The 107,713-nt window shown below is 45.7% G+C and overlaps 3 protein-coding genes across 4 annotated transcripts; 2 read left to right on the top strand and 1 right to left on the bottom strand.

The window, feature by feature from the left end:
- The first annotated feature begins 644 nt into the window (after window positions 1–644).
- Window positions 645–35,326, top strand: slc43a2b (solute carrier family 43 member 2b). Of its 2 annotated transcripts, XM_069184469.1 has the most exons (15): window positions 645–776; window positions 3,970–4,150; window positions 11,224–11,425; window positions 11,728–11,783; window positions 12,141–12,217; window positions 18,182–18,274; window positions 18,913–19,046; window positions 19,811–20,013; window positions 22,268–22,414; window positions 24,880–24,897; window positions 25,485–25,623; window positions 26,323–26,455; window positions 27,028–27,101; window positions 28,240–28,363; window positions 29,089–35,326. In XM_069184469.1, exons 2-15 carry the CDS (start codon window positions 3,991–3,993, stop codon window positions 29,248–29,250), a joined length of 1,722 nt encoding a protein of 573 aa, XP_069040570.1. In that variant the 5' UTR covers window positions 645–776; window positions 3,970–3,990; the 3' UTR covers window positions 29,251–35,326. The 2 variants fall into 2 exon arrangements, with proteins under 2 accessions (XP_069040570.1, XP_069040571.1); XM_069184470.1 differs by lacking the exon at window positions 24,880–24,897 and having other exon boundaries at window positions 649–776.
- A 2,603-nt stretch (window positions 35,327–37,929) lies between these two features.
- LOC102698248 (phosphatidylinositol transfer protein alpha isoform) lies at window positions 37,930–66,995 on the top strand. The gene is made up of 12 exons (XM_069184162.1): window positions 37,930–38,068; window positions 45,814–45,844; window positions 54,259–54,404; window positions 54,933–55,024; window positions 58,141–58,148; window positions 59,875–59,949; window positions 60,456–60,539; window positions 60,826–60,903; window positions 61,170–61,280; window positions 62,299–62,421; window positions 62,508–62,573; window positions 64,061–66,995. The coding sequence occupies exons 1-11, from the start codon at window positions 38,052–38,054 to the stop codon at window positions 62,553–62,555; spliced, it is 813 nt and encodes a 270-aa protein (XP_069040263.1). The 5' UTR covers window positions 37,930–38,051; the 3' UTR covers window positions 62,556–62,573; window positions 64,061–66,995.
- A 6,472-nt stretch (window positions 66,996–73,467) lies between these two features.
- On the bottom strand, window positions 73,468–104,146 carry mybbp1a (MYB binding protein (P160) 1a). Its single transcript, XM_015367917.2, has 27 exons — window positions 103,870–104,146; window positions 102,577–102,672; window positions 101,813–101,896; window positions 101,321–101,395; window positions 101,078–101,185; window positions 99,335–99,525; window positions 97,726–97,893; window positions 96,729–96,846; window positions 95,013–95,302; window positions 94,266–94,376; window positions 92,920–93,045; window positions 91,821–92,027; window positions 91,345–91,453; window positions 89,918–90,008; window positions 89,241–89,404; window positions 88,423–88,545; window positions 87,711–87,833; window positions 87,206–87,379; window positions 86,269–86,426; window positions 86,007–86,141; window positions 83,726–83,840; window positions 83,131–83,262; window positions 81,109–81,177; window positions 78,728–78,841; window positions 77,861–77,962; window positions 76,190–76,314; window positions 73,468–75,448 (listed from the first exon to the last, which is right to left on the bottom strand). The coding sequence occupies exons 1-27, from the start codon at window positions 104,059–104,061 to the stop codon at window positions 75,121–75,123; spliced, it is 3,828 nt and encodes a 1,275-aa protein (XP_015223403.2). The 5' UTR covers window positions 104,062–104,146; the 3' UTR covers window positions 73,468–75,120.
- Window positions 104,147–107,713: the final 3,567 nt, after the last annotated feature.

The raw sequence follows: 107,713 nt of genomic DNA on the forward strand, positions 1-107,713 counted from the left end.
ACTGGAAACAAAGTTCCCAATTGCATGTAGAATACAATACACCGGTGCTACTGTTGAGTAAGCGCTGCGGCGGTATTGTAGTTTAACCTAGTCTTTTCTTGCTCTTAATAAGTAACAATATGACTGGATTGATCAAGTCTACGGTTTTTCAACCTGTAGGAAGTTTTAACAGGGCTACAGACCTAACAGGGATATAAGCCCTAAGTCAACACCGGCATTGAAATCCCTTTTCTTTGTCTGTGAAATCCAGTTGTCAACTACAGAACATGAAACGTGAAAACATCTTCTCGCTGACGTCTCAAGTTTGCATTTATTTAGTTTGCAAGCCCAGACCTCCTTCCAGTCCTGAGATGTTTCGGGTTCAACGCTCAACGCTCTTATCTCGTTATCTGCGCTTATCTGCAGCTCAAGAGGGACGTGCTATTGACAGGCCATCAAGAGTGACACAGTCTCAGACCTCTGGGCCCCCGGCCGCACAAACAGGGGAACTGGCGCTCGGCACCTTGTTTTCCTCCTTTGTTGAGCAGGAGACGGTGCGAGGAGTTTCTGCTCCAGAAGCCGGTTCCCGATTGGCTGAGCTCTGTTTCCAGCCGCTCGGCTGACCAATCGCGGCGCAGCCTTGTTTGTGCGCCGCTGTTCGCGGCGATAAAACGGCGGTGTGCGGGCGCGAGGGGTGCAAAAGGGCTGTGGGGTCCGGGGCTCGCGGCAGCATCACAGAGTACCGAGAAGCGCTCGAGACAGCTGAAGGTCTCGCTCAGGATCAGTGACACGCGCAGGTATGACGTGACGTGACGCAGCGGCGCCGAGGCTGTAACAACTGTTTCCCCTGAGGAAAATAACAGAAAATACAATTTAGCACAATATTGATGAAATCAAGGGCTCAGAATGGGATGACAAGTCACCTGCAAGTAAGAGAGAGCAATGGTTTTGTAAGGAATGTTGTCAATAGCGGAGAAAAAAACGCAAATTAATTGAGATGCGAACATGTTTTCTCTATCTTTGGAGGGCTGACTTGCGCTTGACTTAAAGGGACAACACTGGGGTTGATTCGTATAGAACAAGGCGAATAGTTAAAATGCAGATCTTTTAAATGCAGCAGCGTTCGGGAACTTGTTTTTAGGGTTCTATCATTTAAATGGACGGAGCGACTCGCACAGTGGCGGATGGAGCTCCGAGCAGGATGCTGTGATCTGACATCCTCTGTTTAAGGATGTTTTCATCGTTACAATATTGTCCCAGCACATAACAGCCGCTGATATTTTCCATCGGCTTGCAAGCGGCGGCAGAGGCTGTGTGAGCCCAGGTCTGCACTTGTAGCACACGGGGAAGAGAGGTGTCGACTGCTGGGGCGAGTTCGGTGTTACTGGTGAGCGGAGGGGGTGGCTGGATGGGGTAAATGGGAGAATAAAGTGGGGGGAAACTAATTAGAAAAGATAATAATGAACGTTTCAATAACGAAGAACTGTTTTTGGAATACAGTACCTTTGGAGACGCAAGTTAGGAACACCTGCAGTTGTACGCCAATATTGATATTTTGCCGATGTAAATGTGCAAATTGTTGGTATTGCGGACTGTCGCCCCGAGCAAACGGGCGTGTTATCACGACAGTCCCGTTAGTAGGAATGTTACAATACTCGTTCGTACTCTTATGTGCCTTGCCTTGATCCTACCGCTACTGAGCTGTTCAATATTTGCACTGGAGCTGTTTCGAACGAAAACAGCCACTTCTGTTGGGTTTTTATCAGCGTCAGGACCCGAACACTCGAGGGTTTGTTTGTGCGCTTGAAACAGAGGTGGACAAGATGTCAGACCCCTGCTGTTGAACGGGGACAGCGGGCTGCGGAGAAGAGCTCCGGTTTGAGCTGGTGTTGGGTCTGCACTGCAGGAACAGCCTGCGCTGTTGATCTAACGCGTCGCTTCGATTGATGCCCCTAGACTAAAATATTGCTTATTTCGTTATCCAATTCACCCTATCACTTTATTCTACTTTCTTATTAAAGCGATTTCATTATTCTTGCTATGGTAGTGCAGGGATTATATGCGTCTCATATTGCTGTACTTTATTTTTTCGTTTCTTTAAAACTTGCCTTTTAAAAAATACTCAACCCCACACAATAATGGGATTTGTTGGGGAGGGGGGAAGACCAACCTTTGTGGGGGGGGGGGGGTACTTTCAACGGCGCCCCTTTAAAACTGCGCTGCTGTCAAAACACCGAACCGCAGCTCCGGTGGCACGAGCCTACCTGCTGCATCCTCTCGAGCACTGTGAATAAAGACAGCAGTCCGCGTGCACAAGAGAGCGACTGCAGAAATCTCGCGCCTCACCGGTTCGAACCGGCTGGAACTCGACTCACGTGGCTCCCCCTCAGTTGGCTGCAGGACAAAGTAGCCAATAAAAGAGGAACAAAAGAATGCCCGTGCCAATCAGCGGGCCCGGGGCGGGGCCTGTGTACTATTGTGGGCGGGCTCGTCGCTCTGACACGCGCTTGGTTTGTGAGCGAGCAGAACAGCTGTTTGTTGTTTTTGTTCCCGGGTAGCAGCGCACACACCCTTATTGAGGACACGGATGAGATATTTAGTCTTTATTTTGATGGCCTCTGTTACAAATAATTTAAGAAATCCTTTTGCTTCCATTCATGTCAGGAGATCACAAAAAAGTAGTGCAGAACGGACAGGATTAAGGACAGGCGTGGGACTGTCGCAGTAAAATCACACACTGAGTGACACACATAACTGATTTCTTATTCACGTGCGCACAAAATGGCTTGACATCATAAGACATTGTCAAAAGATGCATGTGCGCTGTGTGTGTTCTCGATATGACTCTGGGCCCTTCGTGACTCCACGGTTTACAGCAACATACAGGGCTGTTTCATTCTTCCTCCATGATTTCATACCGTGTGTATGTCTGCGAGGGGCTGTGCCCGTCTCTGCTGTTCTCCCTTGGGGTGAACTGTTATCCTGAACAGACCTTTTCAGTGAAGGTTTCACAGCATGGGTTTCACAGCATGAGACTCTGCTGGGCTGCCCAACATGAAGCAGTATTCTTTCCATTTGGCTGTTAACCCTTGCTCACTGACTGGCTGGTTCATTGCCCACTGCTGAGCTTGTCCCACCTCTAGTTCATTCCTTTTCCTGTCAAGTTCTGAGGTCTGTAGCACCGTGTGTCTGTGTGTCTGTGTGTCTGTGTGTCTGTGTGTCTGTGTGTCTGTGTGTCTGTGTGTCTGTGTGTCTGTGTGTCTGTGTGTCTGTGTGTGTGTGTGTGTGTGTCTCACTCCTGGGGTCTGTAGCACCGGGGGTGTGTGTGTCTCACTCCTGGGGTCTGTAGCACTGTGTGTGTTTGTGTGTGTCTCACTCCTGGGGTGTATAGCACTGTGTGTGTTTGTGTGTGTCTCACTCCTGGGGTGTATAGCACTGTGTGTGTTTGTGTGTGTCTCACTCCTGGGGTGTATAGCACCGTGTGTGTTTGTGTGTGTTTCACTCCTGGGGTGTATAGCACCAGGTGTGTGTGTGTGTGTTTCACTCCTGGGGTGTATAGCACCAGGTGTGTGTGTGTGTCTCACTCCTGGGGTGTATAGCACCAGGTGTGTGTGTGTGTGTCTCACTCCTGGGGTCTGTAGCGCCGGTGTGTGTGTGTGTGTGTGTGTGTGTCTCACTCCTGGGGTCTGTAGCGCCGGGTGTGTGTGTGTGTGTCTCACTCCTGGGGTCTGTAGCACTGTGTGTGTGTGTGTGTGTGTGTGTGTGTGTGTGTGTCTCACTCCTGGGGTGTATAGCACCAGGTGTGTGTGTGTGTGTCTCACCCCTGGGGTCTGTAGTGCAGGGAAATGCCTGGTTGAGACCCAGAGGACAGACAACTGGTGTTTCTTTCTGGTGCAAGATGGAAGAGTCCTAAGAGGACGAGTTGAAAACGCGGCTCTTGTCACATTGCTGTGTTTTCATGTTGTTTCCGTCTGTTTCCTCCGTCGGCAGGCCCGCATCTGAAAGTCCGCCATGGCCCCCACACTCGCCACCGCCCACTCCCGCCGCTGGTGGATGGCCGTCACGGCCGTCATCGAGAACCTGCTGTTCTCCGCCGTGCTGCTGGGCTGGGGATCGCTGCTCATCATGCTCAAGTCCGAGGGCTTCTACTCCTACCTCTGCCCTGAGCCAGGTAAGCTCTCACTGGACCCGGGCCCCCGCTGACCCCTCACTGGACCAGGGCCCTCACTGGACCAGGGCCCCCGCTGACCAGGGCCCCCGCTGACCCCTCACTGGACTCGGGACCTCGCTGACAGGGGCTCTTAATAGACGCTTGGCTCTAGGAGCCAGTATTTGCTAATATGTTGCCTGAGATTGCTTTCGGTTAACCTCCATGTCTAGTTGAGTCACGTTTTTGCCGAAATGACGTCTGATGTGCTCCGAAGTGCTTGTCCTGTGGCTCATGTGGCCCCTGTGGAGAAAACGGGCTGTGTGAGTGTGGGGGCTCCTCCAGTCCCGGGGTTCAGTGCTGAAACCCCGTGGCTAAGAGAACCTCTCCTTCAGAAGAGCTGAATTCCACCCCAGAACAAAAACACAGAATGAGCCCATAGAATCTAAGCATTAGAGCAGCCCATCCATTGAATTATTAATGATGAAGAAAAACAGGGTTTGGTAGGAAGGTACAAATACAAAGAGACATTTCTCTCCTGCCTGAGTTAAAGACGTAATGTGAGACCATTATAGCGAGGGTTTGGCAGCCCGCTGCTCTTAATGGAAAGATAATGTTTCAGCTGCACGTCCTGCTGGAAACAGTCCCTGCCCTGTGGGTGTCTGTGCCAGGCTGCCTCGCTGTGCCCCGGTGGATCAGTGGAGTGCAGGAGTGCCCCCCTCCCAGCTACTAAAGCATGGTAGGGTTCTGTCTGCAGCACGTCTGAGGGGCTCTCTGCCGCTGAGGACAGCCCCTGTGTGAACGAGATTAGCCAGGGCTGGCTGTCACAGGGAGCAGGAACTGATACTTCAGCTCTCACTTCTGCTTCAGAGCAGGTTTCGTGAATGTGGTCCCGAAACAAAGAAGAAACTCTTAGCTTTACTCGTCTTTAAATTACGAATGTGCTGGTTAGACAGGGCAGATGAAAAAAACAGCGATAAGAGGTTTTCTGTAGATCTGTAATGCAATGGCTGTTCTCTCTGGATACATATCACAAGGGCCACTTGTTGAACTGAACTGTTAATGGATCCAATTACGTCTTTCAGGCTCACCTCTTGTTCCTTTGAGTGCTCTGTGTCTCCTGTAGTTGGTGATAGTCCTGATCTGGCTGAATTGCTACCTTTTAGCACCTAGAGCAGTGAATAGATGCAAACCAAGCTCTCAGGTACTGGACTTGACAGAAGCCTTCATTGAAGAAAGAAACAAGGTTCTCATCAGACGTCGTTTTGAGCGCTGGTCCGTTGAGAGCACTCTTCCTGCTGCTGTCCGGTGCAGTCCAGCCACACCTCTCTTCTTGTGTCTCTCTCCCGGCTTTCTCCACAACCCTCTTTCTTCTGCAGTGCTGGTCTTGCCTGCTCCTGGAAGCACAGCTATTTCTGATCGACTTCCTACAGGCTGTTCGTCCTGGGGCTGTTTGATGGAGTTTATAACGCAAGTTCAGGAGGGATGACAACCACGCTCAATTGTACAATACTCAGCTGTCAGTAATTAGCAATCACTCCCATCATCCTTCCTCCACCAAACGCTATAAATATCAACCTGATTTCCTGCTCTCCCTCGCATGCGACGTTCGCATCCCACCTCCACCCCAGCTCCACCTCTGCTGCTGCCCCTTGGTCACCCTGCGTGGGGGTCCTGGCCTCCTTGTCCCCTGGCCAGGAGGTCGGCCCTCAGCCAAGCAGATTAAGCCAATACCCGCTCCATAATCGTTCATCGTGCTTCGATCTTGGGCGTTGTCATTCCAAGTGAATTCTGATTGGTTCCGTACCAGTGCTTCCTCAGTGTAGCAGGGCCCGTCAGTGTGTGTGTTGGTCCCTTTCGTTCCTGTAACAGTTTCGTCTCTTGTTGCTGTTCCCAGTTTACCACTCGGGCCTCCATCTGATACTCATTAGTCCCGGCGGCACGCACTGGTCAGTCTGCTTCTCTCTTGGCCAACAGTCCTGCTCCCCCCAGGCGCCTCAGTACTGGGATCTCATTGCTGCAATGTGCAACAGCCACCCAGGGCAGAGCAGTTTTTTAACTCGGTAGTCCTTTTAATCTCTGTTTCCTGCCTGAATGGAGCTATCTGATCTGACTGGGAAGCCAAGATGGTCTTGTTTTAATGGTTGAAATGATGTCATCAATCTATTAAATAATTCGTTCAATATGCAGAAATCTCGTGGCTGAATGAAAACCCGATTTCTTGAAATCGGGGATGTGAATCCAGTGAACCATCGCTCGGCATGACTGCTGAAGGTTTCCAGTTCTTTGCAAATGGTGCACTCATGCCTCAGTGCAGTGCAGTACAGTGCAATCAGCTCCCTGCGGAGACGATTGCCACGTGCCAGAGTGCGAGTGGCTTTGGCAGAGCGCTGTGTGGTAAAGTCCAGTGCTGTGCATGCAGGAAAACGTGCCTCCTCGTTCACCTGAGCGTCTCCGAGAAACGGCTTGCGAAAGCTGCCACACCCCCACTGGACTGGGCTTTGCAATGGGCTGCTAAAACACACTCAATCATTTTCGCTTCTGATTGCCAAAGCCTGTACCTCAGCAGGAATGGGAGCGCCTTTTGTACCTGGACGAACAGCACCTTCCCAGGATCTCCTGTTTTCTAAGAAGCAAGTGTTCACGCCCACAGTGGCGGAGTCCTCTTACCTTCCTTCCTCTCTCGCGGGCGGCAGGATTACCTGCGGAGCGCTGGCTCTGTGACTCCGTGCCTGTGGCTGGAAGGTTTCCGGTTCAAATCTCACGGCTGGCAGAGGAATCCTACTCTGTTGGGGCCCTGAGCAAGGCCCTTCACCCCAGCTGCTCCGGGGGCGCTGTACAATGGTTGACCCTGCGCTCTGACCCCCAGCTTCTCTCTCCCTGTCTGTGTGTCTCATGGAGAGCAAGCTGGTTTACGCGAAAAGAAAAAAAAATCCTAATGCAAGAAATTGTATATGGCCCATAAAGTGATCTTGTCTTCAGTTATGCTCGAGCTATTTTTGATCAAGTCCGTTTTAATGCAAAACATCTGCGAAGGAGTGGCCAGATCTGGGAGCAGATTTCAAGTGTATGCTGCAAGTGTGTGAAGGTGCAGAGAGTGTTTCTACATCGGGGGCTCTTGTCAGAAGCTTCTTTTGTCACGGTGATGCTTACAGTGTCAAAGCAGGAGTTATGAATGACCACAGAGGCAACATGTACAAAAACTGCACTCAGCTGATCAGATTGTTTACTCTATGAAACTGCTTCGACATGCCTGAAACCAAAGAAAAAGAATAATCCAAGTACACTTTTCTCATTGTTGTCTGCTCAGAATTCCCGTCAACCTCTAGCGATAATAAAGTACAAGGCTGTAGAGCATTATTCGAGTCTCTTCATGATATCTGTACCTGCTGTGTGAAGTTCCTGCTCTGCCCTGCTCGATTCTTTGCTTCCAAGAACGTGTTTTCCTGCTCTTGGATGAAAGAGGAATAAGGCATCAGTGTGACTTTGCAGCCTCTCCCTCTCACCGTCTCCAGCAGCAGTCCAGTCCCATCACGTGTGCTGTAATGGGCATCATTGCCAGAGGCTGCAGTCTCCAGCTTGCAGCACTTAACGCTTCAGGAATTTTGCGCTGAGTTAACATCAGTGAGAGGCTGTCACCTGAGAGAAATACCTGCACCAATGTGATCCAGTTTTCTCTGGCGCATGCTAATGCGCTGAGAGGGTTTGTTTGCCCAGTGGCTGAAAATGCCAGCTTCGCTCAGCAGCTTTCACACAGCTGGAATAGTGAAATTCTCAGGAGCCCCATGAATGCTTTTTCTGTTCATTGTCCAGTCTAAACACAGCTTTTCTTGCTTGATGTCTTGTCCAAAAGTATTCAGTTACAGGTCTCTGCTTTGTCAGGTGTAACCGAATACTTTACACTGGGGCTTTGTGATGAATAACAGAATTAATAAGGATGTTGAGCACCTGTGGTCCCTTGCTTACATATATGCCTCTGTGCTGGGGCCAACCTTCAAGGGCATGATGGGAAGTGTTTCCTGGCAGTTCTGAAGAGGGAGAGTTTTAAACTGTTTTGGGTAATTATTGATAGTGGTTTGTGTCTGAGAGCCCCAGAATCCCTAGAGCACTGAAAAGAGCCCTCAAACATGGGAAGGATACAAAGGACGTTCAACCTCTCTAGTCCATTTAGAGAGATTGAGCTCATTGAAGGTGTTGGCCCGGTTGAACCAAACTATTTTTCTGTGGCGATGGGAGAATATTTGTTTTCCTGGTTACATGAACTTTCTGTGATGTTCTGGAAAAGCTACATTTGAACATTGCTCTGTAGATCAAAAAAAGAGGAAAAAGTCCAGCATTAAATTAACAAAATTATGTGACGCTGTTCACAAAATGTCTCCTGATTTGAGAACTACATTTAATTCAATTCAATTCAACTTTATTTGTCATTATACTTGCACGGGTGCATAGTATAGTGAAAAGTGTTTCTCATTAGTCTCCCAGGTGCAGTATATAAATAGGACAGCAGACAAGACAATAGACAGTAATACAATAACAGTGTGAACAACAGTATGGTGGCAGGCCAAAATTGTCAAAAACTGTGCAAATACGCAAACAGAGAACAGTTTACAATCGGGACACAAACAGTGCAAAAATAATATGGCGTTGGATAAATAGTACAAGTAGTACAGTTTGATGACAATTGATGTTCTTCACATGAAGTTAATTTTCATTCCTGCTCTTATGGTGAAGCCCACATGCCATCTTGCGCTTGGGTGCCACATGCTGCCTGCCTGCCATGCAAAACTCTGAAGAGGAAAGTCTCTCAGCCTTTTCAGATTGGCCTTCATGTCCACTTGTAAGATACTATTTCTGCTCCTGAAGAGATGAGTGAGTTGCACAACCACCTGAGTGTACTCCTAATCAGTTGTACCTTGATAAGAGCAGAAGTGAAATTTCCTTCCCTCTGCCTGGCACTCCCTTATCGGCTTTTGTTCTACAAACACTGGACTCTGCAGAAGTCATGAAGATCAAATCAGTAAAGTTTGTTTTTATGGCCTGGGTAGAAGATAACGCGCCTGTACCATGGAGCAGTGGGAGGAGACCAGTTGCTGGGCTGCCGGCGAAGGGAGGTGCTGAGCTCTGGGGTCAGTGCTCATCTCCCACGTGTGCACCGTGCATCACGGGGTTGTGAAACGTGGAGGAGAGTGCAGTCTTGCTCAGCAGCTGTGTTCACGACACCACGCACCCTGACTCCCATTTACGCGCCGTCAGCTTCTCCCACTTCCACATTTTAAAGTCTGCTGCAACACCGAAAACTTTTTTAGAACTTTTTTCAAACGGTTTTTATTTTTCGACCTGTTGAGCCCATTTTTTTTTCCTGTTTCAAAGAAACAAAAAGGCCTAGAATGCCCATTTGCTTTTACCAGACATAACACATTATATTCTGCCATTTTCTTTCGATCTCGGTTAAAAACGTGAATGTTTCCCTTCTTGCGAGGAAGTGGAAAGCGGAGTGGGTTTTGATTCTGTGCGTAAAGGACACCAGTCAAATCCCCACCTCATCTGCAGTAGAGGCCTGGCTGTTTGATTCCTGTGTTTACCCGAGACCCTCGCAGACGTCTCACCAGTCTGACTGAGGGCAGCCCAGGCCTGAGGCTGGAGGGAGGCTGCACACAGGTTTAGTTCTGTTCATTGTAATGAAAATTACAATTGAGATTAAGGGCACAAATGGACATAAAGATCTGCGGATTGTTAGCTGATGCATAATTATAACCTGGGACAGGGGAAATGGGCTGCTGGTGGCCAGTGTTGGCGCTGCACCAGGGAGAGGATCTCCTAATAACAGCGCTTGCACCCTGCTGAGTGCCCTCTGCGGATGTTGACTCCATCCCAGCGGTCTCCCGGGGAGTCTGGCCCAGGCTGCTCTGCCCAGACACGTGGGGAACAGGTCATGAGCAACTGAGAGGCCATCAGCTGTTTTCTGAGCACAACAGTGCTGGACAGGAAAGTCATGTTTTTTCTTTCTCTTATGATCCATCCGGTGCCACTCAGTGTTGGAGGTTTTCTATTGATGCTCAGCCTGGTTCCTCGGCGTGCCGCCGGGGAGACAGAGGGGTCAAACAGGGTGCAGTGGTCTGCTCCGGATGTCGCCACTGACCACTCAGCACAGCGGTGCCCTTAAGCATTACCCGGCGGGTCTCTCTTCTCTTCAAGCGCAGCTGGTGTTCGTATTCTAAAAGCACACCCACCCCACCTCTTTGCCCCATTGCCCTTGACCCCCACAGGCTGTAAGGACATGCTGGGGCCTTTGGGCAGTGGACAGTGAAGTGACCCTGCAGGCGCTTGTGCTGCCCTTGGCTTGGAGAGCTTTCTGGAAGTTTGCAGCTTGTGAGAAGAAAGCTGCTGGGCTGTTTGTCATGGGCCCCTAACAAAAGAGGAATTGTGTAACTAACTCAGGCATGTCAAGTGCTCTTGCAAAACAAGAGTAAGTGATTCATTCAGTGCTGAGCTTTTGTCTTCGGTCGTTAAGGCCGAAAGGCTTTTTGTTTTGTTCTTTTTGTTCCTTTACTGGGCCCAGTTTCACTGTCAGGTTTTGGGAAAGTGTTCAGTCACTGTGCTTCAGCAGAGGAAGGTACCAGATTTGGAGCTAGATGCAAAGGGACTTCCAACCATTCTTTCTGATGTGTACCAGAGCAAAAATAATCCTAACAACACACCCCCAGGCAGTTTCACACCCCCCCGACGCCACTCCCTGAGCCCGGCAGACTGGACGGGTTTGAAAACCCTCCTCCAGTATGGTGGCGGAGGAGGAGGGTGTCATTCTGCCGGTGCCGACACTGACCGGCTACAGTGGAACCGCTAAATGTCAGCCAGCTGTTTATTTAACGGGCCCTGAGCCTCATCTACAGCAGCTGCCCTGGCTCAGTCATTCTTGACCCTCGGGCCCTTCTGTGAGAGAACGGCCCTGTGCCTCATTTCTGCTTGTGACCTCCTGTTTGTTTCTCGCTCTTAACCGTGAAACAGCCCCTTGGGTGGACGTTCTCAGTATGTCTGGGAGTTTGCAACCCTTCAATCGGACCCCCTGTCAGTCTCTTGTCTGTCTCTGTTGGGCACAGAGAATCGCACCAACAGCTCGCTGGGCGCCAACCACACTGAGGAGGAGATGGTGCGAATGAATGGCTGGCTGACCTGCAAGGACCAGGACGAGATGCTGAACCTCGCCTTCACCGTGGGCTCCTTCCTGCTGAGCGCCATCACCCTCCCGCTGGGCATCGTCATGGACAAATACGGGCCGCGCAAACTCAGGTTGCTTGGCAGGTGGGTGCAGATCGCAGGGCACCGGAGGGTTTCAGTGCTACTCCCTTCTCCACTTGCTCGTTATTTCATATCTCCTTTAAAAGGAAATATCATCACTTGTGCCCCATGTGTGTTGTTTGTTCTCACCAGAACTGTCTTGACCAGTTTAGAAATGGTCGTCTTGCACGGGTGTGTGGAACAAAGTTATTGAAGTAGAAGTCTTTGACTTCTGTCCTCCTCATGAGTGATGTTAACAATGCTGTGTCTGCCGAAGGAGCAGTGTTTCCAGTCATTGACGTTGGTCTTCTCTGTTCCTATTGCAGTGCCTGCTTTGCCATTTCCTGCTTGCTGATAGCGTATGGAGCCAACAATCCCAACGGTACGTGTCATCTCACTGAGCAGCACTTTATCCAAGCAGGTGCCTTCGTGGATAATGTAGCTTGACTTTACAATGAAAATTAGACATGTACACATTCCATAGTGAGAAGACATTGTAGAGAAGTCTCACGACTATGTAGTGAGTTACTGTAAAAGGATCAGGTATGATGAATTACCTAATATAACTATGGTAAGGTGGCGTAAGTCTTCAGTCTTTTGAGCAGATATTATTAGTAGCTTTGTAGTGTATATATAGTATATGGTCTTGTATTGCTCATCATACAGAGTTTTTGGAACATATCCTCATCCTGCAGCTTTTGTGTCTGCTCTTATAGAGTTATCTGTCTTCCTCACACAGCCCTGTCCTTCCTCATCTTCATTGCCCTGGCACTCAATGGCTTTGGAGGGATGTGCATGACCTTCACCTCGCTGACGGTGAGTCACTGCGGAAAACAAGCACACTCCAGCAGTTTCATATCTTCTTCAGGCTGAGTTGTACTTTAGACCGCTTTGCGTCTGGGAGTTGAGAAACTCAAGGATGTGAATTTAGTCCAGCTGGATCCTGGCTGCTTGTGATCAATAACTGTCCAGTTGAGAAGGCGGCATGTCCATAAAAGGCACTAATACACCAGTGGATTTCCAGCAGAGGCTGGTCTTGACCTGAGCATGTGACTTAACTGATTACAGAGGGCGGACTTCCTCGTCTGTAACATTCCTGACTGCTGCTTGCTTACCTTTTGAAGTATAGAGTTTTCTGAGTGCTCTGTGGCCTCAACAGGCTGTCTGTCCAGTCTGTAGCGTCTGAGCATCACAGGTAGACTGTCATTCCGCTGGTTTGTTTCTATGTCACAGTTCCATGTGTTCGTGAGTCAGATCCCTGGTCCAGACGACTCGTACTGAACTCATTGATCCCTGTAGTCTCTGATGTAAATCTGCTGGCTTCTTATTTGGGTGACGTAAAACAGAGAGCTTTTTATTTTGTTTTAGCAACATTTATTAATGACAAAACAATATCTTTGTTGCAGGAAAAATGCAGATGCTTACCAAACACTAGCAACTGTGACAGGATTTTGCAACATATTGTATACCAAAAACACATTGATTGAACATACCAGGCTGTTCCTGGAAGATTCCTGGAAGAGTGTAGACTACTGCTGTTGTATAAGCAGTAAAAATAAAGACTGCTTGAGAACTAGGGAATACTACAAATCCTAGAATTAATTGTTGAATCAGAATTTTATACAGGTAAAATGTGATGTAGACACATCTTAAGTAGCATTTTTTCATCTCCTATTACGAAAGGTGTTGTTACTAGTTCTTAAGGGACACACCTGCCAGTCTTCAGCCAGTTCTTGTAATGACATTGAAGCAGGTGGTCCATTAAGGAAAATGCTGGGTCACTCAGTATAATCTTAATAAGCAGTTAAGGACGCGTTTGATCATCTTCTAAGATAAATAATTGAATTAGCTCTAGCTGAACTTCAAATCGATCTCTAAAACGGAGCGATTGCCAGAGGCGGTGACTGCTTTTTTTGGTGACGATAAAGGTTATGAACCCCTGTGTCCACCTGCCTGGCCCGGCGGTTTTCTGACTGGCTGCAGGGAGGACAAAACTGTCTCCAGGCTCCGGCTGGGAGTGGATGTGCTGTGTCTCCAGTGGTTACAGCAAACAGGCGCCCCTGACTGCTTTCTGCTCCATTACCCTGGGCCTGGAGGCTTTTATTCCAGCCATGCGTTGTCACTGGCCTTGCTCCTGGTGGAGTGTTGCGGAAAACCGGACTTTATCCTGGCAGCAGGGGGCACGCCGCGCGCGGCCCAGACCAGGTGCCCTCTGTATTGTCTGGGAGGGGGCGTAGCTCACAGGGGAAGAGCTGGAAGGAGTTCCCTTTTTCTTGTGCCAGAGTTCCCAGTCAGGAGAAGGGCAGATCAGGTCACCTTGTTTCAGCTGCACGCTGGCTGTACGGAGCTCCTGAGAACACTGCTCTCAGTTTCACCTCTCAGGCTCTTGGTCTCGGCTGTGGCAGACAATAACACTGCTGCAAAGCCGGTTTTCCCAAAGAAGGCTTTGAATCTTGAACAAGTCCATGCGTGTAGTCTCGGGCTGTTTGTGAAAGTCCCATGATTTCTGCAGTTGTTGTTGTCCTCCATGATGAACTTTGCGCGAGGCCTGAGGGCTTTTTATGATCCTTGTTTTTTTGTCACAGATAGCATGTACAGTTCTCTTTAAGTTGTTCAGTTTTTATAGGAGTTTTTATCATTATGTCCTTAGTCAATAGTTTGATTGGGAAGTTAAGGCAGTTTTCCTCCACAGTTAATTTTATTAGACTCTGGGAAAACATCTGTTGAAATTTAAAGAAGCTATTTCTGAAATACAGGACACAATGCATGTTGGTGTAGATCTGGAACAGCACATTCCACTGGTGTCCAGTGGCATGATTACCATGAGTGGGCTGAGCCACCTGGGCACCCACACAGAGCTGTACATGGACAGAGGCTGCCTCTGTGGATGTTTTGTCCTGCCGAGTCAGAGTGACCCCTGTCAACTGCCCAGTGACGCCGGACAGGCATAGTGCTCGTTCACCTTTAACCCTCTTTCTTGTGGAGATTCAGGCAGTTGTGAAGGAAATCTTACAGACCCCTGACTAATGCTAACTCTTCCCCCTGTGGCGTGGGTCTGCTGAGAGAGAGGGAGAGACATGTTCAGGAGTGACTATTCTCAGAGACAGGGCTGTTTTCTGAGAAACACCGAGGGTCCAGCCCTCTGGAGTCGCACTGAGGGGGCGACAGGGAGTCGGACTAAACCCCTGCTGTTCTCGGTCTGTCCAGCCTGGCCAGGAAGGCTCTCCATTCCTTCCAGCAGCTCCCTGACTCAGAGAGGGGAGCGACTAAAAGAACAGGAAGCGATTTTGGCTGCCTTCCCTGGCTTCCACTGCAGAGTCAGCAGTCTCCGACTGCGGTAAACAAGACAGGGAAATCTGAGGAGGGCAGCCAATGGAGAGGAGAGGAAAATCTTTGATGCGCACACCTCATTTGAGCCCCCATCTTAACCTCCCCGGTAACCCCATGGCTCTGGAGAGCCAGCCTCAGCCTGCGATGGTGCTGCAAAGCAACAGCAGCCCACTCTCTCATAATGCCGAGCCAGGGGCAGCTGACGGCAAGACCCATCAAAAGATGAAGGGTCTGTAGACAAGCTGTTCCAGAATGTGCATTCCTCTATTTTTAGATGTTTACTTCTGAGACTGCATAAAGGCACAGTACAATAATTAAGCTTAGTGAACAGTAAGCGCATTGCTAAAGCCAGATTAGCAGGCTGGGGCGAGAGGACATACAGAGGCAGATGGAAAGGAATGTCTGCATGAGGAGTGGAAATGGGCCCTTTAAGACTCGGAGCAGAATGGCCAGGTCTGTGACTGCTCAGCCCCTCAGAGCACGCAGACTGATTCCTGCAGAAAACATGACAGCGAGCAGGAAGGTCTGGGCACAGCCTGCCGTGTGCAAACCGGCTTGAACCAGCTCTGCAGAGGCCCTGAGTCATAACAGGGAAGCTGGCGAGACCCGCCAGCCTCATGCTTCCCTGTTGAATCGACAGCGCACTGTGACTAAACCTAGAGTGGTGAAATACACAGAAACTGGCTCTGGCCTCCCCAGGGAACGCTGATATCAGCACCACCAGATTAGAGCCCGGGCTGCTGCTGATGTGCTCTTCTCCGGAGCTGGTCTGGATGGGGCTGGATTGGTCACCTGCTATTAGATGGGCTGCTGACCTCAGACTCAGCACAACTTCCGCTTTGCACAAGAATCGGGAACGAGTTCCCTCCGTATCGTTCCTCATTTGCTGAAACCATGCAGGCTGTTTTGTCAGAAAGTACATGCTAGTGCTGCTTTCTGCTGTAGTCGATTGTCGAATTTGTTTTCCGTATTTGTATGGCTTACCTATTGAGAAACACCACAAACAGAGCTGGTCTTTCTATCGAAATCATTTCTTCCCCTTATGGATTGTAGTTAATTTTTGACCTCTGCTCTTGCCCGGTGGTTTTGGGGAAGAGATAAGGCCACCCAGTGGAACAGCTGCTCTGTAAAAGACAAATGCGAGTCCTTTTTCCAATTTAACAGGCCATCGCTGTAAATATGCCCCATCCATCTTGCTTGTAGGCTCTTTCCAGTTCTGTATTTCCGCTACTTTTAGGTTTTTCCTGTTGCTTTTCTTTAAAATTTCAAGGGTAATAGATTTATCTCCCAGGAACTGTAGTTGTTCAGCGAACGACAAAGGTAAATCATTAGCCACATCTTTAGGCTCATTACTCCCCTGTTATGTCCCTTCAGTCATGCCTCAGCAGTCTGTGAGATAACAGGAGACCAGCTCAGCCTTCTTTCTCTGCCCTGCTCTGCGTGTGCTGTTAGAAACAGTCATATCTGTGCTGACCTGGGGATCACACTGTGGGTCTCTTCAGTCCCTGTTATTAATTTTTTCCAGAGTAGTGCTCCAGAATTTTTCGGCAGCTTAAAAAAAATAACAGCCTCCTGAATTGCCCAGCTATTACAGGTGCCCAGGTGGAGTCCTGTATGCCAGGACTGTCATTGGTGCGAGTCTGAGGTTGTGTCACTGGGACACGCTGGGCCAGTGTGAGCTTGCAGTGCCGCAGTGGGGGCCCAGTGTGTCACACAGAGGGGCAAATAGACAATGGCTTGACAGGGTCGCTATGGGCCAATTGCTCAAGTCTTGATTTACAGCTGGTGATTTCATACTGGGGAGGTTGAAAACCGTAAACTGACTGGTGAAACTGTGACAGGGATTATGTAGCCATGTTAGCTCTTAACTTTTTTATTTACTCTGAATAAGAAAAAACAGATAATAGAGAACATAGTTAAGGCTGTGAGGAGACGGGGGCTGCAGAGCACAGGTCTCTGTGTAGACAGATCTGTGTGTGCAGCACAGATTGTTCCCACTCAAAGACAGCAAGCAAGATTAATGAGATACTGGAAATACCTGTGTACAGACAGTACACTCACACTGTCATACAAGCAGTTTGTGACTTTTTTCATCAATGCAGACCCGTGGTGCTCTGGCCTTACTTGAATATAGCAGAATAAAGGGGACAGGGATATACTTGCACAGAGTGTTCCTTTACCCAAGCAGACAGAGAACAGAACAGCCAGCCTCAGACCTGCTTGACAGACTCAGGCAGCTGTTGACCTTCCTCTCTGTACCATCACACACAGCACCAGCACTTTCCTTTTCTTGAAGTTGTCAGACTCTTCTTTCTGCCACAAATGAAAATGTTTTGCTGATCTGAATGCATTTTTCAGTTGTAGGGATCCTTGATCAGAATGTGAGATCTTTATTTATGACAGCGGTGTCTCGTCTCCCTGTCTCTGCTCTGATAGTCAGCCTCGGTGTGATTCTTGTTTACACTGGAAGTTGAGAACAGGCTGTTCTCTCACCCCAACTGAAAACAAATGGTGTTAAATTTGCAGGAGGACATGTGCTGTTCTGTCACTCCACCCCCAATTTCTGAGAATTGTAAAAAAAGCTGACAGAAACAAACGTGATAACTCCGCCCATGTGTTTAACCCCGCCTACTACATGTGATGTAATTCTTAACCGAGCCCAGAGATCTAGTCCCACCCACCCCTCTCATTTCACAGCTCTATAACTGTGTACTGTGCTGCATTATCATTCCAGACAAGCACTGTTATTTATAATGAATGCCATGGTGAATGTCCTCTGCAATCACAAATGCAATGTATTGTTAAATTGTTTTTCAACTTGTTCTAATTTTTGGGATCCCATCTGTCTTGTTTCAGTAATCTGAAAATGCTGTAGCTGAGCAGCATAAGTTCTAGGTGGGTGAACAAGCAGTTGATATAATTTCCAAACAGTCTCATTGCAGTGAGTCCTGGTAGAGGATGTGTCTTTTTAAGTGACTAGTGATTCATCATATTCATTCTAACCAATCTCTGTCTGAGCTGTGGACAGTTTATCACTATTATTCAAGAAATGGAAAAGAAAATATTATGTCCTTCACTTTTGAGATACAAGACTATCACGTAAAACCTGACCTGCATGTACATATCTCTTCATGATGGACCTGAGTGTTTCAGCAATCTGAAATGTTTCAGAATTCTTTTTAAGGGCCGGTCAGCAAGGTTCTTTGTAATCAAGATGATAAATAGGAAGACAAACGTTGGTATGGGCAAGCAATAAAAATGGATCCCTACATGTCACAAAAATAAAAACAAAACAAAAGCAAAGGCAGCACCTGTAACAAGCAGAAAGAGGCAGATCCGTTCTGCTCTGTTCATTCTTGCTAGTCTGCTGATCTATACAGTCTGTGCTGCAGGCTTCAGGTTGTCAGGCACTGGAACTGACTGTGTCTGCTTGATTGTTTGTCTTCCCAGCTGCCCAACATGTTCGGGGACCTGCGCTCCACCTTCATCGCGCTCATGATCGGCTCCTACGCCTCCTCTGCCGTCACCTTCCCAGGTGTCAAGGTAAGTGTGGGACTCCTTGTGGTCTTCACTCCCCATGGCTGTACTGGACTGCAGCACAGGCTCAGAGTGGCCTTGGCACTGTCTTGGTGCTGTGCTGTACCACACGAGACATTGTACCAGCTGGCAACTTGCTGCTGAAAATACACTGCAGTACTGTAGCAGTCTCACAGTTCTCCCAGTTAGCTCTTATTTGGAAAGAGTTTGTACTGCCGGATGTTGCAGTTCCATTGGCATCAGCACAGACAGCCTGATGGTTTTGCTTTTGGACTGATATAAAATATTTGGTATTCAGGTATGTGCTAAAGATGTTGTAATAGTGCTGCTGAAAGTGAACTGAAACAGAGGGTGCTTTTTGAGACCCATTGAACTCTCCTGTTGTCTGCAGTCAGTGGAGTCTCTTTTTCTCAAGCTCTTATACTAAGGGGAAGCCTTTAAGACTAACAACAGAAGGCTCTTCTTTAGTCAAAGGGTGGTAGCGGTCAAAGCCGAGATCCCTGGTATCTTTCAAGATGGATGAGATCCTCAGATCTATTGACTGCCAGCAACTACCCACCCAGATGGGCAGAATGGGGACCTCTTGTCTAGTTACCTTTCTTTTGTTACAAATCCATCATTGTCCTCCGTGGTGCTCCCCACAGGTGATCTATGACCTGGGTGTGACCTTCATCCTCATATTGCTAGTGTGGGCAGCCTGTGCAGGGCTGGTCTTCATCAACTGCTTCTTCAACTGGCCCCTAGAGCCTTTCCCCGGCCCGGAGGACATGGACTACACGTGAGTCTCGCACTCTTGTTCACACACGGCTACATGTGTCTTGCACACTCGTTCACACACATGGGCTACACGTGAGTCTCCCACACTCGTTCACACACATGGGCTACACATGAGTCTCGTTCACACATGTGCCCGTGGGGTTTGAAGGGGGCTGGTTTTCACTGGCAGGGTCTATCCAATGCACTTCTACAACTCCCATTGCTTTACTGTAACACAGCACTTTCCTGCTCACAGTGGGCTGAGTCCATATTCACTGCCTGTTATTTTTTCTCGCAGGAAAGATGTTCCTGCTCTGTGTGATATTTTCATTCCTGCCGTCATGCTGTGTGCTTCTGTTAGGCCATGAAGTTGACAGACACTGCTGAGTGGCTGCAGAGCCATGCGGCCCCACATACATTTGTTTTTATTACAAATCTCTGTGATTAGAGTGGGCTTGTGCTACTGTCTCCTCATGGCAAACTGTGTAGTAGCAGCTGGAGCCCAGTAATGCGATAGTTGCATTGTGTTTCCTTTGAATTTACCTTAGGAAAAACAATTCAGATTATGAATCTCTTTAAAATAAAGTGTTAAAACAAAGGCATCTGTAAAAATAGCTTCAGTACATTAATTGAATCTGCCTTTATATTTATAAAATACCATAAATTGAAGTGATAAAATAAATAATTGCATTTTAGATTCAAAGACTTCTTTGAAAAGTAAATAACTCTTGAGCTGCCTGTTTAGATGGATGTGAGTCTTGACAGTGTGGGTCTGGCTCATGGCAGAGTGAAGATCAAGTTCAGCTGGCTGGGCTTCGACCACAAGATCACTGGCAAGCAGTTTTACAAGCAGGTGACGACGGTGGGGAGAAGGCTCAGTGTGGGCAACTCTATGAAGCAAAACCCCAAGGAGCTGGCAGCCCAGGATGGGAACAAGCTGTGCCTGTCCACTGTCGACCTGGAGGTTAAGTGTCAGCCTCAGGGAGACGGTAAGGAGACCTCCCAGCAACAGCCACTGTTGATGCCCGTCTCAAACCCACCCTCCATTGTGGCATCACCCTCTCAAACCTGCCCTCCATTGTGGCATCACCCTCTCATACCTGCCCTCCATCCTGACATCAGTCTACTGTGAAGAGGGATACCTACTTCAAGAAATGGCTTTCAAAAAAAACTAAAAATATCAAAAATCTTATAAATATGTATTATTATTATTAATGAAATTATTAATAATAAAACATTAAAGCAAATCAGCAGATCCTCTGTAAGTCCTGTCAGAGAAGTTCTGTTGTGTGAGAGTGGTGATCCTGCTTAAACTGAGGGTGAAACATTTTCCTTTGTTTTTGGGGACCTGCCAGGCAGGTGCTGAGGATACCCAGGGACCACCTTACCCCTGCTTGCTCTAGTTCATGTGGTTAAAGCTACTTAAATAACTAAATACCAGATAGAGAAAAGAGCAACAGAAAAACCAAAGTTGCCGGGCTGTGCTTTTATCCTGCTAACTCTCATCCTAGTTACCCTGACAACTGCATCAGCGGTCCCCAGTCGCCCTGGCAACCGCAGCTCAGGTCCCTCTGCAGTCTCTACCTTTGAGAAAACAGAGGGGCTGGAAATGGCCTGAAAAAGCTGAGGAGATGAGCTGGCAAATTTCTGAACAAGGCAAAAAGTGAAATGTTACGCAAGCAAATTTAATCTCCATCTGTGCCTTATTTCCATGTTTATTGCACTGCTGAAATCTCTGGATCGAGCCCAGTTTCCAACACCTCTCCCTTACCCTGCCTCCTCACACTTGCATTAATAATAGGGTGAAGAGATTTTTATCTATGATAACAAAAAACAATTATCGATGGGGATGGAGGATGAATTACTTTTGTTGAAGACCTTCACCATTATAACCTGAGATTGTATTCTTGTTGTTAAATTGTTCTTTATTCCTCATTTACCAATGTTTCTTTTATGGGAGATCTGAAAGTTATAGACTGGATAGTTGTTTCCCATTTAAGCTCTGTAATAATTAGAATGACACATAACAGTAAGTGAACTGGATTCTCCAGAATAGTGTCAGCAGTGAGAAGGAGAGATGTGTTATTTTTGACTCATGTCACACTGCGTCCTATCCACCTCTCTGCCAGACTCTAGTCTTGCCAACATTCTTGTACCAAGGTAGGAAACAGAAATCGAAGAAAACTGTCAGCCCTTTTTCCTTTATCTGCTACATCAGAGCTAGAATAATGCTGGAAAGGACCAAACAGACTGTACGGTCACATCAGGTCAGCACTAAATCTAGGTCTCTGCTGAGATTAATTGGTAAAGAGAAGAGAATAATGGGGGAAGAGATAAATGGGGCAGAAACATGAAATCTGCTAGTCTCCCGCTGTTCCAGGTGTGAGATCTGGAGCAAACATCTGGATGTTAAGGAGCAGAAAGTTTTGAGTGTGTAGCACTTTAAAATGAGAAATACAGTATACAGGGGTGATAATTTGAAGGATAACAGTCTCCCTGGCCCTTAGCCTTTGAAAGGCAGCAGTGAACATTCCTGACATTCACTATAATAAAAGAATATAGCTGTAATATGGCCATAAAGTTTTCTGCATCAGTAAGCATGTTCCCAGGCAGTGGGTTTGACTCTAGTGAAAAGTGGAACATTAACCGAACTGTTCTCTGTTTTGCTGTGGATAAGAAGAGTAACTCATATCGCCTAACCTAAATCGGCATGCCTCCAGCCCAGTATCTAGGAGCAAATGGGATATAAGTAATACAATAAGTGCTATTTTCCTCTTCTGCTGTATACTCCAGTTATGATACTTGTCTGTCCTCACTCAGAATTCAGTCTCTGTTTTGGGGTCATTTCTTAGCAAAGGAATGTTAGCAGCAGCTTGAGCTGTGCGGGTATATATGTGGGAGACCACACACCCCTGAGCTCGCTGACCTGCCTGTGGCTCTGTGCCTGTGACCACACACCCCTCAAATCACTGACCTGTCTGTGTCTCTGTGCTTGTGACCACACACCCCTCAAATCACTGACCTGCCTGTGTCTCTGCGCTGGTGACACAACACCCCTGAGCTTGCTGACCTGCCTGTGTCTCTGTGCTTGTGACCACACACCCCTCAAATCACTGACCTGTCTGTGTCTCTGTGCTGGTGACCACACACCCCTCAAATCACTGACCTGTCTGTGTCTCTGTGCTGGTGACCACACACCCCTGAGCTCGCTGACCTGCCTGTGTCTCTGCTTCTCCCTCTCAGAGTCGCCATCCTTCATGCGCAGTATCTTCAGCCCCATCTTCATGCTGAGTCTCATCACCATGTGTGTCACCCAGCTGCGCCTCCTCTTCTACATGGGGGCCATGAACAACATCCTGGAGTCCCTGGTCGACGGGAACCTGGACACAGGTGAGAGCAGGCCTCTGAGGCTGGAGTGATGGGACTGTGTGAGTTCTGTGTTCTGACCCGGTGGAATCTGGGTTGCTGTGTTAGTTCAGGAGTGATGGGAGTATGTGTGTTCTGTGTTCTGACCCGGTGGGATCTGGGTTGCCGTGTTAGTTCAGGAGTGATGGGACTGTGTGTGTTCTGTGTTCTGACCCGGTGGGATCTGGGTTGCCGTGTTAGTTCAGGAGTGATGGGAGTGTGTGTGTTCTGTGTTCTGACCCGGTAGGATCTGTGTTGCTGTGTTAGTTCAGTAGTGATGGGACTGTGTGTGTTCTGTGTTCTGACCCGGTGGGATCTGGGTCAATGTGTTAGTTCAGATGTGTGGTGACTGTGTGTGTTCTGTGTTCTGACCCGGTGGGATCTGGGTCAATGTGTTAGTTCAGATGTGTGGTGACTGTGTGTGTTCTGTGTTTTGACCCGGTAGGATCTGTGTTGCTGTGGTAGTTCAGGAGCGATGGGACTGTGTGTTCTGTGTCCTGACCCGGTGGGATCTGGGTCAATGTGTTAGTTCAGGAGTGATGGGGACTGTGTATGTTCTATGTTCTGAGCCGGTGAGATCTGGGTCAATGTGTTAGTTCTGGAGTAATGGGGACTGTGTGTGTTCTGTGTTCTGACCCAGTGCGATGTGGATTACTGGTTTGCTAAAAGAATGCCATAATGAAGCAACACCAGCAAGGCAGCGTTTTAGGAGGCAGTGGGCTGTAGTGGCCTTTTGTCTTTGTGCTTTTCAGTAGGACTTGCTGGGCAGTTTCAGTAAAGCACGAGCTCACCGGAGGGTGTTGATGACGACACAGATTAAATAGTTTAGCATGCTCTTGGCCTTACATTGTAAAGGTCTGTTCTTTTCTTCAGTCAGGATATTACTCGATAAGTCCCGCAGGGCAGTTCCCCGAATGGAAAGGTGTCCTGCAGTCAAGGGCAAATTTCAAGTGGAAAAGAAAAGAGTTTTTGTCTGGAACCGGTCGGCACCGGCCAGCTGAGGCAGAGGGATTGTGCAACATGTGAGCTGGTGACTCAGACCTGAGAAACCGGGCTCACGGCCTCACTTCATGGGGACGGGCATCAGCCTTTGCTCAAGCGCTGCCGGGGGGGGGCATCCTGGGCGCTGGCAAGGTGCCACCCCGTTCACTCAGAGGGTAATGTTCACTGCCAGGCTCCGCAGAGAGGTGCTCTGCCCTCGCCTCTCCAGGGAAGTCCTGCCTTCCATGGCCATAGGCAGTATGTGGCATCAGTCACAGTTATTGTCTTTGATGACTAAGCACCTATGCAGGACAGCACTTACTCCAATATGGCAGTAACACATGCTGGTAACTAGATTGAAAGAACTGTAATGAAAAATCACTTTTGCTGAAGAGGTTTAACCTTGGAGCGGAAATACTTCTAGGAATAGTTTTTTGGCCCTGTTGTATTTAAAGCTGTGTGTGCTGACCCGCAGGGCCTGTCCTGTGTGTTAAAGGCACTGGTTCTCAGGCTTTTCTGCAAACACGCAAACCGGCACCTGTTTATTAAATAGCAAAGCCGCATATTAAATATTAATGATGTGACATGAACCAGCAAACGACTACCTTCTTCAATTAAACAAATCAGCAGTTGTCCATAATTTTAGGCAACATTTAGCCTGTCTTTGAGGCAGTGGAGAGTTAAAGGAGACCTCCCTCTGCTGCAGTGAGGGGAATTTCAGTGCAAGTCCTGTTCACTGTGGTTGTGGAAGAGCCCACTGCTGTCCAGAGCACCGCTGCAGGGCACAGCTCTGTTTCACAACAATGTTTGCTCAGTTTGAAGAGTGAGTCTTGGGTCAGAAATGAACCTCATTCCTCTTCTGTTCACTCTGACTCCAGTAAAACTCTGACGACCTGCTAGCAGTGATTTGGCTGGAATCTGAAAGCCGAGGGTGTTACAAGTCTACCCAATCATTTCCACTGCAAGAATTTAACACAGCGAGTGTCTTTGTTTAGAAGCTAGTGCCTTGATGACATTGTTACAAGTGCATAATTATAAAACCTGGTTGTAGCAAAGACTAGTGCTGCAAAACATAGAAAAACCAGTGGTAAACATTATTGTAGATTAACTAGTTTTAGTTTAATAAAAAACAAAACAAACATGTTTCCTAATAAAAATTTGTTTCTGTAAATATTTGTGAGTTGAAGAGATTTTGAAGGTTCATCAGATAGTTTCAATATTCTTTCATCATTGTTTTGTTCATAAGGTATTTGTTGAATTTTAGTATAAAGTCTCCTTGGAGCCTTTGTATGCTCAAAGCTACACTTATTCAAACCTAAAGACAGCAATGTTTCCAGCAGTGGTGCACTCTGGGATTCTGGGGTCCTAAAGAAGTGTGTCCCCAGCACTGCCTGCTTTCGAACTGCCCTTGCTAATTTCTCTCCCCCCCCCCCTCTCTCTTTTTCCAAAAATGCTCTGCTGCTTTACAGTTGGAAGAATGGAAGTGGGTAAGCTTCTAGGCCAGACGAGAATCCTCATATTTAACAATTTAGAGATGTACAAAATACTCAGATCTGTTCAGGGGAATTAAAAACTCGATTTAAAAAGCAAGGCCAGTTTGTATTATTCCTCTGCGATATCTTCAGGACCATTCCTTCTGCAATTAAGTATCGTTTCTTTGAAGGTTATTCAGTTTTGCCCAGAGAATCTGTTTTGTACATCTCTATCATGACCCCACCTTTCCTTCCTCACTCTCACCTCATTGGTAGCAGGGTTAATCCCCCACTGCATGCATGACTTTGGGAAGAGCTGTAGTTTGTCACCTTACCCGTATTGCAGTGTTTGACGTACAGTGCTGGTGTGGAGATTATTCCTGTCATTGCATTCGGATGATAACAAGAACTCAAACCTCAGTCATTAGACACTTACTCTTTATGCATCAACATGACCATGTAGTAATAATTTTAGAACTAAAATCTGTCAGTGAGTGCCACAATTATAGGAAGTGGACTATAATTATTTAAAATATTGAAAATGCGTTGATAGTTAAGTTGATGGCAAGCTATCGTCTGACGATGCTCTCCCTCTGTCTCAGTGAGTCTGTACACCACGATCTTCGGCGTTCTGCAGCTGCTGTGCCTGCTGACAGCTCCTGTAATTGGGTACATCATGGACTGGAAGCTGAAGGAGTGTGAAGACTCAGATAGTGAGACCCAGGAGAAGGAGCCCAGCAAGTGAGTCTCCGTGCTGGAGCCTGGAGAGAGGCACAGTGCCGCAGGGTTCACAGGATTCTGGGGGAAAATATCACACTGAGCTTAGCTGTAGTTTACTGTGCTTTCTGTCATATTTACCATGCACCTCATTGCTTTACCATTCCTTCACAGTACTTGGCTTCACTTGATTGTGGTTTTGCCCCAGAAAACGTGTGATGGCAGAAACGGGCTGAGCTGTCCCTTCCTCTTAGTCTGGGCCTTTGTGTCTTTTCCTTTATTGTATGCTGATCTGTGAAGAGATCAGAAAAGTGCCTCCCTAGCCAGTTACCTTCATAGTAGATTGGAAGTTAATTAGGTCCTGAATCAATAATTTTGTATATTTTCAGCAGTTCTTGTGCTCCTCAGAGTGGAAATTAGGCACTGAGAAAGCTCCCCATGAAATCCAATGTACATGTACATAAGGCAATAAACTACTCTACTCTATGCAGACCTGTTGCCTGTCAGCTAACAGAAGTCAATACTGTGAAAGGCACTTTGGTTAATGTTGCTGGAGACAAGAGACACGATCCTTAAAAGAGTAGAGCATCCATTTAGTTGGCCAAATTGCCCCCAGTAAGAGGCAGTCCTCTTGTAAGTGACCTGGATTGGAATGCAAGACCTGCTCAGTGTCCTGAGAGACTAACTCTGTCTCCGTGCACCCGCCCTCCCTCTCTTTCCCAGGGATCAGAATCTGCCCAAGCGTCGGGATCGCCAGATCCAGAAGATCACCAATGCCACACGCGCGTTTATCTTCACCAACCTGCTGCTAGTGGGCTTTGGGGTCACCTGCCTGATCCCTGACTTGCACCTGCAGGTGAGCCTTGCCCTCTCTGCCTGCTTTCGGCCTGAAAGGGCTGCACAGCCCAGAAGATCCCCTGTCTAGAGCTGCACGCCCGATCACATCTGCTGTAATAAGCAGCAGAGCAATACAACCAACCTTACTGCTAGCATGCAATATTGAGAGCTCTCTGAGGTACTGCAAATCAGAGGCACAGATCTCTTTGATATCCCAATTGTTCATCTGGGTGTTGACCAGGTCAAAGTCAGCTGCAGACAAAAACAAAGCCAGAGGGTAAAGTCAACCTGCTGCCATTTTAACTACCAAACTGACTTCCCTTAACATCTGCAGTCTGCGCACAGCGCAGAGCAGCACTGCCCTCTAGTGGACACACATTCGCAGTGTAGGCCAGCCGCATCGCACTGCAGGAGACTTACGTAACTGTTACTTTGGAAAAAATAGCTCAAAAGATGTGTGCCTTATATTCAAAAACAGGTCTTACGTGTTGTTGTTGTTGTTGTTGTTGTTGTTGTTGTGTTTTTCTATGCTTGTCTCCTCTGTATTGGGAATGTTCATATTGCAATGCAATGTATCTGTTTAATTTTCAGATAATCTCATTCATCTTGCACACCATAGTCAGAGGCTTCATCCATTCTGCTGTGGGCGGGCTGTACGCTGCTGTGTAAGTGCAGATCTTCGGTCACCAGGAGCCCATGTGCTTTAGTGTGAGAGGAGCTTCTTTGAGGTTTACAGTGCAGTGAAGCACAGTGAAATCGGAAAAGGCAGAGGGGGATAGATAATGAACTGCAGGAAGCTGTGGAGGAAATGTGTGGTGTAAACAGGGCAAGTAACCTGAATTTACTGTGCGAATTGACCCTGATAAGACCCAAAGGGGCATTCAGGACTTGGCTTGCTGAGTTTTCTAAGACATCAAAATTTACTTGGAACAGCAACCTACTGTTGTGCAGAATGTGTAGTTCAAACTAAACAAATTTAGGTCCCACGTTTGTATTACTTAAGTAAGAAAGTAACACATGCCAGGAGTCCTTTCAGCCAGCCTTAATCATTTGCTCGCTGGTAGCTTCTTGGTCCAAGATCTCGGCTAGTCTTGCTTCAGAGGACTTGGGGGAACTGAGCGCCTGCAGTCCCAGACATTCTTTTTGTAAAGACAGGCCAGGAATGAACCTAGTTTCTCTTCTTTTGAACTGATTCCAGAGTAGCAGTGTTTTTTTTGTCCAAGATGAGAAGTTGAAATCCAAAGTTAAAATAATTGACCGGAGCCGGAGGGCCTGACCTGGGCCGTTCCTTTTCAGTTTACCACGTCTGTGTTAGCAGTTGTTATGCTAAAAAAAAAAAAAAAAAAGACCCTGTGCAGGGCTCAAGTTGGTGATATTCCTGCGCTGTTGCAGGAAGTCCGTATAGCAAATGTTACAAAAATGCAAGTCCTTATGCTCAAAAACCAATGAGCAGGCGGAAGTAAAAAAACCGGGCTGGGACAGTTCAATCGAGACAACGAAATCCAAATCGCAAAGGCAGAGACGAGGTCAGAAACTAGCGAGAGTCCAGGAAGCAACAATGAGATCAAAACCTGAAAGAAGAAGGGGGCGCGCACTAGGGAGCTCCAAAGAGAATTGGAATTCGTGAGCGATGGTTAGGGAAAAGAGGAGGGTGACAGGAGTGGAAGGCAATGGGAAGGTTAGTTGTGGCGTGAGGGGGTGCGTGTGGGAATGTGACGGTGTTTGTGGGTGCGTGCGGAATGCGTGACAGTCTGCTGGTTGGGGCCCGTGCTGCCACCCTAACCCGCCCCTTGTCCCTGGCAGGTACCCCTCCACCCAGTTTGGCAGCCTGACGGGGATGCAGTCTCTCATCAGCGCCCTCTTCGCCCTGCTGCAGCAGCCCCTCTTCACGGCCATGATGGGCCCCCTGAACGGAGACCCCCTCTGGGTACGACGTCGGCGCTCGTGCCCCTCGGGGGCGGTTACTTTAAACGGAGCCCAAGCGGGTGGTAACTTGTGCAAGGGTTACATTTTATCATGGTCAAGATGCTGGGGGGAAAACCATTTTAACAAGTCATCAGTCAAAATGATCGACGTAGGACGTGTATAATTACATAAATAAAGTACTACGTTGCCTCCTAAAAGACAAATCTCTCATAATTTCTTATTAATTTAAAAAAACGAATGCCTTAGACAACTTTTAAAAGTAACTTTTCCGTATCCCATAGGCAGAGCAACACAAGACAAGTTAAATAAGAGGCGGCCGTTTGTTTGACCGAGCTTGTGGGCAGCATGCTGGTGGCTCATTCATCTTAGTTATCCTGTAGCCTGATTCTGGAACTTCCCAGAGAATTGGATCCAGCAGCTGGACGGGTAGTTTCTTCCAGACTCCTGCTGCTCCTCATGGGAAGACATTTTCAGTCATGTCTTCGGTGTCGAGCTTGAAACGCTGCTTTATGGGGACATTTCTTTCCAGGTTTGGCAGACCTGAATATTGAGATTGAATTCGTGGTGGGCATCTTTCCTTTTGAGACATGTTGGGGCGTCGGTTCTTTACAGCCCGCCCCTTGCCCGCTCTGTGATCATTGTGACATGGATTGAACGCAGGACTCGGGATGTGGCCTTCGGTTGGCTGGGAAGCTTCTCGCTGACCCACTCTTTGTCTCCCAACAGGTGAACATTGGGCTGCTGGGGCTGAGCATGCTGGGCTTCTGCCTGCCACTCTACCTGCTCTGCTTCCGCCGGCAGCTGGTGAGGAAGAGGAAGCAGAAGGCGGAGGACGCCAAGATCTTCCTGAAGATCAATGGCAGCGGTGCGCACGAAGCCTTTGTGTAAAGTCCCCGAGAGGGGAGGGGGGGGGAGAGAGAGAGGACTCTCGGTGTCACATGGTGTCCTCCGCGTGACTGTCCCTCACTCCGCTCGCACTCACTCACCCTTCCCATGACACCCCTTCACAGCGCCACTTCCCGCACGGCCCCTGGAGACCAGACTGAGCAGGGCTGACTCAGGCACCCGGGTGAGCCAGGGGAATTCTGGGAGGAACCAGCCAACCTCGTTGGGCTGAGTGTTAGGTTCTCTCTTAATTGTATCCTCTGTGTTTCATTTTAGTTTTGTAGGACTTTAACTGGGGCATATACTGTGAAGTTCAGAGGGCACTGCCAGTTTTTTTTTAAAAAAAGGAAGAGCCTAAAACTAACCTGAGTATTTTTTTTTTTTTTTTGTAATCTTTTCCAAACCAACTCACAGTATAGGGGCTTGTTTCAAAAGTCAGCCAAAACCACTGCAGACTTTTTTAGATCTTTGCAATACCTCTTGAACTGCAGTGTGATAAAAGAATTCTCTTACAGAGGCCATGAGCAGTAATAGAGTGCAAGAATGGGAATTTTGCTTCTAAAATTGTTAGGAATTTCACAAACACACTGAAAAGGAAAGCTGTACCTAGTGCCGTTTGTGGTTTTCCACAAAAGTGATTAATAGTCTTCTTCAATATTGGTGCTAAACCTTTTTTATATAGAAAAGGATCATTTTAAGACAATAAAGGAGCCGGTAGGTCTAAATGATTAAACTGAGATGACGTGTGTATTAAGAACGACTTGGTGGCACACAGGGTCTGTTCTGAAAGGAGCAGCTTTTGCTGTGTTGCAGCATAATGAACAGCTGAAGCTGTTTGACAGTCGAGCTTCATGCTTAAAAAATGAAAAAACCACTCGTACAACAACGGGAAACAATCGACTCTAGAGCCATGTCCCTCTTTAATAGTCTTTTGAGTGCAAGGCGATAGCAATGAGCTCCAGCTGTGACCTGCAGCACCCATCGGCCTCGGCCAGCAGCGCAGAGCTTGTAATCGTTTTTCACAGAACGGCACGGTTAAAGCAGACGTGTTATTGCTTATGTGCATGTAAGATCAGGGCAAATGACCACCGAGCTGTGGTAAAGATGATCTCTCTGGCTATTGCAAAGATCTTTTAATTGTTGATCATGGGGGTGATGGCCACCCCTCTGCCTGAGTATGCCAGGAATAATAATGCCCCTTGGCAGAAGAACACTCCACAGTGCTCAGAGCATCACGGCACACTGCTGGTAATCGGTGCTGTGTCAGTGGGTGTGCACTTCCCCACAGACAGGGGCCAAGGCATGCGCCACTCTGCTAGAAACCACAGGTGCTAAATCACTTCTTCTTTGAACTGGTACTGTAGACACAGACAATTTGTTAATAAAGAAACATTGCTAAGAGCAGAGTTTGCACGATACATAACAGTAATAGCTATCGATCCCTTTCACGTAGTGACTGCTTCTTTGAGGCATTGCTGTCATTAATAAAGCAGCAGGTGGCTGTTTTCGGTGCCAGGGGTGAACATCTCCATCAGTTATAACCGGAAAGGGGATCCGTGTGGTGCTGTGATTGATCCTCATGCAGAACAGGCTTGTTCATTTCAATTCAAAGAGAAAATCCAGACAGGGTCACGTATTTCAGCTGTCAACCCCCCCGAGATAGCCCTCACCACTCCAGGAGCATCTCGTTTTCTCAAATGATGTGCCACAACCATGACGCCTATCTGTAAATATGACTTCCAACAAGCTGCATTCCAGCAGTGATCCGAAGTGATCTCTTCGTCAGTATAGATGAATGTCTGATTCAGGGTCTTACTGATGGAAATTAATCAGAGATTATTCCTTATATGCAGCATTGCATGCTTGGTTTTGAATACGGATACTTAATTTCAAACTATTTAGAAAAACAAACTAACAATTACATTAAATACAGCAATCTGAGAAGAACTGAACTGTGCAAAACAGACATGATCCAGATGAAGTCTGTTTTCATGCAGTTCAGTGTAGGTGAGGTTGACACAAATGCTCTGTTTTTCAGGATGTAGATTTGCAGCATTTTGTTCTGACAGCCATAAACATGGTGCAGTTTTTGGAAGCTCTTTTAGACTAGATAAAAGCCCATTTTCCCTGTACTGACAGGGGTGAGAAATGAGCTTCACAGCCAGGTGTTTGCAGTCCCTCCTGCTTCAGGGCGCTGTGTGCTGAGAGCCCATGGGGCTTTTCGAGCCAGGACACAGGCAGGAGCCCCTCCTCTGACTGTAGCATCAGCACTGTGCAGCTTGAGTCTCTCTGCAATCATGTGCTTCCAGTGCAGCAGGTCACACCTGACTGGCTGTGTAGCGAGCTGCCCAATACACGTGTCACTCCGAATACAGGATAGGCTGCCCGTGCCATATATGGTTCATAGAGGTTTCTGATTAAGCAAGAGTAATTTGGGCAATGTTGTATGCTGGCTTGCTCTGGCCTGTTTGTTTGTATACCACATCACGAAGCTAAATGAGGTTTTCAAAGTGAAAATTAATGACTACACACTTTGCAAGCAATAATACTTCAAAACCTGCAGACACTACCAAATAAGGCGGATTCATGATGTGTCAGTGTGTATTGATAAAACTGTTTTGTCCAGTATATCTGTGGTCATTTTTAAATTTATGTTTTTTATCATGTTAGTTTTTTCCCTCTATTTCTATATAAACTGTAGGTTATTTCTATTGTATTTATCTGCAATATATTTTGAGATTTCCGTTGTAACTGATGGCCTGGTATATGTAGATGAAACATTGCATTAGGAGAAACGTGGGTATGTGAATCTTGATTGGAGAAACACACCAGTCATCCGGGGCTATAACAGCCTGGAGGGCTATACTGTCCAGGCAGGTGTCCTTCTCCTTCACTGCAATAACCTGCCCTTCTTGATGACGGGCACCGCGTGTCTATCCAGGACATCCGAATGTCCTCTCCAGCTGTGAGGACCCTTAACACTCCTGGAGTGGGTCAATCAAAGTTAAAAGCTGTTTCCTGGGCACTGAAAGCCAGGGCTCTCTGCACCTACTACATAGAGCACTGTCAGGTGTTACTGGACACCGGGCAGCGCCAGTACAGGCCACTGACGGGTGTGCAGAGAAATCGTCCTTTGTCATGATTTTGAATAACACTGCTTCCCCTTTCAAGAGCTCCTCATCTCTGCCACAATTGTGTTAACCTCCTTTATGGATTTTTATTAAAAAGGCACTGGGGGAGCACAGAGACGCAGAACAGGTTTCTCTCAAAGTCCACGATGAGCACTCCCCCCAGAAAATTGTCTTTCCCTTTTTTTTAAACTGTCTCTCTTCTGAAGCTCCCAGACTGTGAGATTACAGTAGCCACGCGACACTCGCAATACACAATTTATATATACACAGCATGTCTCGTAGTAAACCGCAGTTTTCACTGGGTGCTACATTTGCACTACTATTTCTTTTCAGAGGCACTTGAAAACTTCAGTGTGCTCTTATATTGAAAAGGAGGAAAGCCAAGATGAATTTGTCTGTACACCCACAATTTCCTTACCGTGCCAGCCTAACAGCCTGTGGTCCAGATGGATCACTGTGTTAGCTGCTAAGTGCCTGCCACCTGTTTGCACTTTGTACTATTCTTATGAAAGCAGGCTTGCAGCACTAATTTGGTGTCCCAGTTTGGAATGGGCTGTGTTTGACTGCAATGCCCTAGGAAAGCCTAAGGTCTACACCCAAAGATGTCAGGGGCTGAGTATTCATCTTCTCCGGGGCTTGTCTGCCATTCTCAGTTCATTTTCACAAATAATGGTTAAACACAAGACGTTCTGTTGCCACGTCTGCTTTAAAACTATAAAGCAGGAGGCCAAACCAGATTTCTATTCAAGGGCAAATTCATTCTTTTCTTCCTGTCATGGAAATGCATAAGGCTGTGAAACTTACTCTAAAAACTAGATCTGGCTCTGAGTACAGCCAGACCCTCCCTGCCACCTACACAGGTGTGTATTTCTGAGCTCAGAGAGTCCCTTTGAATAGAAACTCTTTCGGCCTGGTACTTTGTTTGGAATCTCTTCCTTGGAATGTCATAGCCATATCCAGAAACAAAAACGCCACGTGTTTCCCTTTCAGTTGTCACTTTTGTGGACAACTCTCTAGAGAATTCAACAAAATAGGAAGTTAAGAATAAAGCCATTTCCTTCCCCTTTACTTTTATGAAGCCAACAGAAAAGTGAACTTCAAAATAGTCAAGTAATGTTCTCATACAGAAAAAAAAGCTTTTGTTATTTTTGCCCGGGGAATTGTCTGAAATGATCAGCCAAGAAGCTTTGTTTCTGACTTTGCCATTAGAAATGAGTGTGTTTTGTGATCCTTTCAGGCTAATAAGAGGATTCCTGACTTTTTACAAGGAACAGCAAGGGCTTCAACTACCTTTTTGCTTGGTGTGGGGTTTCTGTGATGAACAGAATGTCACCTGTATGTGTTGGAATGCTTCGTGCCTCCTGCTGAATCAGAGCAGACCTCTCGCACTGTAGCCATGCAGCTGCCCAGAGCTCTGCTGCTCACTGCGGGCTTCCTGCAGCTCCTCGATCCCTTGTGACCCGCACACATGCACCTTAACTGGGAGCAGGTATCCGCCAAACTAGCCCTGCACTGCATTCTGACCAAACACGAGTGCTTGTGTTTCTGCAGCTGTGGTGACGCGTGCACTTTTCACTTTATATTAACTTGCCTTTCAGCAAAAGAAAACAGTGTTTTCAGCTGTTGAGGAATTGTGCAATATGATTTCATTAGCTACAGCAGAATACAACTTTGTTCATTCTCAGTAGTTAAAGTCATAAACTTGAAAACTTGATACTCATCATTTCATTTATTCTGGAGTAGCTGCTTTTGAGACTACTGTTAATTCTGATGACTTTTCTATGTTTAACTTTTCCCTTTAGTTTGCTGGTACTGGTTCTCAGTCTAAAAAGTATAAAAGACCAGCAAAAGCCTACAAAACCACATCTGCTCTGTGCTGCTGCACTTTCTACAGGGGGTGTCTGTAAAACTCCCTGTTGGCTAGATCTCCTGCAATCTCTCTTCGAATGTAAACCGTCCCACCTCTTTCAAGACAGCTGCATGGGAATATTTCAGTTGTAAACGCAAAGATCAGAATAAATTCATGTGCAGACTGGTCTACATCTCTGTGAGAGGTCTGCCCTGTGGGGAACTGGTGTCAGAGATCAGCCGAGCTCTTGGAACATTGAAGCTGTGTTGAATTAGTTCACCTCCTGTAGCCATTGATAGTATTTTCTTTAACATTATGTATGCAATACACATTAATACGCAGATGGGCTGCAGTGATGTAATTCATGTGTGTTTTACAGCACAGCTGGTAGTGTTGTTAACATTGAATACTGTGTGTCTGGGCAGGCCAGGCCTCACAGACACTGACCATGTGCTGAAGTGCCTGGAGTTCTCTTCTTCTGGATCAATTCCCATGTGCTTGTAGCCTCATATGTGGCTTGGACAGCACCCTTCCCACTGACCTCGTGGGTGACAGAGAGATGGCTCGGGAATTGGATGGGACGCATGTGGATATTTATTTTCCTTGAGATCAGCACTTTCATGTCATCAGCATTCATATCATGTCTTCTTTTTCTGTTTCAAAAAGACAACCTGGTTTAGTATTGAAGAACTGATATTTTGAACTGATATTGCAACGGGACTGCTGTGTATCAGAATACAAAGGGTTAGTCTCAGCAGGAGCAGACTAACTCCACCGGCAGGCAAGATGGATTTCAAATGACACTGCTAGTTTTGTGTGGTTGTGATTGTTGTACTCTTTTTCCAACTATGTTTTTGTGCGATTATTCACTTGAAAAATCTTGTTTTCTCACGTGTCAATTTTTTTTACATATATGCATTTCAGTAACTGACTCTTTTATAACAATCGTCACTGTTTGAGAAAGTTCTCTTTTTAGTTTTTTTTAACTCTTGGTCATTTAATGTATTTTCTTGTATGATTCTAGTCTTTATTGTTCATCTAGAAAAAAATCACTTATATGACAAATAAATATAAGCTCAAAGTAATTTGTTTAAAAATGTGCCGCTTGTGTCTATCTTCTTTTTTGACCAATAAAAGGGAATATTTAGTACTGCGCTCATTTTTGCCCTGAGCACGGCCAGTAACACCGCAAGAACACCCCCATGCTTGTGGTGAGCTCCCTCTTCTGGTTAACAGGCGCAACTGCAAAGTGTAAAATGGGCTCAGCTCACTCAAGTACACCTCTCCGTTTAGCCTGTGAAAAGGGACCCATTCAAGTTGATCATTTTTTCTAGTTTCTGCCACAAAGGTTACATCTGTTCTATAGATATTTTGGCAATTAGTTAGCTGGTGTGTGGGGAGCGCTCTGGCGCACTATGGCTGCCGTCGCATCATCCAGGTGGGGCTGCACACTGGTGGTGGTGGAGGGGATCCCCATTACCTGTAAAGCGCTTTGAGTGGAGTGTCCAGAAAAGGGCTATATAAGTGTAAGCAATTATTATTATTATTATTATTATTATTATTATTATAGTTACATTTAAACATCTAGTAATTCTTAAAACATGTTGTAATATTCACTATATACAGTAAATACAGAGAAACCAAAACCCAAACCTCCCCCCGAAGACAGGAAATCATGAGGGTCCTTCTATCTAGTGGGCTTGGAGGAACATACCATAAAGTGAAGTTAGAGCTCACGGCAAATAAAAATAAGAATCTGCCCCTTTTGCCCACCGGAGGGCAGCCTTGCACAATTGATAAACCTTCTAACACTATGGAGGAGTTCATGAAGTTCGGTGCTCGAAGCGTGGGGGACAGGGCGGTTGGGCTGCGAGCGCTTATTTCTGGGGTCCTGAGCTCCGTTCTCGACTGGAATGTAGTATGTGCGGCGTCTGCATGTTCTTCTCGTGTTCAACAGGATTTTTTCACCCGCGTGCTGCACGGTGAACTCCCACTGTGTGCTGGAGTTCACTCCCAGGCTAATCGTTGTCTGTATGCACACTGTATGCGCTTGTGCGGGTGTGTTGCTGATAACGGAGGCACGGGAGAAACCCGTCTGCCACGGGGACACAAGAACACATTTTAGCCACAGGATCAAGGTTCCTACTTACCATAACCTGTATAGACAGTCCTTTTAGTCCCTGAGGTTGCTTAAAACTGAAAGTGGGATCATTTGAAAGAGTAACACCGGAGACTGTCAAAGAGCATCTGAGACACTATTTACTATAGTGCCTTGTGCTTATTGGTCGGGTGTTGGGTACTACCGGGGACGGAGTCTACAGTGCTGCTCTCCATAGCTGGTAACCCACTGGAGCTCAGCAGGTGTGAGTCTGGTCAGTACCTGGATGTGAGACCTCCTGGGGAAAACTAAGGTTGCTGCTGGAAGGGTCAGTAGGGGGCGCTCACCCTGCGGTCCATGTGGGTCCTAATCCCCCAGTATAGTGACGGGGACACTATACTGTAAACGCGCCGTCCTTCGGATGAGACGTAAAACCGAGGTCCTGACTCTCATTAAAAATCCCCGAGCGTTTCTCGAAAAGAGGAGGGGTGTAACCCCCGGCGTCCTGGCGAAATTTCCCATTGGCCCTTACCAATCATGGCCTCCTAATAATCCCCATCTCTGAACTGGCTTCATCACTCTGTCCTCCTCCCCACTGAGAGCTGGTGTGTGGGGAGAGTACTGGTGCATCATCCAGGTGGGGCTGCACACTGGTGGTGGTGGAGGGGATTCCCATTACCTGTAAATCGCTTTGAGTGGAGTGTCCAGAAAAGCGCTATATAAGTGTAAGCAATTATTATTATTAATAAACTGCAGCCGGGAAACAAGACGTCATGCAGACCCCAGAACCCGATTAATACGCCCGAGTACTTGAAAACAAAGGCTGACTAAAAGGTTTTGCTTCTGAAATAACAAGTTTACATAAGTGTAGTTATCCTGTAAGCTTCTTAGAAATCACAGACGGGTTCCAAACCTTTCCAAAACCAGACTTGTGGAAAAACAAGGAACCCCCTGGTGCCTGCCATTTAAAGATTTTCAGATTAAACCTAAATACATATTTGTAAATTGGTGAGACAAAATCATGCAATATTAATGCATTATGAATGTTATGAAAACATAACACATTATTCTCAGTACCAGCACTGTAACATTAATGAAGCTGTTGAATCAATCAAGAGGAAGATGACATCTCACTATACTGATCATGACCGGCTTCTGCAACACTGATTTTACTCCGGTGCTTTCATACTACAGTGAAACCAGTGCTATCCGTATTTGTGCTGGAAGGACGTCACTCTACTTAAAGCAACAGTCGTGTTTTCTGTTCATAAAAACAGTGACAGAGATCTTAGAATGCTGTATTTAGGCGGGGTTTAGTATGAATCGTTACATAAACGCAAAGCACCGAATCGTAAATAAAATGTTACAATGAGAATCATTCACAGGAAATGCGGATCGCATTCGCCTATGTGCATCTTAAAGGATTTGGGATTAGGATTTCAAATCAAAGCTTTCTTTTGTGGCCGTGACATCATGACATCAGGCCTCAGAACGAGGAAAGCTGTTGCCACGGTGACCTTAAAGCCCGATACCGGTTGCCGACGTCATCGTCGTGTCGGCGAGGGGGCGTGGCCGCCCTGGCGGCGCCGCGCCCCCCTGCGCTCCAATCAGGAAGTGAAACTGAGGAAAATACAGCCCGGGATGAGAGGATAGGAGACGGAGATCCGCGTCTGCGAAGAGCCTGACAGAGCTGCCGGTACGCCGTGCAAACACACAGGCAGCAAGAATGATCATCAAGGAGTTGTAAGTACAAACCCCAGCGTCTGTGGGAATTCAGGGAATTCTTCACGGGGAAATTTGTGTTCGCGGCTTCAGTGCTAAACTTGACTTTGATTCAGTCCGCTGTTCCCGTGTAGGCGGCTTGTGTGCTTGCGGGGAGGTTGCAAACGTGATGATTTTTCATTGTAATATTAATATCATTCATGATACTCTTTCTATTATTAGTAGTAATAATAGAAAGAGTATCGGCGTGTTTTCGCTTGTGTCTGGCCGCTCGGCGAGGCGGAGGTGAACTGGAATGAATGAATTTCTACAGCGGCCCTGGTTAGGAAGGGAACGTGTCTCCTGTTTAACCGGACTCGTATATTTGAATACTGAGTCTGAGCCCAGCTGTCAGGACAAGCCCTCTGGCTGCCCTTTCGAGCGGGACCGAGAGCTCAGCCTGCGGGGGCTCCGGTGTGGTCGGTCAGCCGCGCTCGGGGCGGACACGCGTGGGTCTGCCGGGGGCTGGTCCTGCTCTTCCTGCGGGGTAACCGAGTCCAGGGGGGCTGTTTGTTTGCCCCAGGGACAATGTTATTGTAGTCACGGCGCTTTAGGAACAGTCAAAATATCCTTTTACATTACAGGCCACTCGTCTATTTTAGCCATAATTTAGAAAAAACAAAGCACAGTCGCTGCTTTATTACTGTTCTGTAAGTCAGCGGGGGATTTGTCCTTCTCGTTCTACTGTTTAGATTATATAATAATTCTGCTAGCAGGAATCTGTCCTTGAACTTCATTTGAACGTTCAGCAAACACAAGTCACTGATGGTGCCGCGACTCCGTGGAGTTGGCAGGTCCGAGCGCGACGGGACGCCCGGCCGGCGTCTGTCCGGCTCTGATCCTACCGGCACCGCCGGCCCTTGAGCCGGTGTGTGGCCGTGCTGGACATGGTGCCTGTTGTGCAGAAACAGGTGACCGATTAGTGTCTCTCCAAAGACAAGACACCAGAATTTAGTGGAGCACGAATCTCCTCTAAACGCTAAAATTATTTACTAACCGAACTCTTTCTGTAAAAACCACCTCAATGAACACAGAAAATGTTTGCCAGTGTGTTACAGTTGTGCCGTGTCGCGAGGGAATGGTCTTTGTGGTGTGTTTTGAGCTGACCGTGTTGTGGCTGCTGAGTTGAGGTCCTGTCAGCAGCGAACACCTCGCTCAGGCCTGAGGCAGGCAGGGGCCAGAGGACTCTGCGGCTCTCTGAGGCAACGGCCAGTCTTTCCACAGCGTGTGAGAAAATGCCCTTGTGTTAACGGCGGAGCAGCGTCTGCTCTGAAGGCAGGAGTGCTCTGCAAGCCTGTGTCTCCCTCCTCTCACCGTCTCTCTCCTCTCTCTTAACTCCAGTGGTGTGCTGCGTTAGATTCACTGATGCACACACTATCCAAAAGTCAACCCTCTTCTCATCATTGACGTTTGTTGCTGTAGCACCTTTTTAAAAAAACAAACAAACCCTAATGTGCTACAGGAGGCTGGTGCTGCCCTGTCCTTCCTGCTCCCCAGAGGACAGCAGCTGAGGAAGATGAGATGAGGAAGGCCCCGGCCCGAGGTGACATTTGAGACGGAGGACACAGGACACAGGGCCCCGCTGCCACTCGATACACGGGGCAGTTCACTTGACCCCTGTGGACGTCTGTAGTGTTCATGTAAAATTACACGCCTCTTAAAAAGTAAATGACGTGAACGTGCAGGATTTAAGAAGCCCCTAACAAATGACAATTAGAAATGTTGGATAACCGCTCTGTCCAGCTTGTTAGGTGCTGCTCGTTCTCGAAGGGCAGATCTCATCCACCTGCGCCTCATAGGCTCCCACAGTTCCACGGGCACTGCCTCTCGATTTGCTTGTGTACTTGTTTATACAAGTCCGTGTTTCAGTGTTGAGCTGGCCTGCCCATTGCATTGCCTCTGTCAGGACCTGTCTGGATTGGAACAGTGCTTAGAAGGCTATAAGGTGACGTCTCAAGACTCAGTTGCTTTTGACCCGTCTGCCTCGAGGCTCCTAAATAACTCATGAGGCACCTGCAGCTGACTGCACCTCCTACAAGCTGTGTGGGAAAAGGCCTTGACTACTGTAGGCCAACAGAACGGGTCATATTTTAGAGAGAGGTCACTTTATTAGCCCTATACAATTTCTTGCATTACGAATGTGTCTTTTCACATACCCCAACTTGCTCTCCATGAGACACACAGACAGGGAGAGAAGCTGGGGATCAGAGCGCAGGTCAGCATTATACAGCATCCCTGGAGCAGCTGGGGCGAAGGGCCTTGCTCAGGGGCCCGACGGAGTAGGATTCCTCTGCCGGCCGCGGGATTCGAACCGGCAAACTTCCAGCCACAGGCGCAGATCCTGAGCCACAGAGCCAGCGCTCCGCCCCCAATTTTTTTTAAAGCGGTGGCTCGGGATCTGCGCTTGTGGGCCTGCTGGGTATAGAAAATGAAGGCTGACGGAAAAGGACTTCCATTTGTTAAACACACTTAAGAAACTGGGAATAGAAGCGGAAAGAGAAAAGAGGCCGTTCACCAGGGTGTGTTTTTCCCGTGTCCTGGAGAATCAGGTTCCATACCCCTGGAGCGCTTCTGAGTGCGGTGCGTCTCCACCTCCCAGCCTGGTATTTACTTTTTCACCAGCCCTGGGAGGAGAAGGTGTCGCCGCTCCCCTAGTTCATGTCTGTGGTGCCAGAAAATGTCATATCATGATCGTATTCGTTTTTTCTGTTCATTTCAATTCCCGTCACGTCTCTGAGGGACCCGGGAACAAAGTTTGAGGCTGTTGGGAGAGTCCGTATCCAGCTGCAGACAGACGTGTTGGCAGTCAGCATGAGCTGAAGCTGGGCTGTAATTGGAGGAATTTTAACGTGACAAAGTTCGCCTCCAAGATAGGGTAGCAATCCCCATAGCAGTAGGTAGTTTGAACGTTACGAGTTACTTTGAAAAGTCAATTGCAAACATTAGTTGGATTGTTCTGACTCCTTTCAAAAGTCGAGTGCCGGCATGTTTGTTAAGAGCTGAATTAGAATCCAAAATGTGGGTGTGACTGGGTTCTGCATATGTTGGTGGATATTCCGATGATGGAGCTTAGCTTGGCATGGGGGGGGCGATTGGGGGTCCTGCAGGAAAATAAGAATGATGTGTTTGACCATGTCGCAGGGCAGCTGGCCTCTGCCCGCGTGTTGTCCTGGGTTAGAGCCAGAATTCCTGGCGGGAGAAGCTGGCGATTCCCCAAGGACGCAGGAAGGGAAACCAGCGGGACTATCTGGCCGTGGTCAGTACAGATGCATACGAGCTTGGCTGAGGTACTTCAGCAGCTGGCTGCAGTCTGGCCGTGATACTGGTCTGTTGGTCTGGACTGGGATCAGTCAGCTGGTGATTCCTCCCTTTTTTTGTGTCCAGGCTGCCTGGCCTGTCTGTGTCGATTTCTGTGTTCACTTTCCTCTCACTGCCTACGCCTGTCAACCCACTGGGATAATGAGCTGTGTCCGTTTGTCCGAGCAGGCTGCTAATCTTATTTAAGCCCAATGCTCTTACTGACACAGGTGAAGGGCCTGCATCACGCTGGCCGACCCAGTTTCCCCCCCAGGTGAGTACGAGCTGTGCTCCCTGACGGAGCGATACCAGTGAGACCGGTTTGGACGTTTTTGAAGCTGGTGAATTCCTCAGCCCACGTAGCAGGGACTGGAGGCAGAGAGAAAGCTTTCTGTTTTTTTTCTTTTGATCAGAGGTCATTTGTTCCAGACTGGTTCTGAGCAATGCAGAGGAGGGGGGCAAACTACCCTTCTTGACACACTAAAACTCATTCATCATCCAGTTGTTTGTTTTAAGGGTTCTTGACAGTGAGTTGTACTAGTTCCACACCCTTTTTTGATGAATCTCTTCCTGTACTATGCCCTGATTGCGCCTGTAGTGAAGGCTGGGCTTGGGGTGATACTCTCTCGGGCGTCGGGCGTGTCTGTAGGGCCCTGTGTGTTCACTTTCTTTGACTAGTTGAAGCTCATAAGTGTGAATGAGCTTCCGCAATGATCCTTAGCGTGTCTGGAAGAGCTGATGCTGACTGAGTGTTCCTGCTCCAGTGATTTAACTGTACACGCCTTGCCTGGCCCTTGCTGTGCTCCGTGCCCCTGTTACCCTAGCAGCACATATTAAACAGGAGGCATTGTCACTGAGGCGCTGCTGATACAGCAGGCAGCCGGCGTCTCTTGTTACATTTATTACTGTATTAATAAAATATTTAGATCCTGTACGAAGAAGGAGAATGGATGAGGTTTGAATTGCCTTTTACATTGAAGCGCTGGGAGCCGTTTAGCCTGCAGCTGCAGGGACAGACAGCAGTGTGAGAAAATTGCTGGGGGGCTGATGTCCTCTTAGCAAGAGTCTCTAAGTGTTTAAAAGCAATGCTTTTTGGGAAGAAAGGGAAGATATAACTTTGAGGATAATAGTGTTCTTTTTTTCTAATAGTACAGAAAAGCTGATGTAGAGTTTAGAGTACTGTGGGGAGCCAAACCTTATCGTTCAATCCTATTATCACCTTCCAAAAATATTTCTTGCTCACTGCTGGAGCTTTTCCATCTTGACAAATTTCGCCAGCACATTTGAAAGGTTGTAGGAGAGGCATTGTAGTATTGCAGTCACACAGAGCTTGATGTGTCACACCTGGGGGTGTGTATTGATGTGGACAGTCTGGCTGGGAGATGCCAGGGGTGTTTGAGGTTGGTTTCTTTAGTCCTGCTCTTTAGGGTCATATAGTAAAACTGGGACTTCCCAGTTGATTACTGGTAATGGGTCTCCACTGCAGGTGCCAGGGCAAAAATCTGTAGGGGGGCGTCTGAAATTCTACTACCCAAGTGAAATCTCGCAACCATGCCACCGATTAGTGATTCATGATAGAAGATAACGACGAGCCGTCTGGTATTTAGCGATGTCGTACAGTTTCACATTCATCAGCCCTCTCGCGATTATCAGTGCCTGGAGCGACAAAATACCACGTGCGCTCATTTGTGCAGCTACATCGACGGTAACGAGCTTCTGAATCGTTAAGAAAAAATAGGTGTAAAACCAACAGGAAGCACGAACGTCTATAACTACAGTCCTAGTTATATAACGATTGTAAGTATAAGGATAAACTACTGCAAGGAATCAGTCCACCTGAGCAAACAAGACCGTAATAATGTCGACACCCAGTAACATAGACACTGTGTAATAGGTGTCGTTCCTGGACTGTTAATTCTGGGTTAGTGTAGTTATCTGACCATTGACAAAGTACAACTATTTTGTAGGGCGCAAGTTAAGTAGCGCAAGTGTTCAAAAATCCTTTCATCCAAATCCGAGGGGGCGGGGCAGTTCAGTTGCCCCCCCGTGGCGCTGGGTCTGGTCCACCGTCAGGATTTTTTAAATGAATCACAACTTCTCTCTACGTTGCCAGAATAACTGGATTTATGTTTCCAGATGGTCCTCCCAGTATCAAGAGAGACGACGGGCTGGACACGTTAGCCCACAGATCCGTCTCCAACCGCAGGAAAGCGCCGGCTGCCAGGCAGCAGGGCAGCTGAGCCAGGAACAGCTGCCTACGTCGCAGCATGGGTGTGGTTATTTAAATAGACTCCCCGCCTCTCCTGCCGCCGAGCGAGGGAGGAGTCAGGCTCATGTGAAGCTCATTTTGCCTGCTGACAAAAGGAGAACTTCCTCAGGGCTCCTATATTAGCACCTGCCTATAAAATAACCTTGCTTGTGCGCTGTAATAATCCACCTTTGATTCAGGTGTTTGTGTGGGGGCCAGGCATGAAATTATTAGTGTTCCTTCGGTGTTGCTCTTCATATCAACACCATTTATTTATAGATTCACAAGTTTCCTGTCCACAATGCCACCTTTCAATTGATGCCACGTTTTTTTTTTCTGTAAGGTTGTAAGGTTTAAAAATAACCTTGCATTAAGAAGCAGATGGATAAAAAGGACCCTGAAATACTGTTGTTTTGGAGCTTCTGGGTGTAGCATGATCTTGGTGTCATGTGGTGGGTAGTTAACTGGTGTTGCTGTGTCACAGATGATGACACTTCTACAGTCACAGCCGCAGTTTCTCTTACAGCGTCAACATGAAGCTCTCCTACCTGCCAGCCCTTATCAACAAACATGAAATTAAAATGTGCAGATGGATAAATATGAGACGCGCACTGTCAGCTGAGTGAGCCGAGTCTCTTAGAGAGAGATGCTGCAGCAATTTAAGGCTGGAGCCCTGCTGTTAATATAGTGCGATACAGTGATTATATTTGCATCCCAAGCCTGTTCTTTCCCATTGTGCACCAGCTGCTTGTCTTCAACATGATCCTGACTTTTGAAGTTCTGCCTTGCGAAAACCGCACCATGTAGCACTACATTTGCAGGTGACTGGCTGTTTCACACCCTGGCGTAGTGCTGCACTCTCTCTGGCACGGAGGTGAGGTCAGAGCCTTCCTGTGACGTGTGGCTGTCGATGCGGAACTCTCCCTGGTCATGACGAGCTTTGCTGCTGGATTTGTCACAATTGCTATTATACACTAGTTTGAGCTAAACCCAGCTACTTTCTCGGCACCCTGCAGAATCTTTTTTTCTTGCCAAAGCTGCAAAATTGGATATCTTTTTACAAAATACATTTATTGCAAGAGATTTAGCAGTCATGTGTGTGTCTTTGTGTGCATTGCTGCTGGGCGGTTATTCTTTCAGGCGGGGATGTGGTGACCTCTGTGTGACTCGGCTGCGTTTGTACAACCCCGACACAGCAGCCTCTGCAGAAGTGGAAGCAGGTCTCTGCTGATTCCCAGTGACGGCCAGAGATCAGGGAGGCAGCTGGTGGGCTGCTCTCCGAGAGGCCTGTGCGCTTAGAGTAGGACATCCTTGCTCTACCCTGCCCATTGTAGGACTGAGATGACTACTTGGGTACCAGGTGTGTGGGCAGCAGAATTGCATTTAATAAAACTGGGCTCCTGGCTGCTCAGAGACGTAACTCCCTCACTGATTACTCTGCCAGGCATCTGCAGGCCCCAGGTACAGCTTGAGCAGGTTGGGGTGTGCACCTTCAGGTTTCTGAAGTGCAGGGTTTCCATTTCGTCTTCCAGTAGGGTGGCCTTCAGCTGAGGCTGAGATGAGTGCAGTGGTTTGTGGAATTGAACTGCACATCCCACTAATAGCACCAGTTGTCAGGAGGATGGAGATCTGTGTTGTGTCCAGGGAAGATGGTGGAAGTTGTATTTATACTCCTCGTGCCTGCTTCACTTTGTCTGCTGCTGTTGACCAGCCTGCGGTTGCTCATCACTTGTGACCCTTAACTCTCCTCTGCGTTTTCAATGAAACTGGGTGTCATAGGATGCCTTGAACGCGATGTTGCTTTCCAGCACCTTGGTTGATCAGGCGGAACAGATCAGCCCACTCCAAGAAGACAAACCCTTTCTTGGCACTGCGCAGGCTGCAGGACCACCGTGAAATTATTTGCTTCCTACGGTTTTCATCTTGGGAACATCAGTTGGATGTAATTCTCAAGAGAGGTCTTGGCAATCTCACCCGGGCCTGTGCTGCATTTTCAAAAAAACGAATTTGCTGTTCTTTGCTCTGAACCTGACTTTATCAGGTGTATTTGAAACATTTGCCAACCTTTTGACAGGTTTATTAAGGGCTCCGCTGCCTCTTGTACTCTCTGGAGTGCCGAAAAGCGGGTTTGTGCTTTCTGTGAAGTCATGGTTGTAACATTCTGTCCTTCCTTCTTTTCCAGCCGGGTGATCCTGCCAGTTTCTGTGGAGGAGGTGAGTACTCCCTCAGGGCTTCTCAGCAATGTGTGTCAGCCTCAGGAGCTTGTCGCCAAGTGTCGAGTGTTGTTTTTCTGGGTGCTCTCTCTTAAAACGAAGTTTTTTCCATATTGGAATACTTTTAGGAAAAAAAAAAAGTAAAATGCAGTGTTCCTGCTGTGATTATCTTGTTACTCTTAATCAACACTTTTTTTTTCAATGAAATGTGCTCACATCAATTGGAATCTGTACAAAGCCCCTCCTTGGTAGTGTATCGGCTCGAAAAATCAATAGACAACTTTAACCTGCTAATTATACATGAATCCCTACAACCGGGACACACCTTCATGTCTCTGTGTTTGGCATTCAGACCTTAGCAATAAGCTGCACAGGCAGGCTTGGAGATCATCTTGCCTTTTCAACTAAACGTCCTTCTTCTTTTTCATTCTTTACAGTGAGGTACTGTCACATGTTTGAGCTGCAGCTTTGAGACTTCGAGTGTGGGTTTAGTTTAGAGAGATTAATGACTGGGAGTGAGTGAAACATCAGGGATTTGCTGGGGTTGTCTGTACAGAGTCCACAACTCTAGCACAAGCACATGAGAACAGCTCACTTTCAATAGTGTGGCCTCTGTCTGAAGACTGTGAAAATCGGCACACTCAACAAGGCTTAAGGCCATAATACTCTGGCATCTTGGGGCACATGACGCTTGCTTTAATTGTGAAGGAACTGTACTTTCTCTAGGGATGTGCTTGTTGTGTTGTGGGGAAGTCTGTGATCACATACAGAATTTTCCTACAGAATAGTGGTTCATAATTTGGTTGCCTCTGTAACACAGTTCCTGCACTCTTATGGTTAAACCACCCAGTTTAGAAACTCACCTTAGGGTTTAAGAAGGTGGTCTAAAGGCCAAATGGCCATTGGGTTCATTTTTTTTTAAAAGTTTGCATAGATGTAAAGCTGTAGAAAGTCTGTGCTGTTTTATCTTTGTCTCTTTGAAAACCAACACACGAGTCTTATCAGTCTGATGAGAAGTTTTCAAAATTTGAAAGAGAAGGTGGACCCTAGTCATCCACTGTATCTCATTTAGGTTCAGCACAAGGATATGACTGAACAACTCATTAAAAGTCAATGTCATCATGATACTAGGAAACCTCATGCAGGATTCTGATTCCTATAGCCTTGCACGCTTAAAACCGAGAGTGATGCGATGTGTTTGGCACAGCTGGGCGGAAAACCATTGCACAGTTTAATTACAGCTTAAAAACCAACTCTGAACCATAATTCTGCAATAACAGATGTTTCGAGAATGTCTTGTGAAAAAAACAACATCTCTTTATTTACGGTTTCATCCTTTAGAAAACTGTTTACAGTTGATTGTTGAGTGCTCTCACTTGGTTATTTTGAGTCTCAGTTATAATTAATAGCGAGACTTTTTGTGTGGTCATAATTTTTGGGGCAGTATTTGTACAATTCAATGACATCTACAGTAGGTCAGGACAAAGATGATTGCAGGGGCAGATTAAATTGCATGGATTCACAGTGACAGTGTCTTAATGGAGGGTGTTTGTAAAGCATAAATCAAGACTGCATTGCTGTTGTCCTTGTGAGCCTTTGACAAGTCAGGGTCTTAACTGGGCTTTGCCAAGGTTAGATTTACTGTTTTTTTTCTTTCTTTTAGGAACAGGCTTTCGGAGTGTTTAATTAGTGAGGAAGCTAACTCTCACTTCTGATCAAGACTGTCGATTCTGTGAGCCTGTGTGCAGAGCTGTGCTCAGTCAGGTATCACACAGTCTCATCAGTGAGTCCTGAATTATTCACTCACCGCTTGTGTGCATCTAATGAAAGTCGTTACAGTGCTCTAATAGAGTGAGACTAGAACTCAGATGTGTGACAGCTGACCAGGTGTGCTTAAATCTTTAATTTCTGAGACTTTATTCTTGCAGTAATTGCCTTTATTTCTGAGCGATTAGCATGTTGGCAGAGCTGAAATCAATAAGCAGTCATTAGTTTCTCTCGCATCCTGTGTAGCTCACAGACAGGCCTTTTTCATGTGACTTGTAAACTGACAATTGCACTTTATCGCAGTGAGGCTTCCCGGCCTTCTTGTTGGTGCAGAGCTGCTCGCATGTGCCCTGGCTTTCTGCAGCTAGTACTTGCACTCGTTCGAGGCCTTGGCATTCATCAGCCCCTTGACTTGGAGGGAAGCCTTGAGCGAAGTTTATCGTCGCTCTTTGCACAGTTCTGTGTTATCATCTTTTCTTTTTGGAACTATTTTCCATTAAACAAGCAGCGCTTTATTTTCGCAGTGAATGCGAGAAGTCGTTCAGAAGCTGGAGGGTTGAGGTAGTCATGCTGTGGCACTGACAGGCGTGACATGGTCTTTCCAAACGCCCCCCATGAGCTGCTCGTTTTCAGATCCAAAGAAATGGGCTTGTGTTCCAGCCAGAAGCCAGATCTTCATTGATCTGTGTGTTTGCGACGGAAGTGTCCTTGAACTCGGGTTTCCCCTCGCTCCGGTGGCTCTTGCCTCGGTTCTGTCGCTCGTCAGAGCCCGGAGGAGAGCAGGAGAGCCGGCGAGCACTGGAGGAGCAGACTGTCCAAAGAATCCTGGGAACACCTGGCTAACGACTTACCCCATACCGACACCACAGTCGGGATCAATCGGTTCGCATAAGAGATCGCTTTGTTGGCCATATACAATTTCTTGTATTGGGGATTTGTCTTGTCAGATACCCAAACTTTCTCTACATGAGACACACAGATAGGAAGCTGGGGGTCAGAACGCAGGGTCAGCCATTTATACAGCGCCCCTGGAGCAGCTGGGTCTAAGGGCCTTGCTCAGGGGCCCAACGGAGTACAGTTCCTCTGCTGGCCACGGGATACGAACCGGCAACCTTCCAGCCACAGGCTCAGATCCTGAGCCACAGAGCCAGCGCTCCACCCCATCATCACCAGCTGATCTCATTCAGTGCTGCATGGACTTGGCACGATTAGACTGTCGGCTGAGTTTTTTTTTTGTAGGAACAACTGAAAAAACGCTTTTCGCCAAACTGGATGAGCACGTCTCATGAGTCACTGCGCGATGTGGCGGCTCTACATGCACACCACACAAACGCCTCTCACTCCTCAGCTCAACCAGCTCTTCTGGTGGCTGAAGATGGAGAGTGTTGCCACTCAGGTTCCTGGCTCTCCGTTCTGGAGCCTGTTCAACCTGTTCTTCCAGAGTCCAGAAACAATTGGGAGGAAATGCTATACTTCTCCCTTGCTAGTCCGGTTCTGTCAGGGAAGCATATTGTGTGAGATCTGCAAGTTTTTTGTTGAGGCAAGCTCTTTAATTTAACATCAGAAGTCATGGAACTGTGACAGTTGTGCTGAATCTTCTCTGTCAGAGCGGACTGATGTACTGGAAGCTCACAGTGCTGCTCCCACCCCCAGCCACAGAAAGATCAAAGGATTTTGAGAAAGTGGCCATCTTTCCTTTGGGAAAACTAAATTTCCTCTTCAAAGCAGCCCTGCTTCCATATCTAAGCACAGAGTATCAGGGTCTCGTTTCAGAGGTGAAGTGTGGACGTCGGCTTTTCAGAAACCTGACTGCAGCCATTTCATTTTTTCTCCTGTATTGTTGCTTTTGTGCGGCTGAGGAAATAGACACATTTACAATAAAAGGCACATTTCAGGCATTCCACTGGAAATCAGTGCTTGCTTCTGAAATTGCCAATGCTTTATTTTTATTAAATATGTTGTTTTGGTCTTTGATTTAGCTCGGGAGTAATGTTGTTTAGATCTTAGGAAATTTAGTGACATTTTGGGAGTTCTCTTTTCCTTTGCATATACTGTAGATGTTGGTCACAAATAGATTTAGCCCACTGAAGGGCTGTAGCAGCTCTGTCATGCGTATGAAGGGTCTGTGCAGCTTTCAGCTGACGCTGGGTCAGAGCAGGGTTCTCTCTGCACTCGAGGTGCTGTCAGCCCCTGTTGCGTCGTCCGCAGGCTTGTCTTCCCCCGAGAAGCAGCTCTTTCATCCCTCTTTACTCGAAACAAGCGGGGGTTCTCCCGCAGCACGCCTGCGGAGTGGGGTCGTGAAGAGGTGACGTTGTGCAGTCTTGGAGGGCAGCTGTTTTAGGACCAGTCTGACCAATAAAGTAAGCTGCTCTTTCCCGCGTGGGAAAACTGTGGGGAGGAGTTGTTTGTGAGTAAGCAGTAAGTGGGTAGACCACTTCACCTGAGTGCTCAGCTTCGGGGCCGCTTCTGGAAATCGAATCGGAGTCGTCAGATCCCACACTCCTTCTCATTCTGTCAATACAAGTCAATAAAGCCTATCTCTCCACCTCCCCCCGCCCCTCTGTCTCCTGGGCGGAGGAAAGGTGACTCGCCGGCAGACGTTCTATAAATAAAGCGGAAGCTTCCTGCTTTATCCATGGAGGATTGAAGTTTGTAGTCCAGGGAGCCAAAAATAACCCCTCTGCTGCACTGAGGATCGTAGCGTGCCAGGGACTGGGGTGGTGACCGCGCCCAGGGAGACGGGGACTGGGGTGGTGACCGTGCCCAGGGAGATGGGGACTGGGGTGGTGACTGCGAGCGTATCCTGGGAGATGGGGACTGGGAATGTGAGTGCGATCGCGCCCAGGGAGATGGGGACTGGGGTGGTGACTGTGAGCGCATCCTGGGAGACGGGGATTGGGGTTGTGACCGCGCCCAGGGAGACGGGGACTGGGATGGTGAGCGCGAGCATGGTGATGGCAGAAAGGTGGGGGTTGGTCAGGGAGAGAGTGTGACACCGTGTGAGAGTGGATTTAAGAGTGTTAATCTGGGATGGGTGCCACAGGTCACAGCTCTAACAGACTGTTAGAAAGCGAAGTCCTGGCGTGGGCGGTGGAGAGTGAAGAGAGCATGTGGCCCCTTGCCTCTGCTCTGGCGGGACAAGGTGTCTTCTCCAGGCTTCCTCATTCTGAGGAAGAGCTCTTGCAGTTTTTACTTAATATCTGTGCAAATCAGGATAAAGCTCTGTCCTCTCAACTCAATCAAGAATTTAAGAAGGATTTTCCACATGGCAAGATTAAACTGGATTTTTCTTCGTGCTTTCTCTCTTGCTCTGCTGTCTTGCCTTAAAGACGTCGGAGTAAACACAAGCCCTACTGAACGCAAGCTGGAATAGTCACAAACATGCTCTATCGTCCTCATGACATTTTACTTGGGAGAACAAATAAAAAATGCAGTTCTCAGAAAAATGCAAGTTCTCAGAGACCCACAAGCATGCGTCTGAAAACCTCATTTTTCGTTTTTTGGTTTCATCAGTTCTCCCCAAAGATATCCAGTCTGCTCAGTGTACTTGTACAGTGTAACTCTTCCACCCACGGGTGTCTGCTCCGCTCTGCTGTCCTCTGAGCCTCCTGGCGTGAGGGCGCACTGAGCTCGCGCTGCTCCTCCGGCCTCGCCCTCCGCCTGAAGCCGCGGCCGAGCTCCCGGCGCATCATTGCTCTGCAAGTCCAGCGCGCGGAAGAGCAACACCAAGACCGCGGGCCCTGCTGCCCCCTCTCCCACACTACCCGCTGTCTGGCGCCTGCACCTGCCGACGCAGACCGCAGGAGTAGGCTGTTTTCAACGTCTGTCTCCGGAACTCTCCATTCGCCAGAAACGTTGCACCAGTGAGAAGTGTTTGTTTTTTCCTGGCTTTTTATATCTGGTTGGTGTAGGAGAGCTCTGCAAGTTGAGTCCGGATACAGCTGTGTTTTATTTGCTAAACAAGTTATGGTTTGCGGGAACAAAGGTCTTTATCTTATTATTTACTCCCTGTTTTTGAAAAGCAAATGAAAGCCAAACTGACACAGCTCTTCCTCACAGTTTAAGACCAACAAAGGCCACTGGTGTTGCTGTCGATCACTCTGCTGTGGTGATGCTCGCTGCCGTGTTTCGCGACTATACTCTCCCAGCGCCCAACTGCGGCTTCCTTAAAATTTGTTCAGTAACTTTCCTGCTTTCCTGTATGTGAATCCCTGGTCTTGTCTTTGTCTTGACTTCATTCCAGCTGGTCTTGTAATTTCTTAGCCTACCTAATAATTAAAACCATTCAATATGAACTATGTTTTTATTTTTTTACAAAATTTTGGCGGTTTTGGCGTCACCTCTGTACCTCATGATCCAGTCCTGCTGCTGGGAGGTATTTAGACAGGTACTGGGGAACATCAGTTTATTATGTAATATGAGGCTGAAAAGAGCTGTTTGTTTAATCCTTTGGCTAGAAAACACCTTCTGTTTGGCTGCTTACTAAAGCTAAAGTCAGAGGGCAGAGAGCAGTTTAAGAGGCTCTAATCAAGCCAGTACTTTAAATAAAGGGATCAATTACCTGAAGCTCATTTGGCTGGAGAACCAGAAGCAGTCTTTTGGCTGGAGAACTCTGGAACTGGGTTCGAAACCCATTTGGCTGAGCAGAAAACACCCAGAGCTTGTTGAGGATCAGTGTGTTACCAGCCCAGTGACTTTTTATCTAGCAACTGAGGGAAAGAACACAACTTGACCGGCTCTGCTGACAGGGGTTACATAACAGCAGTGTTGGAAGCTCTGCTGTAAGCACAGGTTATCCTGTGGCACGAGCAAGAGACAGACTGCCTGGTCAGATCAATGCCCAAATCACAACCCCGTTGAAATGAACATGAGAATGGTTACAGAGGAGAGAAGTCCATTTGGCCCATCAAGCTTGTTTGGTTTATTTCAGCAGATAATTATAATAATAATAATTAATAATAATAATTGCTTACACTTATATAGCGCTTTTCTGGACACTCCACTCAAAGCGCTTTAAAGGTAATGGGGATTCCCTCCACCACCACCAATGTACAGCCCCACCTGGATGATGTGACGGCAGCCATAGTGTGCCAGAACGCTCACCACACATCAGCTTTCAGTGGGGAGGAGAGCAGAGTAATGTGGCCAATTCATAGAGAGGGATTATTAGGAGGCCATGATTGGGAAGGGCCAATGGGAAATTTGGCCAGGACACCGGGGTTACACCCCTACTCTTTTCGAGAAACGCCCTGGGATTTTTAATGAGCACAGAGAGTCAGGACCTCGGTTTTACGTCTCATCCGAAGGACGGCACCTGTTTACAGTATAGTGTCCCCGTCACTATACTGGGGCATTAGGACCCACATGGACCGCAGGGTGAGCCACCCCTGCTGGCCCCACTAACACCTCTTCCAGCAGCAACCTTAGTTTTTCCCAGGAGGTCTCCTATCCAGGTACTGACCAGGCTCACACCTGCTGAGCTTCAGTGGGTTGCCAGTTGTGAGTTGTAGGGTGATATGCTGCTGGCATAATTGATCGAAAACCCTCACCCAGCCTTTGCTTGTAGGAAGCCAGGTCCAGTGACTGAGCTGGCACTGTGTGATAGTGATTAACCAGCAGGCAGGGGACAGCGGTTTGAAAATGAGAGGTGGAGCAGCTTCAGAAATCATTTACTTCTCTGATCACAGCCATCACAGCCTGCGGCGCGTGAGCTTGGTCTCTAGGAGCGCCTGCTGTGGGCTGGCTCTGTCTGGCTGTGGCCTTCAGACTGAAATGTGTGCTTGTCATTAGGAGATGGGGCCCCACACATGTGGGCCCGTTGCACTGTACTTTTTGGGGAAATCCCACCCAGATTCTACTGCTGGCCCGTGAAGATCCTGCTGGATGGGCTGCATGCTAGCAGAAACTCTGAAGCAGAGTCTGCTCAGGACTGATGGAGTGTACCGTCACGGTCCAGCAGCCCGGCTGGGACACAGCTCATCTTTTTCTTATACTAATAACATAATTGAAGGAATTTTGCTGTAAATGCCAGTTCTTTGGGCTAAGAAGCATATGCAGAATAAGCAAGCTATTGTACAACATTGGCTCTTAGGAAGGTTTGGTTTTGGTGAAAGCTGGCTCTTCACTGGCAAACTCTGCCATTGCCTGTTTAAGGCTGTGATCAGGACTGTCCAACTTGGGACTCACGGTTGCTCAAGTACCTCTGTGCCTCTGTGAAAAGGTCAAGTATCTAGGAAAACTAGACGAGCTAATGTAGTTTCTTTGCGTTTCAGCATTGGTGCTGTGGTTAGTATATTTGTATGATTATGAGTCTGTAACTCTGCTCCTGGAACTATGAAAGAAAGGATCTGGTTGTAGAAATGTGTCTGTGTCCCTGAATGTGTCTTAATGGAGAGTTCTGCTGGCTTGAAAGGCTGTAGCATGTGTGCCTATTGCAGATCCCTTTAGCAGGAAACTGTCTCTCTATACGACGTATAAAGTACAGTAGGTGCAAGGCTGAGGTGTCCAGTCTCCAGGATGGAGGAACAGTATTAGAATTGTCACCTTTCTGCCCAGCTGCAGGCTGAACAGGGCCAAGCAGCTCCTCCAAGTGCAGGACCGTGATCCGTGCTCCTGGGTAACCTGTTCTCTTTCTCCGCACTCCACAGTACCAGGTGGGCCAGCTGTACTCGGTGGCCGAGGCCAGTAAGAATGAGACCGGGGGCGGCGAGGGCGTGGAGGTGCTGAAGAACGAGCCGTACGAGAAAGATGGGGAGAAAGGACAGTACACCCACAAGATCTACCACCTGCAGAGGTTAGTGTGGCCAGAATCAGACAGAGTACTGTGCCTGCGGCGTACTGTACTCCCTCTCATTGACACGGAGAGGCACCAGCCTGCTGCCAGTCAGGGGCCAGGGTGGCAGTAAGGAGTGAAATTGGTTCCAGCTGCTTTCTGGCTGGGAGGTGGTGTTGTCATGTTTACATTTTGTACAGGCTACAGTTTCTCCGGCATGAAGTAGCGTCTTAGTATCCTGTGCCATTTTCTGAATTATTTTCTGCTTTTGTATCATTCATCTGACTATTTTCTAATCAAAGCTTTTTGGTTGTATGGCTGGTGAAAGGGCTGGTGACCGCCCATCTCGAGGAGCAGTGAAACCGCAGATGATCACCATACAGCAGGGCAGCTGTTGATTCAGGATGGTCTGAGCAGCTGTTCCCTGTGCAGGTCTGGCAGTGAGATCTGGAGACCATGGACGAGCAATTTAGAGATGAATTGGCTGCCGTGGGCTTGCAGATCCCTTATCTTTGAAGAGTTTGACAGTGTCTCTCTCTTTGTCCTTAGTAAAGTCCCCAAATTTGTAAGGATGCTGGCCCCGGATTCTGCACTCAACATCCATGAGAAAGCCTGGAATGCCTATCCCTACTGCCGCACTGGTGAGTCTCCATTCCTGCCTTTTATAGTAATCTGGGAAGCCAGTTACCTAGCTATTATTTGTGTTAGACCCATACAGGGTTCTTCTTTAGGTCTTTTACTGTATAGTTGATAATTCAAAATATTCACTTCGATAGCTACCTCTCCACCTAGGAGTCCGAATGGAATTACAAGAGGTTAATTAAATAATAAATTCATTATTATTTCATTAAGCGGTCTCATACTCTCTTTACCTCTTGAGCATGGACATCAGTGAAAAGCAACTACACAGTGGAAACATGTACAGGACATCAGAAAGGACAATCTTGAATGAACTTGTCAATTCATGCCCATCCATCAATTAATGAACAAATACATTTTATTTCATAAATGGAACATTCCCCTTCAAAAATTAAATCTTGGAAATCTGTCTACGATTACATAAGAAAGGTCTTATGTAGAAAGCAATAAAAACATATAAAGCAATCAAAACAAAGCCATCGACTGTTCTAGCCCATTTGGTATTTAAGAACATGTGTTGACCATTTTTTAAATTAATTTGGGTAGTCTTTTATACAGCTTGTTTTTCCAAACGAGTCATTAGTTTCACAGGAATGAGCTTTTGTTCTCTTTCAATCACTGATGTGTCCGTTTTTTAACTAGTCAGTCCAGAGTTGGGAGGGCTCAGTCTAACTAGGATATCTGTGTCTGATTGGATACCTCATGTGCCTGAAGGAGAGCTGTTTCTCCCACAGGTGACTGACAAAATGGTTATTGCACTGGGAGAAAAACCACCTGAAAGTTTTATTTGGTAGTTTTGTTTTGCTGACTGATGATAATTTATGAGGTGACAAAGTATGGAGCTGACAATGTATTATTTCAGCATCTTAGAAATGGCTACTTGTACGGACAGTTCTTGATTTGCATGGAAGATGCGGTCTTGAGGAACACTGTAAATAATGCAAAATTAAAAGCTAAGTCCCCAACAGAAGACCTGTGAATAGGGCGTGCATTCTGGGTCTTGCCTTGTAAATTACAGATCAGTTGTTCATGAAGCTTGAGGAGTAGGATGAGATTAAGGAGATGGGAGCTGGAGGAGCACCGACACAGACATGATCTGTGTGTCATTTCTGTGATGCTGTGCACTATGTCACGCTACCTGTCTCTGGCTGCACCAAAGCAGTTTAAAGTGAGAACCAGTAATGTCCTAAATTAAGAAATGGAATATATCCTTAGATAGAGAGCTGACTGTTTTCAAAGGTCAGTTTTAATCTATGAATGATTTCGTTTGACGGATTTAAGAGTATGGGATCATAAACACCATAGAGAGACTACACATAAGAGAAGGAGATGCTATTGCTGGCTTCATTGCTGGTTCATCCTTCTTGAAGCCACAGTGTCAGGTAGCTTGCTGCAGACACCAGTAACCCACGTTAGTGCTCTGGCCTGTTGATATGACTTCCTGCCTGGGGACCTTGTCTGACACTCAGAGTGATGGGATACAATGTGACTGCACCTGCCAGGCTGAATCCAGGCATTTGATGAGGCTGGGAAAGAATACGAGTTTGTAGGAGAAGGGAGCTGATCCTCAGATGAGCGCTCTGCTGCATGCAGTGAGCCGCAATCCAGGCCAGGAAGAGTTCATGGAGGATGCAATAGCAGTGCAGGGAAAAAATGCTCAGCCTCTCTATGTTACTCAGGGTTTTTTCTTTCTCTGCAAAGGTTATTTGTGTACACACACTAGTACAGTATGTATGAACTACACATGCTGTTTAGACAGGTACCCAGCAAGCGGACAGGTTTAAGACCCAAATCCCCGCAGATAAAAGGAAATAGATTTAAGTTTTCACAGCTCCCGTCTGCCTTTATTACTTTAAAACTGACCTTTCGTGACGCCTTGCTGAGATGCCCATAAATGCTGCAGGAATTGCAGGAACTGAGACAGACCAGCTCGTCCCAGGTGATCCCAGTGGAATCCTGGGCTTGGCTTGCCCAGCCTCTGTCTTACAGCATTGCTTCAGTGTTGGACAGGTGGTGCTGGCCAGGATGACCATTGACAGGTCCCATGCCCAAGTCCAGTTTTTACTTTGGTCAGTTTGCACACCTTGGATTTTGCTCTAGGTCTTAAAACTGCAGTGAATGTTAATTAATAATAACGTCTCCTCCACTAATCCTAAATCAGCTTTAAGAAGTGTTAGAGTAACTTTACACAATATGAGGAATCGTGACAGAATCTTAATAGCTGATTATTTGAACACATGAAAATATTTTGGTCCAATAAATAACAGGGCAGTATCATAAGACGTTCATGATTCATGTAGGTAGCTGCATCAGCATGCGTAGGCTGCAAAGGAGCAAGTCGATTCCATGGTGAAAAGAGAAGAAAAGACGCACAACGTTTCAGCTGTGCAGCCAGGCTCCACAGCCAAAACGTTGTTTCTTTTCTAGTATCATAAGAATACAGCTTTTTTGCAGCCCCATTTCTGTCATGACAGTGCAGATGTGTTTTGCAGGGGTTTAATGTTAGTTAGAAAGTCATGTCCTGGCTGTGCCTGTCCTGTGTTGTGGCCTGGTCACTCTATCCCCCCTGCCCTGAGCAGCCAGCTGCTCTGCTGAATTATTCAGCCCACTTGCTTGGTTTGAGTTACAGCCTCATGCTGCACTGACCCCTTTCTGACAGCAAGACGACTTTGAAGCCTTTTCCTGCAGCCAGCAGTTTGTTCCTCTTCAGATGGGCTCTAGTTATTTCTCACAAGAAGTGATGGAAAAACTGCTTTTCACCACACTGGATGTTGTTCTCTCGATTTTCGCTTTTTGACTTTAACAGTCTCTTTCAGAAGACACACTTCTGCCATCCAGCTGTTAACTTTGAAAAACAAATGCACCACATCTTTCTAGGCTACAGGGCACTTTGCCCCGTCAGAGATGAGCTGGAACAGGCTCTTTCCCCAGTAGATTGTGCTGTGCAGCATGTCCCTTACTGTGTCGTACCTCAGCACAGCACAAGTTCATGGTGGCTCTCATGTCTGCAGGGAGATGTGGTGCAGTGAAGCTCAGAGCAGCAGTTGATTTGCATTGACCTGTTCTAATCACCTTTTTATCTGTTTTTCTCTTCCATGTGTCTCCTCTCCCCGGGCAGTCATTACTGTAAGTATTGCTCTACGGCAGCTGTATTTGCATTTGGGGTTTTGCAGTGTTTGGGGGCTCCTGTGATGCTTGTAAAGGCTCAGAGCACAAGCTGAGCTCTGCAGTCCACACAGTGGTGGTCCCAGTCCAGCCGGTGGGACAATGCAGGGATTGGGTGGGCCTGAATATGTGCAGCAGAGACCCGGGAAACCTGCTGTGTTGGTAGTCATTCACTGTGGACTGCAGAGAGCGAGACGCTGTGGTTTTTCTGACCAGCAGTGACAATGAAAGATAAGACACATCGTCTGATCTATCTTTTTTCAGCTGTGTTAAATGTAATGGCTGCGTCAGCATGTAAATCAGTACCACCTGCTAGATTTAATCTGGATTATCTTTCCAGGACATTATTACCTTTTGGGTTTTCAAGTGAGCAAACTGGGATGAAGTCTCAGCAGCTGGTGAATTTTGTGTTCATGCAATGTGGTCACCCCTGCAAACAAACGGTTACAAATGAGATGACTCTATCGGGTCCATCAGGACTCTGGCGCAGGAGCTGTAGCACTGGCACTTCCAGCGAACCACAGTTTCTAAGAGGAGAAGAGCTTGTTTCCCAGCTAGTCAGGAATGAAGGCCCGGTGTGATTGTGAGGCTGCAATGGGCTCTGCCCAGGATTGTGGGCTGTCTGGGTGTCAGTGAGCCCTGGGACATCTGTCAAGCTGCTGTCTACAAACAAAGGAGGCCTCGAGTGGCACTTAAATGCATTCCTCGAGGATTTGTATTTGAAAAATAAACATTTCATTTGAAGGAAGGCTGTGTTTATTAGTTCAGCTGGGCCTGATAAACCTCTGTAATTCTGGAGTACTGACTTCATTTTGACAATATGTCAATATGATGCCTTTAGCACAGGTAGGCGAGTTCAGTGTAGCAGCTCTCCCAGACTGCAGCTTCAGGGTGTATGGAGCCAGTCAGGCTGCAGGGCAGAGCAGTGGTAATAGGAGAAGGTAACCACATCCCTGCAGGGGAAGGGGAGCAGCCATGTTGCTCTGAACAAGAGTCCTGGGACAGACTGGTGCAGTCAGCAGAGCCGGGGGTCTCTGTCGGCAATTGATTCACAGGCAGGTCCAAATCCTGGGTGACCCTGCTGGGGAAAAAACAACCTTCTGATGCCTAGCCCAACATGGGCAGGTAAATTAGAGGGTCAAGAACATAAATCAGAAAGTGGTTTGAGAACATTTTGCAAGGTTTGAATGTGGTAGTGGGGCATTTGTGTCACCCGACTTCAAAACTTTTACAGATTTATTCAACCTTATATCAGATCAGGATTAACAGGCAGACTACACCTCCCCCACACATCCAGCAATTGGAGGAAAAAAAAAACTTCCCTTCCCATGATATCGCCCCTCTTGTCAGGAGAAATCTCAACCTTCCTCATATCTTAACACCTCCAACTTCCAGTCTTCCTACTGCACATGAATTGTGCAAACCCCTGCTCTTTGAGAAGTCTGCTGCTGTCATGCTGGATGTACAGTACATAGGAAATTAAATGTGGGAAAAAAACCTGACAAATGGATCAGGTCTCCCTCTGCTGGTGTGCTTTAGAACTGCACTATTAGTTTGAGACAGTGCATTGGAGTGAAAAAACTGAAGTAGTTTGCCTAAATTATGCATAGATTGTGATTATAGCTCTCCCACTTCACTCTTTAGCTGCCACAACATTTGCAAATCTTTCTTTTACCTCTCTTCACAGAACGAGTACATGAAGGACAACTTCCTCATCAAAATCGAGACCTGGCACAAACCTGACAATGGCACTCAGGAGAATGTAAGTGAAGACACAGGTTTCTCTCCATTTGCCCCTGCTGGTACCTGCATCCCCTTCCGCGCTGGAGCCCAGAGCCCAGAGCCCAGAGCCCAGAGCCCAGAGCCCAGAGCCCAGAGCCCAGAGCCCAGAGCCCAGAGCCCAGAGCCCAGAGCCCAGAGCCCAGAGCCCAGAGCCCAGAGCCTGCTGACGGCACTAAGGTCACCTGCCCATCCCTGATCTCCTCCCCTACTTACACCCCTCTGTTTTGCACTGAACTAAAAAAACTGCCACCACTTGAATTTTGCACTGCTCTGAAAATACTGCCACTGCTGAACTTCATACACAACTGCTATCTAGATGCTGGTTAACATTATAGCTGCTACCCTGGCCTTGTCTCCAAGAATTGTGATGTCATTAACTAAGTCAATGTTATGTCATCTGTTATGTCATTGGTCATGTGAGGAAAACAATCAAGGAAGCATTTCAATGTCCTCGGTACACATAACCATGAACTCTGATGTGGGCAGGTACATGGGCTGGACCCGGACACCTGGAAGAACGTGGAGGTTGTGCACATTGACATCGCCGACCGCAACCAGGTTAACGCAAAGGTCAGTGTGGATCCCAGTCGATACAAGCTATCATTATTGTTAGCTTTAGAATGCCTGTGAAGTCAACTGTAGGCTATCCCAGGATCTGTTGTTTCTCTACTCAAAAGAAATTATTAGAAAAAAAAAGTTATTACCTCTACCTGTAACAGCGCTTTGAGTGGAGTGTCCAGAAAAGCGCTATATAAGTGTAAGCAATTATTATTATTATTACCTGGGGCCTTGCTGGCAGTGTGGCCGTCTTGTGTGCCAAATGCTGAAGTCACCCTGCTCTCCCTCTGACCCTCAGGATTACAAACCAGATGAGGACCCTGCCAAGTTCAAATCGGTGAAGACGGGCCGTGGGCCGCTGGGACCCAACTGGAAGGTACAGTGTGTTCTGGGCCAGGAGCGATCAGAGCCAGGGCCTTACCGAGAGCTCCCAGCAGGCCGTGGGGCTGGCGCTGCACGCCGAGACGGGACTCTGAGCCGCTCCTGCCCGGGGCAGCCCGAGGAGTGAGTGGCTGCGCTCCCCCTTCGTCACAGCCTCCAGCTCTGCGCTCGCAGTGCCTCCCCAGCCTGAGACGCCTCTCTCCCCCCCGGCCTGTGGTTGCGGGTCTGCGCTCAGCCTCCGTCTCCTTGCCCTCGTTGCAGAAAGAGCTGCCTCAGAAGACAGACTGCCCGCACATGTGTGCCTACAAGCTGGTGACGGTGAAGTTCAAGTGGTGGGGCCTGCAGAACAAAGTCGAGAACTTCATCCAGAAGGTGAGGGAGCGATCACAGGGCTGCTCCAGTCTGGCACGGACCTCTCCTAGGAGAAGTGCAACTGATTTATCCCGTGACCCCCTTGGACTCTTCCCACATTTAACGGTTATAGAATCGCCATGTGTTTATTTGGGATGTGTTTCCATTCATCGGCACTCTGTAATGTCAAAGTGAAAATTAATTCTAAGTATAAAACAGAAAATAAGTGATTGTGGAAGTATTCACCCCTTTTACCAAGGCACACCTAAATAGGCTCTGGTGCAACCAAATGTCTTTAGAAGTCACAGAATTTGTTGAATGAAGTCCAACTGTATGCAATTAGGGTGTTTCACATGAGTTCAGGATAAATATACCTTTCTCTGGGAGGTCCCACAGTTGATTAGTACAGCTGCCAACAAAATCTACATCATGAAGATGGGGGACTTTCAGAGTAAAAAATGGGACAGGGTTATTGAAAACCACCAATCAGGAAGACCTATTTTCAGGCTGTACCTGCTTACTTACTTAGAGTAGATTTAGCGGTTATACTAGAAGATGACCCTGCCTTCAGTTGGCTGAAAACTGAACTCATAGCTGTTATAACCCTTATGTCCAGAACTACCTCCCAATCGGTATTAAACTTTCTAATGCCGTTTAAAATTGTTTAAAACTTTTTTTTTGTGTAACAGCTTGTAACTAGACCTGTTTGCGCTGCTTTTTTTCTGGGATCCCCAGGCATGAAGGACACCAGACAAGAACACTATTGTATTTCAGTTTTTAACCTTTTCTGATGAAATACCTCGGATTTTAATCCTGTGCGGAATTGAAAGCGTTTGCTGCCCCCTAGTGGTGAACGAGTAAACTCGTTCTGTATTATGTAAGCGAAGCCTGCAGCATGGCAGGACTGTAAGAGCTGGAGATCACTGGCCTGGGCCCGCAGTCAGGCTCCAGGGAAGGTGCTCATGAGAACAAAACCAGTTTCCAAATGTGAGAAGAGCTTACGGTTTGATACGGTTGTTTCGTTTTGTGTGTTTGCCAGCAAGAGAAGCGTCTCTTTACGAATTTCCACCGGCAGCTGTTCTGCTGGATCGACAGGTGGATTGAGCTCACCATGGATGACATCCGCCGCATGGAGGAGGAGACCAAGAGAGAGCTGGACGAGGTCAGTCGGCCCGAGTGCAGTGTGGCGCGGCGTGCGGCGGGTCGCGGTGGCTCTCGGTGATGCGAGCTCTGTCCTGTTGTCTGCAGATGCGAGTACGGGACCCGGTAAAGGGCATGACGGCTACAGAAGACTGAGAGCACAGATGGAGACTGGTGAGTACCGCTTTCCGTTCTCCCCCCCCGGGCCCTCATCTGTCTCCTTTCTCATTGTCCGTGTTGACTATAAGGCTCTGCATGGCTTGGCACCTCAGTACCTGTCTGAACTATTATCGTCCTACTCCCCACCTCACAACCTTCGCTCTTCTAATTCTGCTCTCCTTACTGTCCCCCAAGCTCTGGAACTCTCTCCCCAAGGATATCAGAGAATCACCTTCTCTAAACGCCTTCAAATCCAGGCTCAAAACCCTCTTCTTTAGAAAAGCCTTTACTTAACTGGTTCCATTCTTCACCCCTCTGCTTTTCTTAGTACCACCATCCACGATCTCCTCTATATATTGTAATTGTGTTTTATCTTGTGTATTCTTTTTAATTATTGTTGTTGTCATTCTGTAAAGCGCTTTGAGAAGCCACCTTTAAAGGCGCTATATAAAATAAAGTTGATTATTATTATTGTCAAGGAAAAGAAAAGAGACGCAACATTTCGGCTGTGGGGCCTTCTTCGGGTGTGAGGGAGAGAGGGAAACGCGTTGGGTCCCTTTTCTTTTCCTTTCAGCATGCGATAAACCTGTCCCATTCCTTTTCAGCCTCTGCATTGCTGGCACGCTTACCTACTTGAACCTGCCTTTTTCATTTCTTCCCATTTGAAGAAATTCCGTGAAGCCTCAGGAGCCCTGCTGCCCCTCTCTCTGTTCTCTGCGCCCTGTCCTGCGGGCATCAGGAGGCTAGGAAGGCAGCAGGGGCCCTGAGCTTTGCTCCTGTGATGTGATGTTTTGCCTTTCTGCAAACAATGCCATACAAAAGTAGTAGTAGTAATAATAATAATAATAATAATAATAATAATAGTAATAATAGTAGTTGCTTATACTTATATAGTGCTTTCTGGACACTCCACTCAAAGTGGTTTACAGGTAATGGGAATCCCCTCTACCACCATCAGTGTGCAGCCCCACCTGGATGATGCACCAGTCCTCTCCCACACACCAGCTCTCAGTGGGGAGGAGAGCAGAGTGATGTGAGTCAGTTCAGAGATGGGGATTATTAGGAGGCCATGATTGGTAAGGGCCAATGGGAAATTTGGCCAGGACACCAGGGTTACACCCCTACTCTTTTCGAGAAACGCCATTTTTAATGACCACAGAGAGTCAGGACCTCAGTTTTACGTCTCATCCGAAGGACGACGCCTTTTACAGTATAGTGTCCCCGTCACTATACTGGGGCATTAGGACACACACAGACCACAGGGTGAGCACCCTCTGCTGGCCCCACTAACACCTCTTCCAGCAGCAGCCTTAGTTTTTCCCAGGAGGACTCCCATCCAGGTACTGACCAGGCTCACACCTCCTGGACTGCCAGTTGTGAGTTGCAGACTGATATGGCTGTTGTATGTTGTACAGTAGTATGACTTTGTAGGAGCTGAAGTCTGTCACTCTCTGTAACTCTTTTATGTATTCTTGACTGCAGCTTGTCTTCTTTCTTTTCAGATCTGTACAACACACCAGCGACACAGCCCTACCTATTTTTACTGGCACAATTTTGGATCTACCCGGCTGTTTCTCTTTCCTGCCCCAGGGTATCCAACCGGAGCTCCTAGCTCTGTCTCCCTACCTGCCCCTGAGGCTGAGGTGACCTGATAGACAAACTAGCAATCGATTTAAAAACACCTGTTCAGGCTACACAATATATATGCACCACATTTCAGCACAGTATGAAAGAAAAAACAAAAAGGTGATCTTTAAAGAAATTAATGATGTAATAATTATTGCTAATAAATATATATATATATACCAGTATATTGAATTACTACTAGAGAGATATCAGTTTTGATGTTATAATTGTTTGTATTCTTCTGTGTTTTTTGGACCAAGCTGAATTTGTTTAATTTTGGACTTTCTTGTGGATTTTTTTTTTACTGATTTTTTTGTTTTCCTTTTTCTAGAAGCACTACTTATATTGTGGAGTTGTAAGTTAGTCGTTTTTGTTGTTCGGTTTAAATGAGACAAGAACAGATACACACGTCCCACAGTGGTCAGCTGGCTCTCTGCTCACATCTGACACTCATGGTGGTTGAAGCCTTCGTCTCCCCCGAGTCTCTGTCAGCTGGGATCAGAGGCTGAGGCGCGGTCTCAGTGAGGTTAGTCTCCCCACTGGACTTGGATTCAACACAAGAAGTGTCTGCCCAGCCCTGTGCATGTCAGCAGCTGGGCTCCAGAGGCTTCCCCAGGGGCGCTGGGCATCAGGACCAGATTATCTCACTCTTCCTTCCCCTTTACGAGGGGAACCCCAGAGCCCGACAGATTTAGGAACACCCCAATTTCATCTGTCTCTATGTGTAACACAAAGCATCATTTTCATTTGAAACCCATGCAGTCCACCTGTAATACTCAGTCCTTCAAGTGTAAAAGGTTTGTGCCCCAGACGGACAGAAAGGCTGAACTAAGTCACACTTGCGTTATTGTCCAAAGCAAACAAAACAAATTATTTTTTCTGTAGAGTTCCTGTTTATCTGACCTTATATTACATATTGCGCTGATTTCTTGTCTGGTTCCGCATACATATGCGAGTGGGTGTGTACAGTGTACGCGTGCAAAACCTTTGCATTTGTGTTTATCTGGTTGCTGTCACACTAATTGTACAAGACTCACTGAGAGCACGATTCAGATGTGAACCTGTCCCTTGTGCAGAGTGTGTACACTGTACACGTTTGTATGTCTGTGTTTCGGATCTGAAGATTTTGTGTGTATTTAAGTACATAGGTCCATACAGTATGTGTTTGTGTATAGTGGTCTATGTAAGTGTTTACAGTTACAAAAAACAGTTTACATTACAATTAGCACACTGTTGGGTCTGCACAGTAAATACAGGCATTCAGAATATTCTGATCTTGCCTTTGGTTACCTTGTTGGATTCCATTGATCTCGTCAGATTTGTGGGATGGGTGACAGACACTGAGGACCCTCAGAACAACCCCCTGTTCGCCACCTCTGACACTGTGGGGACAGAGAATAAAACTACCACAGAGCTTTCATACCACTGAAATAAGCCATCAGCCACATCTGGCCAGAGGAGCTGCTTTGAAAGAAATTCAAAGCCACATTCCACGTAAAGTAATGCTGTTCAAACATTGTTCATTATTACTGAACTACAAATCCACCTACTGAATCAATATGCCCAATATCTGCAGTGCCCCAAACTGTTCCTCTGAATTGGAATAGTATCAGCCTATAGATGTTCTGCTTTTGACAGCTTAGGCATCTGCAAATGATATATTTACCAGTCCATTCAGCTCTCGGACATTGTATTCCTCAGACTTACAATAAATTCAGATGGGCCGTACTCCTGAATGGGCAGTACAGTCGAACTTCTGAGGGTCTCATTGCAGTTTTCAGTAAACAATGGCAAACATCCTACAATCTGAAAATGCTACTGAAGATACAATGCCCTGAAAGCATCAGTGATGGTTTTTCCGTATCGCCTGGAAAGGTGGGAGTGGTCGATGGCACACGGGCTGAGGGCTTTTCTGGGTGTTGGTAGTCTATAGTGGGAGCCATCAGACTGCAGTGTAACAGGGTAGATCTGCAGTATTTTTAACTCCACTTGGAAAAAGGTGGTTAAAGTCCATTTTTATTTTGTTAACGCAAGATTGCAATGCATTTACAAAGAAGCAGAAATTGATGTTTTATTGTTCAGAATTGTTTAGATGTAAGACATCGGTGATGTGGGGTAGAGGTTTACTATTTCTGAAGCCAGTTGTAGTCTGTCAGATTGCCTTACTCTTTTTTCCTTCCTTGTCCCATAAGTGCAATAACTTCCAGAACTGTTGGACTTTTCATTAACATTTCCCTTGTAGGTAACTTGTGTGTGGTAGTCCAGTTATTTTTGTCACTTGTTCTTTACTTAAAAGACTTGCTAGGTTTTGATGAGGTTTCAACAGATACTCCTCATGCCTCCCTGTTCATTCTACTAACGGCACAACCTCCAGACCTCAACCCCTCTTGCCAGAAGACATGGTTGAAGGGATCTTGGCCAGTCTGGGATATGTGCAGTCTTACTGCATCTGTTACTTGACTACCGGATACTCGTGTGCCCAGGTCCCAGCCTGTTTCACAGTGTTATGGCAGTGAGGCTGCACATGATGGTCTAAGCTTGAATATCACGTGTTTCTTAAACTTAGAAAGAGCTAAATCTTGTATAAGGGCAGGATTTTTGGCATTAGTTACAAATTCACTTTGATTCTATTTCTGACACTGTGATTTCAGTCAGAACACTACATCCGCTTGAACACAGAGGAACCTCTTCTTTCCAGCCTGCAAAGATGGGAGAGAGGAGCACCAGCAAGGTGTTTGTGATGTTTGTGCAAAGCTTTTACTCTAAAAAATCATTTTCAATATTCAACTATTAATAAAAATAAAAACGGGATCAGATTTTTGTCTGTTTAATCTAAAAGACGTTCTCGAATTCCTGAAAAGGCTCTTCGAGTCAAGTGGGTAGACTGTTTCAGTGAGAGTTCACAGTTGGATTGAGGAGTAGGAGACACACATCTATTATCTTACTGGCCAGAACAGCCCTCAGATCTTTGTCTCCCCTCAGGGCAATCGTGCTGGAAGCATGGTGCACTGGAATGGGTTGGCAAAGCTCTTAACCCTCTCTGGAGCTGTACTTACATGCCATGTCCTGTTGAGGGGACTCTCCCTGCTCATGTCTAGCTGCCCACTAGATTTCTGCTCTCCCACTTGACACCTCTCTGGAGAGAAGGAACGACGCTTTGTGAGATAGCAGCATCTCCTCCTTTACTATTCCTTTGGCTTTGCAAAAACATGTTATTACTGTAAAAGTAAATGGTTTCAGGCTTGTCAAGTGCTGCTCTGCAGTGCACCAATGACTTTACTGTAAAACTACAGGTTGTGTTTTAACAACAGCTGAATCAATTTCGTTTCGGTGCTGTCTTGGGTGGTTCCTCTCCGTGTGAAAAAGGAGTGAGGCGGACATTCGCGGACGCCTGTCTGAGCAATAATTCTTCTTAAACCAAGTCCTCGCTTTGATTTCTCAGACAATTAATCTCCATCTCAATCTCAACAGTCACATACCAGTCTGAGGCAATAGTTACCCTGAAGTACAATCCTGAAGTCCCTGTTCTGGGTATCCAGCATGCTTGGAGGTACAGGAGCCGCGGGATTATTCAAGTTTGCGGAGTCAGGTCTGAGCATGAGTTGAAAAGCTTGGAAAAAAAAACAAAAAAATAATGTATAAGGTTCTGCTGAGTGAGTAAAGAAGTGTTAGGAGTAATGTGATGTGGGAACTCAGTAACAAGATGATATTTCTAGAGTTTATACCCACACCATATCCCAGTGGCCACAGACCCTGTGGATATCCCATTCCTGTACAACCTCCTTCGGAGTGTTTTTCCAATTTCTTTGGGAACCTCCTCAAACTACACATTGAGCAAATAACCTGAACTAAAACATTGTAAATGGCAGTAGAATGTCTAGTTCTAAAAAGCCTACAAAAATGCAAATGTATTGTATATTGCATATGAAGAATATGTATTTCATGGGTATATAAAATAGTAGATTTTAACTTATATGTACCACGCAGAGTTAGGAGTGTTGTTCAGATGGTTCTGCTTTCTAGTGTTCAACAACTAGGACTAATTAATATTCACATATTAAGGTGCCCCTTAAGGTGCTCTTAAGGTGCACCATGAGCCTGAAATTTGTTCTCTGTGGATTGTGAATAGAAATTTGTCCTGCCCTAAAGATCGGTTGGTCCTAGGGATCAGGCCCACCTTGTGTGCTCGTCTTATTAGATTGAATCTAGAGGTTCTGTCTAGATTTGTTTAGTTGTCTTGCTCTGCATTTGATGACTGTGACACTGCTTTTGCATCTCCTTCCGTCAGCTAGTGGAGTTGTAGAGGAAGTAACGTCAGGAAGCATTTTAGAGTGGGACCAATGTTGCCCTGTAGGTGAAAAGTGTTAATGTGATGGGACTTGTTCATTTGCAATGGAGAATAACCATCTAAACAGGGTAAAACAGGATCACTGTAAAATAATAAAAGTGTTTACACGGTGGGAACGTATGGCTTCCATCCCACCAGAGGAGAGTGAAAACTGCAGTGTCTCTTCACTGGGGAAAGGGACAGCTTTCTCTCAGAACCTTATTCATGGTAGGGGTGTAGCTCTCCTTAAGATGGTGTTCCAGAAAGGCAACTGAACTGTACAGCAGTTATTAAGGCATGAAGGTGGTATCTTGTGATTCTGTGGAGAAGCCAAGACCAAATCAAGGCAGAACGTGTCAAAGGAAACAGTCAGGTCTTTGAGAAAGACCTCACTCTGGTGATTTGTAAACTGGGCTTTCTCCCCATTCTTGCTAGGATCAGGGAGGTGAGCTGACTGGTGATTCCATGGGCTCATGGTCAATTTGAACCTTTTGAACAGGGCTTAAAAACCTTACAAATGTACAGACTCAGATCTGTCTTTGCTGCCCAGGCAGCTCGAGAGAGCAGGAAAAAAAACCTTTGAAAAGGGCCTTTTGATTTTCCTTCATTAAGCAAATGTGAGAACAGCGTGTGATAGGTAGATGATTGAACAGCATGTCAAATGGTTTGGTCAGTAATGAACTGTGGGGAGACAGGTGTAATCTGAGTTGTCTTCTGGCAATATCATCATGCTCTTCTTTCGAATACCATTGAGCGGATTTTGCTAAACTTTGCAATAATGCTTTCCTGCAAAACAATAACCGTGTTCATATGAATATACATGATGTCCAGATGAACTTAACTCATATAGTTTATTATATGGTAATTAAATGTGGCAACTTTAATAACCTTGAATTATCCACTCCTGGGTATGCTGTGAAACTGGATTAAAGGACCACTTGTGTGGTTAATATATCTACTCTTGACCTCTCTATACAAATCTGTGTGCGATCAGACTAACAGCTCTTTCTAGAGATCAGCTCATTTCTGGGCAGAGCAGTGCAGGTACATTTGTTACAAATATCTGCACCTTGTAGGACTCTGGAACCATTCTGACTGGAGCACATTTCATGTGAGGTCACCACCATGTTCTGTGTGTATGAAAGAGGTCTGAAACATTAGAAGCAATGAAGTTTGCCAAGAGCTTCAGAACTGTCTGTATCGCCTGCTGGCCCCTAATGTCCACACACTCTGGCAGCTACTCAGTAACGGAGACTCCGATCAGACAGCTGGACGGATTGCAGGTTAGTGGACTGTGACTGATGCGAGTGAGAATGGTTCAAGAGGCCTGTCCACACTGGGCTTAACTTTGTATGGTTTCTTAGATTTTCTGTTTTCTATTACTGTGAATTTGTGCCTTTTTTGTCACCTTATCTTCCAATGCAGGTATATTGGAGAATAAAATAAAATCCTACTCAAAAATGGCATTTGTGTTTTATTTTAAAGCCAAACCATTGGAATTTTATAAGCGTAAAGTGTTATTTGATTTATCATTTAGTCTAATAATAATAATTAATAACTGCTTACACTTATATAGCGCTTTTCTGGACACTCCACTCAAAGCGCTTTACAGGTAATGGGGACTCCCCTCCACCACCACCAGTGTGCAGCATCCACCTGGATGATGCGACGGCAGCCATAGTGCGCCAGAACGCTCACCACACATCAGCTATTAGTGGGGAGGAGAGCAGAGTAATGAAACCAATTCATAGATAGGGATTATTAGGAGGCCATGATTGGTAAGGGCCAAGGGGAAATTTGGCCAGGACACCGGGGTTACACCCCTACTCTTTTTGAGAAATGCCCTGGGATTTTATAATGACCACAGAGAGTCACACCTGCTTAGCTTCGGTGGGTTACCATTTGTGAGTTGTAGGGTGATATGGCTGCTGGATGCTGGAGTCTACTGTGACCAGAAGTGCTAGGGACTATGTTAATTATGTACGGGCAGGGTTGGAAGTGAAGGCCACTCTATCTAGTCAAATCAAACTCTCCTTTAAGCCCTCCGGAAAGGAAGATGGCAGATCTCTCAAAGAGGTGCACTCTGGGAAAGTACACCCAGCCCACCTCCCTTGGCTTAGTTAAACCCTGCTGCTAAGCCCTGCAGGGATAATGGGTCCATTTTTCCTGGCTAATTTATCAGTTCAGTTTATTTGTCATATGCAGTAGTTCCATGAAATGCTTATTTTCATGTATGCTCCAATACAAAGAAGCAGCAACAACAATAAAATTAAATAACATAAAACCACGTCAGCACAACCAGTGTGCCAAAAAAAAATCATCAGTGTGAGTCAGTGGTCGGGGCAGAGTTCAACAATCTGACGGCCTGTGGAAAGAAACTGTCTTTGAATTTGGAAATTTGTGCCTTTATGTTCCTGATACTCTTACTCTGGTAAGCGTTACAGGAGCATAAAGGCATTTACTTCCAGATTCAACTTTGAGAAAGGAAGGCGGGAGAAACTAGGATGATGTTTCATGGTATAATGTGGAGAAACAATGAAAAAAATTTGTCTTAAATGCGGTGTGCTGGAGTTTAGCTGACCCTGGTAAAAGTTTATTTTTATGCCATGATAAGCATGGATTAAAGTGAAGCATATACAGGGGGGTGGATAAAATAATGGGAAGTGTCTCAAAAATAGACAGCAGATGCCAAACATGGACAAACTGTATCAGCAAAGAGGAACAGTGATCGCAAGTCGTAGCTCACCGACAGGGATAGATGGACACTTCACAGGATAGTTGCTAAATGCCACAAAAGTGCAGCCTCAAAAATGACCACAGAAATGAATCAGCACCTCTGTGACCCAGTCTCAACAAAAACTGTACATCGTGAGCTTCACAAAGCTGGAATTTATGGCAGTGCTGCCATTCGGAAACCACTTGTATCCAAGGCCAACGCATAAAGACACGTAACCTGATGTAAGGAGCACAAAACCTGCACCCAGGCAATTATCAGGGCACAAAATGACTGATTCTGCCAGGACACTGGGAACTCAGTCTAATACAGCTTTTCTAAAACAATTCTCACCACACACACCCTTTATATAACAAACCCTTATTTAGGCCCAAGTGAGAATGTACTTAAACACCCCTTACCAGCAACCTTATCCATTACCACCAGCCAGTGAGCTAATTCACAGATAACAGAAGCCTACACTGACCTCTAGTGGTATGTTGTTGGAAATTGTCCAGCCAGATACCATTTAAAAACTATTTTAGTGCCTATGGACATCCACAGAGTTTGGGCCACTTCACAACGTAAAACAAAGCAAGAGAAGCAAAAGTCAAAATTAAACCAAAATAAGATCAAGACAAAGAAGCTGTTCTGGGTTTTACACAGTCCTGCCGATTGGTCTAATGCCATAAAGTCTTCTCCCAGCTTCTGCCAGAAAAGACCTAAATCAAAGCACAGATTTGATTAAATTCAAGGACACAGCACTACTCATGTGGAACAGAACTGTAGGTGTCACGCTTGAGCTGGCTGGAGAGCCATGGTGCAGCTCTGCAATGGCAGCTGGCCACTCACCTTCCCTGCCTGTCAGGCAGCGTCAGTTGCCATGGTTACATAAGCACACAGGAAGCCTTTGCCACCTGTGCACAATTTACTATAGCGCTCCTCACAGGTGGAGCACACTACTTCAGATCTGCCTTGGCAGTGCGTCTGGTGTGACAGTCCACAGTTCTCTGTAGTTCGCTATGTCCATTTTTCTATCTTCACAAGTCTTCAATTCATGAAGAATTAGCAAGCACTGCTTCTCCCACTTCAGCCATGGGAGACTATTTCAGAATATTTCCTGTAGAGCTGTCACTGGGCTCTTGGTGGCCTCCCTGACTAGTGCTCTTCTCACCTGGATACTTAGTTTTTGAGGACACCCTGTTCTTCAGTTTAACCATATCTTATACATTTCTTTATCATGGACTGTACTGTGCTTTTGGGGATATAAAACCTTGGAAATAATCTTCTACCCTTCCCGATTGGTGCTTTTCAATAACCCTGTCCCAGATTTACGCTGAAGGTACTGTCAAGTAGTAGATTTTGTTGGGAGCTGTACTAACCAACTGTGGGACTTCACAGAGATGGGTATATCTATCCTGAACTCACGTGAAACACCCTAATTGGATAGTTGGACTCTATTCAACAAATTACATGACTTCTTAAGACCTTTGGTTACACCAGAGCCTATTTAGGGGTGTTTTATGGGGTGAATGCTAAGTTATCACTCATTTTGTTTTATATTTATAATTAATTTAGGAGGACATATAGCGTAGTTTTCAATTTGAAAATAATTACTTTTCTTGATCAATGGAAAAAAAATACAACACATTTGATTGTAACACAGCCAAATGTGGAAAAAGTCCAAGGGGGGAATGCTTTTGTTCGCCACTGTATGTATTCTGATGTGTTTTGACTTATATAGACTGGAGCAGGGGGCACAGTCGATACCTGCTCAATAGGTTGCCAGCATCCAGCACGGTCTCTTTTGGAATTATAGTATATATCCATTTTCTGTTTCATCCTGAACAGGGTCACCAGAACCTAACCCGGCAAAGAAAGAGCACAAGGCAGGATACACCCTGGACAAGACACCAGTCCACTGCAGGGCACATACTGTACAGGCACAGACGTACACCAGGGCAAATTAACCTACCAGAAGCCCATTAACCTACCAGTATGTCTTTGCACTGTGGGAAGAAACTGGAGGAGCAGGAGGAAATCTAGGCAAATGCAGGGAGAACATACAAACTCCATACAGACAGCAACCCGAGTGCAACATTGAAGCCAGGGCCCCATTGCTGCAACGCTAACCACTGCGTCATCCTGCCACCCTCACTGGAAATGTGTTTTAAAAATTAAAACAGACGTCTAACTCTACTTAAGGGCAAGTACAAATACAATTTACAATGGGTAAACCAAGATGACAGAAGATAAGATCACTTTATTGGCCATATACAATTTCTTTTATTAGGAATTTGTCTTGTTGCATACCCCAGCTTGCTCTCCATGAGACACACAGACAGGGAGAGAACCTTGAGGTCAGAGCACAGGGTCAGCCATTTATACGGTACCCGTGGAGTAGTTGGGGTTAAGGGCCTTGCGCAGGGGCCCAACGGAGCAGCCTTGGGATTTGAACCGGCAACCTTCCAGCCACAGGCGCAGATCCTTAACCACAGTGCCACCACTCTGCCCTCAAGATAGTGGATATTAATTTGAAATATATTTCAATGAGAAATCAGGAGGCACTTCTTTACACAAAGGGTTGTAGGAGTTTGGAGCAAGCTACCCACAGCCACGTAGATAACCGATTCCCTAGTTTCTTCAAGGACACTGAATCAGATCCTTGGATCAATTAGCTACTGTCAGACAGGCCAACTGGCAGATGGCAATTTGAGCTTATCAGGCATAAAGCATGACTACAAAAAAACCCAAAAACATTTAGCAATACAAAGTTATTAAATTTAAAAACAATCAGTTTGGCGAGGAGAGAATGAAAGGAAATGTGATGCAGGACTTTTACAGATCAACACCGTCTCAAGTTCTGGACGGCGATTTTCCGACATCTACTCAGATGCGACGCTGAGGCAGTGAACGAGCTCACGCAGGTGTCCGCCGATCTTCTCCACCACCTCCCTCCCAGCTCAAGACACTGCTGCTGCTCTGACAGCAGACTGACGTGGAGTATCAGCTCGCAAAACCTGTTACTGAACTTCAGCGCTTCTCCGACTCCACCAGTGGCAGAAAATTTGGGACTACATTCAGTTAGATCAATATTTACAAGATAAATATATTCATGCAGCTATATTGCCCGGCGTTGAACGGGACCATTTGATGTCAGGCCAGAATTTCAAAACTGCTTCAAACTGAAATATGTTTACTGGCAAATTCCACCTTATACCCTTTCTGAGATAAGAACTGGAGGATAGTGCTCAAGCACTTTCAACCTGACAGTGATCAGCTGCTCACTATTATATTGGACCAAAAATGACACTTTGAATCAACAACATATTTCACTTGTTTACACCTTCTAATTACTGACAAAAATAGTGAATAGCTGATCAATACTGCACTTATATTTGAAACACAGTGAGATCCTTATCCTATGGGATCCTGAGTGCCGTGTAAATGAAAGGAGTTATCATCACTTGCTTGGCTCAGAACCACAGCAGAACATGACACAGGGGCCCACACAATGTGGACACAACAGACCAAAGGCTGTTGGGAAGGGGGGGTATACCAGAGATCCCAATAGTAAAATTAATTAATACCGACTGAGAAGTTGACATCATTTTATGGATATATTCTAGAACTGGGAAACCAAATTCAAAGCCAAATTCCTTTTTAGCATACAGAAAGGAGAATTAAAATAGTAGTTTTACACAGGAGTAAAACTACTGGCCTGAGCACCTCCATTCATGACAATTATGAACCCATGAGGGAAAATTTCACTCTTTAGGTCAAGCCAGAAATGATGATGAATGGGAGGCAAAGCAGAAGTTAATGGTGCTGAAACTGATCAGTTAGCCAAGTCCAGGTCCAGTCCGATTGATCAGTCCTCATAAGGACTGTTTTCTTTATTCATTCCCTCCCATTTTCTTTGTCTTCTTCTTTTGCTTTTTGGGGGCTGGTTCTAGTTTTGCATTTTTGGGGGGAGACGGGCGAGGCCCCCCTCCTCCAGCCTGCTTCCTCTTTTTGTCCACCTGCTTCCTCTTCCTGGACTTGCCCTCCTTCTCCACAGCGTCGCTGCTGTCCTTCGGGGGCTGCCCTCTCCCTTCTTCACCAGGGGCCTTCTTGCGATTTTTACGCTTTTTGGTTTCAGGCAGGAAGCCTTTCTTCTTTTTCGGAGCAGCCTGTGGCTGTTTCTCCTCCTCAGGTTTCTTGACCTTCTCCACTTTTGGCTTCCTGTAAAAAAGAGAGGAAGAGTGATCGTCACGGAAACAGCGGCCAACACAGATGTCCCAGACGGGGACCGCACGAGGATGCCGCCCTGACACCGGCACCAGCGAGGCGGAGGGAAAGGGGAGATGGGAAGACACACTTCACTGTGGGGGACCACACCTGCTCATCATCATCATCATGAGGGCTGTAACACTCATGGACTGCAACTTCAGTCCTGAGAGCCTGGGTGTCTTCTGCTTTACTCTCGGCAATAGCTCCTCAACTTCAATGGCACGGTATTGGTTGCTAACCTCTGTCTCCTCTCATCAAGCTGAATATAACCTTTAGTCTCCTGACCAAAATCAGTGAATATTACTAAATGCTTTTAAAGTGTTCAATCAAAGGACTCAAACAAACAAAGCTGAAGATTCCTGTTTGAACCCCTTATACTCCATACACACAGAGAGAACATTTGTGCAGTGTCATTAAACCAGGCTGTTTAGTGGCACTGGTAAAAAGAGACCCTTACTAATGATTACTTTTAGGGTTATTAACTGAAGACGCATCCGACATTCAGAAATACTTTATTAATGGCTACTTCAGTGTGAACATCTCACCTGTGAAGCTCTCATAAAGTGTGATTCACAACCCCTAAAATAAAACGTCACCAAAAAGTCTGGTATCTTTGCAGGAATGTACAGAACCGTATAGACCTGCCAAGTTACGGAGATCTATTGCAGATGAGGAGCTAAAACAGGAACTTACGGGACTCCCAGCAGTTTCATCACATTCCAGTAGGTGTCCTCCAGCTGCCCAGTTCTCCGGAAGCCCTCCAGCTGGTAGAGGGGCTGCATCACGAACTCCAGCTGCGACAGGCTCACAGGCAGCTTCTACAAAGTCAGGAAAAACGGATTACACACTCCGGGTGAGCCAGAAACATGCAGGAGCAGTGAATTCTGACACTCCTCACATGTTTTGATTGTGGGTGTGAAGAAAAAAAAAAGATGATACAGAATGAGCAAACAGCCTCCTTCTTTTAGGTTTAATCGCTGTGCAAATAGCTCTTAGGGATCTAGTGGGGGAAAAAACTATTTAAGCTTGAATTCAGCAGTATTTCTTGATGGACTTGTCACTTTTAAAAAGATCTTGGGAAAACATTTGAACTAGAATGGAAAGGGTGGAATCCAAAGCAAATCTGGCAGGCAGTAAAGTCAAAAATGGAACACAAGGGAAAACTGAAACGTCAAAGGACCTGCTTTTAAGTAGCTTATAATGCCAGGACCAACACAATCACATGCTAAAGCAAGAGCATTTACTTCTTATGATGCAATTAGATTTAAAAAGGGGAAAGAGGCAGATGGAAGAAAGGGGAGAATTGCAACATCACAGAGTATTCATATATGCTTTGCTTTGACGTATACTTTGAAACTGTAAAGTTAAGAGTACAAATCAACAGTTTACTATTTCAGGACAGTGGGCTATAAAATAATGAAAGTTTAAGTAGAAGAAAGGGACAAGATTCTGATATGATATTCAATCATTAAAAAATAAAAACAGAAAACACAATTTAATAAATAATCTTTTATACCGATAAGAAATCACCATGTGAATACAAATACCTAGGAGGAAGAACACACTTTATGAACAGACTGAAAGGAATAGGATCCAGTTCTTGAAAAGGAGTATAATAAATAGAAAAGTCAAGTTAAGAGGGAATGATAAAGGCTATGGGAGAGAGAAAGGAATATTGCAATGAAAGTTAAATAAAGAGTTCTATTAATATTATATAATAGAAAAAGACAAAGTCAAATGTATCCAAGATAATAATGGGAAACTTCTCAACAATGAACTAGAAATGGTGGGTCTCCACAATGCAGGAAATTAATTTTATTTGGTTCTTAAACAAGAAAGATAGCAATAACATACAATAAAGCTTGGCTTGACGAACGGACACTTCAGGCTCGAACCTTTTGGTTTCTACATTACTTTTTTGCATTGTCTTGATAAGGACAAGGAAGAAACCAGAAAAAAAAACAGAACCCTTTTCGAACATTATTTCCTGCAGCTCAGAACCACAAGTGTTTGGATTAACTTGCACTTGCAAAAGTAAAATTTAATTCACTATAGGGAGATTTCACAATTCATTACTAGTTTAAATAAAAAACAAACAGGTTTATAAGAAGCCTGTAGAAAAACCACTGTGCTCTATGCGAGAATTCAAAATGAGTAATTCTCATTCTGCCACTGACATCAGCTGCAACTACGGTTATAAAATATTAGACCTTAGATGGATATTAGATTTCCAAACTCAATATATAGTTATTGTAAAAAGGTTCCGAAACTAAGGATTAATTTACCCAGTAGCTCCTACTTAGACAACAAACCATCAGAAGAGTGCTGTTTGTCCGAAAATGCTTCAGTTTTCTCTAGTCTTACCTGCTGCTGAATAGTCCTTACGAGGAACAGAGTGAGCTCCAGGGTCTTCAACACTTTCTCCTGGTCCACCTTCTTCTTGAGTTCTGTTACCGTTTTCAGACTCTGAGAGAATGCAGAAGGACAGGTTTATTCCTGGGGGCTTGAAAATGAATAGTGACACAGGGATGGCTAAAACTGAAACAAGTCTGAAAGTACAGATTCTGCTCTGCAGCATTTAACACCATTCTGTACCACACTGCTGGGCCTTACTCCACGTGGGCTGAAAATCATGCTATGATTTCTCATTTAAAAATGTTAGCCTTAGGAAGAGTTTAAAGAAGAGCAATAAAATTGATTCCTCAGGATTGTCATAGTTCTCAGGATTGTAATAGTTGGACAGAATGAGGGAGCTAATTCTCTTTAGTGCAGGACCCTGGAGATTTGATTTAGGTACACACAATCCCATGGGGTATAGATGGGCTTATGCAAGGGGTTATTTCTACAATAGTCAAGTGAGGACATGGGCTAATTATTATATAACTAAGGGAAATTCACTCAGAAGAGAGAACAGGAAATGGTGGTGTCTAGAGATGGCTGCTCGGGAAGTGACTGAGGCCCTCATTCTGAGCACCTTAAAGAAACACCTGGAGCCAATTTTATGTTAATTGTTCTACTAATTGAACGTTAAATGAGCAAGGTGGGCTGAACTACCCCCTCATTGGCAGGCCTTTCTGACATTCTTCAGTTCTGAAGAGTGCTACAGTCCGCACAGAAGGCTAGTCAGACAGAAAGACTCAATTCACTCATTACCAGTGTGTAAAATAACGCCTGCAGTTTCCAAATACCCCACAATTCTTTTTGGAGGGAAAAGCCCAGTTTTGTGCCTACCTCTGTCACCTGGAGAGTGGCTCGCCGAATCAGGGGGGGAAACTCAGAGTCTGTCAGCAATTTTCTGACCTCTGGTTTCTGGAGGGTCCTCAACACCAGCGTACAGGCCTGTCCCTTGAACACAAAGACCAACCACGTTCAGACATCAATGTTACGAGCATTACGAAAGCCTTTTTTCCTTTACCAGTTATGAGAACACCAAAAAAAAGTGAAAACACGCATGATTCTGTTTAAGAAATTGAATTGTGGAGTTTTTAAAGCAGCTAATTCCACAAATGTCTTTACCTTGAAGATACCACTTTCCAAAAGACAATTTGTTCTTGAATGGCCTAAAAACATGAAAGAGGTGATGTGTTCCTGCTGTCCCTGGCTGATTTAGGTTCTTCCCTGACCTTCCAAAAAAAGCCAATTCTAGCACAGTTCTGTACACTTCACACATGGCGAGATCTTAAGATATCTAAAGATATTAAAGTGCTGCTGTAAATATTTACTTGTTCACATTTGAGTGATTTTGGCGAACAAAAAAAAAGAACAAGAGCTCTGCTCAGATTACTGTTCTGGTAGTCAAAGGAAATGTATGTATTGGAGACTTCTCTGTTACACACGGAAAAGACTATATTTCTATGAAAGAAAGCCCTTCACCCCAGCTGCTCCAGGGGTGCTGTATAAATGGTTGACCCTGCGCTCTGACCCCAAGCTTCTCTCCCTGCCTGTGTGTTTCATGGAGAGCACGCTGGGGTCTGCGAAAAGACAAATTCCTAATACAAGAAATTGTATATGGCCAATAAAGTGATCTTCTCTTATCATTTATCCCAGCCCAACATGAGAGCCACCCCTGTCTCTGTAATAAAGTGGACTATGGAGAGCTGGACCCCATACCAGGATGGATGCAAATAGATAGATAATACTTTATTAATCCCATAGGGAAATTGATGTGTTACAGCAGTCCAGCCCAAGACAAGCAAAACAGACATCAGAATAGTTATAAAACAAAAGACAAACAAGATAAATAAAAATAAATACATAGGTGTGTGCAAAATGTGCTGATCATAGTCACTGTAAAAACAATAAAATATGTGCAAAATGTGCATAGGTTTATACAGACTGATTGTCCAAAAAGTACAATGGAGTAAACATGCTGTCCATAGAGGAGCACATCAAGAGCTAAAAGTCCTAGCCAAGGGCATCGTTATACACCCTGACAGCCGCTGGGAGGAAAGACCTGCGGAAACGTTCCCTTGAACAGGTAGCTGGAGCAGTCTATTGCTAAATGTGCTCCGCTGCCCAGTAACAGTCCCATGAAGTGGATGAGAGGTGTTGTTCATGATGGCTGTGAGCTTGGTCAGCATTCTCCTCTCAGCCACCACCTCCATGGGGTCAAGGCTCATCCCCAGCACAGTGCCAGCCTTCTTGATGAGTTTATTGAGCCTATTTGCATCTTTTGTCATAATGCTGCTGTCCCAGCACACCACAGCGTAGAAGATGGCCGCCGCCACCACTGATTCATAAAAAATGTGTAGCAGTGTTCCACACACACCAAAGGACCTGAGTCTCCTAAGAAAATAGAGTTGGCTCTGACCCTTCTTGTATAGGGCATCAGTGTTACCAGACCACTCCAGCTTATCATCCAGGTGTACCCCTAAGTACTTGTAGGAATGTACGCCCTCTATGTCCTCTGCCTGGATGGAAACAGGGTTCAGCGGAGGCTTATTCCTTCGAAAGTCAAAGATAATTTCTTTGGTCTTGCTGGTGTTAAGCTGGAGATGGTTAAGATGAGACCACTCCACAAAATTGGTAACCAAGCTCCTATATTACTCTTCCCTCCCCTCTCTAATACACCCCACAATTGCAGAGTCATCTGAATACTTCTGCAGATGACATGTCTCAGAGTTGTACCTGAAGTCAGAGGTGTAAAAGGTGAACAGGAATGGAGCAAGGACAGTCCCCTGTGGAGCTCCAGTACTGCTAACAACCTGTTCGGACACACAGCTCTGTAGCCGTACATACTGTGGTCCTGGTCTATAATCCAGGACAGCAGGGGAGTGTCCACCTGTGCCGCCCTTAGCTTATCTCTCCGTAAAGGTGGATGGATGGTGTTAAAGGCACCTAAGCTATTTGAACAAAGGCAACATGTTCAAATAGCCCTTGAACAACATGAAGGGGGAGGAAGCCAGCTCTCATAGAATGTATGGATTCTGTGATTAATCAACCTATGTAAGCCTCCCCTCATTTTGTACAAAATAAACTAGAGAGGCGGTGCTACAGTAGATCCTGTTCTTATTGGCTCATCAGACGGTTTTGCTCTTCAAACACGTAAGAACACTGCACTGACTCTGACCTCTGTAAGAGGGGAAATCTTAAAAGACCCCCCGAGAGCTCACCTGCTGATGGTGCCGCACTCCACCTGTGATGTACTTCAGCGCACCGTCCAGCAGCCGGACACCCAGCACCTGCACAGCAAGGAAACAACCAGTCACACACACTGCAGCGTCGGCTACGGATCCCGGCAAAGTCTCTCCACTCCTGCAGGGGCAGTGTCTGAGCACACGGAGAAGGTGGCATACTTTCAGGCCAGCTTTAAGAAACATCTGCGGTGCAGGACAGAGGTGGCTTTCCATGCAGCTGACACATTGGAAAAGTTATAATAACATTCCAAGATTTAAAGCTGGATGCCTAAGACCACACCAAACCCTCAAGCTGAGCTGCACATATCTCATCAGCACCAAGCCAGGACGAGCCACAGTCCCTACACTTCACACAAATACAAAGTGAGTTCACATGCATCAAGCCTCCACCCAAATTCAATGTTTTTGCAAAAATTATGTTATGGAGCCACTCGAAGGAGGCTCCAAAGCTGAAACGTCGTGTATCTTTTTGGCAGGGAATAAACCTTTACTTGTTCCGATAAAAATTATGTTAAGGAAAGATATAATCAAATTATAAACTATATTGGAGAGGTTCGGTTCTGAAACCCCCCGCACTCGCCAAACAGGGCTCTAAAAAAGTCCTCAGCTGCCCGACAGGTGAAGAAGATGAACCACCTGAACTTTCCCAAGGCGGTTCTGAGGATTAGAGCAGCAGCAGGAGACCTGCACTCATCCTGGTCTCACAGCACACTGGACCACGCTTAGTGAAAGCTAGCCTGTCACCATGTATCCATCTTCTTTCATTTACAGCCCTGATCAGTAGTAAATAACGTTGAAAGGGCAAACATGCCTAACCTCAAAACAGAGGTCGGTTAAAACTTCAACCCATAGCTCATTCAGCACACTTACGCTGCTGTTGGGAAAAACTACCCAGCAGGAGGCAGGTAACCCTTAATTTGCTTTCAAAACAATTCCTGAATTTCAAAATAAATATTTCCCAAATAAATATTAACAGGTATTAACATACTATACTAATACAAAATGTTGACAATATGAGAATCTACCACTGTGGTTTCAAACTGAGTCAATAATGTTTAGTATGCAGAGGTGCTCCTGAATGGAATAGGCAAGGATGGACAAAGAGTAAGAGCTCTTCAATTAGGAGTTTTTCCTAGAGCTGGACTGTGACTAACAGGAGGCTGTACTGAGGTCATAACAAATTCTGAGCATTGGGGGCTTGCAGGCCAGGCTGTCTGCCTGGGCCAGTTATGCAGACGTGTGCTGCTGGGGGACAGGAGCAGTTTGCTGGACCGAGGCTGACAGGAGAGGGAGACACTCTCTCCAGCATGTCCTCTCACCACAGATGGGAGAGCAATAATCTAGACTGCAGTTCAGATGACACAGTAAATCACAAACTGCTGAGAGAGAGGTAAGACCACGAGAGAGTTTGGAAGATCTGGAGGAGGAACTTGAGTTTACAGGACTCCTGGACATTTTCTACCACATTTGGGGTTATTCGGGAAATCAGACCATACAGAAGAGGAGGACACAAACAAACAACATTACGAACAAAATCATTCAGTAAATCCAAGGTGTGCTATTACCTGGGAGGACAGATCAAGCTGTAAAACGGGCCTATGAAGAGCCAGCCAGCAGGTCAGAGACATTCCTGAGTCTGCCCGCTGGCTGTTCTACTGCTTGAGGGACGCTATGTAAAACTGCATTTCACATCTCACCTCTCATGACAGAAGTAAAAAATTCAAAGGAAATAAAAACCTGAACATAATTTTTCCAATCGAGGTCTAACCAATACTTTATCCGACCATTATTTCCGTGGGTCTTAACTTTTTAACGAGAGAAAATCCTAGAGACCAGTGGACCTCTTTATAAGAGTGGTCTAGCAAATATGTGGAAACTAACAGCTGCAATTGTACAGCCTAAAAACAACATTCCGGCATGTTTATGTTGGTAACTGATCTGCTTCTAGCAGCTACACTCGTACCATTACCACAGATCCAGCCACGCAGGGATACTCACGGGGAATCTGGTGGCGACGTCAACGAACATGGATCCTGTCAGAGGGCTCTTCCTCCTGGTCATGAAGGTATCGAGGGCCTCTCTGAAGCAAGCACTCACCCTCTCGACATCCAGACAGCCGGTGTCCAGGGGCTGAAAGAGACCCGCATCTGTGAGCACTAGCTCTGCCCAACTCCCACAGACGCTAACACAACCGGGCGCTGAAACTGCACCTGTTAGACTCCTGAAGCTTGACTAAAACATAGTGTGGCCACCAGTGCAACCTTTGGTTTATGTTAAACACTGGCACACTGTGATTGTTATTTGTTATGACGCATTTCAAGCACAAAATACTTCTGCACATTTGTAACCTGATATACTACAGGACTGAAATGCAAGTTAAACAGATTCTAAGATGATGGATCAGCACCTATAAAGGCAAAACATTCAGTGGCTGTGAAGTGAACTGAAAAAGTTCTGCCATCCTGTTTAGCAATCAGCAGAGGTTTAGTGTTCTTAACTGGGAAACGATTTGTCAAATTTAAGTTTAAAGAGATGAGATGGAAAAAATAAATCACCAGTTGCACAACACTGTGGCCCTGTGGGCATCACCTACTTCATCAACAGTCTTAGACTCTCTTGCAGCAGTCTGCTTTTCAGGTTTACCACCAGGGGGCACTGTTGAAGAGGGATCATTCCCCCTCAGGACTCGAACCAGGTACAGCACGCCACTGAAACAAAAAGGAAAAGCAACATGTTCATACTTTGAAAATAGGAAGCTAAAACCTCAAAAAATTACATTTTAAAATGCAAGCCAGTACTTTTTGTTAAAAAATACAAATGCTGAAAATTATTTTACTAGCGGTGCCCAGAGCATGTGAAAACACAGACTACATTAGCGAGTGTGGCTTCTAAAATTGTTACGATTCCTTTGAAATAGGGAATTAACACCTTTATGTGGTCAGATATTATATTTGGTATAAGGAAGTCAACCAGGTAAATGTGGCTAAGGATCTTTCTCACCACAGTTCCTCAACCCCCCATGGGCTTCAGTTAAAGAATCTGGCTGGTGTCGCATACATGGGACTGTTGTGTCAAATCCTTTCATTACTGTCAGTGTAAGCTGTTACAATTTCAGTACTTGTGCTTCTTGTAACAAAATCGTCCACTTACACTCTGTGCTTTTAAGACGCTTAGGTAGCTATTAAGTAGAGCACACTGTGTTTGGTATAAAATCAAATATTTCTGAAAAGCAGGTTTGCAGCCCCTCCCCACTCTCACAGAGTAACAGAGGTAGAATTGTTGTGAGGAAATACACTCCCTCCCCAGCTGCAAAAATAACCTATGAGTCCCATAATGGTTTCTAGGCAAGCTTGTCTCACCTGTAACAGGAGTGCAACAAGCAGCACTATGCAGTTGTGTTACTTGACTAGCAGTTTTGTTGTATACAGTAGCAAGCTTGTGTTATGTGTTGTTTTGTTGTGTTGCACAGTGGCTGTTAAAAGTATTCACCCCCTTGGACATTTAAATAGGTTACAATACAGAATCATACGTATCTATGAGGGATTTTTCGCCAGGTATATTTATCCTGAACTCATGTAAAACACCCTAATTGCACACAGGTGGACACCATTCAACACATTCTATGACTTCTAAAGACGTTAGGTTGCACCAGAGCCTATTAAGATGTGGCATGGTAAAAAAAAGGTGAAAAGGTGAATACATAAGCAATCACTTATTTTCTGTGCATTTAGGAGGATCTGTACAATTCTGTTTTCATTTTGACACTTTACAGAGAGTGTTTCCTTTCAACCACTGACAATAGCTCCCGGTTAAATACATTATGATTCCATATTGAAACACCATGCAATGTAAAAAAAAGTCCAAAGGGGTGAATACTATTGATAGCCACCATGTGCAGCAGTTCAGCCAGCCTGTGCTATGTGTTGTGTTTGTTGTATGCAGATGTGCAGCAAGTGCCTTCTGGAGCAATGGTGATTCTCTGTATGTGCTCAGGCAACGGCTAAAATTCAGGTCACATAAAACTCACAGAACCCAACCTTTCTGGATTACAAAAGAGCACGAACGATTATTGATTTTATTCACGCAACATTGATTATCGATCTCTCCATTTAATAAAAGAAAGAAGGCACCCACACTGTACACTAGCCGATATTCTGTGAAATACATTCTCTGGTAGCAGTCTCGTAGTCTTAATCTACTGACTGAGCGTCTACTCATAACTCTGAAAAAGCTAACTTTTCAATATTCAAAAATACCTGTTCATTTAAATTAACAGAAGTCTGTAACTACTCCTATTTTTAAGAGTTAAAAATATATGTTTAGTAAGATAATTAAGCTTATAATATCCACACCTAGGGCTGATTAGCTTGTGACTACTTCTGAACACTTTGTAACTTCTATTTTGCACTGAGAAGCGATGCGAAGTGATTTGGTCACCACTTTCCCCTAAAACACCTTTCTCAATATTGTTATTTACTTCAAGATGTATAATGCCAATAAGCATCACTTATGGATAAACATTTAATAATATTAAATTCCAAATAATGCTGGATGCCAAGTTTTTCTTTCGGTTTGAGGATCCTAACCAAATCATTTTCACAATCTGAACTAAATCTCCCCTGCTTGCTTTATATATTGTTCTGTATAATGGATATGGAATAACCTATAATAGCCTATGTGCAATTTGAAAGGAAATGGAAAGGCACATTTCCATGCGTGTGTGTGATTGCAAACCGACTATGAATACTGAACAACACACCAAACCGCTTCACAGATTCCAATCCTTCAAATCAAACGGAGTATTTGCACTCATCATCATGGGGCACAGCGTGGAGGCTGTGACTGTGAAAGCCGATGGACGTCTACCTGCCTACCTGAAGTAGTAGAGAGAGACAGAGGAGTCGGGCTGCCGCTGGGCCTTGGCCAGCAGTCTCTCCATCATGCTGTGGAGCTCCTCACCCATGTGCGATGCACTCTTGCAGTAGCGCTTTTTATTGCACAGCTGGTTCCTGTGTGCACAAAATACAGAGTGTTAAAGGTCTTATGCCTCATTTGTCAATCATGTCTATTCTTTGTCTCCTCCGCAGTGAAGGTCAGTAATTGTGAAGCAGAGGCGGCTTGGCCACTGTGCACCACCTGAAGATGTCTGCGGTCTTGCGGAGAAAGTCCTGCTCCTGCTGGTTGGACTCGGAGCTCATGCCAGCCTGGATGACGTTCAGCAGAGGCTCAATGATGCCGAACACCAGCGGGCTCTCTGGTTGTTTCGAGAGGAACACCTCCACGAGGTCCAACACCTGCAGGGATGACACAGTCACACACCTGATAGACTGCAGTTACACAAACCCAACCTGAAGGAAAGACCACTAAACAGGGCTTTTTGATTCTCACCGCCATTGAAAAATCTCCATCTCACTTTTCTTGGTGAGGGTCAAGGTGAAGCCGGAGTCTATCCAGCAAGCAAAAAGAGCAAGGCAGGGTACACCCTGGACGGGACACCAGTCCATCGACGGGCAAGTGCAAGCCAATCATACATGGGGACAATTTGGAGGCCAAGGGGGGAAATTTTGGCAGAGCGGTAGCACTGTGGCTAAGGATCTGTGTCTGTGGCTGGAAGGTTGCCGGTTCCAATCCCACAGCCGGCAGAGGAATCCTACTCCGTCGGGCCCCTGAGCAAGGCCCTTAACCCCAGCTGCTCCAGGGGCGCTGTACTATGGCTGACCCTGCGCTCTGACCCCCAGCTTCTCTCTCCCTGTCTGTGTGTCTCGTGGAGAGCAAGCTGGGGTATGTGGAAAGACGAACTCCTAATGCAAGAAATTGTATATGGCCAAGAAAGTGATCTTATCTGATACATGTGGAATTTCCCACTGCTTGGGTCCATGGTGCCCGGGGGGGGGAGCTGGAGGCTCAGGGTGCTGCTGGATTTCCCTGAAAGAATCTGTATTTCAGGTGGAACCCAATGCTGGGGAGACTGGGTGAAGGTGGCTCGATTGAGGTGGGCAACAGTTACTTTTATTTTTGTAAAGAAAAAATTGGTCAGAGTACACGTACAGCTCTGGGCGGATGCAGCCGGTACCTTGATCTTGAAGTCTCTGACCAGGTTCTTCTCCTTCCTCAGCCTCTCCTTCTGGTCCTTCTTGGCCTGGATCCGCTTCTTGTGCTCGGAGAAGAGTGCTGCGATGCTGTGGTCCAGCTTCATCATGGTCTCGTCGTCCACATCCTCCTCCTCGTTTCCGTCCTCCTCTGTTGCCTATGGTGACAACACCTGATTCCTGATGTTTGCTGAGAAGACAGCATTCCCCAGCTGCTCCTCCAGCAAAACTGAAACACGTCAAACACGTCTGGTAGCTTTGTTATTATCCGCTGTCAAACAGAATCGAGGACTAAAAGCATAATAAAACAGTGTGCAGTGCTGAGAAGAGACTAACTCAAGCAAGTAGCCTGCACAAGAACCTGCAATAAACCAGACAATTTACTGAAGTTTCCAAACTGTACTCACCTTAAACATCTTGAAAGTAATCTAATGATTATGTAAATAATTATCTAACAATAGTTTTGAATTGTATTCAGAGAGAACTCACCAGGGCATTCTGACCCTGTAGGACCTTCATGAGCTGCAGACGGAAGTTGTCATCTACAACCTGTTCCTCCTCCTCTTCCTCTTCCTCAGAGTCATTATCAGAAGAATCAGAGTCCTCTTCATCCTGAAGATAACACTCATCAAGGCTAGGTACTACGGTACTACACTGGGATCTGTATGCTAAAAAGGATTTTGTCACGAGGTAAAAAAAACCAACGGGTGCTATTTTAAAAATGGATATGCTTTTAATTAATTGCTTACACTTATATAGCGCTCTTCTGGACACTCCACTCAAAGTGCTTTACAGGTAATGGGGACCACCTGGATGATGCGATGGCAGCCATAGTGCGCCAGAACGCTCACCAAACATCAGCGATCAGTGGGGAGGAGAGCAGAGTAATGAAGCCAGTTCAGAGATGGGGATTATTAGGAGGCCATGATTGGTAAAGGCCAGGGGGGAATTTGGCCAGGACACTAGGGTTACACCCCTACTCTTTTCGATAAATGCCCTTTGATTTTTAATGACCACAGAGAGTCAGGACCTTGGTTTTACATCTCATCCGAAGGATGGCGCCTGTTTACAGTATAGTGTCCCTGACGTGATGTGTGATGAGTACAGGGATATCAGAGTTTAGAAGCCAAAGATGGGCTGATGGGGTGAATAGAAATAATCCTTGTCATGGACTTGGGGTACCCGTTTCGGAGGCCCTTACCTCTTGATCCTCATGCTCCTCTTCTTCCTCAGTCTTCTGGTCTGTTTTGCCTTTCTTTCCAGACGCTTTCTCATCTGTCACCAGCACCAGGCTATCCTCCTCGCTGGCTTCTGGGTCCAGGACCTGGAGCAACACGGTTCGATTTCTCACTCAATAGCCACTATAAAGCACCACAGGCAGTTCCACACTCTCGTGCTCTTGGTCAAAGAAGAGAACAGACATGGCTGGACTGGAGCAAAGGGTTCCTTCCGAGACGCAAATGAAATGTCTGAAGTAGAGGGCAATACAGGTGACAACAGAACAGTGTCTTTTACTTTCTCATAGCTTCAAAATTACAAAACCCTGTCTCTGCATTCCCCCCTCTTTTCTAACACACTCACACTACGCATGCCTCACAGGCTGTCTGAGGCCAAGGACTGTTTATACAAAGGAACTTAAATAAAATGTGCAATCTGGTGAAGTGTGGTCCATCAGGATCGTATTCTGGTTTCTACTGTATTACCTGAGCTACGTCTGTGTGAGTCCAAACTGGATGGTGCAATAGGGTTACTCCTGCAGGTATATCTGGTACCCACAGTATACCCGAGTGGATATGAGCAATTGGAGTTAACTAGTTTGCTCAAGGATGTTACTACAGTGTCCACCATGGGGAGCCAAAACTCCCCAATCAGGTGGCCACACCCTCCCCTGCTCTGTTTAACTGGACAACTGGAGGCCACTGGAAAAGCATGGCCTTGACATTTTGAAGAGTAACTCTCGGTTATGTACTTCGGATTTTGTCATTGGCAGATTTCGTGGCAGGTGCCCCAAATACTCACATTCAGGATGGCCTTCAGAGCTGTCTGGGTAACGTGGGGACAGATCGTCCCAAACATCTGCCGGCACACCTGTCTGATGAGGCGGCTCGGCTGCGACAGCAGAGAGAGCAGGATCTCCACCAGCACCTCCACCCACTGGGGCTCCTCTGCCCCCTCCGCAGCTCCTGCAACACAGAGGCACCAGCTCCTAGAGATATGCAGCACCGTCACACAATAGCAGCACAACTGAGGCTGGCATGATGCCTGCAGTTAAGACACACAGTGCCTTAAGAAACTACTCATCCATGCCAATGTCAAAGATGGATTAATTACAGATAATGCATATCTTTTCAGTTGACCTTCCATTTTAAACTGTTATGATCTAAAGCTTGTATGCAAAGGAGGTTGAATATCAGCAAAACTCCAAAAAGACACACAAAATGACACCTCCAGAAATGTGCAAGTGTCTTACAGGACTCATCCAGCTCTATTTTGATCAGACTGGAGTGAACTTTAAACAAAGCCCTATTTTGAAGTATTGTGATTGGAAACTCAGACAGCAACATAATGCTGAAAAACTGCACGGGGGAGGGGGTGAATACTCTTCCAAGGTACAAATGCACATAGTGCCTATTCTGAACGTAAGCCACACTTTTTCCCCACTTTGCCTTCCTTCGTGAAACTGGACCAGCACTCACCAGTGGACTTCTGCTTTTTGCTTGTCTTCTCCTGTGCTCTCTCCAGGCAGCTCTGCAGATCCTGAATCAGGTCAGCACACTCTTCTGGAGCCTAGAAAAAGCATTCCATACCACTGACTGAGAAAACAAGGTCAATCGGTAACAGTACAAATGCCATTAATATTTGGTACAAGATCCAAGCGTTAATGTAGCTGAACGCAACCACAATCTTAGAAAATATTTTATCATCATTTCTTCTCTCTGTTATGTTTTAGATGCTAATTTTGGTATTAGGAAGTGGTGCGCTACTACAAGAAGACAACATAAGATAAGAATACTTTATTGGCCATATACAATTTCTTGCATTAGGAATTTGTGTTTTCGCATACACCAGCTTGAGAGACAAAGACAGGGAGAGACGCTTGGGGTCAGAGCGCAAGGTCAGCCATTTATACAGTACCCCTGGAGCAGCTGGGGCGAAGGGCCTTGCTCAGGGGCCAAACGGAGTAGGATTCCTCTGCCGGCTGCGGGATTTGAACTGGCAACCTTCCTGCCACAGGCGCAGATCCTGAGCCACAGAGCCACCGCTCCGCTATTCTATTCTATAAGGACTTTGCGGCCTTAGTTGATGTTCAAAACCCTTTATTGCCAGAGGGGTCTTTACATCTGGGCTCAGAGTGCTAGCACTTGCACCTAACATGTGGAGCATAAGGAAGTGCAAAGCCTTCTGACCTGCCCACCCTTAGAGTCATTCATCTCTTCACATGCTACAAGCCATGCAGCACCAGCTGGAGATGGGCACCTTTCCTCACTGGCATTACTGTAAGCCTGTTGGCAACCACTGCACCAGTGGCAGCAAGAACTGCAGTTTTGCTTGGAGCCAAGGGCTCTGGCTGAGTAATCAGACTGTCTGCCCCTCCTGGTGCAGAGCCAACCGCACACTACCTGTTGACGAACCCCTCTCACAGCCAGCCCAGAACTGGAGCTCAATGTTTAAGGCTTATGAAACATAAAAATGGAAGATGCCAAGAAAGAGCAAATTTAAATCCAGACAGTGATTGTATCCTGCACCCAGATGATGTCACCATCAGGACAGACTACTTGGTATTTTAACTGTCATCAGAAACAGCCCTCTGCTGCGTTAATCTCACTTTCTTTAAGGGCTTTGTGATCCACTCAGAGTTAAGTGGAATAATGACAGACATACTGACTCAGGAGTTGGTGCACTACAACTAGAGACCTGGCTCTAGGTGAGGTAAGTGGTAAGAGAAAAAGAGTGTAAGACTTCACACATTCTAATACTCAAGCATTAAACTGAGCTCTGAAACAAAGCAACCAACAGCATGTCAATGGAGCGGTTCGTTATTATTGACAGTGTTGCGATATAAGCCTTTTTCTATTTGTTTTTTTACGCATGCTTTACACACAGTGAACGGTGAGCAGTCTACCTTAAACAGAGAGATTCCCACGAGAAGGAACAGCTGCTGGAAGGCAGAGGTCTCCACTTTCTGGGCTTTCTTTGACTTTTTACGAAGTGCCTCCACAGATGCTAACATCCTGAAGGACAACAGAAACCAAGCACAGTGCAAACATTTTACACCAGGCATCTCTATCCCAACCCTTCAGCACTCCAGCAGTGACGGACAAAATTAAGAAGCAGAATTCACTTCTGTCAGCCTCAAAACATTCATAAGGATTAAAAAAACTACATGAACTGCCTGCATCAAATCTACTAGCCACTAACCTTTCAGATTTGCCTAGGAATACCACTGGAGCAAAAGATCAAATAGCACAGTACCCCAATATATAGGAATTAACCTTTTTTTCCTATGCAATTTTAGCCTTTTACCTTAAATCTTATAAGACTCTGCATGCATGTATGTATGTTTCCAGTCTTTTTGTCATCCAGTCGGTTGCCCCATACCTGTTCCAGGCTTGTCTCTGCTGGTCTGTGAAGGGCTTGACATGCCTGACGTATTTGCTGTGGTTCAACAGGGTGTCAGCATACTGCACCAGGCAGACGATCCACAGGGTGCCATCAGCAGTGACCCCAGTGACGCGTCTCTCGTTCTGAGCAGCCACCTCGGGCGAGTCTCCCAGCACAGGCAGGTGGTTGAGGTGCTGGAGGAGCCTGCAGACACAGAACGCATACAGGGATGATGGAATATAAGCATATAGCACGTTGGGCACTTCCATGAGAGTGGCTGAAAAGGGAATGGCTTCCAGCGCACAACAGCACACAAGCAGCATAATATAATCCCACCATAAAAGACTTGCTGGAATAACTAAGAAACAGTTTCGGCTTAAACTGCTGGTTCATAACGTAGAAACGAAGAGATTCAAGCCTGAAGTGTCTGTTCGTCAAGCCAAGCTTTATTGTTTGCATACAAGGAACCACAATAAGGACCATAGTAGGTATAGTAGTTCAAAGGGGATATGGCTCTACGCAGCTAATATATATGTTGCCCTACACCCTCCTCCTGTCTTTGAGGTGGTTTTCTCAAGAAACTCCAGGACTCAGAAAGCACTTAAAACATTCCTTTCTCATCAGGAGTCTAGTGTAAACATTCCCCATGAGGGAGTTTAGTACAGGGAGGGAGAAGCATCTGTGCTAAAGCAAGCATGAAGGTTAGAGTTTAGCACGTGAATTCAGCAGGAGTTCACAGCTCCTACCACTATATGGGTACAGAGTAACATACAGATTCTGCTAGTAAACTCCATCGACAAGAAAATGCTTTAATCTCAAGAAGAAATGGAGATTCTAACCATTCAGTTCTCATCTTCCCCTAATGTATTTCAGTCACACTATGCTTATTCCCTTTCCTGTACTGATGATCCAGTTTCATTTTAATGGGATCCATTCAAGCTCAATTACAAAGCCTGCCGTTCTACTGACTCCAGTATGATAGGTTAAGTGTGTACGAGGTAATTTCTCCTGCCTGCTGCATTGGGGACTTCAGTCACCAATCCCTGAACACAGCGTCTGACTGACAGCTCTGTCACAGACCAGGACCACAGCTTACCCGAAAAATGAGTTAGCGAAGACCCCATGAATGGTTTCGTCCAAGGGCACAGCAAACTTGGCCTCTGTCTCTGGGATGTCGGGGATGGGTTTCTTGGCATCAAAGAAAGAATGGAAGAAAACAAACCTAGGAGATGGGGAAAAAGAAACAATCAGGTGTCCGAGCCTCAAGACTAGCTGCGTGAACCACTCTGGCACTGACCAGCAGCCTGACCACTTGTTCAAGGCGGGCTGGCTACCTGGGCACCAGGCCGCCAACACAATGCAAGGCAATGCAACACAAGCCACCCTGAGCTTCTGCAGAGTATACAGCCAGTTGGTGCCTGCCAACTGAGTCCCCCATTATCACTACCTCTCTTTTACTGGGGGTTGAGGAGTCAGGGTGCCCCCAATTCCTCCTATAACAACTTAGCCCCTCGGGGATAATATAGACTCTCTCTCTATTTATCTCTAATTTGTCTGTGCCCAAATTATCTTCCATAAGGCTTGGAAATGGCTGAACACCTCAGCCTTCCCTATATGCTTCTCACCCAGGTCTCTCTCCCTCGCAAGTCTTAAAGTGATGCATGAAAAGCTTTTCTTTGGATAAAACCACAAAGTGACATGTTAATGATGGTTTGCCTTTATCACTTATACAAGAGGGCGGCCTCACTCACAGGCAGAAGCTGAGCAGCGTGCTAGAACAGGGAGATCGAGATCACAGAAAGGAGGAGAGGAGTCCCAGTACTATAAACATACCAAGGCTTAAGCTCAAGCACACATTAAAACCCTGCCAGACGTCTACAGCAAAAATAACACTCATACTCTCTTCTAGAGCCACCAAAGATTGACGGTAGGAACCAATCAAAAAGAAAATAATGAAAATGTTTCAAAGACACAGAACATTTTGCAAGACTGCATATTCCACCAATGCAGAATCATAGAAACCAAGAGGGACTAATAAGTGAATTAAAGGGATATTTGTGGAAGCATGGTGCTGCGATGGTTAATTGGCTTCTGTAAAACTGGCCCTGGAATGAGTGTGTGTGTGTGTGTTTGTATCTGTGTTTACCCTGCGATGGACTGACGTCCCATCAAGGGTGTATCCTGCCTTGTAGCCACTGCTTGCCAGGATAGTATCGGGCACCCTCTCACACCCAGTACTGGGTAAGCGGATCAGAAAATGTACAGAAGCATACAAGAAATATTTTCTCTCCTATCTCAAGCAGAAATTGCCTTCAAACTTCAGTATGGCACTGCACCTAAATATGAAAAGATCTTCTACACATTATACGGACAATAGACAATTAAACTAAGAGGACTGTCCAGGTGAACTTCAAGCAGCTCTCTGCAAAGCAGACACCTGACCTGGCAATATCCATCACCATGTCCTCTTCCTTCCTGACACTCGGATTCTCCACAATGGAAACAAGGCGCGGGATAATCCACTTCCGCAGGCGAGTAACACAGGAGTCACTCCTGTTGGGAATAAACACACATGAAATCAGACACACCCATACTGCAGCAGAACGCAGGAAATGTGGCATAATCATGTGCCAATGGGAAGAAGAAATGCATTCCAGCCATACTTCTCCTATATTTATAATCTATATTCACCTCAATTTCGATGCCTGTCTATCCTTTTCCATGTCCTGCCTTTATTTCAGCACTGCTGAACAAGCCTGGACACACTTTGATGGAGAGTGTAGGCAGACCTGGGATCTCTGAAGCACAACCCATACCGGCTGGAGACAAGACCACTGTGCTTACAGACTGACCTCCTGCTACAGGATATTCCAGTGCTTGGCAGTGTCCTTGGAAGGGATGACACTGCATCCTGACTGGTAAGCTCTTCTCCCGTAACTCCCGTACAGCCTCACTTAGTGCACTTTCACAACACTTCATTCTAATAGATTGCAAATGAAAGCCTTTAAAAGGACAACTGTTGAACATTCTTTTAATAAAAGATCAATCACAAAGATATACGAGTAGTGCAGTTTCTTATGAAGTACAGGTGGACTTAGCTAGCTGGGCTTGTATCTCCCACTGCCACCAGAGCACCTGGAGCAGACCTTTAGTTTCCAAAATGCCAGCATGAACAGAGGAGACAGTCACCTTTCTCCGGACTCCTGGACTCGCTGCTGTCTTCTGGTGGAGAACTCCAGGCAGGAGTCCAGCTGCGGGTTGATGAACATGTCCTTGAGCCACTCCACGTATTTCTGCAGGGCAGACAGCTCCAGGTGCTGCACTGCCTTCCAGAAGGTAGGTATCACAGGGTAGCCTTGGTTGGTGAGCAAGGTGAAGCTCAACACCACAGCCAGCTGTTTCTCTGGGTCAGTGCAACCCTTCAGGAACTCCTCCACACACTTGTCCATCTCGGGGGCAAACTTGAACCGGTCAGGGAGCTGTGGAAGAAGAGAATCACACCGCTCGATCAGTAAATCACGTGCCAACATTCAACACAACACTAGTCTTAATTCCATCTCTTACCTCGTTGAGTTTCACTAATTGTTTGTGAGAGAAGGAAATCACCCAGTTATGAACAAGAAGATGAATAACCCATGGAAACCCCAGTGACCTGGTACTACAGGCCCCTGTTCAAGATGTGTGTGGATGTGTACGAATGTTCAGAATCCCAGGTCAATTAGTGCCTCGTCCTGACCCAATGGGTTACATTAGACAAAATAAACAAAACAAGACATGAAGACGTAAAAAAGCTCTATGATTTAAAATGGCAAAGGTCCCTCCATCATGGTACTTAAAGAGCAGATAGAAACCAAAAGAGCAGTGGGCATGCTAACTAGTTACCACGTTTCTCAACATCTTAAATGATATCTGGCACGATAAAACCTGTCTAGGAAGAAATCCCCATTAAACAGGGTGTGCTTCACCTAACAAGGTATCAGTGAGCCAGTACTAGAGCATTAATACCCATTTATATATCTGAGTGTGCCTTAACAGGAAGTGCACTGTTCATCGCCTTTGATAACGAGTTAATTCAATTCAAGCTTTATTGTTCTCTAGGGGAAATTTGTTTTACGGCACAGTCAAACACAACACAATGCCAAATAAAAATCATTAAAAGGGAAGAGAATACAGAAGTGTTACAGGAGAAAAGAAACAAGAGACAAGGTAGTTACTTTGCATTGTTTAAGAGTGTAATAGCAGTGGGAAAGAAAGACTTCCTGAGTCTCTTGGTTTGGGAGATGGGAGAAGTATGAATTCGCAATGGAGGGGGTGAGACACACACTCCCTGATGCTTTTGGCTTTCTTAGTCACCCTCTGTTTGTAAAGGATGCTTAAGTGGATTTGATTATTCCTGATTATTTTGCCATTTATATTCACTAATTTACCAGGCTATTACAGTTACCGGTACTCATGTTGCCACACCAGCAAGTGATGCAGTATGTTGAGACACTTTCAATGAGTGATTTGTAGAAAAGTGTAAGGACAGTTTTATCTACCTTAAAGCAGCCGAGTTTTCTAAGAAAGAAGAGTCTCTGTCGGCCTTTTTTATAGACCGTGTCACAACATTTGTCCCATTTTAGGTTTTTGTCAATGACCAGTCCCAAGTCCTTATAGTCATTGACAATTTCAACAGGCTGACCATCAATTATAGTGGGTTGAGAGGGTGTGGTATTTTTCCTAAAATCAATAACCAGTTCCTTTGTTTTTGAAACATTTAAGTTCAGGGAGAACCCATTGCACCAGTTAGTAGCATCATTTAGAATGGGCCCATGATGGTTTTCTGTGTCCTTGAATAAACTGACCAGGGCTGTGTCATGAAGGTTAAACATGAGTTAAAGGTTCCAACACGAGTGAACCACTAACCTGAGCAGACACCACGTGCTCCCCGTAGTGCCTCATCACCTCCCCCGTCAGCACATGGCGCAGCTGTGGCAGGGACAGCATCGGCAGCGCACTGCCCAGCAGCCGGTAACACATGTAGCTTTGGAGCAGGGAGAAAGGCAGAGCGTCAGGTGCTGCCGGACTCATGGGTCCCACCCAACAGATGGCTTTTGCACATGGCGTGTTTTTAAGTGTGACAAGATCATGATCCAGACCGGATCCCACCACACCATTTGTCACAGATACTTGATCGGGAGAGTGACTCATGACAAATGACAAATAAAAGAACATTCCCACACAAACTGTAGCATTTTTTTGGTGCAGCTGCTTTTAGATATAAAAATAAAATTGTTCATATTAAACATACACAAGATTATGGTGATTCTTCTTTTAAATTGTGCTTTTAGTAAAACTGTCTACCTGATCCCACAATGTTAGACTTCTGTCAAAATTTAAACTTTTGAAAATGTCGGCACTAATTTTGTCTATACAGACATTGCCAGGCTTCACCATGAGAACCGATCTGAGCAAGGTACCGCCTTTCAATACACTACAGGACACTACAGCAGCAGATACCACAGTCCACCGCCAGTCTCTGAAAGCTGTTCTGAGGAAACAATCAGACAAAACTAATATTTATATTAAAACAGAATCAAAGAATCTTTAATTCTTGGACTTTAGTGATGGTTCAAGAAGAATGAAAACTAGACCATCCTCTCTTAAAGACTTTATTAGTGACTTAACCGTTGTGGCAGACCAGGACCAGAAGAATCACCAAGTTAATTTATAAGGATACAGAAAGTGAATGTTGTTTTATTCAAAACCTTTCTTGTATTAATAATAGTGTGCTCTCTCATTTTTCTTAAGAAACATTTCTCCAAGTCTGATGTTTCCTCCAGATCTGACTGCGAGATATGACAAGGTCAGGTTACTTTCATAGATTAAAGCGCATCACATTTTGCCCTTTTGAAATCCTTACCTGCTGGGTCCTGACTGATCTAACAGCAGACCATTGACGACAGCTTCTCTCCATAAGAGCTCGAAGCTGTCCTCCCTGAGAGCTATCTGTAACAGGTCTAGACCCACGGGAGGAAGAGTCTGGTCCTTCTTCACGGACTTGGCTGCCATTTTTAACACCTCTATCAGCCTGGAAAGAAGACAGGTGAGAAATTGTTATGAGGAACAGGGCACAATCTGAACAACCACACCCGATCCAGCATTTTGAACCTCCAAAAAAAACCCCACAGAATTCTGTGAAGAAGTTGGAGAGCCTACTTAAACAATTTCTCACTAAATTATTAGACAACATATCACAAACAGGATATTGCTTCTGTAAATTGGTTTGAAGATGCACAACGATGTTAATTCTTTGCTTTAAAGTAATGTCTTATCAATATTAAAGGTTCTTAAATCTCTCTAGTCTCAAACAGACTACAAGGGGGCTTGAGAGAAGCATTTCAAATCCAACAAAGCCAACCACGTGAGCTACTTCAGGAGCAAACGGTGGAACACAGATCTGAGAACACAAGGGGAACTTAACACTGAATGTATTTGGGACTGAAGCAGGATATCCAGAACAAACTGCCCAGCCATGCTGTTGAAATAAAAAGCCTGTGATCGTTTAAGAAATCGCTGGATAATATCCTTGAATCAAGATGGGGAAACAGGACTCCTCTCATTTTAAACTTCCTTAAATCGAGATTCATCTGTGTGATTGCACCACAAGTCTGACTGAAACTGATATATAATACAAAAGTCAGGCCAGTGAGCTCTCAGCACTGTTGGATCACATGTGCCACTACAACAGAATGAAAAAACCAAGCTTGCCTTACCCTGCAATACACCGCCAGAACCCTGCTCTTTATTTTCAGACACACGTCTTTCAAGTATAAAGCACAAAACAAACTCACCCCAAAAAACAGAAGCACTGCTGCTTCGAATGCCCTATTCTCAATAATCTGCTTTGTTGGTTCGTAAAATAACCGTTGATTTTTATTTGACCTCATGCCACATTAATTAAAAAACAGGCATCGACTCACTTACACTGAAAATGACACTTGATCAGTATAATGGGAAAAGTGAAGGAATAGAAACCCATTGAAACGGAAGCAAGAGCCGTTTTTGATGTTTGCATGGTTCAACATTTTAAATGAGGATTGATCGTGTTGAACATTTTAAACATGAACTTTCACAACGGAGAGGGCCGTTTACAGGAAAGAAATGGAAATTCATTACATTATTTCAAGACATTGAAATAAGTTTTAAATAAATTGCTCAAACTCTACAGCACTATAGATGTAAGTGAAGTCTGCTCCTTCTGAAATGTTGCATGTGTTATACGGTGAAGACAGTGAAGAGTCCAGATTTCTTTACTGCAAAGTATTCAACAGAAACTGTAGAGCAACTCCTCTAGACTGCTCTAAAAACCCCAACTACCGACTAACACCATGAGACCTTTTATAGCTCACACATCAGTAATTAATGCCAGGTGAGAACCATCACCAATAATCTAATTATCTAATTGCCACCCAGCAACCCTATTTACAGACCCTAGAGGCCTGGAGCCAACGAGATAGTAAGGTTCTTACTTTGGGATGTTTTCCATTGTGACCACTGTGGATGTCCCCAGGAGCTTCTTCAGTTTCTTAGGCTTCAGCACGCTTGGGAACTTCTGGATGCCGACCAGCAGGAGGTGCAGCCGCTCTGGGGTGCTGAACGCTGAGGACAGGTCGCTCTGCAGCGCCCCCAACAGCACCTCTTCAAACACTGCCTCTGGAGTCTGGAGAAAAAAAAAGACACAAGAGTTTGTCGGAAGAAATAGCTCCTCAATATGGAGCTGCTACAGGGTGGAACTCATCCGGAAACCGTGCTCCGAACATGCCACCTCTACTGCTTCAAACGAGCAGGGAAGGAGCCAGGATTGCTTGGAAGCTGTGTCAGGGACTGCAAGAGCAATAAAAAGGCTGGAAATTTTCAGAAGACAAACACAACTTTCATAAAATGTGATTTTACTTAAATAAACAGCAACACGGAGTGTTGTCCAAGTTTCAAGTCACATAAAAAGAAAATATGCTTGTCACAGGATCAATGACTTCAACATATTTTCTCTCTGACCTGATATCTATCTATAGGTGTTGGGGGAAGCCAACCTTATAAGCTTTATTCAATATGACTACTGGCATTCATCAGCACATACTGTTCAGCAAACACTTTAAAAAGGAGATTTTCACTGAACACAGTCTGATCTGTCGGGGCTGTGACAATGCGTGGGAGACAGAATGGCCTCTTAGCCTGCATTAGAAAAGATCATGGATAGTAAATAAGAACTCTTTTGTAAACTGGAAATTTTCCATGAACTCATGAGATTTACAGTAAGTGTTATTAAACAGCAAATAATGTTATTCATAAATTCGTCTTTTTACAGACTTAATAAAGTTGTTTTCCAAATGAGCTTTCAATCTTTGAAATATTTTCAGTAAACTTTGAGGTCAGTCATTGACAGCTGTGGTTTGTCTTGACAGGCACATTATCGACATGTTTTTGACCAGTCCAGCTTGACAGCTGTTGACATGATTGCAGGGGCAAACCTCCTGACTGTTATTTCATTGCTTTGTGACTGACACTTGGTCTTCCAATATGTGGCAGTAATGACCACAAAGCCAGGAGACTGGACCTTCTGTAAGGAGACTGACTGTGTGAGTGTCTGGCAGCTGCAGGGTCCTGCAGCCATCACACACCAACCAGAACTGTTTCAGCCTGAAATGCAAATGACTTGTTTCTCAGGAAGCATTTTAAATCTAGTTTGATCTCCAGAAGAAGTGACACATACTGGCCACTTGGAGCATTTCCACTGAGGAATGTTGCCAGGGGACAGGGAAGGTTTTTCCAAATTAGTATTGAAAACTGAACTGCAGACTGCAATTTCATAATTGAAAATCTGGGATAGTATAATAACAGGGCATCAGTTGGGACATTTTATATGATGTTTATACAAGCCCTTTAACATTAATTCAATTAACATCAAGCAACTGAGTTGGCACAGAATCAATGCATGAATTCCTTGTCCCTTCACTACAGCACTGACTGTACTGTGTTCTACTGCTGCAACATCTTTAAAGGATGGACATTTAAAGGACATTAACCAATTTCATAGAACCAGTCACTGAATTCCTTGCTGGAGAAATGCTGTTCTTGAAGAAAGGAATTTGTTTATCCACTATAATCTCCACAGAGAGCCAAAAGCAACACGTCATAGCCAACACAAGTCACCACAGAAAGGAAACAGTTGAGCGTCACTCTGCAGCAGTGTTACTGCAGGCCTGAAGGCTCACCTCAGACAGGATGTCCACCATGGTCTTCCTGGGCAGATCCTTCAGGTGCTCTCTGAACTGGTCCAGGCTCTGCAGCAGCTTCACACACTCCAGGACCACTTTGGGCTCCTGTCAGCAACACACAGGCAGGCCTGAGACATTTGTGTATTAAACTGGGAAACTACCTCACTCCCCCATGAGCTCAATCTCTAGTGAGCTGAATACACAGCCCTCAACAACAGCGTTTTCCAAAACTTAAGTTACCTTAGGGAGGCGTCCCGACTGGGACAAAGCCAACACTCCGAAGAAATTCCCAAATGCAGCATTTCTTCTGAGTTTCTGAGGAATAATAAAAATCAGGTGAGGCCATCAGAGAAATAACCAAGGCAACAGAGCTGGATCTACCCGTTTCCCAAGTCTTAAAATCCAATAAAACGTCCTAATTTTCAGAAGCTGGCAGAAGGTTTACTAATTACTAAAACCCGTTCTGAGAACACGTAGCCATCTTCATCGCTTTCCACATTAAGACCGTCAGTATTTAATTAGACCTTTTCTTCAGTATTTAGTTGACATTTCTGTCCCAATACTTTAGAGTTTAATGTAATTTTTCCACAAACTTTCCAGACATCTCCATGGCTAGGAAGACCATCTACATCAGATCAGGAGACCATGGACAGGAGAGGACTCCATGGCAAGAATGTGGTACTTGGGAGCTCTAGGTATCCAGTCGGGAGTGTGGAAAGACTGTTTCCTGACCTTCTTCACTGTCTCCAGGTTGTTCTTTTCCTTAATATGGTCCAGTGTTGTCTGCAGTGGGATCTCCTCAAACACCTGCAGGACCTGCAATAAACACCATATGTTTATGTCTGGGTTACTATGAAAGAGTACAACACAATCATCACAGTGAACCCGGCTGTTGAAAAACACAAGTTGCATTTCAATGTAACTGTAATGCAAATGCATTTGAGTTCCATACAGCTCAGACACTCTCACAGCCTTCTGCTGCAGGACAAAAAAACATCTTCAGGGTGCAGAGAAAGAATTCAGGTGGCCGAGCATTCGGGCTGGAAATTCTCGAACTCTAAGTCATGTATAATTATCCTGTAACAAGCGTGATTATTTTCTAGTCTGTTTTACTTGTATTTGTAACGTAACCCATAGGATACCAGTGAAAATTAGGTCGAAGCATATTTAAAACAGAGAAAAAAGGAAACAGGTCTTTACTCTTAAGAGTTATGGAACAGGTTGCCCAGCCATGTGAAGGTGATCCTTTGGCATCCTTTAAGAAACAGCTGGATGGGATCCTTGGATCATACTCCTAGCAAATGGGGTAGAATAGCTTCCTCTCCTAAGTAATCATCCTTATGTTGTTCAGTGCTGGACAACTTCTTTAACTTGGCAGTAAGAAGCACTGCTCGTGTTACTTGTTTTTTACCTACTAACAGGTTCTAACACGATGTTTAAGCTGTGATTCTTCATTTCCTGACACACACTCAGAGACAGCTGTGGAGGACACTGACCTGGGCCAGAGCCAAGCTGAAGCCAGGCCGCGCAGTCTCTCTAGTGTGGGACAGCCCGTCCACCAGTCGCTTCAGGGTGTATTTCAGCTCATCCGGCTGGGAGGGAGAGCAAAAGAGGGAAGAGAAGATTAGCCCATCACACTCACACCCAGAGACCCTTTGTGGGGCACAGATCACCCAGATGTAAAAAACAAGTACCTAATTATTTCCGCATGGGAAGACCTACAGGGTCAAACTATAAAAAGGAAGAATAATGTGTTTTATTTGGTTGACACTTTTGTCCAAATGTAAAGAACTTGGCAATTTAATAGAGAAATCTGAGGGATGCACTATGCTAAATGGTACAACTGCTGTGTCCCACTAGGATCTGAACCACAAACACCTCCTCACCACTCCTCCACAATAGCAATGCTGCCTAAATAAAACACTACCACTGAAGTGTGCAGGAGTGGTCAGACCTCTAGACTTGTACCTGAATAATTGTGAGTTCACGCCCTGGGTGAGATAGTGCTCTTATACCATTAAGCAAAGTTCATTCAAGACCATTCCAAGCTGTATAAAACTGTACAAAGTTAATTTGACATCAAAGGCATCAAACTAAATCATTCCCCATCAGCTCTTTAACATTCCTGCAATGAAAATGCATAGCTAACCAACGTTACTCACTGGGTTAGGCGAGTCAATTATTTATTCATTGCAAATACAGTCCTCGACAAGCTTCTTAATAAAAGCTCGTTGTTTATCAAATAATAAGAATGCAAGAGGAATAAACAAAATTCCTAACCAAACACAGAAATAAAAACATGAATTGAAAAAAATATCGAAATGATAAAACTGCTGAAAACGTATGTTAAACCTTGCGTAACATTATTAAAAATGCACAAAAATAAAATGCACACAAAGCAAAGACATATCAAATGTCTCGCAGCATTGACAAGTAATCAAAAACAACAAAATAAAAATCACCTTTCTTTTAACAACTGAGATTCTGGGCAAACTTTTAAGAACACGCTGCTGATTCGCTTAGCATAACTACTACATTTTAAGGTCCTTATAGCAGGTCCTAAAAAGACGTTTTATCAAGAGCCAAAGGAAGCCCATGAGTGTCACCAAAACCCACGTGGTTAAACCAAGTCTGGAAAGTCTTGTGTATGCACAAAACTCCTGAAAAGTCTCGTTGAACATTTTGTTTTAAAATTAATTTGTATTTGCCCCCTAAATATATCCCTAATTCTATCAAAAACCCAGGAAACCTATTATAGCAATGTACGTAAATAATCATTACAGTCCTACCTTCTCGCTGTTTTTCAGATAGCAGATCAGATCTTCGATGGCTTTTAATCGTATTTCTTGCTCCGGTTTCACGATATCCCAAAAAAAATCAAGGAACTCTCGATTCTGCTGGAGGATTCCTTTGGCATCAGTCACTTTGGGCCGCACCGGCTCGGTTTCTATCTCCCCCATGCTAGCAACCGCTGCTGCCATGTAAATATCAATATCGGCAGCACTTCAGCAGAAAACGTGTTACAGCAACGATCGCATTGTAGCAGGAACCCACGTGTTCCGGTCAATCGGAAGATCGCTCAGCGTGCAGCAGGCTGGAAGGTTCGTGTTAAATTAATCCACAGAATAAGGGTTCCAGAATTTTAAGGTTTGGTACCTCGTACATTGTTTTTCCATTCATGAAAGATATAACATTTGCTTTTTATCAGTCACTGAGATTTTGGTATAGTTAGTGCAAAAGTGAAGTTCACATTTTCTACCGTGGAAAGGATCTTTTAAGTATGATATATGGGTATGATATATGTGAGTTGCCTTTCTAGAGAGCTGCTTATAATAGCTTTGGAATGTTACAGTTCCCAATGCCTAATTCTGTGGAGAATATAGGGTTCGTCATTAGGTTTGATTATTTTTATGTTTTAAATAATCCAGAGTCTTTACACTAGTGCTCACTCTACTTTCCCCACTATTTAGTTAATGAATTTAAATTTTTACAAGGCTAATTATGTTAAGAAAGCATTCGAGAAAGCTGACTTGCCATTCTGATCTGCTATTTTCAAAATATTTTACTACACTACACTCCCCACAGTACCATCCGTACACCCCTAGGTAAACCACAGCAATTCCAACGCAGGGAAACAAACTAATACTGCACAATGGGGAAAAAAAAAGACTGGGCAAACATTCACAGGTGGCATTTAATGTAGACAAGTGTAGGCAGCAAAACAAAAACTGTTAATATATAATAATAGGAAATACTGGGCTTCTCACAGTGGCTGATGACAGTGGTGGGCTTCTGGAACACCCTTCCTTGGTGGAAAAAGAAAGCTGAGCTCGATGGCTTTCTCTTATCTGTTGCCTTTCTGATGCTCTTATCTAAAATAATATTCCATGAACAAAAACACCTAGATGTAGCTTCATAATGAATTATCAGAGTTGTCTGGTTGACGTTAAATGCAACCAATGCCGATTTCTCTCTCCAAAATGCTTTTACAATACACAATTAATGGTTCAGCTCCGCAGAATTTCAAGTCCCTCACATTAATGGCTCAATCTCTTACTCTGATTTCTCTTTCCATTAAACGTCAGTCAGTGACTTGGGCTTCAGTCTTTTCCCTCATTAAAGCAGCAGGGCCAAACGTGTTACTGGGAAAGGTGTCATTATTTATCGCTTCAGTATGGATTCCTACCTTCGTTTTTATGGACCCTTTAATGTATTCTTTAATTCTGCTTCTCTCAAGGAGCATTGGAAGAGTTTTGCATCTTATAAGGGACTGGGAGCCTATTGGGAACTGTGGAGCTGTGAGTACAAGCACCTCTACTGCATGATGCCTTTGATAGTACAACAGGTTCAGACAAGATGGAGGCCCTTGTCTGGCTCACAGGTGCTGGAAGACAAATTGGTCAGATGACACTTTCAAAAACAGGAAGCTTGCTAGGTCAACCTTGCCTGCTTTCTGGAAAACATGGAGTTTGTGTGTGGAATGACCAGCTGTAGAAGGAGCATCTGACCAAAATGCTGAAACAGTGAGTAACTTTGAATGTGACTTTTATGAAGTGTCTCAGAGGGAGACTGAGCTTTAGTGAAGAGTTTAGCCGAAATGGTTTTGGAAACTGGTAAGGAGCTTAGTTGCCTGGTTTTGTTAGTGAGGGACTATTGAGGAGCTCAGGATTTTGTGAGATTTTCAGTGCTATAAATAAAGAGTGTTCGGTCTGTACCTTGCAGCTGTGCTTTGTGTCTCTTTTAGATACTGATATGGTTTTCCCAGCTGGTGATACACATATTTGCTTTATCACTTAAATGCTTTGTTGCAATATATATATATAGGATTTTAGATTCTTTCTTCAATGCCTTCTTTCATTTAAATTATAACAAAAAATCTCTCCAAGATCACAATCTAAACTGGCTTTGCCAAGTCTGCATTTTACTCTGTGACCTCCTGCCTGTGATCTGTTTTCCATTTATTCTCCTTTTGTTTTCTTTTTAACCTTTTGTACAACTCTGTTGGTTAACCTCGGGTCTTGTGTTCACTGTCTTCCTTCTTGGTCTGTCCATAAACATTTTTTCCCCCCAGGCTTCAGCTATAGCAGTGTTTTTTTTACCTGTTTTGAAATAGCACAACAGTTATAATACAGGACAGCCTTTGATACAGGGCACTTTTACCTCATTTAATACCATTCATTCACTTAGCTTCAGGTCATCTCATAGTTCAATTCTACCTCAGGATTATATAAATAGGTGTTAACATCTAGCAAAGCAAAGCAGTTGTATCATATTGACCTATCGTCTGCAAGCCATCCTTTACAGCAGGTGTGCCTGCTAGCTACTTGATTATCTTGTATAGGCTGTATAGTAACTTGATTACCTTGTATAGGCAACTTGTATAGGCTGTGTCACCATTTTAGGTGCTGGCATTCTCATGTGGCCATCTTTATGCATGCAAAGGAGTCTATAAAGTCTGTACTGTGCCTCAGGGATGACACCCCCTAGTGGCATTACAGTAGTACATTGTCTACAGGTATCTAAAGCTCTTTAAATTATATTTGCTTCTTCCACATTGTTTGCTATTTCTCCAAATTTAATGTAAAAGAGCAGTGTCCAAGTACATATCACTGTGTTAATCCACAAATAAACTTTCTTGACTGGTCTTCACCTTTTTAACAACTGTTCTGTTGTAGATCTTGTTTCCTTGAGTACAATACATGTATTATTCAGAAGCCATTGATGCAACTCTTCCAACAGTCACTTAAGACAGGAGTAGTACCCAGGGACTGGGAAACAATCATCATGATCTTATAAAAGATTAGCCTTGCCTAAACATCCTGAACATCCTTGAGTGGTTGAGTCAGAGACCCTGACCTAATCCAATTAAAAATCTGTGGAATGACTTAGAGGTTCAGTCCATCAGCAGTGTCCTCTCAGTTGGACTGAGCTGGAACAGTCCTGTAAGGAGGAATGGGCAGACGTTGGTACAGACCTATCCAGAACAGAATGATATGACTGTAACTCAAGCAAATGGTGCTGCCACCAAGTACTAACTCAGGGGCGTGTTCACTTATCCAACTCATTTTTCTAAATGGAATTACTTTTCCAAAGTAGAGTGTTTGGTTTTCAGATTGGTGATTTTTTGCTACGTGTAAATAAAGGTAAAATAAAATATGTCTTGATTTCAGTCTGTTAGAATTCTACAGTATATACAATTTGCCAAAATAAAGGAAACGCCAACATGAGCATCTTAACATGGCTCTGGGCCTCCATTAACCACCAGAGCAGCTTTAATGTTCCTTGGCATAGATTCTACAAGTGTCTGGGACATTCTTCCATGAGAAATTAGATCATTTGATGTTTTGTTGATGGTGGTGGGGAAAATGGTGTCTCAAGCTCCTCTCCATGAGATCTAGTGACTGGGATGGCCATGGCATACAGAGTGCAGCATTTTCATGCACATCAAACCCTTCAGTGACCACCCAAGCCCCAGGGATTGGAGCGTGGTCATCCTGGAAGTGTCCACTCCCATCAGGATAGAAATGCTTCAGCAGTGGACTGATCGATCAGGATGGCTTCCTTGCCCTCTAAGGGGTTAAGTGGACCTAAACTGTGCCCCCTTCACCGTGGGGAAACAAGTGCTTGAGCCTG

The sequence above is a fragment of the Lepisosteus oculatus genome, chromosome 26 (assembly GCF_040954835.1).
Source record: "Lepisosteus oculatus isolate fLepOcu1 chromosome 26, fLepOcu1.hap2, whole genome shotgun sequence".
NCBI classification, from domain to species: domain Eukaryota; kingdom Metazoa; phylum Chordata; class Actinopteri; order Semionotiformes; family Lepisosteidae; genus Lepisosteus; species Lepisosteus oculatus.

Bases quoted from the DNA above. Each gene is read 5' to 3' on its own strand.
- slc43a2b (XM_069184469.1), top strand. From the start codon at position 3,991: ATGGCCCCCACACTCGCCACCGCCCACTCCCGCCGCTGGTGGATGGCC. The intron at 11,426-11,727 runs GTGGGTGCAGAT...TTCCTATTGCAG, and splicing joins AAACTCAGGTTGCTTGGCAG to TGCCTGCTTTGCCATTTCCT. The intron at 18,275-18,912 runs GTAAGTGTGGGA...TGCTCCCCACAG, and splicing joins TCACCTTCCCAGGTGTCAAG to GTGATCTATGACCTGGGTGT.
- mybbp1a (XM_015367917.2), bottom strand. From the start codon at position 104,061: ATGGCAGCAGCGGTTGCTAGCATGGGGGAGATAGAAACCGAGCCGGTG. The intron at 93,046-94,265 runs GTCAGGTGTCTG...CCCATCTCCTAG, and splicing joins ATGGTGATGGATATTGCCAG to GTTTGTTTTCTTCCATTCTT. The intron at 86,427-87,205 runs GTACCGGCTGCA...TCATCCCTGCAG, and splicing joins TCAGAGACTTCAAGATCAAG to GTGTTGGACCTCGTGGAGGT.
- LOC102698248 (XM_069184162.1), top strand. The intron at 54,405-54,932 runs GTTAGTGTGGCC...CTTTGTCCTTAG, and splicing joins AAGATCTACCACCTGCAGAG to TAAAGTCCCCAAATTTGTAA. The intron at 62,422-62,507 runs GTCAGTCGGCCC...TGTTGTCTGCAG, and splicing joins CCAAGAGAGAGCTGGACGAG to ATGCGAGTACGGGACCCGGT.